Source organism: Semicossyphus pulcher, unplaced genomic scaffold (assembly GCF_022749685.1).
Source record: "Semicossyphus pulcher isolate SPU_LCO1_2020_fin unplaced genomic scaffold, fSemPul1.0.p SCAF_9, whole genome shotgun sequence".
Classification (NCBI taxonomy): domain Eukaryota; kingdom Metazoa; phylum Chordata; class Actinopteri; order Labriformes; family Labridae; genus Semicossyphus; species Semicossyphus pulcher.
The window spans coordinates 29,344,938-29,455,224 of NW_027211770.1; the positions used below are offsets into that span (position 1 = coordinate 29,344,938).

A 110,287-nucleotide genomic window follows, 5' to 3' on the forward strand; every position below is an offset into this window, starting at 1 on the left:
CAACAAAACACCCTGCGCAGTCTCTGCTCCTCGATCTTTTTGCACTTCACCTCGCAAAACTTGATTCCCGTAGGACACTTGATAGCAATCTGACTGCCTGCCTGGAGGTGAGCTAGCTCCCTGCCCAAAGCATCGCTACCAAGGTTCTCCACATAGCGCTTGTTTATCTGCTTGTCTAGGGTGACCATATTTTCAAACCTCCAAATAGGGCTCATGGTACAATTTGATTTTCCATCAGTGCACCTTTCAACACCATGGAAAATGCCTCAATAGATGAAAAAATCATGTCTTAACAAAAAAAATTTCACTGAAGTATAGGTCGCAACAGTGCTACTTTACCGACCGTTTGTGTTTGCTCGTTTTAATATGCCTTTGTATGTCGGCATTTCCATCATGGCCGACTGAGAATGGACACTTGCTGTGCGTGCAAAACGCAGCATACTCATTGCCTGGTACTTTTCGAAGGAAGCTGTTACACTCCTGGAGCTCCTTGGAAAACACTGACTTCCTTTCCGGCACGACAGTTAGCCCACCTGACGTTACGCAGCAGGTCCCGTCAGTATGATAAGCTGGGCTCTTTAAGCAACAGCCGCCTGCCGAGATGGATTGACACATGTACAAACAAATCAGTATTGAACTTTGACTCGCGGTGCATTAGTGATGTTTTTCTATTAGTTAAAACAGCAAAAGCCTTGGCAACGACATTGATTGACATATAGACAAATCAGTGTTGCAAGCACGGCTCATTTGTGATATTTTTGGTATTTCAATTGGTTAAAACTGGGACAGGGTCTGTTCAAAACCGGGACATATTAGTGTTTTATAGATATTTGTTGGGACTCGGGACAAGGAGCTTGAAAACGGGACGGTCCCGGTCAAACCTGGGCGTATCGTCACCCTATGCTTGTCTCGCTTAGCCCAGCTAACGCACACCAGTTTAGCGAGCTAACAAGTTGTTTAGCAAGCTAAGTCCAGCGGGTCTAGCAAAGCTAGCAAAGCCGTGAAGCCGAAATATCTTCTGTGCCCCAGTGCCTGCGGGATAATGATATGGTGCCTGTACATGAATCTCATGTGCTCATGTTGGGGGAAGACTCCGGTGATAGCCAATGTTAGCACACTCACATGTTCTGTGACATGCGTAAACAGAACAAAACATTATCTAAAGCTGTAATGTATAGTTTCCCTTCTATGAAATTATGTAATGTGGAAGTATTGAGTGTTAATGGCTTCCAGGAAACAGATTAAAGGGGTCGAGGTTAAAGCTGTAACGTGTTCAGTGTAACATTCATGATTGTCGGAGCTCAGAGGAGTTTAAAGGGACTGATTTTAACCAACATCAGATCACGTCAGCACCTGATCTCCGCCAGTAAAGCAGCAACTGGTTGATCCGTATTAAACACAGCTGTAAAAGGACACATTAACCCCCTTTGAGAGTGTGTGTGTGTGTGTGTGTGTGTGTGTTCCACTGCTGTCCCCTGACCTTTTAAACCGTTTTCACTCTCTCTCTTTCTCGTTCTCTCTCTTCACTCTCACTTATCTGCTGCTGGCGGCGATTTCATGCATCTTCAGACAGCGAGAGCATTGTTGCCATGGAAACCCACTCTGATGCTACCATCTCGGCAGACGAGATCCAAACTCAGTGACCTCCGGGCTCCTCTGCCTTCACGCACACACCAAACACTCACACTTACCGGCTGGTCGAGGCAGATTAAGTGTCTCTTCTGCAGCTTTACAGTCATCTAGTAATAAAGTGTTGCCTATGAGAGCATTAAAAACGACTCGTGACTTCACATCAGGTTGAAAGTTAAACCGTGTGATCACTGCAGACGACCCTAATCCGCTCCTCCACAGCTGTCACTTACAGTTGTCTCATGGCGTTAACACACACACGAACACTGTCCTCGTCATGACACCCGTCAGATTTTAATTCCAGCCTCACATTAGCAACAAGTTTAAATACTGACAATATTAAAAATGTCTGAGTTCATTTGTGGTGTCAGGTGTTGATAACGAGGGGGATGTGAGGATGCATGGAAACATTCAAATACATAATTTTATGATTTTCAAATGCTGAACTTTTATTAAGTTAAGGTTGAATAATCGAGAACCATTCTCTATATTGGGCTGCATGGTGCTGCAGTGGTTAGAGCTGTGGCCTCACAGCTAGAAGGTTACGGTTCGGACGTAGTGGGCCTTTCTGTGGGGAGTTTGCATGTTCTCCCCGTGCATGCGTGGGTTCCCCCCAGGTACTCCGGCTTCCTCCCACAGTGCAAAGACATGCTCCTTTGGTTCATTAATGACTCTAAATTGCCCGTAGGTGTGAATGTGAGTGTGACAGGTTGTCTGTCTCTATAGCCTCTTTCTTATTGGTCAAAAAACCCATTAACACCCAGCTCTTTTGCTTAGTGGGAAAAGTTACAATCGGCATGCAGACCCGGGTCAAATGACTCTGCAGTAGACCCGGGTAATAATCACCTCGGCATTGATGGGAACACGAAACCTGTGTCGACACGCTAATCTCCGCCCCCTTTCCGGCGCGACGCTATGATGCACACAGCTACAAATTCCGCCCGTCTCCGTCCAAGCAGCGCTCGAACATCGTTCCAAATTTGTTGCCACCGAGTTTGATGAACAGACTGAATGAGTAATAGATACAATACAGACCTAACCACTGTAACATCTTCACTGGCCTCACTGCTGCTGCTTACCAAAGAGTATAATGTAGGTTCTTTGCGCGTACTATTGTTTACTAACCCTGTCTACGGCGCATTTGAGACGTCAGACGGTGACGCAGCAGAAAAGAGACTGAAAGGAGTGTACTACACTGGCAATAGGAACGGAGACAAAAGCGGGTCTTCCCGGGTCTGAAAAACCCGCCTCAGAGCGCTTATTTTGGTGGGAAAGGGGTATATGTGTCAGCCCTGTGTTTGACTGGTGATCAGTCCAGGGTGTACCCCCACCTTTTGCCCAAAGATAGCTGATAGGCTCCAGCCCCCTACGACCCTGAACAGGATACGCATATTGGATAATGGATGGACTGGGCATTCTCTATGTACATATGGCGGCCATTTTCCTCTGACATCAAACTCAGGGTGGGAAGCTCAAACACTGTTTTCTTTATCATTTCTCAGTCAAGCGTTAATGTCTGCTTGGAAATGGCTGAATGCTTAATCTAGCTGATGGCAACACTTTTGGATTGTAGCATTGCGGGGTAGCTAGATGGATGGAGGAAGACCGAGGAAGAGGCGATGTGCGTTGCAAGCTCAACAGATGTATGATTTATGTTGAGGTTGTTTTTTTATTGTTGTTTGTGTGTCAGCAGGATTACTACTTGTTTCTATTGATTTTCATGAGCCTGTAAGATAGGCCAAGAAAGAAACCACTAAATTTGAAAGCAGACCCAGCTCTGACTCAAGAAGAAGCATTAAAATTGACCAGACTGATTTTGAAATATATTCAGGCATACAGCTTTGGTTGCATATCATAGAATAATGGGCTATTGGTTTGGCAATGCATTAAATTAGAGGCTTGTTTTATACTAGTTAGTTGTTCAGTCCCCAGGTTCCCAACACCTTTGACTCGTGCAACAGAGTGTTCTGTATTTATCACCTTTAGTTTGCATTCTGACGAATATGTTTAGAAGTTGATGTTCTTTCTTTTCAATAACAAAAACAGCAACAAATTGATGTATTTTCTTCTTTCTCTTCCATCACTATGACCCGTCACACTCATTATGTGACCCTTTAAGAGGCCTTGAGGGTGGGAACCACTGGTTTAATCTATAACATCATCTGAAGTGGCTTAAAATGGAACAACGTACTTAAAGGGGAGTAGAAGTAGAAAAATTAAAGGACTACACTGAATTTACTTTTTCCAAAATGATGCATCATGCTGTCATTACAGTTGAACTTCAAGGAGACAAAGACAATAATAAGCATGGAGAGGATTGAGGGTATAAGGAAGGACAGGAAATAGGAACGAGAACATGGTGAAGGCATGTCAAGATTTCTCTTTTTTTCCTCTCTGCTGTTCCGAGTCAACCCTACTGGGACTCGGGATTCATCAGCCGCCTGTGATTGGCTGACGTTGTGGTGGAATGATGGTGTTAGGATCTTGAAGGGGCAGCCGTGATTGGCTGATGCAGGCGCACACACATGCATGATGGAGCCATAGACACACTCAAAGACACACACGCTCATGCATGTATGCAAAAACACACATGCTGAAATTAACACAAAATGTGCACGTTTGGTTTTACATGCACGCACATATAAAGACACATATGCACAAAAAAAACAGCGACACATGGGTACACACAGCAAACTGCACACTGTGCTCTTAATTTAGAATTACATGCATGCACGCACACATGCACAGTGTGCCTTACAAAGCGGCCTGAAAAGAAGGGATTGAAACCAAAAGGAAAGAGGAGAGAAGCGAGGGGGGGTAAAGTCTAAATGAATCGTTCTGGCACCGTCTAGTTTACTAATGAGGCTCAGAGGAATGCTGATGATCAGAACAGGACCCTTTGGCTTCTTTTCTGATGGAAATGTAGCGATATATTACCCGTCTAAAGCAGAAGAACCCCCCCCCCCGCTCCCTTTCTCAGTACTGAGCTACGTGTTGAATGAGCGAGCGGTTTGGCAGCAGGGCGGTTTGATGGCAGCGACTTCAGGGAGCTGAGAGTGATGTCACCCAACTGTTCGCTACAGGGAAGCTGATGATGATGATGATGATTATGAGGTAGCTTGACCAGGTTTTTGTTGTTCTTGTGGCCGTCTTGCGATGTTGTGATTTCTTTGTGCGATTCATTTACCTGAGGAGATATTCCTTCACCTTCATCGTTATCTCTCTCTTCCTGTCTCTCCTGTTATCTCACTTTCTCGACCCATCCTGTCGAGGCAGACGGACGTTCACCCACGACTCTGGTTCTGCTCGAGGTTTCTGCCAGTTACGAGGAAGTTTTTCTTCCATGGTGGATTTATGTTGGGTCTCTATAAATAAAGAGTACGGGCTAGACTTTCTCTATTTGTAAAGTGACTTGTTTCGAGGTTCAAGGTTGCTTACTCTTCCCAGAAATCATCCAAACTGCCCTCATGGAAACAGATTACAGTCAGGGGGTTTTCTAGCTATCATGATGGGAGCAATGAGGTGAGAAAGTCCTTGTAGGGAGGAGGACACAAAGGAAAGACACAATACTTTCTTCCTAGATGCTGATATCTGTGTCCTTTGTAAAACCAGAAGCCATGGCTTCTTTATGCACCAAATGTAGCCGAGTATCTCTTTTACGAATAAAACTTACCAAATAGTTTTATTGCTTAACCAAACCAAACTGCAGCACTCTCAGCATAGTAACATAAGAAGTAACTGGGACTGAAGTCAGCCTTGCAGAGCGGCTAACATGCTTTTATTAACAAAAGAGATAGCAAACACAAAAAGTGTTTTTGGATCAGTATATATGTGTTAATTTACTATTTCGTTTGCATGTAAGTAACCAGTATATTTCTGCTTTGTTAGGTGGCCATCAACTTGGAGATCCACCTTGTAAAGAGGGCTAAGTCACAGTCTTCCAGGGGTCCTTTCGCCCAGTATGACATCTACCTCACCAAGATGCCCAAAGCCAAACCCAGACTCCCAAACGGGCCCCGTGCTAGAACTGTGAACGGCCCTGGCAGACCTAAGGGCCGAGTCTTGCGATGGGAGGACGACGTGTACCCACCTTCTTCTCCTTGCACCATCTGCAGCCCCGTCAGTACTCGCTCGCTGCCTGCCACCGTGATCTACGAGCGTCAGTGGCCCAGACCGTGGACTCCGAACTCCTACACCCCCTGACGGACCTCATATCTAGTTGTCCTGGATGTCATCTTGAAAATGTTTCTGTGAATGTATATGTAACATTTTGTTGCCGTTTACCAGAAGCTCTTATGCAGGGAAATTTGTAGAAGAATTTCTGTGGGGTTTCACTTGCATAGTTTGACATAGTGTAGTAAACAGGAAGTTGGAGCCGAATGTAGAGGTATTTAAAGTAATAATTTTGAAGATTTTAATTTAAGTAAATGTTTGTTAAGTCAGCATCTATCGCCAAATGAGGTAACACAATGGTGATTGAGCCTATGGCCCACTGATGAAAGCCTTTGCATTTGCAGTATATAGTATTATTACAGACTGGGTGTCTGTGGTGACTGTCACAGAAAAAAATCACAAGCAGCGCCCAGTTAGTGACGTGTTTTCCATCAGCCAGCAGTGGTTGGTCTGCCAGAGAGGGTAGGCGGAGCTAAGCGGCTGCTTTTCCGGTCTCTGCAAGTGTTGCGAGTAAACAGTAATCTACTATGGCTGAACAAACAAAGAAAAGATGGATGACTACAGAAACAACTTAATAAGTGAAAATCCAAAGAAGAAGAAACAAACTCGACGCTCAGATGAAGCAAACAGTCTGAAAAGGAAAGCGACCGTCAGCCAGGAAAATCAAGAGTTACAACCGGAGCCAACCGTGGACGTCACACATGCAGCACTGTCTGGATATCTGGGAAGTGTGCTTCTGCAATACCGTTTATCACCACAGGTGCCGCCAAAGAGAGCGAAACTGAGATTCTCAAGATTACATCTTTAAAGTGTCTGTCTTGAAACAAACATAGGAAGTGACTCAGACAAAAGGGCTGCTAGCTTGCACTTTGCTGTAGAAGAACTTTGACGTCCTCTTTTAGCTGTCAAATATTCTGGATTCTCAAAAATGTATTAATGCGTGGTGTCTTCAGTCAGGAGAGAGAGAAAATTATACTTTTTTTGTTTTTAAATGTATTTTAATTTGTTCATATTCTGTCCTTTTCCTATTTTGTTCTTACTTTTTAGTTCATCAATTATTTAGTGATTTAGAGAATGCCAAAGGTCTGATTATGAAGTTATGAATTATACATAGATAGCAGGTAACAGAATAAAATAAAGAAACATTTAATAATTATAATTCATTTTATGAAGAAAAATATGCTCAAAACAACAGCCAAAAAGAACAAACTGTTTATTCAGCAATAAAAACTATTTATATAAAACATATTTTTATATAAAATATGCCTTTGTAGAATTTTTACTGTATAGTGGGAGTGTTGAGCCTCAGTGTCCGAAATATTGGACGCTGCACAAGGACTGTATGCATGTGTATCCCTGCAAACACATGCAGACTGTCGGCTCAACAACTGAATGACAGCTCATTGACTTGTTCCATATTCACACATGACACAGTGTCAGTGCTCTGATCCTGTTATATCCAACTCATTCACATATTACTCAGCAGTGTGAAAAAATATGGCATGTGTGGCTGTAACAGTAACAGACAACCTGCAGAAAACTAGCTCATGCTTATTACCTGATTCTTATTCTGAGAACTTGAACTTGATGTTTCTTTAGCTGCTAAGCTGCTGTCCATGCTGTATTGTTCTCATCTTTAAAGCTGCGGTAATCTAAATTGTTCTATAGCAATGGGTCAAATGATTATATGTCATTTTAAAGGTGTCTCTGCTGTTGCTCTCGGCACTCCAGAGGCTTTTAGCAACTTTCAGTGTCTTGTTTTTAAGGCCTACAAGTTTACTGTAGGCATTCTCATGGTCCACTGTTTGCAGAGAAAGAAGCAGGAATAAAAACCTCTGTATGAAACCTATCCAGCATCAAACTGCACAGAGACAAAGTTAATGATTAGGTGGTGAACATTGTGGATCTTTCGCTGCAAAAGATATTTCCTTCAGGAGTTGGTGTACAAGAAAGAAGATTACACATCATGCATGAATACGGACGTTGTCCTGTAGCTGCTACATGCTCTTAAAACATGATGTCAAAGCAACAGTATGCAAGAGATTGTTTTTTTGCTGATTTTGCACCCCTATAGTTTCAAGGTTAAATTTTCTTTCTTAAATGATGAAGCAGTCTGACATGTGATTCTTGTCCTGCCTCCGGCTCGGTCACTCTTCCCTTTTTTTCTCAGTGTCCTCCCTCTTCACATCTGCCATGATGCCGCCAGGGCTTTCTGCCAGAAGGCCCTGCAGCACTCCTCCCAGGAGATTGTGCCCACTCAACCCAAGTTACATAGTGCAAGAGCAGAGGCATTGAGGGCACTGAGTGGGAATGAAAGAGGCACAATTCTCCCTTTTACAAGTCAGTGTAGCATCCAAATTATTGTGACGCTGCTTTTAAGGACAAATAGTTACATGGCGTTAGTTAAATTCAGAATGTTTTCTGCTGCCCTCACAGGGAGCTAATTAAAAAGGGCTAATTATGACAGCTTTAGTTCTTTATTTGAAATTATAATCAAATAAAAGATACATTGAAAACTTATAAGAGATAAAATGCTATCTTTTCTGGTGTTAAATGTACATTTGCACACGTTCTTTGTTTGGACCTGCATTTGCAGACTCAAGCCATGTTTGTGTCAGCGTTCTGTAGGCACAGGGACAGTGAAGATAGAAAGGATTCAGGCAGGTGTAATTGCTCTAACATGTTATCTAAACTGCAGCTCAGTTCACTGCAGCAGGTCAGGATGGCTGTGCTCTGTCTGAGATGTTTGGTAAAGCAGTTTTGTTATTAGTAGGTTAATATGAAACATGGTTAAATATTAAAATGCAGATTCACTGCAGTTTCTCTCCTGCTGTGTTTGATATGAAGCTGCTTCAGAGCTCCACACTGCCATCTGCTGATTCCAGAAATAATCAGTTGCTAATGTTCTCCCATTTTACCTTTGAGTGTTTTATTCAGCTGTTCTGCATGAAGCTCGAGTATAAGATGGATGACTTACATGAACCAGCCTGAATTTGATCACAAGATACACAGTATGTGCGTTTTTTTGCAGAAGAGAACCACACACATTATGTTTGCATTGATGTTGAAGAATGCGTGATTAAATATTTATTAAATATTTATAAAACCACAGGTGTCTTCATGTCTATATTTAAGGTCACAGAGTAGGATTTGTGTCAACCTGTGACATATCGCTGTCTAAGCTAAAGGTCAAATATGTGCAAACAGTTGCATACTTAGACATTCAGCTGTTACAAAGCAACATTATCATTTATATCACTCCCTGAAACAAGGCGAGCTTTATGCTTAATGACCTATACATACATGGCAATTCCTTGTATATATAAAAGAAGAGGAAATTATTTGAATATGAGGTTCACATATGATTTTCTTCGGCAAAAAAAAATCTCTCAAGACAGGTTAGCATCCTCTGCAAAATATGTCCATGCTGAATCTAAAAACTTTAATATAATCCAACAGATAACAAGAAAATAACAATAAAGGAAAAACAAAAATATTTTACATTAATTTTCAGTGATTAACCAAAGATAAAACATTGAGTTTGTATCAGTTTTAGTGCTATAGAAACAGTTATTTCTCTCTTGAGTCATGCTTCAAAGCTTTACATTTCATGAATTTTAAGAAACATCTGATCTAGAGTGGGTCAGTGAAAAGCAGAGTTCAGGTTTGCTCTATTGAGGCAGAATTTGTAATCCTAGATTCATTAGCTGTGAGTGTGAGTGTGAGTTTATTTGTGCAAATAACTTCTGCCTCTCGTGATAACATTGCACCACTACTACTACCAGTACCATTAATCTACTGGTACTACTACTGCTACTATAATTTGTTAACCAGGTTCTACCAGCAGGAGGCGGTGTATTCAACTTAAAGAGGGGGGTAAAGACATCGAAGAAGGCGTTAGCAAAGATCGTCTATAAAAAAGGCTGCGTATAGCTGTCACCATGGAAACATTTCTAATGCAGACACGACGTTGTTGGGTTTCCGAAATCCTGCGGACACCTACAATTCACTTTTTAAACTCAATAGTTTGTATTTATGTAGAATTGTGTTCACATAGTTTATATAAATTATTCTGCCACGTCGGACGTTTACCCAGCAAGTAAGGAGAAAGAGAGTCTAAGAGGCTTTTTTCCGTTTCCTGCAGAGTGAGACCTCTTGTATTGTTTTACTCATCTTTGGAAGCATGCTACTTTGTGTTAGCGCAGCAGCTAGAATAGTAGAGAGGAAAACAGTCACATTTTTGAGTAATGTTAAAACCCTGGCGTTACTTTTAATCCTATAAATGTAAAATAAAGATTTTAAAGCTAATTCCTGCTAACAAGTTATTTTGAATGCCTTTTAAGCCGTTTAGCTTGTTTTTTTAACAGTTGGGTTACCTAGCAAGGTTAGCAATGTTTACAGAGCTAAACAGTATCTTGAGCACTGCCCCCGACAGCTTAACACAGGTGAGGATTTAACATTTCCATTTGCTTTAGCATGATGATATGCACTGTAACATTACACCTTGCTTTATAAAAATATAACACTTCTCTACATGCTAAGGAGTGCTTGTGCACTCTATAGCTGACGCCAAAGATGATGCATTATTTACATTAAATGTGTCTAATGTCATTTTTTGTATGTTCGTCCCATCCTATAGGGAGAATTTATCTTAGTCTCAGACAGACAGAGTGATGCCTCTTTCCTCATCCACCACTTCCTCTCTTTTTACCTCCGAGGTGAGCTGTTAAGACCTGACAGTGTGTTGTCAAAATGAGACGGTTCAGGTATAACCAGGTTTTGTAAGAGTGTGTGCTTAAGCTAGGTCTGAAAGCTGATATGTCTCTATTTTATTCCAGCACGCTGCAAAGTGTGTTTCTTGGGTTTGGTGCAGTCCTTTAATCACTACAATGCCATCAGTCAGAGATTGGTAAGTCACTGAATCAACATTTACACTTTAATTCACTCTCAAGTTAATATTCAGAATCACCCACAGTCAGTCTTCTACTTTAAAACACACTAACCATTCAGACAAAAGGCCCTTGTATGACCATCCTTAATTCCCATTTCTTTTCTCATCACTTCGTTATTATAGCAGCATTTGTGGTGGAAATTTTGGCACAGTTTTTCTTTAGTTGTTGTTGCTTCTAATTTGACTGGTTAGATTCTTAAGCATTGTCGCCACTTGTTAGCTTTGTATGTTACCCTTTAACCTGTGTGTGAGCTAATCTGTGTGGGAATTGTGTGTCCTCAGGGTGTAAGCTTATTACAAGCAAAAGAAAAAGGTCAGCTGGTTTTCCTAGAGGGACTGACCGAGTCCCTGTCTGTTTTGATCCCTCAAGAAACCACTGCAGGAAGTCAAGCCATGGTTTTTCTCAGGTACAAGCAAATAGTATCCTTTCCCTTAACGTTTTGCCAATTTATTTTTATTAATTTATTATCTATTTGAATATTATTTCATTCAGTATTACATTTACAAAGTACTCTTACATATTTGGCAGGTTTACTACTTATCATGATGAAAATTATATACATTTTCCCATATATTACGAGACTTTCAGGCCTTTGTAGATACCCTGCAATTACAACACCAATAAACCAGATTGAAACCTTCTTGCCTCTCCTTAATCTATTTTATTATTCTCCATCTCCTTCTTTCGTCTGCCTTCAGGGATCCTGCTGTTGGCCTGAAGAGTCTGTACCAGTTTGTTCAGTCCAGTTTGAGTAGTTCTGGTGGTAGTGAAAAGGGGTCAGATGGGACAGAGGAGTGGGGACCCCCGGTGCTGCTGGTGGACGACCTCAGTGTGCTGCTGAGTCTGGGGGTGAGCTCAGGAGCCGTGCTGGACTTCAGCCACTACTGCAGAGCTGTCGTCTGCTCGCAGCTTAAGGTTTGACTAATGTTGTCAAAACATGATTCTATTGCTTGTTTTGTGTAGTTGTAATTTAAACACTGTTTGGGTCTTATCATAATTTTGTCTGTGACTGCAGGGCAATGTGGTGATGTTGACACGCTGTGATGGGGAAGAAGAGGAGGATGATGGGGATGATGAAGGCTCAGAGAGACTGCTGAAGGGTCTGACCCACCAGTGTAGCCTCACTCTTCACGTACAGGGTCTCCCCACTGGATACTGCAGGGACATACATGGACAGGTGTGTGTTTTTTTCCTGTACAGTGTTCCTATTCTGACTTAACATACATTTTCTTCTCGCTGCCCCTTTAGCCCAAGTGCACTGTTTCAACCAGGGAAGAGAGCTGCAACTGGAGATGTTTTTCATTATAAATGTATTCTCTCAAATAATGTTTAATTAATCATGTATCAATTAAAGTTGTTGTTTTTTCCAGGTGGAAGTGTGCTGGAGGAGGAGACAAGGTGACGGGCAGCACACACAGAAGAAACTCTTTCAGTACAAGGTCCATGACAAAGGAGCGTCCTTCTTTGCTCCTGGGACATCCAGTGCCGTTCTTTAATTGCACCTTTCAACATCATTATTTGCCTTTTGTCTCTTTTCCAATTAACAACTGACTGCTATCTTTTTGTCACCTAGAAAATCTTGGTTGTATAGCTGTTAAGCCAAAGCAGTCGGTGAAGTAGACAAATATGTCAGTCTGTGCCAAGCTCTAAATTTGGACGCTTGGTTGTGTCAGTGACCCAGTCTGAACTCCAGACTGTCTGGAGGAAGAACACAGTGATCCTGCCAGCTGATAGCCTGTATATTTACACCTCTGAATAACTGCCTACTTGTGAATTGTAAAAAAAATGGGAAAGGTCTGCTGAAGGTGTTACTACAGGCCCATGCTAGTACCCATGTTTTGTCACTAGATGAGTCGCTGCCTGTTGGTTGACAGCAGGCTATGAATGCAGACCGTTGACAGTTGTGATGGATATGGAACATTAAAGGGAATAACGCCTACTTTTTTTTACCATATCTATACCTACCGTTTTTTTTGGAAATATCATGAAAACAGTTTTTTCACATGTTTTCTGTTGCGTGGCTTGGAGAAGCTGCAAAATCTGATGCTCCTCCACCCAATAAGTACTGTGATTCAAGCTTGGGTTTCTGGTCTCCACCTTTATACCTTCATTTGATTTGCAAAATAGCTTTGTTTAATGGACAACAATGGCAATCTAAAAATATGAGGTCAGACGATGTTACCAACGAGAATACATTTACACAGTGTTTTGGCAGACTTGGATATTCAGCTGTATTGAGCAGAGTAGAAACCCAAGATATCCAGTGGAGGGAGGCTGTGGCTGCCCAGCTTTCTAGGTCAAAAAAGCACACTATATTTACCATTAACACTGATTGGATGTCATGTCATGCTACAAAATGTAGCAGAAATTTCCTGTAATAGCCAATGGGTTGACTGGTAATTACATAATGTAGACTTAACAGGAAAAAAAACACAGGTCACAGGTACTAATAATGGCTAAGAGAATAATGCACACAAATGCTGATAATTTCCATTCAGAATCGTCAGTTAATGGATATTGGTTGAATAAAATGTAATAAAACGGTGTATAAAGTTGTCATTTCCTGTGTCCACGCTAGAGGTCGCCCTGTCCCTGCTGTACACGCTGCAGGGTGAGAGGTCGAAGTGGAGAGGTCCCTGTGGGATTTGACAACCAGTAGATTTGAAACGCTGCACTTGCATGTCAGCATCATATTCGAGTTAGCCTTTAGCTAATCTCCAAAACAAAGGAATATCACGGCTGTTGTCACTTTTACCAAGGAGGACCAGACAAGAGCAACAACTACGTTTGAGGATCTCTGTCTGAAGTTTGGCCAGGCAAGTGTGTGACTAGTTAAGCTTCAACCCGTTAGCATTAGCTGCCTTGCTAAAGTAAGCTAGCTACGTAGCGGAGGAAAGCATGGGAGCTGTTTAATTGTCTGATGACATAACATTAGCAGCTTAGCGTTGTTATAGCCATAGCAACGAGATTACAGTAGCTGTGCTTACAAGTATCAGTTGTGTTTTGTGAAATCAGATATCAGCACCGGACATCCCAAACCCTATTGTACATTTTAACGTCGTCACTCTGCTAATTAAACGGGCTCATTTCGGGGTTTCCAAGAGTTTCACGTTGACAGTCAAGTTAATAAGGTGTTAATAACGCTGTTAATAATGCTGTCTCATGTAACATATATGACCCTTTCTGTTCAGCTTCGTAAGCTTATCTAGGTTATATGTAAAATACATGTTGATTGAGATGCAGGTACACCGGGTTCATTGAGGAGCTAACGTTAGCCAAGCAAGGCACCTGCCATCTAGCTGTTATGTACGTTAGCCTTTAGCTTAGTGTTAAGTTGTTGCTTGTAGGTACGGTACAGTAACACAAATTTGAATTACGTTATACTGATATGTTTATATGTAGTTGTGGCAATGAACATAAGAAATACAAAACACATACAGATCGTAAATACATAGTTATTAGAATGCTGTGCCTTTTTAGTGCTGTTTACACACGCACATTAGCAAGCTAGCTAACAATTAGTGGGTTTATCGGTAATTTCTACCCTTCATAAATTGTATTTAATTAAGACGCAAACGTTGGTTTTGGTATTTTATTCCGACTGATATAAACAATTCTTTAAATTAGTTAAATAAAGTTGAAGAAGCCTTGCAAAATACTGTTAGCATGGTTGATGTTAGCTAGCTAGCCGTTTTCACTAGTTGACTCTTGACAGCAGGTTAATGAAAAGGGATTTAGCTACAATAATATATTTGCTTTATCATAAACAACAGGGAGGCTTATTCGGAGTTATTTTCTGAAATATAGATACCATTAAAGCATAATAAATTAGGACATTATGTGCATGTTCCAGTTCAGTGGTTTTGTACAACTTCTCATGTGTCAAACCATTGAAATGTTGACAAAGGCCATGAAGTGCCTTTTAGTTGAGGTGCTGAAACACAAGACCCTCTTATCTGACATTTTCTCTGTGGTAAATGTGGTGTACAGAATTACTTCTGCATGAAACCCGTGTTGCATTACTTAGTCTTATGTAAATGCTCTTTTCTGCCTTGTCGCTTTATCGAACGACCCCACCTTAAAAGTTAAACTACAATTTTATTTGATACCAGAAGCATGTTTGTCACTCTCCTGGCATCCCTGGTAGCACTATGCTAGCTTATTCCTAGCAGGTGATGTTGCGACACGGTTGCATCAGCCCCATCATCCATGCATGTGTTCACTTTCTTGTGAGGGCTATTTAACCATTTTGGCTAGTGGGCTAGAAAAGACAGTTACATTTGCTGGAATAAGATTATTTTTTTTACCCTTTACCACGTCGTGTAATAGTTGGTCAAAGATATGTGCATGATTGGCAGATATACATAAAAATATAGGCTAAATGAATAGTTATATTTCAGCATCAGAACAGGCTTTATTGCCAAGTTGTTTTGGATATATAAGTAATTTGTCTTGGTGTTTGGTGCTTAACAATTAGGCCTAATAAAGATAAAAGAAAAGGAGGTACAAGGCAGTACTTCTACTGCTAAGAAACTCCCATAAAATAAACCAAAAAAAATATCAGTGTTTAAAGTGTGATGCAAGAGCTGTTGCCCAGGGAGTGTGCCAAAGTATGAATGTTTTGTCCTTTCTTAATAGAATCTGTCGGACATCCTTGTGTGGAAAGACACTTACTGTTGCACATCATTCGTTATTGCGATATGGTTACTGATTTACAGGACATTTCCCTCTTCTGTCAACAGCTGTGGTTGTAAAAGGCTGTGTTGCTGTAATCTGCTCATCCACATCGAGCTTGTCTCCACATTTACAGCAGCACTAATGGGAGTCACTGATCAAAGGAGCATGCCTCCACATTATGCAACTATGGGGCCGAATGGTGATGCAGTTATGTTACGGAAAGTGGACGCAGCCTAATGCTCTCAGGAATGTTTCTGGATTCTGGTAGAGTTTTGGGCTTAAAGTACTTTGGTTAAAGATAATTACTTTGGCATGTAGATGATACTGACAGCTGCGGATTATGTCATTTGAATCTATAAGCCCTGGAGATGCCTTCAAGTTGGGCATTTTAGGAAGTGTGGAAAAGAGGTAAGCTTCTTTTTTTCCTTTTTACAAACTTGCCAATCTTATTTTTGGTTATTACTAAGTGTCTTGTCTTAGATTTAAAACAATTAATTCAACACGTAGAGCACCATTTTACTGTCTTGATCCGCAAGCCATATAATTAAGCTGCAGTGACCCACACTGATCTCCTTAACTTAATTTGCACTTGCAATGTGACACACTGTCATGCTTGTAGCTGTGTTTTTGTTTGCAAGTGAGTGTGCTGGCTCCTCACGTGGGAGCCCATATAGACTGGTCTTTGTTGGACTATAAGTTGCTTGGCATGTGTGCGCAAAAGCACTGAGACACTTTCCATGCTGTTGTCATATAGATTTGTTTGTGGTTTGTTGGGTCTCAGCAGAAATGTTTATATGTTTATTAATTACACACTCCGACTTATATTCCAACAAACACTACTTGCCCGGACAGAAAAGGATTTCCAAACAAACGCTGGTTATCTGCTAAAGTGACCAAAGAAAACACAAACTCACCAGCCTGAAAAGGCAGTTTACCTGTGGCTGGTCTTAAGTTTTGCATATAAAGCCTCCCTCAAACTTGTCATGCTTTTGAGTGTCTCTGCATGCTACAACATACAGCACAAACTGCCCACAGGCTGTGAACAGAGGAGGAGCAGGGGGTGGCCATAGGCCCTGAGCCCTGCATGTAGAGTTTCCGATCGGCTCAATCCCGGATTAGTTCACTGACGGAGATGCTGCTGAGCCTTTTGCCAAATCAGGTCTCATTGCTTCACCCACCGAGCACCACAGCACGCAGCGCACTGGACATACCACTGAGAGATGGAGGCATTCGCTGAAAGTTTTCCCTTGCCGAATAGTGAGCAGGACCAGAACCTTGCTGAGAGCAGAAACGGAGAGCAGCAAGGCTTCACTTCAAAGCACTTTTTGACCTTTTTAGAACCCATTGTGCAAGCTTGCCAGGACGTAGCTGTTTTCACTGTAAAGGGTTATTTATAACAGCAGATCAAGAGACTCCTGAGGTGAATTCCTCCCAGGGAATGTTTCCGTTGCTCCCGGGGGGACGAGCCGAGCAGTCGCACACTCTGCCTGAGTCGAGAGGGGAGCTGTATGTTAACCACAAGGCACCTCTTCAGCTAAAAAAACCCACTGCTGCTGTTTTCAAGGGACTCAAATGGCCACAAGGCAGAGAGATAACCTGGTCCCCCATTAGCAGGTACGGTATCAGAACAGTTCACGGCATGTATGATGGATACAGCGTGGTGACGGCTGGTGTGACAAAGCTTTGTTGTTGTCTTTTGGCTTCGTTAACTGCTTATTGGCATCACATGAGAAGCTGAGGCAAAGGAGAGCTGTTAAGGTGGGAATGTTGAATAGGATTAGATACAGTACAAATCCAGCAGCAGCATGTGTGCCAGCAGGACGGCCGGTTAAACATTGTAATAGAGCAGTGTGTAACTACAAACACTGACAGGCAGCGTTGAACCTGTCTGCTGGGTAAACAGAGAGACAAGAGCAGAGATTGGGCAGAAAAGTCAACAGGAGATTGAGTTGCTATGCGAAACTAAAAGAGGTGATTGTGTTTGAAGTTTGGTGAATCAGACGTCGGGCGCAGATTTCACATGTTGTTTGAACTCTGAGGTTTGTTAATCTTAAGTTGATGTTCAGAGTGCTGGAAATACTCTGATTCTATATAATATATGGTTTTGAGTATGATTGGACTATTGTTCAATATTGTCGGTTTAATGTCGTGCAAAAAATTGTCCTTCTGCAGAACTTCAGTGTTTCATATTAATTACATTGTAGGCTAATTAAAAAAACTAACCAATGAGCCATCCCATTTCTTGCTTTACATGTTAAAGAGTGTGGTATTGCTGCAAAGCCAGTTGCAGTAAAAATACTTGATGGCAGCAACTTAAAAATACAAATATCAGAAGAAACAACAAGACCTATTTTTCTATAATGTGCTTAGTACTTGCATTATACAACATTTTCCCATCAATGTTAAAACCAAGAAAAATCGGTAATTTTATTCAAGGTTGTCAAAGTGTATTTATACAGCCCATTTAAAGTGCTGTACAGGCTTAAAACACACTAGCAAATTTTTTGTTTTTTTTATTTAACCAGCAAAAAGCTCTTGAGATAGAAAATCTCTTTTTCAAGAGTGTCCTGGCCAAGACAGCAGCAGCCCATTCACAAAGTTTCTGACAGACAATGAGCATCCATACAAACAGAATACGTGATTATAATGTAAAAAAAGACATGAAATGACAAGTGAAACCAGTCAAACTTTGTCTAAAACAACCACAATCATAAATATATCAAACAGAACATCTACAGCCAGATGTGTCTGCCTCCAAGTTATTCAGAATCACCTTAAAAGCATCCAGTGAGACAAGTATATAAAAGAACAAGCATAAGTAAAATGAACAACAAAAAAGTTGCATAATAAAAGTCAGTATGTCAAGCTCAACTGGAATTAAAAGCCAACGCAAAGACGTACGTTAATCTGTTTGGTCAGTGGCATAAAGCCTGTATCTTTGACCCACTCTAGCTGCCATGACTTCTTGGAAAACACCAGAAACAACAGATAAACGTCAGAGGAAGAAAGAAAGTTAGTGAGGTTGTATTTTGTTGTATTCCTATTTAGTGAAGGAAAAAGTTCGCCTGATAATGTTATGTTAGCTACCAATACTTGCAGACACAACAGGAATAAAGGTGACAAACTGTTACATAAATACATCTTTAATTCTTTGTCCATGTCTTTCTTCCTGACGTCTTGTGAAATAGATTTGCGTTGCCAATGTCGGTTGTTTCACAATGAAGACCAGCTCCCGCGATCCCTTACTTCACAATGTCGTCAAACCAGTCTTTTTTAGTGTTTTGTGTAGTGGAAGACATGACATACTGTCAGTTAAATGTAGTCGGTATTTTCTAGGTGGATGAATTCATCATGTGTTCTATAAAATGACAATAGTAGTTACCATTCCCAAGAGCCCAAGTGTTTTTGTCCTCCCGACCAACAGCCCAGCTGTTTCATTTCATACAACAAAAGTTCAAGAAAAACAGAAAACAATAGAAAAAAACCTGTTAAACAATAATTATAATAAATAATTCAATTGACGATCAATATTGTTGGCAAAAAATGATTCACATTCTACTGATTGACAACATTGATTGACTTTGGTACAATATATGTATTCAAGTTCATAGCTGTGTTAATATTAAAGGTGTACTACTCATGTCCTTGTTAACAACTTAAGCTATTGATTTATTAAATTGTTAATTTGTCCCTGAATCGATGAATCATTCCAGCACGAGTAAATATACTTAAAGGACCTTCATAAAAAGCTCCTGTCTTCCGCCTTTTGTCCCTCAGTGGGAGCTGGATTTACCCACCGTGTCGTGTAACAAAAGGCTCTTATCATCAGGAAAGCCAGCGGTTGTTTCTCACTCAGGTGTGATCGATGAGACGTACATGTGTTTGCTTAAGTGTAGCTGCTCAGCCGGAGTTGCTTGTTTCCTACTGGTGGGAATGTGTCCACACCTTTTTCTGCTGCTGAATGAGCTGTGTGTTTAAGTTCCGTTGAGCATGTGATCCCAGTATGAGCCGGTCTGAAGGAAAAACACTCCATGCCTGCACTCAGCAGTATGTGCACTAACACATGGAGCGTGCAACTAATTAGGAGTTTAGGACAGAGCTTCCCTATAAGAGCTGATGTGTGTCTGTGTGTGTTTTTGCACCTGGGATTCTGTGATTTGTCTAGATGACCTGCAAGATATTTTTTTATGAAAACAGGTAACAAATAAGTTTTACGTTTGTATTTATTACCTCTGGTCTTCAGGAAACAATCAGGAAAAGTAGAAAGCAGTCGGAGATCATGTTCAGTGTCTTTGGCTGCATGGATCTTCACCAACCACCCAAATTTCTCTTTGTTTTTCATAGTAGAACATGTCCAACATTTGCATACAAATCTGCATCAAAATACACATTAATAGTTGTGTTTATAAGCCAAAATAATCTTTATTTATTCACAAGCTATTGGTTTTTTCTTAACTCTGGCTTCCCAGCACTGCTTAGGAGCATCAACATACATTTTCCAGCATACTTTGATAATCGATGCATTCAATAATAAAAGTTAAAGTCAGGAAAAGATTGAAACATTTCATTGTTTCAAGGTTTTTGTTTGAGGATGTTCGGTTTTTCTGTGGGTACCTTTGATAACGTGATGCCTTAGGTTCCGAACTCTTGATGGACCAAACCGGCAATTTTAGGATTCATGAATGAGCTGTAGGAAATTCTGAGGTGCATTTTCTGTCAGCAAATTTATGAGCGATGGCAAAGGTAATAGGCATTCACGGATCCTATTGGCTATAGTCTGACGACGATAAAGCCTCTCGGCACAACGGTGAACATGCCGGGGAATGTGGCCGGCGGTTAGCGATAAACAACTTCCTTTTCCACGTGCCGTGTTGTTTACAGAAAAGAACCCATTTTTCTTGTGATTGACTTTAATTAATTGCCGAAATTTCAACATTATGATGCAGGTTAGTAACAAGTCAAAATGAAGCTTTGTCCGGTCTGTCCTCAAGAGGAAAATAAAACGTTCGAGGAAGTCGGGAAATCTGGACGCTGAACGGCTTTTGAGACACAGCGTCAAGGAAATTTATCTCAAGTTGAATTTTAGATCTAGAACAGATTGTTAGCAGTTAGCATGCAGATGTTTGTTTTTAGAAATTAATAAAGAGTTAAATGGACACGGACTGTTTTTCGTGCATGCGCTGCAGCCTGCTGATACGTGATTGGTCAATATTACTCACAAGCTACTACAAACGGACTTGCCATCCCGGAAATCCACGTCCCTGCCCACAGATTCTACATTTCTATGTAGAATCTGTAAATAGAGACTAGGTATTAATTAGACTCAAACCTTTCCTTTTTGAGTATACAGTTAGCCTCTAATAAATTAATTAATTGTCTGATTAATTTGCCAAACTACTTTTTTGTCTTAAAACAATCTGCCCCTCAACCCCCCAAAAATATAAAGATATGAAAAGAGAAGACTTTCGGTATGTAGCAAGCTTAAAAAATAATTATTGGACACACTTACAACACGTTCTCTACCTAAAGATTTCACCCATGACACTTCCTGAGTTTATTTATGGGTATTGTTCTGATCTTGATGTTGAGGTATATGTGGGTGGGGCATCAACACTCATTCATATACCTTGTGTTTAAAGATAAATCAATAACTGAGTTTAAAGTGATTATCTGACTCTCTCCAGGTCCCTGGATGCCCCACGGCGCACTGTCCTCGGCCGCGCAGTGCTTCCTAATGGCAGGGAGTTGACCCCGCCCACCAGGATGACGCTGCGCGAGCAGCTGAGAGAGAAGATCTCGGCGGCCTTTTACCGCCACGGACTGCTGTGTGCCTCCTACCCAGTACCCATCATCCTCTTCACCTCCGCCAGCATTCTCACCTGCTGGTATGTGCTCTGTCTTTGACTCTGTTTCTATTCGTTTGACTTTTGGAGATTTGGTACACAATCAAACAGTACGTGTGTTAAAAGGAAATGATTCGGGGTGTTCTCCTTTTTATAAGTCCAGACTCCATCAAAAGTTGAAATCTTGTGTTCCAGTGGAGACAGAATGAGTTGTAGAGAAAGTGATTGCACAGAGAAGACAAGTAACAAGCCCAACTCATCTGAACTGAACCATCTGCACACACACACACACAACAGCCCCCCCGCCGACTCAATGACACAAACATTCACTTAACACACGCACATCCACTCTTGCTTAATGTCTTGGTCAAAAGAGAGGACACAGGTCAGAGAGTTGGCCTGGCTTCATCAGCAAAGGCATTGTAAAACAATCTGAAACACACGCACGCACCTGCTGCGTGCTGTCCTCGAAGCACCTTACAGCGGGGCGCCGACCAAATGGACCACTGACCACCACCCGGGGGGGGGGGGGGAGTGAAAGAATAGAGCTTCACGACGGGGATGTTAAAGGCACGACCAGAGCAGAGAGGGCTGTGAGAAAATGGCCCTGTGAGAATAGGAGGCCTGTCCCTCCATCTGCCTGTCAGGAGGGGGGCTGGCTCTGCACAAAAGAGGCCTTTGTGGAGTACAGTGACCTTGGAGAGAGGGGGAGGCATAGAGGGAGGGAGGGAGAGAAAGGGGGGAGAGACGAGAGAGGTTTCGATCTAACTGACAGGCACATTTCTAAAAGGGAAATAAGTTGTCTTCATCAATAGAACATGATGACAATACACTGTCCATGTGGAAGCTGGTTATTGATCTATAGAAGTGACTCAGCAAATACTGTATCACTCTCTTCTCAGCTTTCAATCCATATTATTTAACATTATTGCTCCACATCTGGATCGTTTTTCAAATCACCCTCGACTTGAAAAGGGAATAATGTCAGCACACATTCACACACACACTTATCGTGTATTTGTGACAGGTCAGGCTAACCCTTCAGAGTAATTCAGTCTCATTGTAGAATACACAAAGACCTCTTATGTGTGCCAGTACCCGACTGTCCTCTCATTGTACTTAGGGATTTAGGTTATCTTCATTAAACCACTAAATGTTCCCCTCAAATCCCTTCCTAAGGCACAGAAACGAGGCTCTCATGAAACTTTATTAGCATTTAATTTTCTGGGAATATTCTTATTTACATACAAAGTAGCCTCGTCCACCACAGAAGCATAAACAGTCTCATGTTACACAAACAGAAAGTAAACACTGAATAAGCCGTGTTCAGAAACAGGGCATAGGCTATTTATGTACTGGTCAAATAATACTCCTGTTTTTATAATCTTCCATGCTCATAAATAATCATGTTTAAGGCGACTCTTTAGGTCATACCAAAACAGGGAAGGCAAAGAGAAAGAAGGTTTGAGGAATAAAAAACATTTGTCTGGATGACTGAACTGAAGGTCACACCTAATTCAGGTTTTAGAACTTATTAGAGAACATAAATAATAGACGGTTTATATTGCATGGCCTTGAAGAGTTACATCAAGAGACAGGAAAACAACGACCAGCACTGCATTTTTGGCTGACCGCTGGGGTCACCCATACACATACTGAGAGAGCTGGGGATCGAACCACCAACCTTTCGATTGAAAGACAACCGACTCTCCCACTGAGCCACAGCCGCTCCCACCTCTCAGGTCTATTTTAATTGTGATGGATGGAAGCCACAACCGATCAGAGATTTAAAACGTGTCACGTAGGCGAGGCAAGGGGAGGTAGCTAGCTAGTCCCAACATCCACTTCATATGGCTTCTAGTTTAACGTAATATCCAGGCGTTTGGCTTGACATGATTTAGTAGCTGACACTTGAATAAACGACGTTTTTATTTTGTTTCACGTCAGCAACAGCTATCTTTTTTTCTTTTTTTTCACAAACTGTCCCCACAGCGCTTAAACCGGCCCAATACCAGACCAGCTATTGTGATCATCCCAACCTGAATCAGGCTGGATGGAGATCTTTCTGAACCCGGGGGGGACGAGAAGATCTGCCAGAGCAAATAAAACATGAGCTCGCAGAGTTGCCTTGTTCCCAGGCTGCTTGTATAACTCCTCTGTAGCCCTCGTCTTGTGAAAGTGCCATATTACATTCAAAGATTTGAAGGCTCTTAATATGCTTTCATAGAGCAGGCCCTTTGTCTTTACTATTACAGTGTTATAATTTGCAGCTACATATTTATGAAACAGAAAGTGCTACCTTTAATTTCTCTCAGATCAGGACCCTGGTTCTAGAGTCAGTGACCCAGGAACTATGAACTCTGCTCTGCCTTTGACTGGTCTCATTCATGTTGACATTCATGTGGCCAGCTTTTCTCCAGGTGTTCTGTCCTGACTCGACCGCCTGCTGTAAAAGCTGATAATGCCATCAGACTTCAATAATGACAGCCAAACACGGAGGATCTATAACGCTTCAGTGCTCAAAGTACTCTCTCCCATGATTTGTGCTTCAGCTGCACTGGAATTAGCTACGTTTTTCTCATCCTGCAATGTTTGTATGTTAGCAGTAAGCGGAAATAAAGAACAGAGGTACTGAACGCTGAGGTACTGTACGCTGAAACACGCACGTATCCCCATCAGAAGGATTCTTTGTGTAAATATTCTTAAGCTCTTACTCATTATCTATCCATCTCTGCTGCCGCCACCACTGAAAGCTCAGTCTGTCAGCTATGTGTCAGGGTTGCTCAAGACTATTTCATAATGAACCTTTTAACCCTAAACACACACACACACACACACACACACAGGACAACAAAGAAGTGGTTTAGTGCTTTAAGGGAACTTGTTTCATAACTGCTCTCCCAGTTCCAGGAGAAGGAAGCGGGTCTCTCCAGGTTAAAAGAGCAAGAAAAGCCGTCGGCCCTGGTGTCATATTCTCAAAGCTCTGTGTAGCGAACACACACACACACACACACACACACACAGACACTTTCACAATCCTATAAACAGAAGGACACAGGTCAAACGTGACTCTGTTATAAGGCAGTCTGTGACTTACAAAAAGGGCTTCATTAGGAATTATTTATTCACAGACTGTTTGCACAAGGTATTTTTAATGTTTCGAAAAATGCTTAATCATAACTGTTATGTTTTCAAGGTAAGAATAATGTTTGATTTCCAACATTATCTGTTATTTCATCAATGCAATCACTAATGTTAAGAAAAAAAACATCGATATCTGAATGGAAACAAAGTCTTTCACTGGAGAGGGTCTTTAAAAGGTGCATAAATGTTATCCTTAAAAAGCTGAACCAACCCTGCTTGGAGCTGAAAAGGTTTCAATTGCAGCCTTAGTGTCTTTTGTTACATAGAGCATTGATGTTCTAGTCATTTTATAAGTATCATTGAATTTCAGTGAAATAAAACAATTCAAATCAGCTCACGGTGAGAGCTTCTGTCATTCTCACACTTGTATTTCATATCTATTATGCACCCTGTGACCCGCCCTCCTCCCTCTCTCTCCCCCCCAGCTATCCGTTATTGAGGCTTCCCCTGCCCGGGACGGGTCCTGTGGAGTTCACCACAGGGGTGCGAGACTACAGCGTCCCTTCCCATGAGCCCCAGGGAGACCTCGGAGAAAGGCCGGACTGGGTAGGACAAGAGAAAGCAAACGCAATCATTTATATACATCCTGCCAATCTTTGAAAGTCTAAAAGTGGCTCAGAGGCCCAGAGACAGGTGTACAGGTTTCACAGCAAAGGTGGAGGCCAATGAATCATGAAACAGAAGATTAACACACAGCAATGACTCTCTTCACGCAGCATTCACAGTAGATTTTCATTGCATTAGAACCGGTTTAAAGTGGAGTCATGTGTCAGACTAGCTGCTAATGTGGCTGCTTCAGTTACGACCGTGTCTGAATGTCTCACCTTCCTGTTTGTCTCCCTGTGCTGTAGTACCGGGGTCCTCCAGTCGCCTACATCCAGCAGGTGTTGGTGAAGGCGGCGGTGTCTCCGTGGGACAGCAGTCTTGTGCCGGTGGACGTGTTTCGGTCGCCGCTGGGTCGGGTCTTTAGTCTGCTGGAGGAGATCCGCAACCATGTTCACACCGACAGGTAATCACACACATGCCCAGATTGTTTCCAGCAGCAGTTTATCAACCCCCCTCTGCAAAGGTAAACATATACAACAAAACCAGAGAAATAAAGTAAACAGTCAACTTTGAACAGCTGGAAACATAAAAGATTTGGCATTACTTCTTAAAATTAAAACCATTAATTGATCGATGGTGGAGACAAACTGAATATAAAGTCAGCCGTCCACGTCTTCAGCTCGGCTGCTTTCTAAGCAAATATTGTTGTGTGTCCCCAAACACGTGTTATGCAAGTCCAGCCATGAACCAAAACTATTTTGCCTCTGGCGTCAAAGTCAAGAATGAAAATTATCCATGACCCTCAAAAACAATGGAGCAGTCCATCGACTTGTTGTGCACTACAAGGTCGGACATGTGCTGTGCTGCAGCCCCCTGTTTGTTTGACAGCTGTGCTGTACCAAGCACTGATATGAGCGCTGAGTCCTTGGACAGGTTCCTGTTTTTCCTGGAAGTAATACAGTACAGTTGGTCTAAAAAAAGTCTGTTTTAAGAATTGTGATATTGTTGGACTTCTTAAGTCTCCTAATTGATCATTATACAGTTATATTTCAAGATCATTGATAGTCAGGCTGCATGATGTTGCAATAACTTTTTATTCTGTGATATTTACTGCGTATAACAATTATACATATCATTTGGGACCTTTACCACACTTGGTTCTGCGACTCAGACACCCCCATGAAAAAGTAGAGGGTTCAGGTGGAGCGACACTTTTATTTAGAAAATAAATACAACAGACTTGTGGGTATCAGTTGCATTACTTATATGGTATGACTCCTACTTCCTGTCGGCACACACAACCTCACGCCGTGTGTGCGCTGCAGCTGCTAAAAGTAAACACTCCGCGGCACGTGCGCTTGCGTAACAGAGCGTCTCGATCTGTGACAGCAGCAGCGTTGCATGCTTGTTTACAGTTTACGAGCAGGTGACTCACAGACTCTGCAGCTCAGCAGTCAGTTCACTCTGTGCTCTCATGAAAGGCTGCACTGATGTGATATCAGACGGACTTTTCGAGAAATTGGTGAGTTTTCATTTTGCACCGAGCAACCATAAAGTAGCAGCTTGACTATCGCACATCCTGCGATGCGCACATTGCAATTGCGAGGTTTAACAGTGTGTCGTGCAGCCCTAATTGATAGTCTAATGTTATCTTCTACACAGTAAGTTAGCCGTTGGTATTTGTGAGCTTTATTCATTTCTCCTTGTCTGTCTCCTCCTCGTCACTCCTCTTCCAGCTCGGGGATTCGCAGTCTGGAGTCGCTCTGTCTCCAGGTGACGGACCTTTTCCCAGGTTTACGGCGGATGCAGTCGGTGCTGCCGGAGCACGGCTGCCTGCTCGTTTCTCCCGCAAACTACTGGCAGAATCAGCGGGAGTTGTTCGACTCGGACTCTGACCTCCTCAAGACCATTCAGAAACATGAACCGAAAGGCCTGCACACCTCGGCCACGCTGCGAGGTAGGGATGATGGGCAGCTGGGTTGAAGATGAAAGAACACTTAAATCTGGTGTCTTATCGTCCTTGTTTTCTCCTTGGTTTAGGGATATTTAATCAAAGGGGGGAAATGGCAGACAGAATGACATTTGGCAGATGCTGAGAAGTTTTAAACTACATCCGTACAAACTTAAATAGCCTTTATTTGGATTATTGATTCTAAAGTTGTAAAATTCGCCTTATACAGAGTTATATTTCTTGACATAATCCAATTGAGACTAAGCAGACTGGATGCTGGGTTACAGGAAACAGGACGTAAGATACATAAATGTAATTATGGGGCTTTGCTGTCTCATTCTGTCAGTTTACATTTTGCTGCATGAGCGCTCTGTTCTTCCAGTTTTATGACATCAAATCGGCCCTGACTACCCCTAAAACCAGTCTGAGAGGAAAATGCATTTTACATGCAGGCAGAGTTCGAGATGAACATCTTGTCACAAAAAATGTCCGTCTTATCTGACTAACTTATTCTTACTGATTGAAGTGGTGTCACCATATCAAGGTAAGGGCTGGTATTGATGCTAAAATACAACATGACTGTGCAAAACAGAGCCGTGGTATTTCTTCAGAGGCTTTTGTACTCCGACTGCCTTGTTGGAAGGAGGCTGCCAACATGAATAATCGTAGGGAGGTAGCGAGTGAGGGATAAGGGGTATCAGAAAGTTAAGAGGCTTTCATATTGACAGAGAACAAGCGACAAGTTTCATTTCTTGGAAACGTATTGAATTCTCTGTGAAACTTTACCCACTGACATAGTGACCAAACCTCCCTCCCTGTGTGGCCAAAGCCAGCTCAGCATTTCGGCCTCACCTTCCAGCTCAAGTGATTTAGAGGTGGGAAGCTTATTCAGGAGGCAGGGACAGACTGGCTGCCAGCTACAGTCAGACTGACGCTCTTGTTCACACTGAGCTGATGAAAGGTCAGTCGGACTACCTTAGGAACGGTGATCATAAAGTATGCTCCTGCAGCCCGAAACCAAGGCAACGCCCCACATTACTGCCCATGTCTGTCTTCATCAATGCAATTTAAAAGGAACAAACTCTTGATGATTTATATATTTAAACAGAGTTTATTGGACTTTCTTTAGGATGTTGAGTTGCCTGTTATGTAACTATTGAACTCTCCACTAATTACTGGCTAATGGTCTACATTACTTCGACTCTTCAGTGGGATTTTTTTTTGTCTTCCTGTTTATCCTTCACTGTATCAGGAAAATCGTTGTCGCCGGGTTCCCGCAGGTCCTTAAAAAGTCTTAAAAGCTCTTCAATTAATATCAGGGAAATTATCGTAAATATGCTGTAGGTATTTAATTTGCGGATCGTGCGCTAAAAGCTGATGGGAAAATTCTCACGGTGTCAAACGGTGACGTCTGGCTGCGTTACATTGTTTCGTTTTTATGAGTCATGATTTGTGGTTATATACAGATGAGCTGAGATGGGAAGAAGCAGGTTTGGCGAGGTTTCAGAGGTGCAAGAGACAGCGACACAAGGTGCAGTTAATACCGACAAGACATTCTTAGGGGGGGACCGGGGGGGGGGAAGGCTGTTGAATCCTACATAAGATCTCAAAAGCACCTGCGGCACACAGCAGCAACTAGTGGAAGTGGAGCTATGCCTTAAGTTATATTTGTTGAGGTCTTAAAAAGCATTGAATATGATTTTTAAAAATGATGAAAAATCTCCCATTAAAACTAATGTGTGCTTAAAATGTGTGTGTGTGTTTTTAGACCTGCTGTTTGGCGTCCCTGGGAAGTACACTGGGGTCAGTCACTACAACAGGAAGAGGGTGGTGACGTACACTATCACCGTCGTGCTGTCCAGCTACGATGCAAGGTGAGTGTGCAATAAAGAGGAAAAAAAATATTCTGTTGTGTTTGGAAATGTATATTTAGAGAGCATTTGGGGGCAAATAGCAAATAGCTTGCATTTCTTTTTCTTACTTCTATTTTATGCCATATATTCTCTGTGCTTTTTCCGTATTCCAAGACTGGTTCTGTTGTGGGTTTTGTCGATCACAGTGGAGGGCAGATGAGGAGGTTGTAGCTACATCAGTCTGGTTTTTGAGTGGTTTAGTCGTCTTCTCAGTCATTGCAGACCGAAGCCTTGTTGCCCTACTTCACACTTTCCTGCTTCGTGCTGCCCTCAGTTTCCATCACACTTGCCAGCCTCTATCACAGTTACGCTGTGAAGTAAACAAACTCAGCCTCACATTGACCACAGAACTGCCATGCTGCTGTTGCATTCATGCACAATTAAACTGTGATAACTTTACACAGCTCAGAATTGTTGTTTTCCTCTGAAGTTTTTATCTGCTCACATTTCATTTGAGACTTTTCCAATGGTTACATTTGAGAGATTGATCGCCTTGACTGATCTTTCAACCAATTCCTTACTTTATCTCTATTCACTTATCAGATAGTGGGATGTGTCTGCATTGCTGCTAATGGTCTTGACTCATGCGTGTGTCCAGGTTCCTGGGCAGCCTGAGGGCACGTCTGAAGCAGCTCCACCCGTCAGCCAACTGCAGCCTGAGAGACGACCACATGGTTCACGTCCACTTCAAAGAGGAGATCGGCATCGCTGAGCTCATCCCCCTTGTCACCACATACATCATCCTTTTTGCCTACATCTACTTCTCCACACGTCAGTCTGACACCCTGCCTGAGTGTCTAATTTAACTCTACTTTCTTTCTTTTTAGCTATTGTATACACTTAATCTTTAAAATGGGTTAAAGATCCAGACTGATGCTCTTTGCAGCTTTGTGTGTTCATGTGGCAATGTTTTCCTGTCTGGTTCAGGGATAATCCTTCTTGCACAGCTTGAAAGCGCTCACCTAAGTGAGACAAAGCCTCAGCAACTTCCCAGCACAAACAGTAGTTACTAAGAAAAAACACCTGCTTAAAATACACAAATTAATATTAACACTCGAGCTGATTAGTTGATTTAGACCCCTTTCTTTCCAAACGTAATGTGCCAAAGTAAACTAAATTGTTCTTCTCCTCCCTGCAGGTAAGATCGACATGGTGAAGTCAAAGTGGGGTCTGGCTCTGGCTGCTGTGGTCACAGTCCTCAGCTCTCTGCTCATGTCTGTGGGACTGTGTACACTGTTTGGATTGACGCCCACGCTCAATGGAGGGTAGGAATGCCCAATATTTTCTTTATATTGCTGTTGTGGAAGATTTCCAAAGTCCTCTCCCTTGTTGGCCAGTTTGTCTGTATGTCAGCAGTCCATCTCAAAAACCTTCGAAGGACAGGGGCAGAGATGCAGGCTGAGATTATAGCCCTTTTTACACTGCCAGTTCAAGGCGGGATTATTAAGTCTCTGTTACATTTCGTCCTCTGTGTAAAACTAATGAGGGGGAATGGTGGGGCGAAGTCGTTCCACCTCTGAGCCGGCATCGGAGGAAGTAACAGAGGCGAAACGGCGTCTGTGTAAACTGCAGAGCCGGCAAGGTGTGTGTATTTGAAGCACCCTGTGCTTGTTTACACCTCATGCACGTTTTGCTTCTGCAACGGCGTTGCTTTGTCCAATGTAAAATGGCAAAGGCTGCGTGAGGACGAAGCTTCGCTACGGCGCTGAGGCAGAACCGCAGTGTAAAAAAGGCTTTTGTGAAAATGTTTGGCAGTAGAAAATGATCAGTTACTTTTAACTTTGTTACTAATCAAGCCATTAACCAACTAACAAAGTCATCTTGACATGGTGGATTCCCTCAGACAGGATGCAGTTCTGTGGTAGAGCTGAGAGCGTCCTAAATATGTACGTTTAATCTCAGGTATATTCTCAAGTTTCTTACAGCTACAACTTCAGAGACTCATACTGTGTGCCAGACAGGAACACTCTTGAAGCTTTGGGTGATTTTTAAGTCATGCTGGTGGTGTGAATAGTTAGATGCAAATGATGGTCGTCAGTCCAACACAACAACCATTTAGTGGATTACCAAGAAATTTTGTATTCATGTTTCTGAGAGGATGAATCCCAATTTTGATAATCCCTTCTCCTCTTGGGCCTCCACGAGGCTGACATTTAAGTATTTATTTAAATGTCTCAACAGCCGTTGAATAGATTGCCAGACATCCTTTAAGCACGGAAAATGAACCCTTCACCTTTCATCTAGCACTGTTATCAATTTAAAGAATGGTAGTGCTGATTAGCAAATACTTACATGTTACACGCTAGACGCTAGACAAAAAGTGGTTTTACATTGATACCAATTTAGGAGAGGGAAAAAAATCACTGCAAGAATCACTGCATATCAATACGGCGGCTAAACTTTTGGTCTGCGATGAAAGAAGACTTTTTTATTGTGTTGTTGCATTGATCTTGCACAGATTTGACTATGCAAAGGTATTCAGAAGGCTGCTCTCTTAGTTAACTTTATTATAATAACCAGCTGTAGTGTGACCACTGCCTGCTCAGCTGTGATGCTTTGCAAAACAATAGAGCCACCCCAAGCTGAAGTTCTGTTGTATATGTTCTGTGAAGGAAAGTTTCATATTGGCACATATTGGAAAACATTTAAGTCAACACATACACATCTGTATCTATGTGGCTGCATATGGGCCGTCACTGAAAACTAGTTTCTGGGTCACAGTTTCTGCTGCAGCTCTGTCGTCCTTATTTTGTTCCATTGGCATTCAAATGTGTTCTGTTAATATTTACTGCCCCGACAGGCTGTTACAGTTTCATCATTATCTCTTATCTTATTCACAGAAAGACAAGGACAGGTCTACTAACACACTTGCACACATACACAGGCTTATCGACCTCCCACTTCCTCTGCAGTGACTTCACTTGTGTTAATGTTTAAAGCAGGCGGGCAAAAAGTCAGTGTGTTAGTGTGGATAAAGAAGAGCGGACGGGGGCATCCATGTGGGTTGGACTTATGGATGGGGGGCGGAGATATAGTGATGTTGACATTAAATGGTTGTCCAATCATTTGAGGATCACTAGAAAGCAGACATCGTGGCGTGACAACAGCACACTGTTGTTTAACCACTGACCAAGATCCTCGGAAGCGCGCTATGGGCTGAGCTGTACTCCTGGGTGTTTGCGTAAATGAACATCAAGGTCAACACAACCGAGAGATGCATGCACATTGTTCCTACTCCTGGTCAAGTCCACACACAGGGCTGCAGAGATAGTAGTCGTGTGTGCATATTTATGATGTGCAGTGTGACTGAGTGCGTCTGATGTAACGCGCAGAGCTGTGGACTCCTCTGTGACCCACTTTTAAACTAACTTCTAAAGAGGAAGCTTATCTACACTCTTAAACAAATCTCTCTGTACACTAAAACAGAGGAAGGAAATGCCCCACAGACACATGCCACATATTGAGTAACTTTCCTGCTGCTCCTTAAAAAGTCTTACAAGGTTTGGAAATAAAATCAAGGAAGTAAACGTCATTAAGTGTCTTTAAAGCAGCTATGAGAAACTTTACTTTTGTGTCGATCTTATCTCTTTTCTGATCCTGTCCGGTACATGAATGCATGGTATTCTCTGATGAAAAATCTCCTCCTGCTCAGTGTTCATTTTGGCAGCTATTTTAGAGTTAGTCTTAGTCTTCTGATGAAAATGTTTATTAGTTTTAGTCACATTTTAGTCATTTTTCCCCTTTATAGTTTTAGTCTAGTTTTAGTCGTAGGTAAGATGGAGAAGAAAGCAGACTTTGTTTCAAAATTTGAAAGATTACAACCTCCAGGTCCCTCCCCCTCTCTCTCCACGGTGCTCAGTCCTGCCTCCAAAGCCCTCCCCGCAGAGGAGCCTGTCATGCGCGCACAGGCTAGTAACCACAGCAACTGAAGGAGCCAGATACACATCAAACCAGCGGAAATCAGTGTTTTTGCTGTGAACTGTAATCTACAGCTAAATCTATTTAGCAAAACTGCCAGCACTTAGTTTGCTTACAGAGACTGAGGAAAAAACTGCGCCAACAGAGCAGTATCTCACTGATGTTGAGAACATTTAGCCGTGAGAGCGCAGGCACACATCAGGAGAAAAGCGGTGGATTCTTACAAATGCCATTAGGAGCAGAAGGAGGAGCCAGAAGAACATGATTTCTTTTTTTACAGATTATCTCTCTCATGTACTTCTGCTTGTTTAAAGTGACAGTTTGAGCTTATGTTAAAAAGTTAGTTTTAATAATGTTACCTACAGCAGCTTTAAGGGCTGATGGAAAATTGTCGTGCACCGAAGCCTACTCTAAAACATGAGTAGTTTTTACTAGCAATGAAAGACTCCATAAATATAAGTTACATTTTCATTACATAAGCCATCTATTGAGTTGCATGTCTAAATGTGCTTCTGTGTTTTGGTTGTGTTACTCTCTAGCCTAAAATCTGGCTTAGCAAAGTTGCCGAGACGTGAAAGGTTGCAGGAGAGGAAGCAAGTTGCAATTTCAGAAAGACTTTCATGTTAGGGACCTTTCTTATAAACACTTTTGCAACTCTTTGATTTAATTTGTTGATGTCTTAAAAAGACCTAAACGCCAAAAAAAGTGTATTTCTGCTTCAGTCTGTCCTTAAATCCTCCTTTTAAATTTGCTGGTGTAGGTCTGGTCTGTATCACACATTCCTTTTCTGAGAACCAGCCATCCCTCCCACCACGATCAAAGATAACCTTATGATTCACTTGAACTTATTGTTAATGATCATCTTGAAGGCCACACTGTTCTATATTTAGAAACAGCTTCTGGTAAAATTAACCGCTGATTAATTGTCGTTGAGACACAGAAAATCTTTTGATTCTTCGTCAGAAGGGGACGGGAACATTTGTTCAACCAAACTCAACTTTAACTCCTGCACTCCTGGTTTGTTGTTTCTTGTAATGCAGATGATCGAGGAACTAAAGGTTGTTACGCTATTTTTCAAATTTTAATTTTATGTGTGTTTAAAGTCACAGAGACTGGGATCAGTTTTTGTGTAAGGCAACATCAAACTCGCTTTAGACATAATTTTTAAGCTCTGTAAAAAACAATCCCCCCAAAAAACCTTTGCAGGTATTTCAAGCAGCTGAAGAACTTATTGGTGCAACAACTTGAAATCCATCCAAACAGACAACCTCCCTCCTTCCTTGAGGCATGATGTAGTATGCACACTTAGACATAATCATGCTATCAAATTGAATAGATCAGCTTTATTGTCACCAACACCTTATCCTACGTTTTAAGGCAGTATTAGAGCAATATCAGTCAAGGTGCATCCCGATTAATAATCCGGCGCAATAGATACACTTGGATGGTTGTCATTTTATCATGGGTAATAGTTTTGTTTTTTTTCTGTCTGCAGGGAGATTTTTCCTTACCTGGTGGTGGTGATCGGCCTGGAGAACGTCTTGGTCCTCACCAAGTCTGTGGTGTCCACCCCCGTCGACCTCGAGGTCAAACTCCGCATCGCTCAGGGTAAGCGCACAAAGTGTGTGTAGTGTTTCTGTTTCAGGTGCAACAAGAGCAGAATCCAGATTTGTAAAGTCTACTTGCAACCAAAAGGCTTTTAAAATGATGTTTGTACTGCATACATGCCTTTAAAGTATTCCTTATTTGTCTCTTGAACGTTGGTCTTTTCTTCTCCAGGCCTTAGTAATGAGAGCTGGTCTATCATGAAGAACATGGCCACTGAACTGTGCATCATCCTCATTGGATATTTCACTCTGGTGCCAGCTATCCAGGTAACAGAATTATGCTTTAATTGTAGCATCACCAGACACAAAGTAAAGGAAATAATAGACTTGCCGTTGCCATGGTAATGCAGTATGAAACGATTTAGAAAATATGAATCAACACATAAATTACGTCCTCTGTTCGTTTCACACTTAGAATTGTGTCCTTATTGCTACGCACTAATTTCAAGAAATATCTGAGGAGATGTGTCATTGTGAATTAGCATGAAATATGAGCAGGAAGCTACTCCATTGCTTATTGTTATGCTGCTATGTCCAGCTAGCTAGTCCTAGCTAGATGAATGCTAACATGTGCTTTGCCTGCATGCTGGACTGATTTCTGTGTGTTGCAGGAGTTCTGTCTGTTCGCTGTTGTGGGGCTGGTGTCGGACTTCTTCCTGCAGATGTTCTTCTTCACCACAGTGCTGTCTATAGACATCCGACGCATGGAGGTGAGAAGTCACACACACACACACACACACACACACACACACACACACACTAAAATCTTAAATTATTTAATTTAATTTAATTAAAAGTAAATCAACCATAATAATGAACAAATAAATGTAATAAAAACTTTAAGCTGAACGACCCTTCTCTCCCGAGCAGATGTAGGTCACAGCGGTGGTCAGATGGAAGTCACAGGCCCACATACATCCACCACATAGTTTTCAGATTACTGTGATTAACCACATGTGCACTTCTTATTTAAAACCTCTTACCGTTTTACTTCTGATCTTTTTTCCTGTAACACACATACTGAAACCTTTGATTGGAATTTAGCTCAATGCCCTGGTAACCGAGCGTTAGCCCCGTAAGCCTGTACATTAAGTTTACTTTAACCCTTCATCCCTAGAAACAAGTAGTTTATGTAACATATGGGATTAATATGGCTTCAACTAACACTTTTTGATAAATGACAGATTTATTAATCAGCTGACCATCATTTTATGACATGAGTTGTACATTTGAGTCTTGAGAATAGTAAGGTGTTGTTGTTGGCAGGAATCAAACACTCTCTCTAATACCCACGAGGAGTCTTGCTGCGTTTGAACTAGCTGCAGGCAGGACAAGTCTGTCTAAGTGATTACTACAGGGAGAGAAAATTTCAGGCAAAAACCAATTAAATAGTAAACCAACTCTCTCTCCCCCAGCTGGCTGACTTGAACCGCCGCCTGCCCGCCGAAGCAGGACTTCCACCACCCAAGCCCGGCCCGCTGCGTCCACGCGAGGTCCCCCCTCCTCCTCGACCCTCCCCTCACACCATCACCCTTCAGACGCCGGCCTTCAGGAACCTGAGGCTTCCCAAGAGGCTGCGTGTGGTGTACTTCCTGGCCCGCACACGCCTCGCTCAACGTATCATCATGGTGAGAACATGAACTCAAACTGCTTGTAAATTGGAACTGTTACTGTATGTAGAGCCTTTTGTTTGTCTTACAGTGGTGACTTCCTGTGCTCACTGTACCTGGAGTCATTGTGTTACTAATTGCGTTCTCAGTAACACAAAGATTCAGACAGGAACTCTCTGTCAGTTCAAAGCGGGATTATTAAGCCTCTGTTACGTTCCGTCTTCTGTGTAAAACGCACGGAGGCCGAATGCTGGGGCAAAGTCGTTCCGCCTCTGAGCCTCTGAGCCTCTGAGCTGGCATTGGAGGTAGTAACAGAGGCGAAACCACTTCTGTGTAAACAGCAGAGCCGGCAGGGCGGAACAGTGCCGTGTGCGTGTATTTGAAGCACACACTGTTTGTTTGCACCTCGTGCACGTTTTGCTTCAGCAACAGCGGAACGCTATGTAAAAACGCACACTGGGCCGTCTTGGCACGCCGCCGTTGCTTGGTCCAATGTAAAATGGCAAAGGCTGCATGACGGCTGAGCTTCGTTACGGCTCTGAGGAGGAGCCTCTGGCACTGGCCCTTCACAGTGGATAAAATAGCTTTGTAGTTAAAACCATTAACAGGGAGTGGTAGCTTTAGACTACAACCACATTAAGCTTACTAAACCTAAAAAGTAAAGGTTATTTAACTGCAGGGTAACCACACATGTCAACAATATGATTAGGTCCTGTTTTTTAAAAGCAATTCTTTCCAAACTGAAATCTGAGAGACTTCAAGAATCACCCACTCTGGTTATCGTCCATTTTTCAGAAACTTGTGGATTAAAAATGCAAAATAAAGTGGGATTATTTGTTTTGAGAGTTTACGACATAGTTTCAGATAAAATGTACATCGCAATGTTAGCTCAAGTGTGCTTCCTAGAGAATATACCCACTCACTGGGGCTATAGAGATGTATTTATTTATTTGTTGTATTTAACAGGGACAGATACAATATACACAAACTGAGAACAGCCATCCAGTGCAAGTATCCTAGTGTTTGTAGCGTCTGCTAGATTGCAACACCCGCCCCTAGAAGGACTTTTAAGAAACTGAGAGGTTAAAAGAAAATACTTTAAATACAACAAGATTCAATGAAAAACATTACATGTGGAGAATTCAATATGTGTTCGGTCAGTCTTAGCAGCTTTTGTTTTCTTGTACTAGTTTATGATGCAATCTGACCCTGTTTACAGTGAAGACCACAAAGGAAAGGAAAGACATGACCAGTAAAGTCATCTCCACCCTGAACCTTTTCCTCTCAGGAAATGCCACTCTGTTTGTAGCCTCCTGTTCTGTGTTAATGCTCTGCTGCTCTGAAGTACAATACAGCCTGTTCCAAACATCCCTAAAATGCTGCAGTGGAGTAAACTTTAAGCTAAAACCTTCCCCTTGCATCAAGTATTTATCCAGCGTTAATTTGCCTGAAGTGATGAGTAAAAGATGCAGGTCACTGCTAAATTAAGGCCTTGATTTATAGTGTTTGGTTGCAGATATGAGCAGATGATAAAATGCAAATCACTTGAGTTCTTGCAGCTGTGTGGAAAGTCTCATTAGAGCTTTAGTGTTGACGTTTCTTTACTGGATATGACAAGAAGAGAAATGCCTTATTATCTGATGTTGGCAAGGCAAAGCAGCTCTAGCATGAACCTCATCACCATCGCTTCATCTCCAGGTTGGCACTGTGATCTGGATCGGCATCCTCGTCTACACCGACCCGGCTGGAATACGCACCTACCTGGCTGCGCAGGTGTCAGAGCAAAGCCCTCTGGGAGATCCCGGAGGAGCCGGTCTGCCCCCTCACCTGGGAGTGGCCCCCGTCTTTCGTGGAGGAGATCCTACCAGCACCCTCAGCATCCACCCCGCACCGGATCCGACTCCCTTACCAGAGAACCAATCACAGGGCCACCACGGCCCAGCCAGGGCGGGGCTCCTCCCCCAGGCCCCGCCTGCCGTGCCACAGATCACCTGGGGGGCGGAGGACGAGGAGGGCTGGAGGAGGCTGTCCTTCAGGCACTGGCCGTCGCTCTTCAGCTACTACAACATCACTTTAGCCAAAAGGTGAGCGAAACAGGAGAGTTATTTAGGGTTCATTCACCAAAGTGGAAGATGAGTCATAATTTGTTTTTGATGTCAGTGAGTTCATCTTAGGTTGACAAGATTAAGATCTGTAATCGAGCGAATTTCATAACTTTATTAGCAAATTATGAAATCTGTGATTAATATATTTGAGTTCCTCTTTTTGTAACTCCTTTAAATCTAGTTAAATCAAAAAAAAAGGTTCATGTTTCAATCAGATACTTGCTAAAACTGTATTAATTCCTCATGTAAAAGAAAACCCCTCATTTTTCTCTTTACTACTGTCTCCCCTTTATCAGGTACATCAGCATCCTGCCTGTCATTCCCGTCACTGTTCACCTTAGCCCCCAGGAGGCCATTGAAACACGTCACCCTCAGGACACGAGACACCCGCCTCCACCCATTCCCAAAGTGTCTGTAGACCTGCAGACAGACCTCACCCTCTACAAGTAAGCACTAACACACACACAAACACACATTTTTACACCCCATTATCAAGACTAACGATGCCTCTGCATCCGGGAGTTGTTGTGCACGCCGAAACATTGTACAACTCAATTATTTTTATTGCTACGTTTGTTGTGATAGATGCACAAGCTCCTGTTGAGATTATGTTGTTTGAACAGAGCCTGAAAAGCATTCAGCTCCCTTGTGTTTCTCCTGTTTTATTGTTTTACAACATTGAGTCACATTAGGCTTTTTATACACTTAAGGAAACAGCGCTGGCTTTCTTTGCTCGACTGCCATAAATTGATCAGTGTGAATTGGAAATCTGCACCTAGCCACAGAAATTAAAGGTCCCCTGGCCTTGTCTTTTTGCACTCGTGAGTCACTGACCTAATTTCACAGGGCACTCTGAATCCTTTGCTTAAGTCCCTCCTGCAGTAGTCTTCATCTGGAGGAGATTTAAGGTCAAGGTCATGCGGCGCTCTCACACTCACACTAAGACAGATTGAAGGCCAGCTCTGTGCAAGGACTTCTTCTCATTAAGCGTTGCCTCCCCTTATTGAACAGCATTTGAATTAATCATGAAAATAAATCCACATTTTACTGACCAGTTTTGATCGCTGAAGTATTAGAACAAGCTGAAGAGTTTGGTCAGTAAAAAGGCATGTAAGCACTCTGTTTGGTTGATTTAATTGGGTAAAGTTAAGTTGCTTTGGCTAATAGAAGGACAGGAAGCTACACCTTTGACCCTGGCAGGTGTGATGTGCACTCTGTCAGTTGTCACTTGGCTGGTTGTTTATCTTACCTGAGGGAAACATAGAGACAAGGACGCAGGACAAACAAAAGGGAAGTTGATGTTTTCCTTTGATGTCTCTCCCTAACTGGACAAACCTGGCAAAACTGGTTGTTTTAAAGACACTTGTGATACAACAGCAGAGAGGCGGATGTTGTATCCTTTATGTCTCTGAACGTAACCAGGACAGTTAGATAAGCTGGTAGGTTAAATGATTTTCTTTAAAACTTTACATCTCCCAGCACTTAAAGTGTTTCAAATCTTTGTTTCCAAAAGATGTTGAAGTGTCTGTTGAACTTGAAGCATTCAACAGTTTTCTGTACATCCATCCATTATCTATACCGCTTATCCTGTTCAGGGTTGCAGGGGGGTTAGAGCTTATCCCAGCTGTCATTGGGCGAGAAGCGGGGACAGCCTGGACAGATCGCCAGTCAATCACAGGGCTGACACATAGAGACAGACAACCTGTCACGCTCACATTCACACCTACTGGCAATTTAGAGTCACAAATGAACCTAACCTTGGGCTGTGGGAGGAAGCCAGAGTACCCGGAGGGAACCCACGCATGCACGAGGAGAACATGCAAACTCCACACAGAAAGGCCCACTACGTCTGATCCAGCATTCAAACCAGGAACCTTCTCGCTGTGACAGCGTGAAGCAACAGCGCTAACCACTGCACCATCGTGCAGCCCTTTCTCTGTACAGTCTTCTTTTACTTCTATTGGGTCATCTCATAGACTGTATAAAAAGATGGCCGACGTGACAGCTCCCTAAAATGAAGCCAAACCCTCTCTGTCGCCCCCTGCTGACTGGCTGCAGTGTAGGTCATAAAGCCCGTCTCCTCCATGTTAACAGATGGGACATGAGTCAAACTATAAAATCAAAATACACGGAGATACATTTTTCATGGTTTGAGCCGTTTCACTCGCCGATTTCTACTGCGAAGTCTGTGGTTCTAAATGACGTCACCATCGCAAGCTGGCAGCGCCTATCACAGGGGCTATTTTGGCATCACCGTTGTACAATGGGAGCAGATGAGAGACAAGTCCTATGTACAGTCGTTGGGTCGTCTCAGACTGCGGCGAGGGCTGATATTTATTAGTTTGCCTTTGCGCTCTTTTTACAGTGACACACTTTTTCTCATCTTGCAACTGGGCGCTGTTGGCTGCAACATAACTGCATATTTAACCAGATTTTCTGTGTTACTTTTGAAATTGTAATATGAATAAAATTGAAACTCTTGCAGCAAGACATTTGCATCTTCTTTGGGAAACACTTCAATCGAGAAAGTTTTTGCAAAGCGACTTAAGAAGCACCAACAGTTTTCTGCTGGAAGTCAAAGGTTCACCTTTGTAGTGTTTTGTGGTAATTTTTTGCAGTTGTTGCATGCAACAAAAATCACTGGCACTTCTCAAACTCAGCAAAGACCTTTATAACAAGAAAGGCAGACCCCTTTAACAGTCCTCTCAACAACTCCCGTCAAGCAGACACTTCAGGGAAAAAAGAAAACCGTTTCATCCCCTCCACCATTTATTTGTTTTTTTCTCTTTTATGCTTGTTTGTTTCTTATGTTGTTTCTGAACAAAGAGAGTTTGAATCTTGAAACTCAGTCTTATTGTGAAGTTTTTACCCAGTGACACATCTGTCTGGGATATCTGGGGAAAAGGTGATTAGGTGAAAGGTTACTCTATAGCCTCTTATCTCGAAGGGAAATCTGTTATCTCAGAAATGACTTCATTCACTTTCTTGTTGGCCTTGTAACAATGTTTTATCAGATTATTAAGGTCCCCTGTCCAGCTGATGTCCTTTTTACTAACACCATCAGAGTGTGCGGTGTAGTTGTCCCTGTGCTGAGTTGTGTAAGGCGCTGTGTTGTCACCCTGTGGAAGGCTGTGTCCTTTCTTTCATCTTTGGACAGTAGATACGAAGGCTATCAGCTGAAGTCGGGTCAGGGTCACGACCTTGACAGCGGGGAAGTGTGAGCTGAGTTTGCAGGCTGTTTAGATGACCCTGAGACAGAGAGAAGGCCACTGGGATAAAGGTGAACATGTTCTTACGGCCAGATCAGAGCAGGTTGCAACACAGGGGGGCGCAGACGGAGAAAGTTGTTTCTTTAATCCAGAGAAGAGATCTTTTTATGCAGGATTAAAGACGGCAAAGGAGCCTCTGTTACACTCAACTGGTTTAAAATCGTCCAATCACAAAAATCTAAAAGATCATATGTGTTTGGTTTATTTAGATTTAATATTTTCCTTTGCTAGTTATTGGTTGATATTTAAATTATTATTATTATCAGTATTATTGTTATATTTTAGTGTATTTAAATTTTGCATGATTAGTGTTTTGTTTTTTGGTAATTGGGTAACACTGTGGGCATCTGAGGTTACATAGGTGAGTAGGCAGAGGTCCAGAATGCACCTGGGTGGGCCTATGGTTTTTAACCAGCGTACGAGAGGCAGCAAGCAGGCAGCATGACTTTCTTTGTTCTTTTGTTTGCTTGCTGCTTTTTGGAAAATAAATCATAACAAACGCAGAGCTCTTGCATGGCCTGTGCTCTTCTTTAGCCCGCGTGCACCACATCCCCACGGTGCATCAGTGGCCCTTTGATGATTAAATTAGATTTAAATGTTTTGAACGACGACTACGTTTGCAATTAGATTTATTTGTATCTCTAGCGTTCTTCTCAGGATGTGTTCATGTTCATTCGAAGGCTCTGCCAGACGGTCTTCATGAGCTCAGTGGCAGTCTGAGTTAATAAAAAAGGAAGAATCTTTGCCTTGGGTTACAAGTACGAGATTTTAATCTATTGAAATTTAATCCATCTAGTGGGTGAAATAAAACTGTGAGTACTTGACCAATCAGAAACGATCAGCACTGCAGGCCCTGCCCTGAAAGTTCCTGGACCTTTGGAAAGTACTACCCCCTGAGCAGGGACTTTTCAGGGGGTAAGTCAACTAACCTGGAACTAAATTTAGACCCTGGTTCCTGCTGTCGAAACGCACAGAGTGCCTGAAAAGGTTCCTAGTTCCTGGGGAAAGTTCCTGCTGTTGAAAAGCACCTTGAGTCCTGATTCAGTCTCTGAGAGAGGAAACTGCAGATATCTTCTACCTTACTTATTACGCCTCTGTTACGCCTCGCCTTCTGTGTAAAATAGGCAGAATGGTGGCTGGCAGGGCGGAACAGCCAAGCGCGTTTGTATGTGAAGCACGTGCTGTTTGTTTACACCACCCGCACGTTTTGCTTGGTCCAATGTAAAACATCAAAGGCAGCATAACGGCAGAGCTTCGTCACAGCGCTGTGGCCGCATTGCAATGTAAAAAGGGCTACTGAAACTGAAATACTGTGTCCCATGCTGATGGTGCCAGATGTGTTGGAAAGTTGCTGGAGGATTTTTCTTAATGTAGCTGGAGGATATGGCTGAGTATTGTATCACAATATCTTGGTACTTCTTCTTAGTATGACATACAAAACAAAGCAGTCATAGTGTAAAACCTAAAATAATTTCTAGTAAAGACAGGAATACAAATATATCAAAACGCAAGTCTTGGTTAATTATCGGCATAATAAAAAGCTGATTAGAAGAGCTTGTTCTGAAGGTTTAAATCTATTTATAATGTTACACGGCCCAATGACTCAGACTAGCTTTTAGTCTAATATCTGCCAAACATTGAAAGTGTTTGTATTGTTGAAAAACTAATTGGCTAAAGTTATATAAATCCAATTTAAGTTTAAAATAATAGAGCAACATTTTAAGGCATAGCTCTGTTTTTTTAGCACTTTATCGACTCCATTCATCAGAAGATTCCTCACAAACCAAAACATTCAGCAGATTAATCAAAAAGAAAATGAATCTTTATTTGCAGCTTTCATTTTTTTCTCATTGTTCATTACCTTCACGCTGCAGTGTTAGTGTTATTACTTCTGTAGGGGTATTTCCGTCCAGCCACGCTGCTCTCGATTGCACATCACGCAGCACATCATTCATCTAACACTACAAACAAACCTTTAAGGCTTCAGGAGATGTTGACAAGAAGCCTGTGTGCCGACTCTATCAAGGTTCGGTCACGCTGTGTAATTTCTGTAATCAGTAAATGGACAAGTTGTTCCATTAAAAGCCACGTTTCCAATTCGGCTTTTATGGCTCAGATAAAGGAGGTGAGTGTGGATGTGGAGTCGGGAGCCAGGATCGGTGGGATCGAGATGTAAGTCGCTTCACTGGAACAGATTTAGTCGAAAAATGTCAGGATGTCGGGAGCTCTGTAGAGAGAGATCTGTAAACGCTGGTGCAGATGAATGATCAGTACGATATGACCGTTGAAAATGAGATTGCTAAAAGTCTCAATTGTGTTTGTTTCAGGAAATCAAATCAGACAAAACATCGCTTGATTTTCTCTTCTGTCACTGATGAAAAAAAACAGACCTGAGCGACACGCAGAAACAGATTAGGGCAATATTTGCCTGTAGTTTGAATGCAGCCAAAGTTTGTGGCAAGCAAATAGTGTTAGCTTTGTCCACTTAGACTGGAAACAGCAGCAACACATATTTGAGCCTCTAAAAACACTGACAGAACTTGCTGTGCTTCCTTTTGTATGTTTCAGTCACAAAAATGCATATAAGCAGTGGGAGATCCCCCAGTCACGCCAGGCACCTTTTTTGCACCTTCATGTGACTCCCTATTCCCTAATCTCCTCCGTGCTATCATCTGTCAAGTGTTTTATTCAAGAAAAAAAGGCTCCAAACATGCAACTCTCCGTCTTTGTGGCTTTTGTCTAATGACACAAGATTCCTCCGGCGTCTAAATTCAGCATATACCTGCTTGTAGCTTCATGTTAAACTGTGAGTTTGGGTTTAATAGAGCAGCAGACGGGGTTTTAAAGGACTCGTATTTCAGGCAGAGCAGGTCACACTCCTCCGGCAGGTTTCTTTATCACAGTTGTGCCACATTTCACAGCAGGTGGAGGAGCAGGCAGATATGCCACGTCGTGCTCTGTCAGGTGGACGGTTCAGCACATTGTAGGACGAAGTTGGTGCTGTGATGTTTAACATGTGAGGGATTAGCTTTGGAATATGTTTCAGGAAATCTGATCTTGATTGTCGTATTAATTAAGAATACGTCTTTTGCTTTGGCAAATAAACACTTCCTAAATTAAGAGACAGCGTTTAAAAGCTGTTTAAAACGAGGAGAGCAATATGACTTTTGTGGCTTTGCATATTTAACAAGCATAAAGTCTAGACAACTGTTTACTATTTGTAAGTGTTTTATTTTTAGGACAGTTGAGGTGAGGGACAAAAAATGCACAATAAATAGTTTTAAAGTAATTAAATGAACAACAAAAACTCTGCAGGTCCTCGGTGTGAATTTGAATACTGGTATTAATTTTTTATCATGAGGATAAATGCAGGAATCAGTCGGGTTTAATTGTCCCTCCTTTGATGCAGGGTGGCAGCTCTGGGCCTGGCGGCGGGAGTCCTGCTGGTTCTGCTCCTCTTCTGTCTCTACCGGGTTCTCTGCCCGCGTAACTACGGCCAGAACGGCGTCGCTCATGGGCGCCGGCGGCGAGGTGACCTGCCCTGTGACGATTACGGCTACTCGCCGCCCGTCAGTGAGATCTCTCCTCTGCTGCTGAGGGGCCACAGTATGGTGAGGATGAACCTACATACCTACAACATGAACAAGACATGCTTACCTAGATAGAAGATAGGATGTACTAGATTGTTGAAATTGTTTGCACGTGGCAATTTATCACATTGATATGATTCAGAGTGACTTTAACTTCCAGAAAAATCTCATTATCTCTGATATTCATAAAGATTAAATCAGATAATTTAGTCTTTCTGTGTCGCAGGACATCGAGTGCTTGGCGAGTGACGGGATGCTGCTGGCCAGCTGCTGTCTGGCAGGACAGATTCGAGTTTGGGACGCTCAGACTGGAGACTGTTTGACCGTCATCCCAAACCACGGGTGAGAATATAACAATATTGATTTTATTTTCAGTGCTTTGATAAGTGATGGACAAAGTTATAGAAAATTATGTCTGTCAGACTTTGTATTTGAACATCTACATCTAAGCCTGTGTGCCATAGAGCTCTATCTAAACATCTGTAATAATACTGACGGAAGCTAAAGTTAAAAACGAATAGAAATCACTTACTTTAAAAAAGATTCTTGTACAAATATTATAAAAACTTTACGTTAAATTTCTCCTCAGATAATCTGATATCTATCTGTTTCCTCCTCAGGCTGAGACGGAGCAGCAGCAGTGGCTGCTGGGAGCAGAGAGACGGCTGGGACAGCGTGGGCGGAGTCACAGAGCCGGAGTGTTTGGGCTCTGAAGCTCGCGGCTCCTCCATCAGCGGTGACGGCCTGTCAGAAGAGGAGGGATACCCCCTGAGACGCCGCACTGCTCCCACCCGGCCGACTCTGTTCAACGACCAGCCCGACCTCACCCCGCTCATCGACACCAACTTCACCTCCCAGCCCCCCTCCCACCTCCTCTCCACCCCACCCAGGGCCGGCTTTGACTTTGGAGGTCTGGTGGAGCGGGCCTACATGGAGCACGAGCCCCCCTCACCATCCACCTACCCGTCTACTTCTTCAGCCTCCTCCTCGCCGCCTACAGGAGCTCAGCTGCAGAGGAGACCCAGTTTTGGGGACATTGCAGCAGTTTTACCCCAAGAGAGAGCCTCCACGTCAGGGACGCAACCGACGGCGGACTGGGAAAGCTCCGTGTGGGCCATGGAGCTGAGGGGAAACCTGATCGCTGCGGGGAGGAGCAGCGGGAAACTGGAGGTGTGTAAAATAATACTTAACATTGTCCATTAAATTACATTACATTTCATATAAATAGAATAATGTTTTTTTTCTGGTCATGTTCATTATATTTTGCTTTGGGTAAAATATTTACTTTACATTTATTATTTTGAAAGTTTCTTGAATTTGAGTCTGTATGTATTTTAAGATTAAAGTTTTGTTGATAGAATTAATGGCTGATATAACAGTATTTTGTTGTACATTTGAGGATGTATAGAAAGTAATGGTATTCTTTTACAAAATTCAGCTATTAAGAGAATTTGTTTGGAAGGAGTCCTGCAGTTTGTCGATTAAACTGAAGCGTATGAAAGAAAAAATATCGTGGAGGTCGCAGAGAAACAGCAGCGTAGTGTTAAGCGTCTGTATAACATGAATACATTACTACTCACTCTGTATAATAACATGTAAGATTAAAGTACATTTAAACCCCTGTCTGTTGCAGTTGTGGGATGCAGTTGAAGGATCGTTACGCTGCAGTAATGAAGACGGCGTCTCTGGGATCACAGCTCTAGCCTTCCTCAACAACAGGTAGAACACACAGAAAAACACAGTGCTTCCTCTTGGATGGGATCCATGTTTACTTGTTGGTGCCAAATGCATTTCTCACTTATTTAAGGTTTTCTTTAAGAGCATTTCAAGCATAAATTTGCCTTTTATGTGGCCAAGCTACAGGGAGCAAACAAATGGGTTTCTTTCAATTCTACATCCTCTGAGAAAAGGATGCACTCGCTTTGTGTTGCTGCAGAATTAAAGCTATTTATTGATATTCTGACACAAGGTTTATGCGTCATTTCTTTGTGTATGTAGACGATTAAAAATATAGTGCAAAAGGCAGCCAGTTGCATGAAAGTGAATATGATTGAAATGCCTTTTTCTAAATGTGCTAACAACAATGACAGACCTGAAGTGTATCATGTTTCATGAATCCACAACACTGATGGACAGGTACTGGATGGAAGCTCTCTTTACACTGAAAAAGGCCTCAATGTTTTCCTCTTTCTCCTCAGAATCGTAGCGGCTCGGCTGAACGGGTCTCTAGATTTCTTCACCGTTGAGATAAACAAACCTCTGTGTCTGCTGCAGTACAGAGGTGAGGCTCAACAACACATTACATCACATCTGTGTGCTTATAATTTAGCTGAAATACAGACAGAACGAGGAAGAAAAGGGCATCTACAAAAACAAAACTCCCCCTCCTCGTCCCTTAGGTGCTCCTGTGCGAGGCAGCGTGCCTCCCTCTCCCTGTTACAGCAGCGAGGACGTGATCAGCTGCCAGCTGACGCGCTCGGTGCAGTGCGCCCACCAGAAGCCGATCACGGTGCTGCGAGCGGCCGCAGGAAGGGTCGTCACCGGCAGCCAGGACCACACAGTCCGGGTAACACGATGAATACTAAACATGTCAGGCTTCTGTCGGATGGTTTTATCATGCAGCAAATAAAGAAATATTACCACTACCCTTTGATAGAATATTTTTTTAACTGCGTAACAAGGAAAACTTTAAGGTTGCAGGTTTATGGGAGCACAGAATGTTACACGTCTATTAATCTTGTTTTAGTTTAATTCTTATAAATTCTTCCTCTGTTTGTTTGTTCGTCAGATTTATCGTCTGGAGGACTCGTGTTGCCTCTTCACCCTGCAGGGTCACTCTGGAGGGATCACAGCCATATACATAGACCAGGTCAGTTATTCCTTCCTCTCATCCTACTTTATCTCACCATAAGTGTTTACACTGTCCTTAAGTTCTGTCTGTACTTTTTATTCACCAGATCAGCGTAAAGTCAGAATATCTTTGATTCATGTAACTCTTTGTGTCTGCAGACGATGGTTCTGGCGAGTGGTGGGCAGGATGGCGCCATCTGCCTGTGGGACGTCCTGACAGGCAGTCGTGTCAGCCATGTTTACGGTCACCGTGGTGATGTCACCTCTCTGGTTTGCACCACCTCCTGTGTCATCAGCTCGGGACTGGATGACCTCATCTGTATCTGGGACCGCAGCACCGGGATCAAACTGTACTCCATACAGCAGGTACAGTTTACTGTACTATGGTTTCTTTTTGTCGGGATTCCTTCTTATGTTTGGATCTTTTTTGACTGTGATCCCTGAATACAAACCGGTATTTTATAGCATTACATGTCTCTGAGCCGCATGCAGGGTCATCTTAAAAAACTGTACAATGTAAGGGGGGAAAAAAAGCAAAGATTAAAGGCCAGAAGCACTTAACCACCCCGAGGCCCCTTAGATACATCTTGTGGACCATTACTTTGAAGAATAAATCGAAAGATCGTCGCTCCCCCACGTCTGTCCTCTACTCATCTTGCTGCCTGGCTGTCTCTGCAAGTGTCAGCTTCTGTTAACAACCCACAATGCACTGTGTTTTGGTTTGCTTCCTGTATTAAGTCCTACTTTAAGTCTGTTTATGTTCTTACCTGAATCGAACCGGACCGTGGTTCGTTTGGCAACGGACAGAGTCCCGTCGTTTCTGGCGGACCATGGTCTGAACGTTTGGTCGGCACCAGAGTTCGAATGCGTGTTCTCACCTGTCCAAACGAACCGGAAAGTGCGGACCAAAGCTGTCAGGTGTGAAAGCACCCGTAAAATAAATGACCCGTACAGAGTGGTTTTGTGTGTGGAACATATTTGGGGACTATTTTCAGCCAGGGATTGATACACATTTGTTGCTTAAGTGAGTATTTACAGCAGCACAACTATCGCTTTCCCCCTCATGTATCAACCTGTAACCTCCCTTCCCTCAACAGGAGGCGGGTTGCGGGGCCAGTCTGGGGGTGATCTCTGAGTCTCTCCTGGTGACGGGGGGCCAGGGCTGCGTGTCCTTCTGGGACCTGAACTTTGGGGACCTGCTGCAGACTGTCTACCTGGGCCAGAGCAGCGACGGCCAGGGAGTCCGGCAGCTGCTGGTGCTCGACAACGCCGCCATCGTCTGTGACTTCGGCAGCGAGCTCAGCCTGGTGTACGTGCCGTCGGTGCTGGAGAAACTAGACTGAGGCGGACGATGTCGGTGGGAGAACTCGTGCACTCTGAACATCCTTATTCTCTTTTTATTTTGACTTGGCTTTCTTTTGTTGTTTCTGACACTCAACAGAAGTCGTGATCATTAGACAGTTTTTTTAGAAGCTTTGAGTACAAGCCTGGATGTAACGAGGAGAGAAACAAGCTGAGGACTGATTGTGCAACCTGCTGCGTTTTCTCAGAGGAGGGTGACCGCATTGTGACATTTTCGGGGGTCATGAGGTTCAAGAGAAGCTGGATGTTTCTCACGTAACGACGATCCGGCAGTCACCAGTTTGTGCTTTTCGTGTGTGTGTGTGTTTTGTTTCGTGGCTCTGCCCTCTATGCTGCTGACATGGGCGGGGCTTCACTGTGACCCCGCTCGCCCAGAGAGGAAGATAAAACTGTTATTTTTTAAATATTCCTGCTGCCTCTTTAGCTCTACAGCGAGGTGCAGCCGCAGCGAGCTCGGCAGGTCGACGGCCAGTCGGGACGAGCTGAGCAGTTATACGTTAATGTTCGTGTGTGTGAATGAATCGAGGCTCTTTTTATGGCAAACACTGCTGAGAACAAAAACTGTTTATGTGTGAAATGTGTGTGCGTGAGACTGTGTGTGAGGGAGAACAGAAGATTACTGTATAAAGTAAACCTCCAGAGGGGGCTGTTTTTATATGTATAAATCTATTATTTATTAGCGATACATTTTTGAATAACAGTTTGTTTATGAATTCCTAATCCCGGCTCTTAAACAAGAATATATTCATGTGGAAGTAATGACTCAAATGTAAGATGGTGATTATTTGTTGGCAGGGTTGGGGCTTCGGTTATAAAACTATTATTTGTCATATTGAACTGGAAACACTGAAGTGTTTATGGAGTCGGGGGTCTGTCGGCCTCTGACTCTGGGGTTACTGATGCTGTACGAGGAGCCCCTGTGGCCCCTCTGCCCCTGCGTGCTACACCTTCATCAGGCTACCTCCATTTTCCAAACTGCTTGAATTTTTAGGATAAAAATACTGACGTTATGTTTACATCGGCCCTCTTTTTTTTTAATTAATTGCGCCCTTTAGAGATTTTTTAAAATCACTGTTTACTGTAACTGGCTCAAATTAAATCCAGGATTTTAAATATGGACACAAAACAATAGCAAAAGTGACTGTGCTGCGTCCAACAGGGGACCTCACAGTACTTCCTGTCGCTAAGTTGTTGGTGTAATCTTAAGAACCTGTAGAACTCTTTCTGCAGCCGGTCAGTGACAATGTGAAGAAAGGCAACAAAGAGACAGATAAATATACCCAGCAACATTTGTTGTTCAGATGTTTCAAACTACCTAAAAACTTGGTGTATCTTTATAATACACAGTGTTAGCACAGGTGCTCCCACAATCATGTTCTAAAGTTACTTTTCAAAGATCTTCATCAGGCACAAATCTATCATTTCCACTTTTTTATTCAGTTATTCTTCTGAGGTTATCTTTACTGGGATTTCCCTGTTGTGATAAACCGTATGCATGATGTATGCTACTACACTGAATCTACGCCATAGCATAGCATGATCCTCCCAAAAAATGTAGCTAAAGCAGCTGGCTGAATTACACAGGGTGTTTGATCAGAAGAAATCCTGCAGCTGCTGGTTAAACGGACTTTTGAATCTGCCTGTGTTTTTAAACCTGATCCTTATTTTTATATATTTCAGGCTCTAAATGACTCACAGGTACAAGAAGTTTCAGAATGTCAACATAAAGCTAAAAAAAAGAGTGATTTTCTTGGGGGAGGCCCGACAAACCACCTGACAAAAATGTCTCATGCTGTGGAAAAAATACAAGGGGTAACACTGACAAAATGTTCATGAACAACAAATTCTAAACACAACTCCACATGATGCTAAAAGCAACAGGAAGTCGGTCTAAAAGTCAGCTGTGTGCTTTCTATCCAGAGGAAACGACGTACGACGTACGCCAGAAGTAGATGTAGATGCTTTGTGCCTGATAAAGATTGTTTGATTCAAACAACACACAGAAACTTTGCTAATTCTACCGTTCCTTGCGTAAACACTCCGATCTAAATTACATGAATTGGTTTAAAATGTATTTACAATAAACTAGAATTGTACTTTGTAATTGAATAATTCGGTTAAGTTATCCGGAAAGTGTTAATATGCTAAAATGCTAATGTCACTCATATAGTCAGATGACTAGTTAGATAAAATAAAAACATTAATTACAATTAATTGACAAAAAAATTAAATAAAGTAAAATATAATAGGAGGATACGACATTTGAGGACATTTAAGCCCTTGTTGTAGTCCGTGCCTGAACTCCACCTCTTCACTCACGATGCGGGAAGACTGTCGTCCTGCAGGTTAAAGACCGACACCAACAACTTACAGAATGTATTCTCCAAACCCTCCACCATCCACTGTAGCTTCCTACTGAATGTAGTCCAAGAAGGTGTGACGAACAAATCCGTTAAAAACCAGCAACTCGATTCTTCACAGTATCGCATCGCAACACTAACTCAATGCACTACTAACCCTCTCTAACGCACATCTCACACACGGTAGGCACTTTTTACAGCTTACATACAGACATCAGAAAAGTAGACTTCACACCTACAGGCAGCGCTCATAAACATGCACACCGCAGACCTGTCGATGTAGCAGGTTAGAGGTCTGGTTTCACATCAAAGATACTTCTTATTGTGCACAAAACAAGCAGCTGAAGACGGAATTGTTACTTAAAGAAACTAGCAAACAAATGTTGCTGCTGCATCCCACAGAAACCAGACTTGTGACCTCCTTGGCATTGTAACCTGTTAATTTATTAGCTTTGTTTTCTGTTGTAAACGGTAGCTTTAGAAACGGGGAAACGTGTAGTTTTTAGATTGTTTTTTTTACTTCTGTTTTCTAGCAAAAGTTGGACCTTTTGGGACAAAAATATTCGCTTTCTGGAGGAGAGTTAACTAAGAGGAAAAAGAGAGGTATCAATCTTATCATTAAGCTAACAGTGAAGTAACAGCTAGCTTACCTTAAAAGGACTGGAAGCAGGAAACAACCTGCTAGCCTGGCTGTGTCAAATGGTAAAACATTTACTAGCGATTGAGACCATAAAATGTTTACTGAGGTAATAAATGGATCAAGAAGGAGGCTTATTTTCTTATCGATAACATATCTATATAATCTGAGATCAAAAGTCTATACAGTATGATAATTAATGTTAGTTATCTGCAGGAAAATTTTGTTATTATCCTACAAAGACATGCTAGCAGTTTTTCCTAGAGTTTGGTCTTTATGCTAAGCTAACCGTCTGCTAGCTGCGGATAGAGGTGTTGGTCCTCTCATCTAACGCTCCGCCAGAAAGCGATTTAAAGTCTTACCCAACATGTCAAACTATTCCTTTAAGAGGGAGGGAGGGAATTTTAAATGGAGTCTTAGCTTTTTTTATTTGAATGTTTTGGTCACATGGACTTGGCCTTGTAACAATCCATATCCAACATCACTGTCAGTCCAAGAATACGAATCAGCCCATATTATTTTAGTGAACTATCCTTGTTGCAGCTTCAAAGACACCTTTGCAGCTTTCAGAGCATCATATCAACAGTTTGTGGATGCAGCCATGACTTCCTTTTTATTCTTTGAGGTTTGAAAGAAGAAAAGGGAACACTTCCTGCGGCTGCATCCTCACAACAAAGGCAGAATTTAACGCCTTCTGCTCCACATCTGATCCTCTCACTGTTTAGACAGCCGTCAGAAAGTTAAGGCTGTGTTTAAGTCCCCGTTTTGCCCTCCTCTCATTGGCTGGCTTCAATCTACGCAGGCTGTAGTCGTGGAGGTAACTTATTTACTATTTTGTAACACAAACAGCGCAAGACTTTTTACTAATTTTCAAATAAAGAGGCTTTGATACCACAACAGTTTTCTGTCTACTGGATTTATTTGATATTTTTTTACAATGATGAATGAATGATTAGTGGAATTCTTCCAGAAGGACATTTTTTTGTGATATTCTAATTTTATTTAAGATATTTACAGTGTTACAGATGAAGAAATCAACTTGTTAAGACGTGCTGATTTGTATGCTGCTCTGTGTTAGCATTATGACTGAGCTACACACGCTGATTGAGTTTAGGGGGGGGTCCTTAAAAATAGCTCCACCCAGCTCCTCCGGCTGTGCATCCCGCATCCATTATAACAGTTAAAACAGCTTCTCATCCTGGTGACGACCACCTGCAAAGGAGGGGCCATAAAAGTGGAGTGCATGCTGGGATTTTTTTTTCTCTTTTGGGCCCAGATCTGGTGCTTAAGTGCAGAACATTCATACATCACAGACGTATAAAGAAAAGCAGCAAAGAGCGACAAAAGGAATGAAGGAACACAGACGAGTGCATAGTGATCTGGTCCCAGAAGCCACCGGTGATGGAAGGAGAAGCGAGTGTGTTTCAGGCCCCTAAACCAGCGGAAAAACACCTAACTTCAAAACTGAAACCCTACCGTCTGCCACCAGGCACGTCTTGGTAATCAACACTGCTAAATGTCAGGATTCAGTTTTTTCTTCTTAAAAGCAGGATTAGAAAGAGCGTAAAGAAAGGCAGCGACTTGTGGACTCGTCTCAGGTCTTGTTGAGGCTCCACAGGGGGTCCAGGCTGCTGAGCGGGTCGTCGCCTTCCTCCCCTCTCGTCCCGTGCAGACCCTGACCCTCCGCCGGCTGCAGGAAGCTCTGCTTGGTCACCCGCTGCTTCCCCTTCCCCCCTCCCTCCATGGAGAAGGCCTCGGGTGTGAGGGAGGCCAGCAGCTCCAGGGAGGAAGGAGCCGGAGCGGAGGAAGGAGGGGGCGGGCTCACGCTGGGCGCCGCCTCTGGAAGTGGCTGGTGGTTGGATGGAGGTGGCGGTGTGCAGGGGGAGGCAGCATCCAGGCCGTTGGGTGGGGGTGGAGAGTGTGTGGGGGAGGTGAGAGGCGGGCTGAAAGAGGAGGGGGGTTGGGGGTCTGAGGGGGGAGAGGGATCCTGAAGAGGCTGGACATCACCGAGAGAGTAGACGTCAGGTAAGGTAGCACTGACAGGCTCTTCCAGGTTACTAAAGGGGGCGTCCATGGCAGGGTCTGTGGCGCTGGGAGGACGGATGCTGAGCTTGGCGATGGTGGCCTGGATGGAACTGATGGGCATGTCCCCGCCGAGGACCAGATCCTGCTGGGACTCTTGTCTCGAGTAAGGCTGCAGAGAGGAACAGAGAGAAATGTTCAGATTAAATGAGACTGAGAAAATAAAGTGTCGCTACCTAACATCTGCTACGACGGCTCTACTGAAAATAAGACCAGTACCTCGTCTGACCAGAACTCGTAGAATTCCTTTCGAACGATCAGGAGGGCAAAACGTAAAAAAAGCAATGTTTAAACTTAAATGGACGACAGAGATCGGAGTCAGCATTAATGAGATTTAAAGATTACACTAGAGGATCAGGAATTCTGCATCTCTTTCTGATGGTGGCTACTTTGACAGGAAAATAATAACAGTCAGATTGTGCAGGAAGTTCTGTCTGAATTATTAAAATGTCAGATTCTTAACTGAGGAAGTTGCTGCTTTTCATTTTAATTTATGAGTCTTTGGGCTTCAGACTGTTTGGACAAAGAGAGCAAAATAAAGAGGCTGCTTTGGGCTCTGGTGAGGTGTCATGAGTATTTTTAAACCACTGATCAATCCTAAAAATAGTTAGCCACAGCTCTAATTAAGATATTCGTCTCTGAGATTATTTCTAACTTTTACTTACCTGTAGATGTAAGTACAGTCCAGGCTGTTTAGCGTTTATTATGGGCTGTTTCACTGATACATGTAATATTTACCAGTTGCCCCTGAACACCCAGTTTAACAACAACCTTGCATGCGATGGTTTATGGGATACTGAGGGTCACTAACAACTATCACTACATACTGAAAGCTAGTAACATCTAGAGTTAACACTTCACCCTCTGATGCAGCTGAAAAGAGTTTTGGACTTTGAGGGATTCAAACCTTTGTGGCTGCAGAGGCGGCGTTCTTGCTGCAGGTGGCGGTAGTGATGCCGTGTCTCTGAAGGACCTGCTCAGCGTGCTTCAACACGGCCTCATAGCAGAACTTCAGGTGGAGCTGAAGGCAGACAGGAAAGATAAGATCAATAAAGCAAATATTTGGAAAATTGCAGTTTGTAGAATTAAAAAAAGTACTTTATTTATGATGTGATGAAGTCCTCAAAAGGTAAACAATTCCCTCTTGCTGCCTTGTGCACAGCCCTGCATACTTATGAAATAAACCAAATATAAACATCTTCAGATTTGTGTGTCTGACCTTCTCCTGCAGCATGTTCTTCCTCTGTTGTCTCATCTTCTTCACCAGCAGTGGGAGGTCTGGGATGCCGTTTCCTGCCTCCAGCTCCTGTAGTGCAGCGTACAGCAGACAGAAGACGCCGGTGCGTCCCACACCCGAGCTGAGACACACGGACAGTAAAAAGGCTCATTAGCAACACTAGCACCATCTGATCACTAGGAAATTAAAATGACTGTGGGATCCAGGAACATTATCCAGTGATGCATCGTTATCTGAGGTCGTCAAAATTCTTTGGCGCAGGTTATTTTTAGGATGTCTGTAGGATAAAATCTTTTACCTGCAGTGCACCACGACAGGTGTGTGTAAGGGCCTCTGGTGGAGGTAGTGTCCATGAACCTCCTGGATGAACCGCAGCAGGTTGCTCTTGCTGTCAGGAAGACCCCTGAAGAGACATATAAAGAAATGACACATCAACGAGATTACCCAGATTAACAGAAACTTGACTAATTTTCATTAAAGAGAAATCACTCACAGCTCCGGCCAGGAGGTGAACTGCAGATGGACGACAGTGCGCTTCAGGCTTTGGTCGCGGTACTGGAGGCTGATCATGCGCTCCACATGTGTCGGTGTCGTCTTCTGCGTGGTGAGGCTGAGGGTGATTGGTCCCTGAGAGAGCTGCTGCCCACGCTCCGTTGGGAAGTAGCGCACAACCTTTCCCTGAGAGAGATGATGACGTTAAAAACACAGCGTGACAACAGATTATCTATAAAAGCTGTAGCAAAAAGAAACCAATCAATATGTTGGTCTTCACATCACAAAATGTGTAAGCAAGTCAAATGATAACATATCGTGTTTTTGTGTTCTTTTCATCAAAGTACTAACAAATTACAGATCTCGTGAAATGATTGAAAGCTGCAAAACTGCCACTAATTTGGTTGAAATTATTTTCCAAACTGCAGTTTTCAGGCCAAGAACGATCTTCTCTCTCTGAACGTGAACTGTTTTTATCATCAAACTATGATCAAAAGTCCTTTAAGAGCTCAGAAAATGGAAATTTAATGATCTACTTTTCTTGAAACTGGGAAAACTCCATCTGCTGATGAAGATCCTGTGAAATTAAAAGATTAAAGATGAAGCTACTTAATGACTGAGATTGAGGAGATAGTTGCAGCTGCAGTTGGCTGCAGTGACCACCAATTAATATCTGTAAAAAAAGTTCCCCCCTTGCTGTTTTTAAAAGGAACAAGGTACCACACATGTTTATACAGCACTCTGCTCAGAGTATTATGGGATCTTATACTTATTACTTAAATATTAATCACAGTGGAAACAAAAACAAAACCTGTGTACCTTTTCCAGCTCCTGCTCTGAAACTAGCATGACTATCAATGACACCTTCTGCTCATAAACCATCAGCCAGAAGTCTGCAGCTGTGCCCGTGAGAGGAGCCTGGGTGGCAATAAGGCGTGGACAATACGGTGACAAGTCTTCCACATAGCTGGCGTTGATGTAGTCATCTTTGCCTGACTGCAGCACTACTCTGTTTAGGTCATAGGGCATGACATCCTGGTGACGGTTCTTCATGGTGTAGCAGCGAGCGATGGCAATGGAGAGTTGGCGGGCGTCTCTTTCCTGTTGGTCCTGGAGCTCTTTCCAGCGGGCATCCAACACTGACAGACCGCCCTCTTGCTCCGTGGGGTGCTCCAGGGAGTCCACCTGGCCCCTGTAATGTTCCAGTTCACCATAAAGGCGGGCGACGCGCTCTGGAGCTTGATATGGGTCCCCTTGGATCAGGAGAACTCCCTGGGAGCTCTTTTTCCGACGTTCCCCGTCCTGTGGGTCAGCTTTGGTGGGTTGGAGGACATTGGTGGGGGCCTTGGTGCCTCCTGGTTGGCTCTCGGGGCTTGAAGACAGGAGGTCGTCTGTGCTTGAGTTCTGCCGCTGAAACAGTGATGTGGAGGGAGAAACAGCTGAGGGAGAGGGCAGAGTGGGAGGAGCTGTGCTCCCCGGGGTGGGGGCTGGTGTGGGTCTTGGCTGGGGGTTCAGACTCAAGGATGCAGGACCTGGAGAAGGGGATGGGGAGGGGGAAGGCGAAGGTGAAGGAGGGACAGGGTTTGGTGTTTGAACCACTGGGGGACCTCCAGGTGAGGGCTGGATCATGTGCTGAGCAGGGGGAACATGTGGACCATGTGGGCCCAAGGCTGTGGGCTGCTGTGGGGTACTTGGAGGTACATTAGCTCCTGGAGCAGAAGGGTACATAGCAGGGGGCTGTGGGTGGGCCATTGGATGCGGAGCCTGAGGTTGTTGGGGGGCTGCAGGCTGTGGTGCCAGGGGTTGCTGAGGCATCATTGGAGCCCCCCCAGGGTAGCACACTCCCCCAGGATGAGGGGGCTGAGCCTGGGGTTGGCTGGGCATCCGCATGGGCTGCTGGGGCATGTTTGGAATAGGAGGCTGTCCAGGGTGGGGATGTTGTTGTGGTGGTAGTGCACTTGGGGGCATCTGTGGCATAGGGCCCCTTGGTAAGTGGACCTGAGGACCAGGGACCATGTGAGGTTGTGAGGCAGGAGGCATCTGTGGGCGTAGGGTTGGGTGAATGGACTGGCTATTCGGGGGCATGTAGTTCTGTGAGATTGGGGGCATTGGCTGACTTGTGGGGGGCATGTAGTTCTGTGAGACTGGAGGCATTGGTTGGTTTGTGGGGGGCATTTGTGCTCTGGGAGCACCTGGTATCTGCATCTGAGGGTGGGGCGGCATCTGCTGGGCATTAGGGGGCATTGATATCGAAATCTGTTGCTGTTGAGGCAACATGTGTGGGTGGGGATGGGGCATGTAGGGCTGAGATACAGGAGGTGTAGGCTGAGAAGTTGGGGCAATTTGTGGATGTACAGTTTGAGGGGGCATGTGAACCTGAGGTGGTCTTGGCATGGAGCCCGGCATCATCTGAGGGTGCTGCTGGGGTACATAGCCCTGTGGAGGTTGGTAGCCTTGGGGTATCTGATGCCGGGGCTGATAACCATTTTGTTGATGCGGCTGCAGCTGACCCGGGTACGGCTGCTGGTACTGGGGAGGAACACCTGGCTGAGGGGGCATATACCCATGTGGGTAGGCTTGCGGGGCCTGAAGAGGCTGATGAGGGCCTGGAGCAGGTCTTGGTCCAGGCTGGTACCCCGGCATTGGTTGCCCAATGGGCTGAGGGTACTGCTGCTGCGGCTGCTTGTGCTGCTGTGGTTGAGGTGCAGGAACATGGGCTTGGCCATGCATGGGCATTCCTGGTTGGGGCATAAACTGGGGGTAAGCCCCCATCTGTGGGGGTACCGTGTAGCCAGTTGAGGCTGCAGGTGGGACAGAGTGGTGTTGTGTAGGGGCGTAGCTGGGGATAGGGGCTTGGATGCTATCCACTGTGGTCGTCGAGGGCCGGACTGGGGTAGGAGCTACAGGGCCAGGTTGGGGGACTTGTGGATGAGGTGGCCTATAACCCGGCACAGCTGCCTGGTTTGGCAAGTGTGGAGGCATCTGTGGAGTCATCTGAGGGAGGCGTGGCAGAGCTCCGGGGGCTGGCATAGCCCCAGAAGTTGGGAACTGAGCTATCCGTGCCAGGAGCTCTGGAGGAGGCAGGTTGGCAGGGAAGCGAGGAAGACCAGCAGCCGGCGCACCAGGCCAAGGCAAAGAGCTGCTGCCCCCCAGGTTAGCACCAGGGGGGATGTAAGCTTCTGGACCAGGCATACGAACTGCAGTGGGATGGGAAGGAATGTCTGGGGGGAGGCTTCGGAGCTCCTCAGGTAGGTCACCACCCAAGGCCAATATAGCTGCACTTAGTTGGGCCAACTCAGGGTCGTCCAGGCTAGAGCAGGCAGAGTCCACATCAGGATTCTTTGGCTTCAAGGAGGGTTTAGCTGCTGTAGGCCGTGCTGGGGGCTTCTTCTGTGTCTCTCTGAGGAGGAAACAAACAACAGTAAGCATTGGAAAACATGAAAACGAGGGAATTTCTCTGACAAACTGGAGGTCCTAATTGTCAAATGGAAATGCGTAAATGGTAAGAAATAAGAGGTTCTTATTGTAGGAGCCAGGGCTCAGGGCCTCTTTGTCACGCTGTAACAGGTTTGTTGTATTTCAAATCTCAGAACTATCTGATTCCTGGTATTAAACAATATCGTTTTAAAGTCTGCCTTACCTTTCGAGAATTGGCTTCCTCTCCTCTCCCCTGGTCTGACATAGGATCTTCGCTCTTTCCAGCAGACGTGATGCTTTGGCCTCCAGGTCCTCGTAGAACTCCTTCCCCTCCTGTGACTTTTTTATCAGGTCCTCGTAGGCTTCATATGAGCCCACTAGTCCCTGCACGGTGCTGTTCCACTGCTGCTCAGTCTGGCTCAGACCCTTTCGAACTGAGGCATACTGGACGTTGGCCTCCGTCAGGGCCTTCAGGATGTTCTCCTGAGCTGCCAGGTTCTGGTCAATATACACCTTGACCTGTTCGTACTTCTTCAGCTGCTCCTCGAATATTTGCTGGAAGGACACAGGTTAGTGTGAGGTTTTGATGCAATTTAAGCTTGCACACTCTTTTTGTAGGTTATTTTTTTCAACACATTTTCAAGCTACAACCACATACCCTCATGTCTGCCCTCTCTGTGGTGACGAGGGTGGAGGTAATGTCATCCTGCTGGATGAGGTCGCGGAGCTGTTTCTCCAAAGAGCCTCTCTGTTCTCTCATTTCCTGCACCTTCCCCAGGATCCGTTTCATACACTGCAGCCCCGCCACTTCCTCTGCAAACACCCACACGCAGAGAGGGTTACCATAAAATCCATATCATGTTTGACTGTTTAATATTTATTCTAATTCAACTTATATTTTTGTAACTGTGAAATATTTTGTAACCCTGGTTTTGAAAATTACATTCATAAGTTAAGCTTCACATTGAGTATTTTTAAAACATGATGTAGCAGGCAATGCTTCCCTTTATAGCTGAACATCTAAAACATACTTACAAGCTCTTAAACTATAAAAGAAAAGTGAAATGACTTCTTAATCAATCATTTTGTACTTTAAATTGACTAAACTTATCGAAGCTTGTCCAACTGTCAGCCGTTCATAGAGGAGAAAACTTTCATATTTTCAAACCTTCATTCAGCTAGCTTGGTTTTATATGAACACATTTAATTTTAGACCCATACACAAACCCTCACCATCAAAAAAAACCCTCACCTTCACTGAGCTGGGGCCGGGGCAGAGCCTCTTTCAAACTCTCCAGTGGCCCCCCCAGAAGTCGCAGGTTGCTGATGTGCAGGTTCATGGCCCGATGGAGCTCTGTATTGGTGAAGCTGGCCTTCTCGTGGGCCTCCATGTACTTCTCCAGGTCCCTGCGGATCTCAGCCAGAGCCTGGGCCTGCGCTGCCGGGTGCACCTCAACTGCAGCGGGGCCACCGGCTTCCAGGAGGGCTCGCATGCCGGCCTCATCTGCCTCCAGGACATCTCTGATCTCCTTCAGTGAAGACTCCACGTCAGTGAAGACACCGGAGAGCCCTGCAGAAGCAAGAAATGTGACCGGCATTGTTTACGCAAAGGAACACAGGGAAATCATACCTTTGTATGTGAATGCTGCTGCAAACATGTACGGTTTGCCTTGTTAATTTCTTCTTTCATTGAGCTAGATAATTGTATAATATGTCCTAATTAGCACTGACCCTGCATGGACTGGATGAGGCTCTTGACGGTGTCAGGTCTGACACTGAGAGCAGCACACTTCTCCATCAGGACCGGAGGGATGTGGCTGTACATGTCCAGGTTGTCCACCGACTCTGGCTCCAAACCCAGAGAGTCCATGAACTGCCTGCAGGAAGAGAAGAGACCTGTCAGCTTACACTTGAACGGTCACTAGATCTTATTTCATACATCATAATAACCAGAAAATTCTTTAAACAGTGAGACTTTTTAAGGCAGTTTTAAATATTTAAAGGTACACAAAAATGGTCACATATTTGAGCTCAGTATTTGGGTAAAAAGTAGACGTCACACATGAATGAAAACTTACTCTAGTGTTTCATTCTTGCCCTCGATCTTGACCATGACGTCCCTCAGCAGCTTGGCCTTCTCCTCACTGGAAAATGAAGAAACATAAGCAAACATTAATAAAGTTCCTTTACTCATGAAATGCTGACTTCTATCTCATATGAAAATCCACTGAAGGCACCGACCTGTACAGCGAAGAGGCTTCGTGGGCCGCCATTGGCACCAACTTTGCAAACAGGTCTGGTCCAGTAACACTGGGGTCTGTGGGGTTGACTGGTAGAGCTCTCACCAGTGGGGCACCTAGAGGGGCACAAAGGAGCTGATTTTACCGACAGACATTGTTTTAATATAAATAAATCAGCAGAAATGAGTGAAAAAAAACCAACAGCAAAAGATTCAAAAGACAGGGCGCCAGTTATGCTTAGTAGTTAAATCGCACGTCTTTTACACAGAGGCTACAGTCCTCGATCAGCGGTTCGAATTCCACCCTCTGCCGCGTGTCACCCCCACTCTTCCCCTGTTTCTGACACTATCTACTGTCCTCACACAGCTTGCAGCCAGTTATACTCAGATTGAGATGTGAGCAGGCCAATAATCAGAAATACTGGGAAATCGATGAATAAGTAAATTATTCGTTTTTTAATGAAAGTGAAATAAATCACAGGTTCCAGCTCACCAAATGTCACTATTTGCTGTTTTTCTATGTTATTTATTACCTTACAATGAACACCTTTCAGACCTTCGCTATCAGACTAAACAAGTAATTTTACTTGAGGGAATTTTACATGAGCATTTGTTATGATTTTGTGACACCAAGTCAAAGTAAATAACTGATCAACCAATGATATAAAAATATTAGTAATTTGCAGCCTTAATTTGAAAAACAAAAACTCTTCATCAGCAACCTTCTTCTGAGACATCAAATCATCTTTAAAAGGATCACATGAATTAACCTGTATGATGGGAAACAGATAGCAGAAAGCACGAAGTCCAGAATTTAAAACAACCAAATACTAACAAACTTTAAAGCCTTTAATAAAATTGTAGAGTATTTAGTATTATGCATAAACTTTGGCTTCAAATACATGAATGAGGCTGCAATTAAGGACGAAGCAGAAGTGCCCTGCTAAGCTACAATTACCACCTTATGTTTGCCTCTGCCAACCTGTCAAGTTGCACTTGCATCCATCAGTGTTTCCCCACAGAATGACACTGTAACAGTAGCCAGGACATGGAAATACATCTGCATACTGAATATAATTAAAAGAATGCATCAAACGACAACATATGTAGGCCTACAAAAAAAACGGAGAGGTTGCACCACAATAATTCACAGGAGCGGTTTAGTACCAGAAAACGTCTCTTTGTGTTTCTCTGCGGATTATGTGATTATCAGTCGGCTCTTCTCTCGACAGCAGAACAAACAGACAGAGGTAGAACGAGGGGAGAATGTCCATTAATCGATCCTGGATGGTGTCGCTCTCAAAAATCTAAATAAACCAGACTATTAAAAAATTAACCAGACAATAAAAATTCCCTCCAGGTGTTGCCCGGATAGCACGTTCTTGGAATAAGTAAGGTCACAGCGACCTTGGCGTGTGACCTTCGATCAGCAAAATCAAATCAGTAACTCCAAGTCCAAGTGGATGTTTGCGCCAAATTGAAATATATATTCCCTCCTGGCGTTCCCGAGATATTGCGTTCACAAGACGGCAGACAAAAGAACCGATACGCTGAAAACATAATGCCTCCGGCTGTCGCAGATGTGAACCAGTAACTGTTTCAGCCTGGCTTTGGCCACGTAGAACTAATGAATGTAACTAGATGAAACCTGCTGAGTAACTTACTTACTCACACATACAGGATGTCCTTATAAACACCGGCACACCAAATTAAACACAGCGAGAGACGCACAACCCACAATATCACTCTGCATACATACGTTCAACAAATCGCATGATGCAAACGCAGCTTTGCATGCAAACAGAGAGAAAGGTGCTGAGAGGATGCAGGATACTGAAGCTTCTTCCTGTTACCTTTGACTGAGGCCAGCGTCTCCAGAGAAGGAACCGACTCATGGTAGATGAAGTCATTGTCTTTTTTGGCTGAATTAAACCTGCAGATAAAAAAATCAGAGACAATATTATAACATATTTTTTTACAGAAACCAGTGAAACTACATGAAAAAAAACTAAATTATGAAAAAAGACGTATTACTCACTTTCCACCGATAACGTCCATGGTGAACTTCAAGGCTTCTTGCACGCTGTCAGGCTGACCCTGTTTGAACCAGGACAAGACAAAGCAGAGTGTAGCTTTGTTAACACATACACTGATACACATATAGTTTAAAGTGACACTAACATGGTCTCTTTACGTAATGCTGGGGAGTAAATGACATCCCAACCTTGGCAAGCTTGATAGCTTCACTGAGTTTGTCCAAGGAGCTCTGCAGGTAGGCCAGCTGTCGAGACAGAACTTTGAAGTAAGTATCAGAAAGAAATCCAGGGAGGTGTGAAAGACTGGAGTTAGATAGCAAAGGATGAACATGTTTATACTTATGAGACATTAAGCAGAAGGAAAGCAGTTCACTGTAGCTGCAACTGTAAATATACTTAAAAATATTATTGACTTTGTCACAGTTTTCTGAAAAAGCAGAGCAAAAAAATTCTGTATTTTTGTAACTCTGAGATAAAAACTGTGGAAATATTTCACTGTAAAATGTTTGATGTTTCCCACACTGACCAAAGACCACTAAAAGAAGTGGTCACCCCATCAGCCTTAGCTGTACTTTGAATTTTGTTTATGTTTTACTTTTCTTACACTTCTGTAAACGGTTCTGAAATAAAGCATTTTTATGTGGAAATTTCTATTGATTATTTATCAGTGTCCCTTGTTTGTGAGCAATAAAAGAATTGCAGCATCACACAAACATTGCATCAATATTACATTAAAATAGTTTTTATATCTTTGACAATTCCAGGAGACTGCTAAATTATGTCTGACGGTGGAACAACTAAAAGCAAAATACCAACAGAGCACAGCTACAGTTAAAGAAAAAATCATATTTGACAGTTGGTCCTACCCGCTCTCCGTACTTCTGCTGCTCCTCTGCCTGTTTTCCCATATGAAGCTGTAAAGAGAGCAGTTTGTGTTTCTATGTGAGGAATCAAATGTCATCACACACACACTTTCATACACACAATGATTAACAACCCACACACACACAGTGTGAGTCCCTGCCATTAGACTCACATGAGCAATAGAAGCAAAGTAGTAGATCTTCATCTGAACCAGCTTCTTCCAGTCTTTCTGAATCTTTCCCAGCATAGACGCCGTCTCAGAGTTCTCCAGAGCCCTGCAGGCCTCCTTGTAGTAATCCACCACCTGCAGCACCACACGCTCAATCATTAACCTCTAACATTTTAATTACGGATTGATAAGATGTAATTTCATTTAATTAATGATAACAGTTTGACCTGAGCGCTGATGCGGGCAACCAGGAAACTCTTCCTGTTGTCCAACATGGACTTCTCCAGAAGACACTCCTGAGCCTGACCCTGGGAGAACGACACAGGCGGATGAGACAGTGTTCTGTATAGTGTGTGTGAGTGTTTGTGTATTTGTATGTGTGTTACATACCAGCATGAGGTTGATGTTGAGATTAAGGATCTGGTGGCTCATGTCCACGCTGAAGTTGTGGCTGAAATTGTCTCTCAGGTAGGAGAACGCGCCTGCTGAGCACTGGAAGTGTGTGCACGACACCTTCATCCCCTGGACAGAGAGCAGAGAGTCAGTGGGACTGTTCCTAAGTGCATGTGCATGGCTGATGTGTGTGTGTGTGTGTGTGTGTGTGTGTGTGTGTGTGTGTGTGTGTGTATGTGTGTGTGTGTGTGTGTGTGTGTGTGCGTGCGTGTGCATGTGTCTTACCTCCTCAGATACTCTGTTGTCCATGGCTCCCAGCATGGAGTGAAGGGCTCCTACAGACAGTCCAAAAGTAAGTACACTTAGAGCTACCTTTAAAGATTCTACTAAAGCAGGAAGCTTAATCCCTAGAGATGAAACAGTATCTCAATAGACAGAAAATGCATCTGCAAATGTCTGATAATTCAATAATATTTCATCAGGAACATTTGCATGTTCCAACTCCTCAAATATGAAGATTTAATGTTCTTATTTGTTCAAATTACAGTTAATTGAATACATATATATTTAGGTTTTCTACCTCAGACTGTAGGCTTATTTAATGAGCACCTTTCACCTGTTTGGGAGATCTTACTGAAGAAACAATTAATCAAGTAATTGAGAAATCATCTGCAGCCATATCAGAGTACAGGCAATGAGTGTGTGATTTATCTAACTGCTCGACTGGACTTCCTGAATACAAACGATATGCTTCTACAGAACGGTATCATTTCAAAAGGAGAAAATTACCACAGCACATATGAAACTTTCACAGCAAGAACATATCAGCTATGTAGAAAGAAAAAACACTTGATATCTTACAAAGAAAAATATTCAGTTAACAGCTGTTGAACAGTTGAACCTGCAGATTTGAACAACCACTCGTTTCTTTATCACTTGTTTTGTTAAATAGGTTTTGCAAAGGTTAAAGGGTTCAAATATGAATGTTGGGACTTTGTTTTTAGTCGATTGGTCAAGGTAAAAACAAGATTATAAATGGCTCTATGTGGCTTAACTTACCGAGATTGTAGAGGATGCAGGCTTGCTCATAGCTGATGTCATCATGGGTAACTGTTTTTCCAGAGAAGATTTCAGTCCTGAATGCAGCAAGAAGGGGAAATTCCACAGTGTAAGTTAAAATGTAATAGTTTACTAATGCAAATATGACATGATTTTGTGAACATTACATTTAGAATGAGATATCATTTGAAAAGTTATACCGCTAAAAGAACAACTTATAATCTATCTTACAAATCACACGCTCAGGATTTCACATAAAGTAAATGTTTAAAATACAACAAATAAACATGCTGCTGCCACAAATGAGGACATTCATACACATTAGGGCAGGACAGCAGGACTGCATTTTCATGTTTTGAAGCTGATATCAGTAAAAAAACAATCAGCCTGATCCCATTCTCTATAAGAAGTAAGGAGGAACAAACAGGAAGTGTAACAGAAAGTGGTCACTACAATAACAATTGGTCACACAGCAGGACGATGTGTGCATGAACAAGGTACTGCTTCTGCTTATTTGTCTGCGTGTGTGTGTGTGTGTGTGTGTGTGTGTGTGTGTGTGTGTGTGTGTGTGTGTGTGTGTGTGTGTGTGTGTGTGTGTGTGTGTGCGTGTGTGTGCGTGTGTTACTACCATGAGATGGGTACAGCAGCCTCCTGGCCGGTTCCCATGGGGACTCGGCTCTGGAGGTAATGCAGCTGGCCAAAGTACTTCCTCAGTGTGCTGCACCCCTCGAAATCCCTCGTCACATTTACAGCACTCTGTGAAATGAAGACAAACCGGTCTGTAACTCGGCTGTACATCATGTAATCCTCCCTTCAGAACATTTAACATTGAGAATGGATTGTTTTTTGATGAAGGTTCCAAAGCAGAGTAAATTTTGATGTGTCATTTGGACCTGAATCCCGACTGGGAACACCAGTGCTGAGCGGAAATCAGAGCAGATATCACTCAGCGGTTAGATCGAGTATTTCCCTCCACTCATCCCCCATCAGGACTTCCCCAAGGACATAAAGGAGTACCGCAGCAAACATGATTACATGCTCATCAGTAATAATAACCTCAACTCCATCGTCTTTCAGACTCTGGCTCTGACGTTGTGAAGCATCACATGAATGTTGTTTTTAAAGTTCTAGAGGCTCGGACAGGAGGTAGTGAGTTTTAGTAAAATATGTGCAGGTATAGTCACTAAATTTTTCCCACAAAGGACAAATAATTTGGAGAGTAAATGCATATGAGCAAACCAAATCCTCCAGGAAGCTTGAAACAACCAATTTACCTAAACATCAAGTACTGGAGAGATGGACGTACACCAAGAGAAAGACGGCCGTAGAGGGAAAATAAAATCTGCCAATTTACCAAAATGTCTTTGTCTTTATGATCACCCTTTTTGAAACCCCTAATACCCACTGTAGCATACAATGCCCAACCTATAGCGTGTTTAAAACATCTTATTCTATACACCTATTTTTCCCTAGCATAACTTTTTTAACTGATTACTACAGGTTCAAAAAGCATTGTGAAATTAGGATTTTTGCTTTTTTTATGGAATAAGCAAAAGCACAGGATTCATTTTGTTGTATTGAATTGGGACATCTATTCAAACAGGAGTTGGTGGTAGTTGGGGAAAGAAGTTTCAGATTTGACAGGAAATAATTCTGCTCTGTCTCTGGACATGTATCACAGTACCGACCTGCCGCAGCGTCTCCAGTTTCTTCAGCTGTTCGTTGTAGTTGTCCGGATTCTCTCCATAATTCTTCAGGATGAACTAGAAAAGAAATGATGGAAAGAAAAAGTAGGTGAATCTGACACACTTTAAAAAAAGTTGAAGTTGTTTTAGGCTTAAAGAAAAACCCTCCAGACTGGAATTATTGGTTTTTAAAGCTTTAACAGATTTGCTTCAAATGTATTTAAACTGAAACTAATTACTCTATAAGCCAAAAGCTAAAAACCAAGAGTTGTCTTGCAGGCTTTGGAGTTCTCCCATCATGCTTTGCCAAGACTTCCCATCTCCCCATGAGCCACCATGATAAGCAGCATGCTACTTTATGCCAGGATAGGAGGTGAACAACACGGCAAACATATTTCTTCTAGTATTCCTGTTTCTCTTTTAATTAAATTATGAGTAGAGGAAGGTCACAAGGCGTCGGGTTAAAATGCAAATGACACAGCAACAAGATGGGCATTGTCCTGTCTTTCTGTCCACTGTGTGCTATTCTGCCTTTTGTTAGGAGTAAACAGATAACCTTATAGCTAATTTAGATATAGTCTTAAATGATAAGTTGAGTAATGCTTGTTAGCCTTTATTGAATAGAAGGTTAAACTGTGTTTGACTAGATAAACAAAAAAAGATCCAATATTCAAATTGAATAAAAGATATAACAGCTATATAACATTAACTGTTGTATAAAAGGTTTGCATATTTATGGGTAGTATTTAGGTTAGGGGTAACCTACATAGATTTACATTTAAAATTTACACAGTATATATTTTTAGAAATTGCACAGCACTTTTGAATGAATAGGCTGATGAGGGAAGTTGCAAAATATCTTACAGGAGTGTTACCTAAAGGAATTACAGTAACCTCAGAGAGCAAAGGTCTTTTATTTTATTATAGGGAGGAGGAAGGTTACTGGAAAATGGGTTGCCAAATAAAGATGACAGAGAAAAACTATTTGGATGATCTGCATTTTCTATCATACAAGTTTCCGATGTGTAAGCTTGGAAGTGTGCCTCATTTGAAACTGTGCCAGGCTGAGGTTAAGTTCGATATAGCTACATCAGGTTATGTTATTAAAAAAGCTTTTATATTTGAAACTAACAGCAGTTTTCATGGATTTAGGTCAGTAAAATATAATACAACAGGTGTAACTTCACGAGTGCTGTTTACTTTTTCCTGTGTAACACTAGAGAGATACGCAAATAAAATATACTGTATATAGTATCAACGCTTGGTGACTAGACATGCTTTTGGTTTGATATGTCGACTTTCCTTTGGCAGGGAGCCTTACATTTCACAGGAACCTGCTGTAGTCAGGTGCATGTGACAATGAGATCACTGATTGTTGTTTTTAAGTCAGCAGCCTGACTGGGCCGTGAGGAGCCACACTCCTTATTTTAGCACTGTGTACCTCTGCCTTTACGGCATTAACTACTTTGGTTTATTTCCAACTTAACTAGCCACTTGCTTGAGGGCTAATTTTGCACTTGGTCTTGAGCTGCTAGCTTATTAATAGTTAGCATAAGGCTAACGTTAGCAAACAAAAGGCGGTGGTCAGGGGGATTTGCCAGAAACAGACCTTAGCTAGCTGGCCAGCTACACGTTATGGAAAATTCCCCTTGCCCGGACAGACAGCGAAAGCTCACTGTTACATTGAACGTTGGCTAACGTTAGCTTCTTGATTGGGTTATCCATAATCCTTGTTTGGTTGACTTTCGACCTCAGCCCTGTTGCTCCATTCCCCACCCAGCTCACCTGCCTGACGGACGGGCTGAACTGGAACTCCCCAGCCTCCTTTAGATCCAGCCAGATCATCGGCATCCGGGGGACCGCCTCCATCGCGGCCGACTTTACACGGGGCCGTCAGCCGTTACGATGTCAAAACCACGTCGGTAGTTTTGTGGACGTAAACGGTTTCCAAAAGATAGCTTTCCTCCAAACAACTGTGTCATGTATCCATTTACACTTCAACCGGAAGCTGGGAATGCACGTGACGTAAGCTCCCATTACGTGCCGCGTGGGTTTGTGGGAAATGTAGTTAGAGATGCAACTTTAACTTGTTTGCACATGGTTCTGCTAAGAATTCCCAATCAACCTGTTACATATAACTTTTGCAAGTCTTTGTATCACTCATGATGAGATAAGTAGCCTACATATCAGTATATATTTTTTTTATTTTGTTACATTTACAGGTTTAGTTATTTTTAGCCTTACTTGGTGCCTGTTGTTTTCTCTTTTGTTATATCATAACCTTTTTGTGTATTGTTGTGACCACATGTCCCTGAACTCATCACTATCACTGGCTTCTCTTTATGTAACTGTTACAGCAAAGGTTTGGGTTCTTGCCGTCTTCTATAAATAAGACAGTTTATTGTTCATCTCATCATATTGACCCACATTTTGTTCATGTAAATGTCATCCGTCATCTGGCACAAATCTATGCACACTGTTTTTTTTTACTGGAAATACTGGAAACTATCTACCTCATGTAAATTAACCCATCTGTTACATAAGTACATTTAAAAAAACAAAAAATCATATTTCAGCATCGTTGGAATCATATTTGCACTATTGTCTTTCGCAGGCTTGTAGATACTAGTCGAATATTAATGTTTTTTGTAGGCTTGTACATATTAGTTTAATTTTTAATCTTTAATGTTTAAGTGTACATCGAGAGAAAATTTACACCGGAGTCAAATTCTTGTATGTGTACCATACCCGGCCAAGCTGATTTTGATTCTTATTCTCACACCGACTCAAGTTCACAAAAACCAACCAAGCTGATAACGGATATGAACTTCAAAATAAAATCATAAAATTAGTACTGATGGAAAACACACCATGACCAAATGGTATCTTTAAAGATTATAATTAATTGTGTCTTAAATAGAGCTTTAGAGGGAACCAAATGTGTCTCTCCAAGCTAATGTAAAGGTTTCAGGTTACATGGTCTGCTTTTTTGTATATACCACAAAATTATGTCGCGCGTCAGTTGCATAGACTGTATAATATGGTCAGTTGTTACTTTTATTTTGGAATTTGTAACCGGAAGTCCTATGTTTCAATCTTCCTTATTGAATAATAACCATGTCGCCGCCATTTTTGATCCCCAAATAATAAACACAAATGATATTTTGTTTCACGAAGAAGTTACGAAAGTGTAACAATTAACCAACGCACAAGAGAAGTCCCCGTAATTCCTACACACTCTTTTGGCACCGTCTTTTTTTGAGGCAAGTATACCACGATGCAATTATTAACGTATACATTATTTTACAGCTAGCGTTAAAAATAGAATTGTAATGAGAGCTAACAGAGTAACAAACATGAACAGCATGTTCGTACTATTAGCATCTTAGCTTGTTGTCAATTCAAATATAGCAGACTGAAGTGTGGTGATATTAATGCTGAATTATATCTTAAAATGTAAGAATTAATGGATAAATATCCGAGCAGGGTTCTCCCCCTTCCTGTTGTCTGAAGGAGTCTGTCTAGCGGATGTGGAAATAGCTCGTTTGCTAGCCCTAACTTCCACCGGAACAAACTGTACTTAACATATTTTTTAATTTTTAAACAATCGTTCATGCGTCTTCTTCGTATTTTATCCTATGAGAGATTTGTATTATTATACCTTGTTTAACTTATAACAACAAGCCGTGTGGAGCAGAAAAAAACTGTCAGTTCTGTGACAGAAAATTATATATCATCATTTTGCAAGGAGTTCAGTTCTGACATAATTCCATTATATAATAACAATAATAATAATAATCGTAACAACAATAATACACTTTATTTATATAGCACTTGTCTTATCAAGCTTACAAAGTGCTTGGAAGAGAGGTAAAATGAAAGCAGATAAAAACAACACAGAAATAAGACAGATACATTAGATTTCAAGACAGTTAAAGACAGAAGATAAATTAAGATTTCATGAAAGCTTTCCTGTGAAAGAAGGTTTTAAGAGAGGATTTAAAAGAAGCTAAAGATGTGGCCTGTCTTAGTGTGATTGGCAGAGAGTTCCACAGTCTGGGGGCTCTGACTGCAAAAGCTCTGTCACCTTTTCTTACCAGACAAGACAACCAACAGAGCTGCATACACTGATCTTAGGGGACCGCCTGGGCACGTAAGGGGTCAAAATATCTATATAAATTAATGGGTACAACAGGTTTGAGGACAAATTTTCTGAAACAACTTCAAAATTCTGTTTGACATGCTGTGCTGACCTGTAAAAACTACATACTACATACGTTTGTACATTTGCTAAATGTATGTGGCTTTAATAAAAATACTTGTTTCCCTTACTTCCTCCCACAATTACTCCGACCCAATTTTGTGCTATATTTTACCACTCAATTACAGCTGTATTATACAACTATGAATAAACTATATAAAACCCATCCCATAAAATTACAAAATTACAGTATAATGATGAAGGTTTATCTTCCAAACACTACCTCCACCTCCACCAGTTGCAACATAAAATGTGGCCTAACATTAATTACTGTGTTATAATAATAATATATTGTAAGTCTTAGATACTTGATACATTTTTTCTACTTATACTATATATTTGTATTAACATTTAGTTGGGACCACGTTTAAGAGTATTTTTATATGGTGGTATTGCTACTTTTACTGAAGTAAAGGAACTGAATGCTACCACCACTGGATGACTGATAGACAGAGAAGCCTAAATTTGTGTTATTAGGTTATAAAGAAGATAAATTGTAAACCAGGGTTAAAGCAAACAAACAAAAATCGATTTAAAACAATATTTGAGCAGGGAAAAGCGGCAAATCCATATTTTTTAGAAACTGGAAAAAGATAGTTGTTGCAATTTCTATTTGATAAATGACTTTATTGTAATCACCATAGTTGTGGATACATTTGATTGATGGCCTAGACTGTGCAGTCAATTATTGATCCTAGCACTACAGTAAACAATCAGACATTGAAAGTTTTAACATTAAACTGTGGGAATACATACGGTAATTTCTAAAAGCACTGGTATAACATAGGACAAACGGTATTAAAATATGAACCATCATGGATACTAAAATTTCCCACCAAAGATTCAGTGCTCAGTCCCAGTGTTTTCTCCCTCTCTGCCTTGTCTGACTGTAAGAGCTTCACAGTGTTTGATTTTCCTGCCAGCAGATGTCACTGTTGTATCTCGGGGAGCAGCTGCTGGATGCGGTGCGAAGCGGACAGGACGATGATGTCAAGGCTCTGATGGCCAATGGGGCTCCCTTCACCACAGACTGGGTGAGGTTGATATGGGTTAATTGTGGAATAATCTTCAGCCTAATCCGTAACAAGATGAGTGTGAAAGCTCATGTGCTGCCAAGAAGCAGAGATTGTCGGCTGTAATTGTTGTGTCAGACTTTGTCAGCAGGGTGACAGTATTACTGAGGCCTCATGCAGAGTTGTAAGACAAGAAATATTGAGCAGACACCGAAGGAAAAAAATACACCCATATACTATCTGTCTGCCTGTTCATGCATATCTTTCGCGCTCTGTTGAAAAGAGTAAAAACATCAGAATTTTCATGTACATGCAGGATAATAAATTTGACAAGCAAGGCGTAACAAGAAAGATCCCTAACATTGCTATAGGTGTTCAGCACTTTACAAATTTGCATGTGACATATTATTAATTTATGAAAACTATAAACATTTCTTCTTTATTTATTTATCTTCCTTTATTGAATGCACATACCATTTTTTTAATAGATCGATCGAGGATATAATTACAAGGGAAGGCAAATTGCCTAAAAGCCCTTCAGGTACTTGTAAAGTGGCACTCTTAAGGCAGCAAATTTAAGGACATAATAAAAACAGCAACGAATGCTTAATAATTTGGAAACATTTTTTATGTATATAGAAGTAATTTGGGCATAATAAAAAAGTTAGTTTAGCACAGCGCTTGTCAACAATGCATCCCTTGTCACCCATGTGTTGCTTCAGAATAATGAATAAGTCATAATAATGTTTTGGCCGAATAGTCAGGGGCTTAAACTAACAAATAATCTGCCAATTAATTCTCCTATTAAATATAAATTAATCATTTAGTCTTAAAAATGTCAGATGGTATATTTTTTAACCCTTTAATAAATCGGGTGGTGATTAAATTTCATGACATGTCCGACCAACACATCTAAACAAACTCAGTTTACAGACACAGCAAACAATGCAGCATCACAGAAGCTGAAAGATGACTTTAAGGAGTGTTCAGGGCTTTGCATTCATTGTATTCTAATTTAATGACTTGCATTATTCTGCAAAATGATAATTATTGTCTCCATATTATAGTTATGAATAAACAAACAATTGTTTTGAATGTTTACAGGCTTAAAAATCCACAGGCACTTCCTCTGACTCCTCTTATCATTTCTATATATAACATTCATTTATAATTTACCGCTCGCAGACACTGTGTACACTCCTAATGCAGTGTTTGAATTTCCATTTCCCTGATGCCACCTGCTGTATCTACTATACCAGCTCAGATAACAGGTTGAAGGGTGTCAAAATGAGTCAGATTTAGAGTGGAGTTCTATTATTAATCTGTGACAGTGTGTCACATTTTAAAAATGTACACAGAGGAGTCAGTGGGTATTAAAGGCTGCATGATTCAGTGGATTTATGCATCATTCATATGATGTAAAGGGAGGAATAGGAGCTATTTTCTGACAACACCCTCATATGTATGGACTCGAAATCAACCATTAATCTCATGAAACAGATTTGTCACTCCTCCCCTCAGTAAAGCTGTGACTGTGCGAATATAACAGATGATAGATTTAGATTTCTTATACCTCTGCGTGTCAACACTGGGGGATTAGCTGTCTTGTGTGCTGCAGTGTGATGCAGGGGGAGCGACATTAAGCCTTTGACAAAGTCCTACATCAGCTGTTATAACAAAGTAATGTGAGAAGTTTCTCTGAGTTGGCAATTTGTGTTTACTGTAAATCTGACATTTCTGCATTAGAGCACACGTAGGCTCCAGTATGTCAAAGTAATGTAACATCATGAAGAGTAGGACTCGCGTGAAAGCAGTTGCATAATGTTCGGCTTAGGAGGAGCTTTGTCAAGTCAGGAGGTATCTGTCAGAAGAAGCTATAAAGCTGCATTATGGGAAGTGAGTTTTACTCTTACAAGGGACTAAATCCTGGAACTGTTATCGACATTTTAACACCCACTGTCCTGAACTGAACTCTCCCCTCATAAAAAAATCACCTCACAAATCTCATTTCCTCCAGCTCCTCCTTCACACATCTTCTTCTCTTCACCTCTCTCTCCTCCAGCTGGGCTCGTCGCCGCTGCATCTCGCAGCCCAGTACGGTCACCACTCCACGGCGGAGGTTCTGCTGCGAGCCGGCGTCAGCATGGACGCCCGAACCAAGGTGGACAAGACCCCGCTTCACATGGCCGCCTCGGAGGGTCACTCCATCGTAGTGGATCTGTTAGTGCGGGTGAGGAGAGAGTTCTGCTGTGTGTGCATCTGCTATCACATTGTGTTGTCACAATATGATCATATTCCATTACTGTTTTACACGTAAATGAATAAGTGAGCTGTAATTATCTGTCATATAGAAACAATAAAGAACCTAAAACATAAGCCATAAACAAAGTAAAGGGAAAATATTAACTTAGATTTCCAACAAATTCACAGACAAAATAAATTACAGAACTTGTGCCGACAATTGTTTTTCACTTGTTCTTTCGTAATAAACACAAAAAAGAATTGGATAGATTAGGATGTTGCACACTATATGGCCAAAGTAGTTTATGGACAACTGAACATTACAGCTCGATTTATTGGATTGCTGAACATTTAATTCCTCCAAATGTTGGTACCTGTCTGCTTAGCAAAGTCCAACACTGATTGGATCGGGCCTGGCTCACAGTCGGTGTTCCAGTCCATCCCAAAGTGTTTGGACGGAGCTCTGTTGACTCCAGCCCAGTTCTTTCTTCTTTATGGAGCTGGCTTTGTGCTCGGGAGAGTGAGCACGTTAAAACAGGAAAGAGCCAAACAAAAATGATCCATTCATCCATTATCTATACCGCATATCCTGTTCAGGGTGGCGGGGGGGGCTGGAGCCTTTCTCGGCTGTCATTGGGCTAGAGGCGGGGTTACACCCTGGACTGATCACCAGTCAGTCACAGGGCTGACACAAAGAGACAGTTCACGCTCACTTTCACACCCCTGGGCAATTTTAAAGTCACCAGTGAACCTAACGAGCATGTCTTTGGACTGTGGAGTACCCGGAGGGAACCCACGCGTGCACGATGAGAACATTTAAACTCCACACAGACATAGGGGCCCAGAAAGGCCTCTATGTCCGAGCCAGGATTTGAATCAGGGCTAACCACTGCACCACGGTGCAGCCCCGAAATCACATAATGGTCTACAATATATTAGGTATGTTGTAGCCTTAAGTGTGCAACATTTGAAGTGATGAATCAAGCCAAAACAATGAAAACAGCCCCAGACATTTGTCCTCATACTTTTGGCCATACAGTATTTCATGGAGATGGTATAACTTACACATTTCCTCATTGAAATGTACAAATTTCTCTACTTTCAGCATTGTTACATTGTGTACTCTCCACCCTACCTGCCATGTCACAGACATCGCCTCTCATCACTTGCCTCTTCTCTATGTTTGGTGTGTTGTTCCTTGTCTCGCCACCGGGGGGCGCCGTGTATCTGTGCAGAGCGGTGCGGACATTAACGCCAGAGACATGCTGAGGATGACGGCGCTGCACTGGGCGGCTCAGCACGGCCACAGGGAGGTGGCCGAGCTCCTGCTGAGGTACGGCGCAGACGTCCACTGCCTCAGCAAGTTCGACAAGACGCCCTTCGACATCGCCATGGATACCAGCAACACCGAGCTGATGATACTGCTACAGGTGGATGAACGGCGGGGAGAGACAAACATTCAGACAGAATTAGAGAGACAGAGTAATTGAGAGACATAAAGACGTATATGAGGAAGGGATAAAGGAAAGAAAAAGAGACAGTGAAGATGATGAGGGGGGAGAAAGGAAGAGGGACTGATGAAGGAAAGGATGGTTGTAAGAACAGACATCTAAAAGAGACAGGAAGGGTGAGGCATGCAGAGAGGAGGACATGAAAGCAGAGACGAGTCGAGTTCTGTTGGCGGTGCAAGGTTATGAAAAAAGATAAGGGAACAAAAGACATTAGAAGGAGACGGAAAATGACCGAGCACATTTCAGCCAAAGCAGGTAGAAATGAAGAGAGATGGACAGATAGATGAAGCCTGCGAAGACAAGGAGACTAATGAAGGAGCTTGTGAGAGACACAGGGAAGAAGATGGACAGAGATTAGGAGGAGAGGGAAGCAGAAAGGAGGGGGAAGAAGAAGAAGAAGGGAAACGGGGTAGGCGAACAGATTAAACATGAGACAGAAAGAGGAGGAGAAAGTAAAGAGAAGTCAAAAATGTGAGACTGCAGGTGCAGACGTGTTTGCACAGTGCTCCTGTGATTTCAGTAATACGGTTGATGTTTTTTAAGTATGACTTGCGAAAGCTCCAGTTAGACTCTCACCGGTGTGGCTGTGCAGGCTCTCTCTGTCAGACAGCCATATTGCAAACACGTCCTCATTTAGAAACCATTTCACACGAGCTTGGATTAGACCTCGTCTTTGACAACATAAAGAATCCAAATTAATAATAAAAATAACACAATTGTGGTGAAGGATTATGCAAAAATAAGCAGACCTAGAATTTCCAAAAACAAGATTATAAAAGGCCAATGTTCTTTGCTACCAAGGCCTTATATAACAGAGGTGTGTGGGCCTTTGGGTGGTGCGTAGGAGGATCTAGTTAGCATTAGATAACTCCTCTCCTTGGACTTCTCGACCAGCCAGGATACAGATAGTAGGGCCTCAAGCCTGGTTGACCTGTGCAGGATGGCTGCATCGGGAAGGGCACTGACTCGTGTTTATGAAACATAAACACCCACCATGGCCATGAGTATGATACGCTCCCCTGAGTTCCACGTTGGAAAGCGCTGAATCACCATAAGTACATCATGATATGTGTTTATTATTATCAGATATAAACGCACTGCTGCCCTCGGATAAAGTAAACCTGTAAAGAAAATGATTCAAAGTGGAATTTTTGTCATAAAGCAACAAAAACATCCATAAAATAACGACATAGTTTGTCTCTCTCATCAAGTCTGAGCAGATAAAAGGTCTCGTAAAGATTGAATGATTGCCGACGCTGCACTGAATTTAATCATTAAGGATAAACAAAGAAGCCAACTACTCCTTTTAAACCTCAGCATACAACTCCAGCAACCATCATATTCTTTATCCACCATTAACCGCGTGTCTGTAAATGGGCCAATTTTAAAAAAGACTGTCACACCGTCAATGATTCTGAAAATGATATCTCACTTTCAGAGGAACAGAAAAGTCTCACCTGCAATTCTCTGGGGCGTTTGGGCCCGAGAAACTGTTAAGCTGCGACACTTTCTAATAGAAATTAACTTTGTGTCTGAAAGGGCCCGTTTCAATTACAGCACACTGATGCTATCTGCTCTGTATGAGTGATGTCCACCAAAGTCAGTAATTCTGGTCAAATGTGTTATCTTTCATGTGTAAGCCTTTTATCTGAGTTTCAGACGGAGGAAAATGGAAAACAATTGGTCGTTTTTTTATACATTAAGGTGTTTCAGTTTTTAATTTCATGCCTGTTACTTTCTAAATTGGATTAAACATGAATCTAAAATGTAATACGAGACATCAGAAATAGTGTTAAACACCACGTTCTGCCTCAAAATAGGCATATGAATGTTTATTTAGGAAAAGAAGTCACTTCACACAAGTAGTGATGACAGGAACAGGATTTCTTTTCACTCAAGATTATGGAGCAACTGTGCATTTTAGAGTGGCTTTAATTAATATTATTATGACCAATGGATCCTACCACTACTTCCATCCATTACCTATACCACTTATCCTGTTAAGAGCCTTTCCCAGCTCTCATTGGGCGAGAGGCAGGGTAACTCCAGTCAATCACAGAGCTGACAGGTAGAGACAGACAACCTTTCATGCTCAGACTCAAACCTACAGGCAACTTCAAAGTCACAAATTAATCTAAGACTGTGGGAAACCACACATGCACGGGGGAGAACTAGCAAACTCTGCACAGACACTCCCCTACGTCTGAACCGGGGTTTGAACGAAGAACCTTCTAGCTGTGAGGTGACAGCGCAAACCACTGCACCACCTACACCACCACTACTTGTGGTAATGTGAAATGGGTTGCTCATTGTGATGAACCTATAGCAAATAATCACTCAATAGTTCCGCTCAACTTTATGGCGCATTTAGGTATCTTTCAGCTCCGTCCATCCATCCATTTTCCTTCCGCTTACTTGGGGTCGGGTCGCGGTGTCAGCAGGCTAAGCAAGGTGACCCAGGCGTCCCTCTCCTCAGCAACGTTTTCCAGCTCCTCCTGGCCAGATGGGATATATAATCCCTCCAGCGAACTCTGGGCCGGCTACAGGGTTTCCTCTCAGTTGGACATGCCCAGAAAACCTCCACAGGGAGGCGCCCAGGAGGCATCCTCATCAGATGCCTGAACCACGTGAACTGGCTCCTTTCGATGCGAAGGAGTAGCGGCTCTACTCCAAGCTCTACAACGCCTGCATTACTGCTGATGCTGCACCGATCTTTCAGCTCATAGTTTTGTTTTACAGCCTGCGTCTTTACTTTTTCTGGTTCACTCTCTCTGTCTTGTTTTCAGCGAGAGCAGGAAGCTGTATTGAGCAAAAGACCCACTTTATCTCTCTAGTCCAACGTTACACTACCTGCCAGGCACCAAACAACAGAAGGCCAAAGTTAGCGACTAGCTGGAGCGTTTCGCGGCCAATGACTCAGATATTTCTTCACAGAATAGGTGTAGAGCAAAGCAAAGCTAACAGAGAGTAAATGTTACGACTTTAATTTATCTGGTAGAAGCAAACACGTCTCAGAATGACTGCTAATGTTGCTACATAACTGCTGGAGTTTATGTAAGCAACTGTTAGTTTACAAGTTTCAATTAAAATGTTCACACTCTAATCTGCAAAAAATAATTCATGATAACCACAGCTTCATGTTTGTTCACAGGACGGGATGCAGAACCAGGTTAACATCAACCCAGAGTCCCACTACATCCTCCCTACTGGTGAGCTGGTCAACCTCTCAGAGCTGGTCGCCACCGCCAGGACCGCTGCAGGTGGGGAGAACACATGCATCCAGCAGATGTGTTTACATGCTGTTATGTAATGTGCAAAAAAGTACGTGATAGACGTGTTAAATAAGAAGCAGATGGAAGGGACGGAAATTCAAATTGGTGCAGGTGGGGATAAAGAAATCTCAGGGGACGTGTTATCCCTGGAGACACAAAATCATATCTGACAACAAACAAACACCTGGATGAGAAGCCACTATCTAGGAGAGAAAAAGATATGTTTGACAGCTTCAGAACTTTAAACATTGTGCCTGATATAGAGAAAATGGACTGATGACCAATGAATGGAACTGGAAAAGGGAGAAAGCACAGCGAACAAACCAAAAGGTTTATCGCCCATTCTCTCCTTATACATCCTTCCATGTTTCTCTTATTCCTGTCCAACCAATTAAGATATTTTTTTAATGTTTATATACGACATACACACGACAAACACTTCCTCCCAGTTTGGCGTCTATTTAAGCTGCAGGATTTCGCGTCTCTCCCTCTGCTCTGTCATTGCTACTGCTGCCCTGCACCAGTACTGCGCTCATACTTTCAGCCCCACCAACACCCGAGCATCCACCTGCAGGCTCCGGCTTTACGATATTATCTCAAATTTCTGCATGTAAAATAAATCTGCGAGGAGTGATGAGGTCAGAGCCGAGACGCCAAAACACAAGCTATAACACAGGAGTTATCTGACTGAGCTCCCCCTAACAAGAAAATGTCAGGTGTTGATCTCCTAAAAGCCACCAGACCTCATTGAAAAAAACATACATTTTCACATGCAGATCATAGTAAAACACTCTTTATTAAAACTGGACGGAAACAAAGGTAAACCCACCAAATCGGTCTATAACCGAACCTTGAGCCTTGTAAATGTTTGCAATATGCAGAACTGGGGAGATGCAGTTGCTTGTAAGAAGCTCTTTCTCAGATCTGCAGAGAAAAGTCAATTCATCTAACGTATTTATTAGTTTACTAGCTATTCCTGTTAACGCTAGTGACCTGCATCCTATGCTAATTAAATGAAATGAAACTTGTCAAACCTGGCCCTCTTCATTGCCACCAGACTCCATTGACAAAAACAATAATTTTACCTCGCAGAACACGGGAGTTGCTGGTCCACCGCTGCCTCCATCTGTTAGTTTGTTTGTGTTATTGTTTGGTGTTTTAAAGGGTTAGTTCGGTTCCAAACTAACGTGTGTTACGACGCGTAACAAGGCAGCGGTAGACTAGCAAGTCCCAGGTTCTGCGAGATAAAATTACTGTTTTTGTTAATGGAGTCTGGTGGCTTTGAACAGAGCGATCTAACAGCTGTTTCTGGTTAAACAAAAAACTCTGGCGCCGCTGTTTTGTCGCGATGCATGACACTGTAATCTGATTGGCCTGTTTTTGATGCGATGCATTCTATTGGTGTCTGGTCCAAGTCAGTTTATCTTTCTAACTCGCAAAATCCATAGATAAATATCTTACTCAGTAATGGATGAATGTACAAATGTAGCAAATCACTTTACTTAATTTAAAACAAACTTAAGTAAAAGTAAAATTACTGACTTGAAAAAGCTACTCGATTACTTCCACCTCTGATAAAGGTCGATGGTTTTAATATTAATCCAGTTGAATGCTTCATTCCATCATCTTGCTTTTGCAGTGCTTTGTGGAAGGTCATTGACGCACTCTTTGTCTGATATAAATCCAGGGAGGGCCAGTAGTGTCAAGGGGACTTACAGGCCGTTACGTGCACAAGCAGCCATTACGGCTACCAAAAGGAGAGCTTTGGAAGAAAACACATACCGAAGGAGGCTTCTATCTCGTATATAGCAACCTTAACATGTGTAAAATGTAATCCTTTTTTCCGTCTCTGTGATTCTGTAACATTCTGGCCCTCAGCAGCATCATGTCTGAGTCGTCCTCGCCTGTTATCTAACATAACAAGCCAACTGTTGTCTTCAGGCAAGTCTGAGGACGCCATGGCTGCCGAGTCGATGGAAACAACCTTCCAGCATGTGGTGGGCGACGGTGGACAGAGGGTCATTACCATAGTGACGGACCAACATGGCAGCCTGCAGCCAGCGGCCCTGGGCCAGCAGTTCATCGTCACCCTGCAGGGGCAGCAGAGTGAGTAGGCAACACACGTGCTCAGTACAATCCAACACTGATCACGACCTGACAGAGAGAAGGGAATCACTGCCACTGACGTTGTGATTGCAGATAGCTTCAGAAAAAGGAGCCATGTACTAACAAAAGGAACCATGCACACAATAGTAATCAGCAAGATGTTAATATTCTGCAGAAGTTGCACACAGAAACACAAAACAGAGGCTCTGTAAAGGCGTATTACCTGCTGGGGCTTTTCCAGACAACCACAAGATGACATTGCAGTTTGTGTTTACTTGTTTCTTGAATTCAAACATGACTTGTGTAAAACCTCAGAACACTTCCTGAACTCATAACACTGTAAATGGCAAAAGGCTGCAGATTTAATGGGTTTATATGTGATGGGAGAAAATACCAAACATCAGCGACTTGAGACTGTTTGACATTTTGGAGGTCTAGTGAGGATTGTCCATTCTGTAATAAGTCCAAATATCACAGAGACCTTTTTACTTCCCAGGTCTCTCAGAAACTAAATAATGTACGTATGATTTTGAACGTGCACGAACAAAACAACTGAAGATACAGAGAGTCTGCAGTTAATAGAGGAAATGTTTCCATGCACCCAGACCCTAAAAATACATCATGTAAGACATGATTTTTTCTGGGGTATATAGGAAGTCATCTAAGAAGCATCTGCTGTGTTTTTTCCCAGTTGGGACCAGGGGGCTTGTCTGTGTCGAGTTTGCATGTTCTCCCCCTGGGTTCCCTCTGTCCTCTCTCCCACAGTCCACAGACATGCTCATCAGGTTAAGTAGTGACTCTAAAGTTGTCTGTCTCTATGTGTCAGCCCTGTGATTGACTGGCGATCAGTCCAGGGTGTACCCAGCCTCTCGCCCATTGACAGTTCGGATAGGCTCCAGACTTTATACCCTTGTTAAAGTGGTAATCTTGAAGATCTCAGTTTCGTTCTCTTTGGCAGCACCTATGGCGATAAACTGTTATTACAGGAGCACACTTCCCAGATATCCAGACAGTGTCGCATTTGTGACGTCCACGGTTGGCTTTTGATTTCCTTCGCTGACGGTCGCTTTCCTTTTTAGATTGTTTGCCTTCATCTGAGCGTCGAGTTTGTTTCTTTTTCAGCCATAGTAGATTACTGTTTACTCGCAACACTTGCAGAGAGCGGAAAAGCAGCCGCTTAGCTCCGCCTACCCTCTCTGGCAGACCAACCACTGCTGGCTGATGGAAAATGCGTCACTAACTGGGCATCGCTTTGGATTTTGTCCGCGAAAGTTGCCACAGACACCCAGTCTGTAAAACTGCAGGCTTTCATCAGTGGGCCATAGGCTCAGTCACCATTGTGTTACCTCATTCAGCGATAGATAGAGACTTTACAGACATTTATTTAAATGAAAATCTTCCAGATTATTACTTTAAAAAAGTATGTGATAAATTAAAGACATTATATTTAGGAGACGGGGTCCCCAGGGAATCAGTTAATTAATGTTGGCTAAGGGTACGGATGTGTGCAGCGATTAAAAAACAGTGAAACAGACATTCCTACTTATTTTGATTTATTAAGACTGTGGTCTATAATAATAATATGAATGAATGAAAACTATATTAATATAGCAAAACAAATACTATTAAGTACATACTCTCAAAGTACTGTAATCAAATTCAAAGCCAATGTAAAAATGCGTCTTTAGCTACTTTTTAAAAGCATCAGTAGAAAATGCAAAGCTTATTTACTCAGGAAGTGTCGCAGCTACAACTTCAAAGGCACGATCACCTTCTGTTTTCAGTCGGACACGAGGGACGACAGGTAGTCCCTGCTCAGAAGAGCTGAGGGATCTACTGGTGATGTAGGGATGGAGCAGGTCAGAGATGTACACAGGTGCCTGGTCATGCAGGGCTTGATAAATGAAAACCTTAGAATGAATTCAGAATTTAACTGGAAGCCTATGTAAGGAAAATAAGATGGGTGTAATGGGAGTTGACCTGCTGGACCTAGTCTACACTCTTGCAGCAACATTCTGGACCATCTGTAGACGGGCGAGGGAGGCCATACGGAGGCAGGTGAAAAGGGGAGCTGCAGTAGTCGAGCTGGGAGAAACAAAAGCATGAATAAGCATCTCTAACACTTTTTAGTTTGGCAATGTTTCTTAAGTAAAAGAAACATGAACGGGTTAATGCCTTGATCAAGGAGCATCGCCTGATCAGATATGACACCAAGATTTTTGAGATTTGATTCCACGGAAGAAGAAAGGGATCCAATGCACTTGGCAACCTCGGAAACAATGCTATCAGAGGCAGTGACAAGCACCTCCGTAACCAAGTAGACACACTGCTCTTATATCATACCACTCACTACAAACGCAGGGGGAAAAGATGGTATAGCTGAGAGGCAAAAAGAGGAGAGGAAAAACACCACTGCTTTAAAGAATGTGGCCTCACATCACTGGCTTATATTACGTCAGCATCTGTGAGGTCCCTTCAGGGAGATATCTTAGATTAGCATCAGAATGGAGCAAATAGTAACACAACAGTGTGTGCCTTCTAAAATCTGATAACATCTTTTATATATACTGTAGAAGGGGGGGATGCAACCACGGAGGTAATGCAGTACACCTTCTGGAAACAGCAGGAGCTGTATCAGTGAATTATCTGGAGCTCTGACTTAGTTTGAAGTTTGCTAAAGAGACAGAGCTCTGTGTCTAATGGACTTGGTTTAAATCCATACTTATAGTCAGCCTGTCAAATAAATCACACAAAAATGTAGTGATTTTCGCACATCGCAAATGTCCAGTGTAACACTGTGCCTGCAGTAATACCACACCTGAAACACAGAGTCCAGATTGTAGGATTGTGCTGGTGTAAGTGAAGCAGACATAGATCTACTCCTAGTGTTGTGACAGCATTGTGCAAACATACACACGCCCACTCACACACCTTCAGAGACCACAACACAAGCAAAACAAGAAAGCACAAAGCTCATCACAGCTCTGATTTTGCTCAAGACCCTTCTCTGTTTTGCGGTTGCAGTGGTGGCTTTACCAGCCAGCACAGTGACACAGGAAGTGATGTTAGAGGAGACTCAGCAGCCTTCGCCCTCACGCAAGAGGAAGACAGACCCTGCAGCCAATCACATCAGCCTAAAAGACAAGGTAAGCCGGGAAGAACATGTCAACTTTAAACCTTTATCTCATGACTTTTTTAACAGGATTACTTTGTGACAGCTGCAAAAGATTACTGTCTGTAAGTTGCTGCAGTAGCTTCTGGATGTATATTTTGTTGCAGCACATATTTTAGTACATTACACCTGAAGTGAATTCCCTGTAAGTGCAACCTGATAAGGAAAGTTCCCATATATCCACTGGGCTCTTAGTCGAACATAAACAACCTAAAGAAAGTAACAAAAATGGCCGCTTTACATCAGCAAAACTTTGTCATTCAAAGTAATGAAATGCAAATTTATTGGATGCAGTGCTACATTGTTCAACGCCCACACACAGCCAACTCTGCAATCATACAATATCTTCAGTTGTCGGATGCTGTAGGTGTTTGTAAGTCATAAAAGTGGGAATATTTCCAACGCATATAAATGTGGTTTAATAGCTGGAAGCTTGCATTCTGACACGTTGTTAGTTTGACTCATGGGAATCAACATTAAAACACTTTTACTGATAATTCTGTCTAGTTTGTCATCAGCTTGAAATAAGCAAAGTTCAGAGTCTCCAACTTTTCACTCTCTCACAGCAGCTACATAATTTAGACGTACAAATCATGAAGACATTTGTTACACAACAAAACGCAGAGCAAACAGTCCTTTTAATAGGGATCAATAAAGGATTATCTTAATATTATCCACTTGAACAAAGCTAAAGCAAACTGCTGGTGTTTAATTCCATTTCACTCGAGGCAAACTGAATAGTGATTAGACACTTAGAAAAGAAGTATCTTCATTTGGTGCTTTAAAAACTAATCTGTTTTATTTCCAGAAGGTCAAAGAAAGTCGCGAGCAGCTGGAGCGGCAGCTGCAGGAAGCCAACCTTAAAGCCCGCGAGTACCAGCAGCAGCTTCTGCAGAAGGAGCAGGAGGCCGAGCAGTACCGCCTCAAACTTGAGCAGGCCATCGCCACGAGTAACGCCAGCATCAGCAACGTCAGCAATGGCATCCCTGCTGCGAACATTAGCTTAAGTGGAGGCGTTTCTGTGAAGCAGGACGAGGAGGAGGTGGAGGAGCGGCTGGAGACGGCAGAGGAAGCTGCGACGAGAGAGTCGGAAGAAGGGGAGGGGAAAAAGACTGAGGAAGAGGAGGAGGATGTGGAGGTCGATGGTGCAGAGGACACAGACAAGTGTTCTCCCTCTTTGCGAGGCCACGGCAGAGGGAGACGGAGAGGCAGAGGGCGACGCAGACACTAGCAGCAGACTTTTGTACATGTGCAACTTTTCATACTGCAAAACTTAAAGTGGACTTTAGTTTGAAGAAGAAATTGGTTGGTTGCACACAAGCAGAGGAAATGGTGGACATCATGGATCCACTGAATCTCTGAGCTCTAGGATTATCTGGATTTTCACGGCCAGAGTCCCAGCCGAGTTATTACTGTAACACTCAAACATTTTCCCACAATTCACTATTTTTGGAGCCATTTACAAACGTTTTAAGAGCACAAGAGGAGACGTGATTACCCAAAGAAACTGCAAAATAAGCCTGCCAGATTTTTGCAGTATACTTCGGTCACAAGCAAGGTTAGAAACATGTCCGCTACAATACTATACTGAAGGTTAAATATGCAGTAATTATAGGAATGTGAGCCACATAGTTGCTTAGGCATCTGGGGTAGATGCACACCCTGACAGTTACATTAATGACCCTCACTCTTATTTAAAGGTTATACTTACAGCTGCAAGAAATTGTTTTGTGAACACGTCCGTGCAGAATGTCGCCACAAGCTGTTGGAGCGTTTTATGTCATTGTAAACAGAAGATTAGGCAATTATATATATGCAGGAATGAAATTGGGGACATCATCTTGCTGTATTAGAGCTAGAAAAAAAAGAGACAAATTGGTCATGAAGAGGCAACAAGTGTGGAGGAAACTGATGCAGCTGGGTTGTTGTAATTGGGCTTATAGATATAACAACTTGTTAGTCTGCGTACGTCTTTGACTCGACAAAGGTTAAGTTGCTGCAGCAGACGGGGCGGACAAATCAGTGATTACTGGTTGGTTAAGGGGGGAAAAACACACAAATATTCTTCAAAAGATAATTGTAATTTTGAAAAATATTGAATTGTGATGCTTTAATAGGTCAAATGTTGATGCAAATGTAAGTTTTCCGCTCAGTCGAGGAGCATGACACCAAAACGGTAACAACCTTCAGCCGCCTTTGCTATGGTGACGGTTGTTGTAACTGAAAACCGTAGCACTCTTCTTCCTCTTGAGCTTCTCTTTGTTCACTTTTCTGTGTTGTATTTTTCGAGTATTTCTGTGTTTACATCGTTCAGTCAGACCGGATTTGTGGCGAGGTTAACGGTCAGACTCGGATGCGTCACTCGCTGAATGTTTCTCAGCACAGTGCGGGCAAAGATAATCATGAAGCAATTACAGTAAGAGCACTTCATGCTCTCTCTTATCCAGGGTGACCTACAGAGAGCAGATACAGGCTCAGTGTCAGGCTCAAGGACAATTCAACACGATGCACGGCAGCTGACGGGCACCTTATCTTTTCAGGGAATCAAAGTTGTTATGTTTATAGAGGAGCCTCTTGAACTGCTCAGCCGGCAGCCATAGTTATTTTACTCTGTAATATTATTGGTTTAATGTGAATTACAACAAGATCTGACTTATTTGTCTACAAATTACATTACAGTTTTCATGCATTAGTGCCATTCTCAACCAGGACAAGTTAAAGAGCAGGTTAGAGATTTTGAGCCAATAACGTTCGGTTAAGTTGCCAATAGAAAGTTTAACCCAGTCAGTAAGCTAAGTCATAAATAACTAATTAAATTGTTTGTTTCCACTTATTTTGCCGCCTGCCGTCTCTTTATTTACGCCATCTCTTACATGTGTTTACATATTTGCCCTTAAAGCAGCAGTAAGTAGGATATAGTGGCATCTAGTGGTGAGGATGCAGATTGCAACCAAATTATAAGCGTGTAGGAGAGACTACGGTGGACACGAAACTTGCAAGAAAATGCAAAAGCCCTTTCTCCGTTCTGGGCTACTGTAGAAGCATGGTGGTGTAAGGTAATGAAAACATCCATCCATACATCTTTTATCTATACCGCTTATCCTGTTGGGTGTGCTGGAGCCTATCCCAGCTGTCATTGGGCGAGAGGTGGAGTTACACCTGGACTGATCACCAGTCAATCACAGGGCTGACACACAGAGACAGACAAACTTTCACGCTTATATTCACACCTACGGGCAATTTAGAGTCACCAATGAAGCTAACGAGCATGTCTTTGGACTGTGGGAGGAAGCCGGAGTACCTGGAGAGAGCCCACGCATGCACGGGGAGAACATGCAGACTCCACACAGAAAGGCCCACTACTTCTAAACCAGCATTCGAACTAAGATAAGATAGAACTTTATAAATCCTGAAGGAAATGATAGAGCCAGAAATACAGTACAAAACTAGAGAAATACAAAAAACATCTCAAATATAAGCGAAAATAAAACATGTTTGTGTTAATGCAAAAGAGACGGTGCCTAAAAGAAAATCAATATTACAATAGTTATCTACAATACAATAAATACAAGACACAAGATGACGAGGAGCGACTCTAGCAGGCTGCCGACCCGGACAGATCCGGAAGGAACCGGAAGGAACCTTCTAGTTGTGAGGCAACAGCACAAACCACTGCACCACCATGCAGCCCATAATAGAAACATAACAGTTCTTATACTAATAAATACTATACTTTACATATGAGTAAATACGAAAAAAAAAAAAAAACATACTTTGAAGGCACCAGCTTAGCTCAGTTGGTAGAGCAGAGGCCCCACTTACAGAGGCAACGTCCTCAACTCATCAGACGTGGGCCCCATGCCGACTCGTGGCCCGTTGGTGCATGTCATCCCCACTCTCTTCTCCGCATATTTCCTGTGACTCTTCACTGTCCTATCTAATAAAGGCAAAAGGCCTAAATAACAATATTAATACTAACTTAAAGGTGCTATAAGTTATATAGTACCTTGAAAAACAAGAGTTTACAAAGTGCTTTTACAGCAAAGCAAATCACAAAAATAAGCAAAGCACGAAACCCAATGGCCAACAGGAGAACCCACACAACAAAGACCGAGGGGACAAAGCAGAAAGAAGTAGAAAGAGTAAATGAAATGAAATAACTAAAAGAGACAAAAGAAAAGAAGCAAAAAGAAATAAAAGCTGTAAAAGCAACGAAAGAGATCAAAGTAAGAAAAGCTATCAAAGATGGAAAAGTAAAAAAAAGGTGAAATAACATTTTAAAACGATAAATAAGAGCCAATAAGAAGATGACATCACATAAAAGCAAGTCTATAAAAGTGAGTTTTAATAAGAGAGAGAATAGTCTAAAACAGAAAAGTATTTTGAATGAAATTTTGTTTCTGCCAAAAGATTCCTCTAAGTCTTACACGGGTCCTTTGAAGGCTTTGCATAAGCAGTCACAAGAATCGGACTTCAAGGAAATACCTGAACTTGACTGAATCTCTTAAAGGGGATTTTAAACTTCATGAGTTACTTCACTACTGCAGTCATCAGAAAAACTAGTAAGCCTGTTAAAACACTGACACAAAGTTTTGTCATAGTGATGTAACCAAAGTAATCTTAGTTTGACTCGGAGAAAACAAATGTGTAACAGAAAGCCTGCGGCACAAACTCAGGAATGATGTTAGTTTAGTAAATGTAGGCCAGAACAGCCTTTGGATTTGTAATCGCTGTCTGAGTTCAAACTCAAATGTCAGTGGAGTTGCCTCATAGAAACATCTAGACCCATTATATTTGATTATCCACCATGTTTGTGCAGCCCATAGCTGCAGAGTGTGAAGTGGCTTTAAAAGTCATGAACACTCCTCTGTCTCTGCTGTTTTGGTTGAGACCATTCTGAATCTTGTGAGTCCCCAAACTTCATGGAAGTCTGTTAATATGGATGAAATTAAATGTTTTATTTTTGCAATCTGGAATAATGTCATTTTATTTCTCAAGGCAATAAAAGGCACCTTCAAAGTAAAAAATATGTTTTTCTTATGTTATTCCTGTGCAAAAAATAAGTATTGGTCACCAGAGCAGATTGGAAAGTGAAATAAAATATTGCATGTACTCTTTAATTATGAATGAGACGTTTGCTTTTATACAACAGTTAGTTCTGACCAAGTGATCTGATTGGACAAGAGGCCATAGCCGTGTCCCCATCCAGGGGCTGCAGCCCTCGAAGGCGTCACAGCGGTGCATCGAAGGCTGTCCCACTTAGACTCCTTCAGATGCAGCCGACAAATGAGTCCTCCATTTCACATCCATCGGGTGCATCCTTCGCGGCCCAACATATTCCGAGATCAATTGCGCATCAATTCAAACGAGATGTTGGACTCTTATGCGGCTGAAGAATACACTTTTAAATGTCCAAGTTTTTGGCTTCAACTCGAATAGCTACGATACACATATTTAACAAATTATCTTAAAAAACAAGTTGAGTTACATGACGTTAGTTATACTAGCTAGTTAGCCCGCTAGCTACCTGTTGCTAGGTGACGCAAGGGTAAGGGCAGAAGCAGCTGGTGACGCATACAGGAAATCCTCCGTAGACCAGACCGTCTCATTTCAGTTCGACTTTAATGGCGCATCCTCTGTGGACCGCATCCTTCGAAGGCTGCAGCCCCTGGATTGGGAAACAGTTCACATGTGGTGATACAGAGAACAACATCACTGGGACTTTTCACTGTGTGTATCAGCCAGGTGCTCTGAATACCTGGCTGATATTGCTTTTGTACAGTGCATCAGAAACAGACATAAAATGTTCATAAAGATAATTAACATCTAGAATATTTTCAAAAAGACACTTCCTAATTATCATGAGCACGTTAAATTATGTAGAGTGTCCACATTCTCTGTGCTGCAGCCTCAGGAAGCATTCAGGCTGAAGCTCTCCAGCAGTGACTGTGATTATACTGGGCAGCTCCCAGTGGCCAGCAGTTGGACACTGTGGTGAAAAATGTTTGCACTCAGCTCTCTGTTTGTAAAACCCTTGAAAGTGTGGGAACAAAATGTCTCAGTGGGAGTGAGAGCTCTCCTCCTCTGATGTGCTCTGAGGACGCAAGCAGATTGTGTCTGACAGGAATCTGACAGAGCAGATTCAGGGGGTTAGGAGGAGGCGGGAGGCGTAGGAGACGGGTTCACGTCCCCCTCCCGTTTATCCTCCTCACTCAGGCTGCCTGTAATTTTCAAAACTGAAAATTTGAGCCTTTAAAGCACTTGATGTCCAGGATCCTTGCAATGTTAGAGCGCTTTGAAGGCTGTTTGAGCTCTCACACAGCCTGAGATCACCTGGCAGGGGCCCTCCGGCTGCCAAAGAGAGACCAGGAGTGATAGCACCTCATCTGTGAGGGCCCGAAGCTCAGGACGACCTGCCTGAGGAGACCGCCTGCTAGAGTCCGCGGCTACTTTGGAATCAGTGTAGATTTTTTTTCCCCTTTCAGTTTTGCTTTCATAAGGTTGCTTAAAAACTACCCGCCTTATACAGTCCAGTACAAGAGAACAGTCGCTTGCATTGTGAGGCTTATATTGTTTAGATGCCTGTAAGGTGTTAATTCAACTGTGGTAATTTCTATTTTTAGCCACTATCACTAGCAGCAGGGCTCCTGGGAAGGCAGTGTGGATGTGTAAGTCCACTATAGAAATATCTCCAACTGCAGCAGGGATGCATGAAACGTTTGGTATTAAAGGCCTCGGAGAATCAATCCTTCTGCATTCAGTGATCATCAGACTTCTCTTCTTGCACCAACATGAGGTGTTTTTTTAGTCAAATGTCATGAAAACTACTGGATGTATCGTCATTAACCTTGTAAACATCATGTGGTGTTCTTCATGTGCTACAAGACATATCAGGGACAACATCAGCAGTCATCTCCATGGCTGGGCCTGTCCGCTTTTAAACTGCAGTGTACCAAGGACAGGCGGAACAACACGTTTTCAGATTGGCAGGTTTGAGACGTCACAAACCTAAGGAGCCAATCCCGTTAATGGACGGGATGACGCTATGCATATCAGTATGTGTAACCTATGGCAACCACTTCAGCGATGCGCGAGCCAGCTGTAACTGTCATCGTAATATTTGCAGACTCACAACTGACTACTAACGTTTATGTTACTACTACTAATTACTACATTTCAAGCTAGCTAAGTTTCAACAAGTTGCCATTAAACGATGGCAGAGACGTGTTTTGTTTTGCGAGTTGGATCCTGAAATATGCATAGTGGGCGGGGACGATGCAGATAAGGTTAATTTTTAATGAGGGAGAAGGAGGAGACGCCTTGGGAGGATTTTTACAAGGTAATTAAAATTATGTTGCAGCAAAAATATCAGACACAATTTATTATTTCAAGCAGAGCATTTTATTTGCAGCTATGAGAAATTTTAATTAAAAACGCAGTCTGTGTTGCATCATAAAAATCCTGATCTGGCTAGTGTGTGCATTTGTTTTGCAAACTGCAACTTTTTGAGTACTCATACTGTTATATGATATCAATGACAGTTTGTTTGGCCAAGTGCAAACAGACTTAGTTACTTGGTAATATTTATATTTTGTTGATTTGTCTCATGTCTTCATAATAATAAACCAACAGTAAAATTTAGCTTGGTAGCAAGGCCAACATAAAATGTGATGTCAGAGTGGTGTCCACCTTGACCTCCATGGTCTGCATGTACACAGCCACAACTTACATACAAATAAACATATCTGTCTAACTGTGCGTTCACACCGAACACGAATCTGCGGCAAGATTCCACACAAAGTCAATGCAATGACGCAAGTAGACGCAAATTCGCGTTGGGCAGCGCTAATGACGCGACTGATCACGACGTGAGTTTGTGTGATGACTTCCTCTGCGAATTTGTGTCATGAGGTGTAGCGAAAGCCTATCAACATCGAGATTCTTCTGACGCCGTTGGCAACCATGGAGATTAGCCCCGCTTCCTCTCTTTCATTCCTAAAGCGAAGGGCGAATATTATTGCAATGTTATTTAAACGCAAATTTTGATCCAAACTGATCACTGATGTCAAACTCGCACGGAAACGCGAGGAGAATATTCGCTTCGTGTTCGGTGTGAACGCACAGTAAGAGGAAGAGGATATATTCAGCATCCGTTTTGAACCCGTTTTGAATCTGAAGTTATCTCAAACTGTTGAACGACTGTCCAAGTTTAATTCCTTTTACCCTTTTACTGTCAATTCTTTGATTTTTCTGATCCAGCCCAAGAATCGCTCACAAACATGAATTTTTAACATAAAAATTTTAAATCTCTAAAGAAAAATGTCCTCTTGCTTTCTTTTAACTGTTTGATGTAACTGATACAGTAGTTAAAGCAGCTGTGCAACTTTGTTTTGTCTCGATCTTGGCGGCCCCTATGTTTAAAGCAGTACATTTTATCTTGCCGATCCTGTCCCAGACCTGCATGTGTAGTGTTCTGCTCAGAAATATCTTCCTCACCTTCCTTTAAGCTGGCTCATATACTACCCACACAGGTATCATTTGTCTTGGAGAATGTAAACAAAGGCACGCGGTCTTTGTGCCGTTGTGGGAATCCCACCTGGTGACAGCAGTGACAGGAATTAAAGATGTAACATCCTTTCGCTGAGGGTTTGTTCAGTCAAATTGAGGAATCAGAATTGAATTGAGTTTCTTTACGTAGGACTTATTATTAAATATGCCTGACATCCATCACATCAAAACGCTCTGTTCACTCCTGCAGAAAACATTTATCTTCTGCAGGAATTCAACAGTTACAAGGACATTATACTGAGAAATTCAGAATGCAGCAATACAAAAAAAAAACTTCTATTAGCATCAAATTTAAATGCAGTTCACACCTGAAGCAGAGCTGAGCCGCTGTGGAAGGCTTTCATGCTTCAGGCTCAGGAAAAATTACCATCTCATTACTCAATGACCACTAATTAGGAGCCATGTTTTGCTTTTCTTTTGTCATGTGGTGACACTGGTCAGCGGGTGTCACTGACTGTTACCATGGAAACACTGGTCAGCAGGTGTCACCGACTGTTACCATGGAGGCTGCGCTCTTCTTTCAGAGTTGACTTTCAGAGTCATTCTGGGGCAAGGTTAGACTTAAAATAAGGCAGTGTTTTTATGAAGCTGTCCAAAGGCTGTGGAATCAACTCTCTCAAACCGAGCTAAAAGCAAAGATAAGACTGTTTGGTAAATTATGTTTTTATCCCCCAGGATTTAGACAGTTGCAGATGCACAAGGACTGTATAAAAAGAGTGGATTCAGCCGTTGGAAATTCATTAAACATGCGTTCATTCACTCAAAGTCTGTATTGAGGTGTATCAGAGAATGAGCCTACTTCACAGCTGATTTGTATCTCAGTAAACATTTTCCTTTTCAGTTTATGGTCTGAATCTCTAGTTTCAAGTCTTCTTCAATACAGCATGAGTAAAAAAGATGCTAAAGTAGTCTGCTCAAAGGGCATGGCTAATTTGTGATAGACAAGTTGCTACCGCAGCAACCTGTCAATCAGAATCACAGACTGCAAAAAAAGGTGGAGGGTGCCACCGTGACGGCACCAACTGGTTTGGAAGCCTGGAGTTTGGCATGTTGGCTGTCACCATCTTGGTTTGTTAGGAGCCAGAAGTGACCATTTGGACGACAGGGTGGGTATGCATTGTTAGGTTTCTATATCCTGAATGACAGGTCACTGTAGTAGCGACTTGTTAATCATGAGTAGCCACGCCCTCGTCTACTTACGAGTTAATGGGACCATGATTTATCAAATGAACATCTTGCTGTAATAACAAAGACTTGGAACTAGTGATTAAGAACATGAAGTTAACGGATTTAAATCTTGTGAGCAGTCGGCTCAGTAGCTCATCTACTTTCACACATTCTGACTTCTTTGTGCAAGCTGTGAAGTTGTCCGCTGCTGAAAGACGGCAGTGTTTAGACACCTCCCCACTGGCTTCACGCTTTCAAATATGGTCACTTCTGGCTCCAAAATAAACATGATGGTGACCACCAAACTGCCTTATACTCCAGGCTTCAAAACGGTACTCAGAAAACCAAATGGTGATGTCAGGGTTGCTACGTCCACTTTACAGCCTAACACACACGAGGTTTAGATAATTACACAATCGCTCAACAGCTTCCCAACAGAATAAGAAACCTGTCACTGGAACAGAGGGCCGAGCAGCATGAAGGAGGATTTCCTTGTTGTATTTGATTGAATAAATACTCCTGTATGTTTCAGTGGTGCTCTCAAAGAACACATTATACACTTTAAATCTATCTATGTCCTCAGAAATCACCATAAAGCGTTTCTCTACCACATAGTATGTCATTGTTTTATGGTATAGACCCTGTTAGAGCAGCCGATGACTCCACAGGTTCTTCCTGATGTCCTTTGTATGGTTGTCAAAAGCAAAGCTACAAAGGTAAAAGTAGAAAAATGTTCACTTCTTCTGACAGCTTGCATTCAAACGCGCAGATGTTGTAGGGAGACGCCACCGCAGTAATGGGGGCTTGTCAACTTCCGGTAATTCCCCGGATTAGTGTTAATAATCTGTCTTGTTATTTGTGCCATGTTTTATTCCAATAAAAGCTGTAATTTATTACTAATGTTATTGGTTAATCTATAAATTGTTTTTGCAATTAACTAATTCGTTTTTATTCAATAAAAAGGGAGAAAAAAGTAAAAATAGAAGATAAATCTTTAAAATTGTTGTTGATTAAATTTCTGTCAATCCACAAAATGATCAAGGAACAATTTGTTTTCTTTTGCCGTGACCTTTTATAACGTTAGTGCACCATATATGAACATTAACACGAAAAGTGACCAATATTTAAGTATTTTTGAATAATCTTAACCTTTCTGTCGTTCCCTTCAGCTTCGCACCAACCATCAGTGAAATATGTGGCAGACTATTGTGAGCGTCACCTGCACTCGGGAATAAGAGGAATCGCTGCAGAGATCATTTATACAATATCAGTGGTCCCTCCCTTCTATCCTCTCGCGCAGCTCTTCACAGTCACAGGGGAACCGTTCCTTGCAGTCTGTTCAGAGAGCATTAAATTAACTGGAGGCTGAATAGTGAAATGGGCCGTTTGGGAAAAGAATGAATTCAGCTTAAGGCGTCTGAGCGTGCACGGCGGAGAATGAAAATAATTCAATTATCACTGGCTTTCTTTTAATATGAGTCATGTTGCATAAAGCATGACTGTGATATTGATCCTTAATGGTTAATGTTTCTCTCTGCCGCTCCCATTCCAGGGTTTAGATTGGATTATAATCTTTGTTTGGCACGAGTTAATGAGCTTTCAGAAAACAGAAAATGAGGAATTTCACTCCTAAATGATTTGTTTCTATTTTGGATATCGCTGAAAATGGTCCGACTTTCAAACACTTTGGATGATGGAGGAAGGAAAGTAAACTATTTTTAGATACACAGAAGTTTCAGGAGGACTTTGAAGGTGTTTACTTTTATGTCAGACTGTCTTCAACTGCAGGTAAGCACTGCTCAGATGTGTTTCCTGCATCCCACTGCACACTATTTTCCTCTTCCTGCCTCCATGTGCTGAGCAAGAGCAGCCTACTGTGTGAACAAATGATGCACGTTTAGTTCAGCTGAGGATGGCACCACTATTTTGACTTTAAAAATGAGCAAACAGTGAGCCGGCCTCTATAAAGACGTAGGTTGTCTCTTATATAATAATCCAAAAAGCAGAGACAGCACATTTCTCTGTGGGATCAGCTCGCATTTAAAATTCTGATCTGCTTCAGCTCCCTGCCCTCCCTCAGAATAAAAAAACACAAACAAAAACCTGTGGATGTGTGATATCAGCAGATTTATTAAGTCGTATTCGCTCCCAAGCAAAGACTCGCAGGTCGGTCCCTCCACGTGTTGCTTCAATGTGAGGGATGATGCAGGTTTTATAAGGAGGCGTGCAGCAGATGATTGCAAATCAACATATTCAGTGACGGTGTCAGAGGGAAGATTGTTATTCCGCATGGCGTTCTGGAGGGTCTCGGCTGAAAGAGCAGCCTGGGCCTGGAGCCTGGAGACTAGTGTGTGTGTGTGTGTGTGTGTGTGTGTGTGTGTGTGTGTGTGTGCAGGCAGACAAAGTGTCTGGGTCCACAGAAAACCAATCGAGACACCTGCCGGCTACCACTGCCAGCCGCTGATAAAACAGGAAAAAGAATGAATTGGGCCTCCGGCAAATATGGCCGCCTTGAAAAGGGCAGGGTGGCTTAGGAGAACGGTTTTCTCATCCATTTTTTTCTGTTTGACCTTAACACCTGCCACCTTTACCTGTCTGGTGATTGAGCACTGAAATAACACAAAGCAGCAAACTCGTGGGCTAAAAATAAAACCAGTGCTGAAGTATTAAAAACTGCAGTTCCTCAGGTGGCCACTTGAGGCTAGATCCAAAAGTGAGTCCATCCCCATTAGGCCCCATGTGAAAATGTCCAACTGTACAAAAACGGTTAAACGTCTGTAAGTAATTTATTTTTTCATAACTGTACAGGGATTACATTTATATAAAACTCACCTGTTTAAATTATAACAGCTTTAAAGTCATGCATAATTAGGGGCGTGGCCTCATTGAGTGACAGTAGGTGCTGCAGCTGTCTGCAAGGCTAGCAGCTAATTCAGTCACTGTACTTAAACTCTGGCTGTGTTTGTGCTGTAAGTGCCTTTTGGAGAATTTACATGCTAATATCAGACTTTAAATACGTCATGCTGTTCGTTTTTTGTATTAAATGACTGTCCAAGATGTTTTTGATATGTTAGCACTAATTAGCATATATCGGCGTGTTTGCCCACTGTACCTACCTTGTTAGCTCGTCAGCTTGTTCAGTGTTTACATTGAGTTATTTGTGGCGGCCCGTGCATGGGAGTCAGGATGTTGTTGGCTTTACACCATGGAGAAGACAGCTGGCTGTAGTGATGAGAGTTACTCGGTTCACAACCTCGGATCCCACAGGCTATAGTCTGGCGACGATAACGCCTCTGGGGCATGCTTGGGGAGCAATGCAATACAAGTAACTGTGTAACATAATTAGGATCCAAAAAAGGCACCTGTATTCTGTTACAGAAAAAAAGAGGTAAATAGATTACAGATATTAAAAATGGGGATTACTAGCAGGATTACAATTTTAAAATACATTTTAAAATGAAGGCGATATAATACCAAAGATGCTCTATAACATCCAGTTATTTTAAGTTACTCAGTTCGTGACGTTCACCTGCTGCTCGCTCTCCCTACGTAGATGTGGGCGAGTGGCTCCCACCGCTCCCATCACAAATGGAATCTCATTTTGTGGGACATTCAGTGGTTAACTCGCCATTTCGCCAACTAATAAATCGGCCATGGGCATCAACTGTTTCGGTTTTCCTAATGTGGCTTCTGACACCCTCTCGCCTAAGCTCCATCGAACCAACACTGCGATGGCAAAAATGCTGGACCCGAGGTTTCACAGAGGCAACAAACAAACAAATGGATGACATCCCAGTCTATGAATGACAAACAGTGAGGACAGTTGTGCACTCTGATCATTTTATTACAAAAAGAACGGCGACTGCAGGCGGAAAACAGATCAAAACAAAAGCCTCCAGTACAGACAGGAAATAGCTGCTTGAGCAACTGACCCACAGCTACGACAGGATTAAAGCACTCCACCATTTATCATGCACAGAGAGGATACTCTGCAGGAAATACATGCGGGAGAAACAAACAAAAAAAACACATCACCTCAGCACAACATCTGCAATAGGTAGGAAAGGCCACAGCAGATCACAAGAACGTCACACGTCGTCAAAAGGATTAGAGTTCACTTCCTGTCCCGGCAGGAACATCAGCAGGGTGCGTTTCTTTTTTTTTCTTCTTCTTCTTTTTTTAGTGGTTTGTATGACATCTCCGTGAAGTGCAAAGACACATTCGCATCAGTCACTGGCTGATTCCAGTGTCTCCGCTACCTACGATACTGTAAACAATCTACACTATAAGGCGCACAGTTGAAAATTTGCCCAACGAAAGAGCCACAACATCAGTTCATAAAGGGTTTGACGTGAAGATGCATCATCCTCATCGTCAACTCTCTGCAGATCTGGCATACCAACTGTCAATATACCAACTGCAGGCAGTAAAATGCTGTTTAAGTTTTTTTAAATGGGCACCACACACACAAAAAATCGACATTTAAAGACAAAAGAATGAACCCATTTTGATCTTTTTCCTAAAACATCAACCTTTTTTTTTTCCAATGAGGCACACGGTACAGCACGGTAAACTTTTTTTTCTTCAATACCTCTTTTGGTTGTTGACATCTAAAGACGTGGACACTGCAGGACCCTCCGAGACCGAAAGGACAAATTGTTTTTTATCTCACACACACACAACAGTTACAGTTACTGGCTGCTGGCATCTATCTGCCCAAACCTCTCCAGAACATTAAAGGGAAACTTTCCACTACGGTTTCCTTCTTTGTGATTATTTAACCTGCTTTAACATCAGTCTTACCAAACTGTCAAGAAGGAAACGACCACCACAAAATATCTTACGCCTGAAACCCACAGGGTCCGTTTACGGCACGTTCCGTGTGCGCTGCGGTTCTGGTCCGCCAGACAACGCGTGAGCCCTCGCCCACAGGAAGCGTGTCTGATCTGCAGTGCTGGCCCAAGCAGCTGGATTTGCGAGATCACAAGATCGTGGGAGAACTACATTGCGCGAGAATTGCGAAATCACGTGATAACATCTATGTTAAAACAGAGCAACACACAAACAGCTGTTCAGTTTGCACCTCCGAGGTTCATTATCTGCTCATTTGAATATAATTTTGTGCTTCTACCATGGCTGAGTACACGACTTAATTAGAAGCTTTTTTTCCCCAAGATTTCAGTGTGTTGATGTTATAAAAACGGGAATCTGTACCGGTCTGTACGTGGTGTTTTATTTTGAAATGACCGGATGCTCTATGATGTATTCGTGTCTGACTTCCTGTTTGGAACGATCTGCTCTGTGCTTAAAGCGGCCTCCGTCCAAAATAGACTCGGCGCGTATCTTAAGCAGAGCAGAGCGGAGAGGCGTTTCTGGTCCTGTGGAATCACAATCATTGACTCGAATGGGCGCGATCAACTCTGGAGGTCGCGGCGCACACGGGAACGCGGCGGAGACGGATCCTGTGGAATTTAGGCTTTACAGAGACATAAGGCATTAAGATCCTCTTCGCCTGAATCGTGTTAGTCTTCTGACCTCTCGCTTCTTGCCCACAAATTAAGACAAACAAAAAAAAACTCACTATTTACTCTGGTTTTTTTCACAAACTATTTGAAACACTGATTGTCTACATTATTAATAAAATATAAGGACGTAAACATGACAAGATGTAAACTCTGTTTTTATCCAAGCGACTTGGATTTGAAAAGATAGTCGACCCTGTGTGAGATGTGAGAAAACTCTTCCGCTCATGAGATGGAGGAGGAACGAGGTAGTCCATGAGAGAACTGATGGCTGGGAGAAGGGGATTATGGGTAACCGTAACCGGCTCCGGTGCATCACTTTGACTGAGGGTCATGGTGGTTAGTGGTTTCATCGATTAATCTTCATGGCATAGTTCTGGTTGTCTTCTTGTAATTGAGAATTTTCTGATTTGGCAGGGAGGAGCTGACGGTTGGCACTCAATTCGACGATGACCCGCCATCCAATTTCTTCTGAGTCCGAAGTTTCAGAAGATGTTCTGAAAGTAGTTTTCCTGGTGAATCGGCAGTCATGTTTCTTAGGGCCAAAGTGCTTTTAATCATCAAATCAGTCTTTTGTTTTATTATTTTAACCCTCCTGAGGGCTCCTCAGACGATGCGGTAATCGAACGTGTCCTTCTCGGTGTGGTCAGTCCAGTTGGACGAGGGCATGCTGCGGTACGGGTCCAGCAGGATGCGGAAACACCGTACGATGAGCAGCGCCAGGAAGATGAAGAGCAGCAGCACGAAGACGAAGGCGGCCTTCTGCTCCAGCGTCAGGTAGGAAGGCACGTGATGGCCGCCGCCTGACGAGGACAGCGTGCTGCTGAAGAGGCCCTCGGCCATCCTGGGCACATCCATGCTTGATCGTCTCGGCTCCAGCTCTCACTCGGTTGCTTCAAGATTTTGTAGTGGAAGATGAGGGCTCGGCGGATAAGACCTATGAACGAAACAAACAGATGGATTTTTACTACAGATTGTGTCCTCTGTGGATCGACAGATGAAACAGCAAGCCAATATCATTAATGAAATCGTGGAAACATCTGAAATCTCAAGACGTAAATAGACAAAAGGAACAAAACAAAATGTGTCTGAGGCCAGAACAAAGCGGCTCTCAGATGAGATTATTTTTGGAACCGCAGGCGAAAAGCCTGTTCAGCGAGTAAAAAAGACTCAAGGGGCTTCTTTGGCCTTGAATTTCTGCAGCTCAGGGGATTTAAATTGGCAGTTTGGAAGTTTATTATACAACATATACTGGAGGCAACACTGATCTGATAGTAGACACGCCACTGGCTGCATTGAGCCACAGCCTGCTATTCAGAAAACATCAACGCTATCGATGATTAATGAACTTTATATGAGACCAATCTGCTCGGGAATTTGTATTCAGTGCCGCCTTTTAGTTTTAAACATCGTCGTACATCAGAAGAAATTAGTCTCCCCTCTCAGACAAGGTTACACTGGCGCCTTACAAGGTCACATTGTGGTGTGGATTAAAATATTGGCTCTTTGTGACTTTTGTTTCACAGTCTGCTGTGTCAAAGTCCTGCTTCGTTTGACACATCCAGCGGCCCTCGCACCCCGCCCGGCAGATCTTACTCAGTCATCTTACTTCCAACATTGTTTTGTAACTGATGTGGATGGGCTGGAGTCAGCCTTGTAAATCTCAAATGGACGCTTAAGGGAAGATTGTGCGCCTGTGTGTATGGTTTCATTCTGTCGTTAAGGTTACGCAGTCCGTGATAGAAAGGAAGGAACACAGATTATTATTTAAATCCTTGTATGAGTGGGTTATTTGTTCTGTGATCTATTGGTGATGCCTCGGGGTTCCAGTAGGGGAGGTCACGCTCTGCCTCCTCGCTCAATACAGACGAGTGGAGGCAAGAGATGCGTGTGTTTCCCTCATCTTTATCTCACTACTATTTCCCCTATTTAACGTAATTACCGTACATAAAACACTGTAAACTTGCAGACACATGTTGGTAATAGTTCAGCTTGTGATTTTATTTGAAAGAAAGATACATTTTGTACTGACTATCTATCGCCGAATGAGGTAACACAGTGAGCCTATGGGTGTCTGATGCGAAATCACAAGCGGCGCCCAGTTAGTGACGCTTTTTCCATCAGCCAGCAGTGGTTGGTCTGCCAGAGAGGGTAGGCGGAGCTAAGCGGCTGCTTTTCCGCTCTCTGCAAGTGTTGCGAGTAAACAGTAATCTACTATGGCTGAACAAACAAAGAAAAGATGGATGACTACAGATACAACTTCAACAAGAAGTGAAAATCCAAAGAAAAAGAAACAAACTCGACGCTCAGATGAAGCAAACAGTCTGAAAAGGAAAGCGACCGTCAGCCAGGAAAATCAAGAGTTACAACCAGAGCCAACCGTGGACGTCACACATGCAGCACTGTCTGGATATCTGGGAAGTGTGCTCTTGCAATTACCGTTTATCACCATAGAGAACGAAACTGAGATCTCCACAGCTTTAATAAGTTAGCAGGTAAAAACACAACTCATAATTCATGTGCTGGGAAATAATTTAGTTAAAACGATACACTTGGTGTATGGTACCTGTTGTCCAGAGTGTGTTTCTGAATCTGTCTGTGCTTGGAAATGTACATTTGTTTAATTACAGTTGGCATTGTAATATGAGTCAATACAGACGAGTGGAGACAAGAGCTGCGTGTGTGTTTCCCTCCCTTTAAGGGAACAACATATGAGACGCCATCGAAAGGCGTCAGTATTTGATGATCTGCAAATGAGAACAGGCTGGTTTCACACTAGTTGGGGAATTGGGAGTTTACAGGGGTAAAAAAGCTGATTTGGTATATCCATCCGTAATACCGTTTTACCAGTATAAGGCTGCTACTATTGTCTTTAGGGAAAGGCAAGAAAATTCTCTTAAAATCCAACAACTTCTGTTAAATTCTTGGCTGACGCGCTGATTTCTAAGACTTTGAACCTTGTTTGCTCGAAGCTGAATCAGGCGGGTTAAGTCAGTGGTTCTTAAGGTGGGGCCACGCAGAGGTCCTAGAGGGGGTCTTTGAACTCCATCCATAAGTAACACAGCGACAAATTGTATGAATATTTTGTTCTTTTGTTTCATACACTTTCTGTCAAAATCCTATCAGGTGGCAAAACACAAAGAGAAAGCCTTACATACGGGGGTCTTATTTGTGTCCTTGACATTTGAGAACAACTGAATTAACATTAGATACCAGTAATACAGGCAACTAATATGGAATTTATAATGTGAAAGCAGAAGTTTGTACAGAGACAGTATAGTGACCTCTGACCTCATCGCTCTGGGCAGAGCCAGTAACTCCTCCCACAGCAAACAGACCCTAACGGTGGTTAAGTTTAATTTGTTCATCAGCCTCTGTTGCCCACGGTTACTCATTTACATTTGACACATTTTGTTCATGAAACATCCTCAGAACTTTATTCTGTATTTAATCAAAATGTGCTAAAATGGAGTTTGAACAGCTTGCAGCTTCCTGAGTGGATCATGTTTTCTGGCATAAAGAGGAACAACATACTGAATATGGAGAAGACCTTGGCTTGACTTTGCTATAAACAGAGTTTGGGGTAAATTCATTAAACCAACAAAACAACCAGCAGGACTGTTCATCGTTTCATGTCTCATTGATCGACTCCTGAAAACAGGTTTTCTAACAGTGCGGGATCACTGCAGACAAAGTAGTTAATGTAATCCTCTGATATGTGAGACATCTGAGGTTGTTTTTACTGCTTAAAGGGAATTTTCTTCAAGTTTTGTTTCTGCAGCTTCAACATCGATCGTTTTTACTGAGGACAGAAAAACTATAATCCCTCCAGCGGGCTCTGGGTCTACCCCGGGGTTTCCTCCCAGTTGGAGGTGCCCGGAAAACCTCCACAGGGAGGTGCCCAGGAGGCCCGAACCACCTCAACTGGCTCCTTTCGATGCGAAGGAGTAGCGGCTCTATTCTGGGCTCCCTCTGGATGTCTTAGCTCTTCATCCTATCTCTAAGGCTGACCCCAGACACCCTGCAGAGGAAACTCATTTCGGCCACATGTATCTCATTCTTTCAGTCGCTACCCAAAGCTCATGACCACAGGTGAGGGTTGGAACGTACAGTAGATCGTCCGGTAAATTGAGAGCTTCGCCTTCAGGCTCAGCGTCCTCTTAACCATGATGGTCCGGTACAACGCCCGCGCTACCGCAGATGCTGCACCAGCCCGTCTGTCACTCTCATGATCCAATTTACCCTCACTCGTGAACACGACCCTGAGATACTTTAACTTCGCTTGGGCCAGAGACTCCCCACCCGTAACGGTCCCAATCGCTTTGCACTCGGCTGCAAACCGCTCCAGTGCCTGCTGGAGGTCCCAGTTTGATGGAGCCAACAGGACATCATCTGGAAAAAGCAGAGATGCAATTCTGACGTCCCCAACTGGACACTCTCCTCGCGACATAAGCTTTGGAATAAAATGCATGACCTTTAAATTCATGCTGACCGACATGAAGAAAAGGCCGATACGTGTCCCTGTACATGATTCTATACATCACACTCTTGTGACATGCTGCTGCGTCACCAGATCTCGAAATGTTCAAGTTATATTAAACACCCTCGAAGGAAGCACAGCTAAAAGGTTGGCCCTGGTTTGCCTTAAGCGCTGAAAACGTTTGATAATTTTCCTGGATCACTTTGAACTAGATTATTTGTCGCCATCCAAGAAAAATTTGCATCACCGAAACTCCAATCTTTCCGAGTTGTGTCCTTCTGTTACGCTCCTGTAAGCGTGAAGAGCCGTCACAGAGGCTGACGATCACGGGGGAGCGGTGGTGGATGTTATGAGACGGCTTGAAGTGACAAGACGGGCAGGAGAGCTGTCTCCTTCTGCTTTAAAAAAACCTCTGTGGGCCGATCTCAGGAGGGAGACAGACAGGCAGCAGCCTTCAGTCCTGCCTCAATGATCAGCCGCCTGTAATCCATCATACTTAATAGTCAAAAATGATATTTCACAGCAGTGATTCGTTGCCCTTTGCGGTGAGAAACGATCAGAAACGGGCCGCTTTTCTTTGTTTTTCCACGAGCGTTCACCGTCGAACCACGAGCTCGTCTCCTTGTTCTGCAAGGACGCAGCGAGGTCACCGTGGATTAACACTTGGGGTCAGAAATCACGCTGATGTTATGTAACGCACACTTCAAAGACTCCCAACACTTAAACATCAGCAGCTTTGTGACTAAAGGCTCAGAGTTTGGAGCTTCTCCTGACAGTTTCACGCAGAGAAACATTTAAGCCTCTCGTGACAGCTTCGGAGAGAAACACTTCCCGTTTCTTAAACAGGATCTCCTCCGTTTAAAGACGGTCATTTTATTCATCTGTTTATGCATAACTCAGCAGCAGCTACATTCCTGGGGGAAATAATTGCTCGTGCAGCTTTGAAAAAGGCTCCAGATGACATAAATACAGATACATGTGATGTTACAAGTCATTCTGGTCCATCTGTCGAGGATCACCACGGCTGCTGTGGAGAGGAGAGTAAAATGACAAGGAAGTGAGTGTGACGAGGACGATGAGCCAAATTTAGAGATAAAACCAATTATGATGAAAAGTTGATTTGACCTGTGTGTGTGTGCGTGTGTGTGTGTGTGTGTGTGTGTGTGTGTGTGTATGTGTGTGTGTGTGTGTGTGCGTGTGTGTGTGTGTATGTGTGCGTGTGTGTGTGTGTAAGTCAAAGTGCATCAGAGGAGATGAAATGAAATGGTTTATGGGACTAATTTATTTTCAGCTTCATGTCACAACATCAAACATCTTTTTATCAGATGTCTGCAGAGACGACTGACGAAAGAGCACTAAAGAGCTGTCACAGTGTAAAAACACAGCAACACCTCTAACAAGTAAAATAACATCAAATAGATGTTTACATTTTCACAGATCATTTTTTATTAAGTCATAAACTTGTGCAATAGACGTTCTTACTGCGTAAAATACTACTGTCAATTTAACTGCCACTATTACTTCCTGCCTACTTCTGTAAGTAACAATGGTAATATTATTTTTCTATCAGGCGCTGTCTCGTTTTAATTCACTCATACACTTTATATTGTCTCTTATGTTATCTAATTTGAGCTGTATCTTTGGAGCTACCTGGCACTATAATTTCCTTCTGGACTGATAAAGTTCTCCCTTATCTTATCTTTAATTTTAAAATTCATACGTGACACACTAAACATTTAAGCCTCTAAGAGAATGCCTCACTGCATTTCACTACACACACTGTTTGTGCCAGTAAAAGCCAACACATACGCACCTTTTAATGTCAAACCCAGTGAAAGTCCTTCAGATAAAACAGGACATTTCAAAATAAGAGATTTCTCCCAGACCTTAATTTAACGTCAGCATGAGACGTTTCTCTTAAATTCAGCTTCTCTCTTGTCCGAATATAAAATCTTAAAAATGTTATTTTCTCTCTCTGAAATCTTAATTTGTCCGTAGAACAGTGAGAGCTCATTAAACGAGGCAGCACGAGATCAGAAATCTGACAGAAAGCGAGTCTCACCTCTGTGTATTTTATCTGTTCTCTCCTGAGCTGTCTCACTTCTATCGTAACAAGAGTTAAAACAATATCAAGCTGCTTCGGTTTCTTATTGATTTGACACAAATACATTTTAAACAAGAGCATTGGTTTGGGAGCAGTTGAAAGCACAGGGCTGTAACTACAAGATGTGAGCACAACAAAAGAAAACCTCTGTTTTTACTGATTAGTTCAAACTGGACGGGACTGTTTGTTTATGATTGATGTCTTGTGTTTCTCCTTATTTCTCCTGAAGGAGAGCTTCAGGAGAAGCAGGTGAGAAGTCGGTGAGCTCCAAATAAGATGATTTATCTCTGGTGAGACATAGGAAAGACTGCTGTGAGCACTAAAACAGTCCTTCTCTTATAATTAGAAGTGTTAATTACAACTATGAATTCTGTGCTGTTATATTTTTATGTAAATGCAAAAATAAACCAAGAGGAAAAATAGGATGAACATCACAAAATAACTTGAGTTAGGCCTCAAAAGAGAAGCCTTTCTGGATAAGTACATGCAAAAATATGCATGTGATTAAAATGCAAATCAGCACTGATTAGAATATGAACCCTCCAAACACAGTCTAGTTAAATTTGCCTGATCCATCCAAATGCATGTAGTGATCAAAGGTAGACACACCCGCAGCCTCAGCGCAGGAATGTCGACAACAAGTCAGCGCGAAATGAAGAGCCGCCATTGAAATCAACGTCAAAAACATCCAAATACATTCTGTGTCTAACTGCACCTGCGGATCACCTGTGTACATGATCAGCTTTACATTGTGACGATGAGCCGGTGTATGCGCCGCAGCTGGACTCTTTAGCGCACACGTGGATGCATCAAAACGCGCACAAAGACGGTATTTTCCCCCTCCGGTGCGTCTCACGGCACCTTTCACACCTTCACAGCACAAAACCAGCGATAAAATGAACATATGTGGAGGAGAAAAGCCTCCTGCTGCAGGTGAGAGTGGCCGAGTCAGTAAACACTAACCTGTTGTTATCAGGGGAGCTCGGGAATCTCCGTCAGCGCTGGCTCTCCATCCCCGGCAGATCCAACGATTCTTGTTTTCTTCTCCTGGAGTCAAAACAGCGAGCAGACGCGTCCTCGTGCGCCGCAGGGCTCCTCACTTCATGACAGAGAAGGAAAATCCTCGCAGTGGTGATTTTTCTGTCTTTGCTGACTGAGACCTCACCCCTCTTTGCTGCTCGCTTGTTTTTTTTTGTCTCCCTCCTCCTCGTCCTGACGCGCCGCTCATCCCCGCAGACACCGCACGCGCAGGGATGTAGTGGTACCCCGTCGCTACTGGCAACCTGTTGCCATAGCAATCCTCCAGGTAGACTATCTATTGCAAGCGGGAGGGAAAGGTGTGGCTTCTATAGGCTACCTTCAGACAGAATCACACATGAAGCAAAAATGTACAATTTTAGAGACGTATTGAGATAAAAATAAGACATGAGTGGAGGTCAAAGGTGGGTTGAAAGTCACCTTCATGGCACCTTGATATCTTGTTATTGCAGTGCTATAATTACAATATGAAGACATGCTGCCATGATGCTAAATTAGTCACATATTTTAAAATAGATTAACTTTTAACCAGGAACATTGCACCTGCAGAGAGAAATGACTACAGGTTGAGCTGCAGATGGATTACATGTTCCTCAGGCCGGGTATGAGCAGCCACAGTTCTGAGATTAAGGTGTGATGAGCATCTCAAGCAGTAAACAGACTCATCACTTGTTTTTATTTATTTATTATTTAGTGACAAGCCTAAGAGTCTTTGCTGTCGCTCCCTGACAGATGCAAATCCCCCTCAGAGCTGTGGGAGGAGGTGACGGGCCGTGAAGGGGTCACAGAGTGACTGTGCACAGCACTTTGGGGAAATCTGACATTACATAATGCCTTCAGTCAACTGTCAGCGTCCAAGTGCAGGGCAGCGACTCCCCCTGGTGGAGGTCAGTGAGGACTGCAGGGGCTGAGACCGACTTGGGAAATCCTCTGACGCTTGATTTGCCAATATTTTAATCTTGAATAACATGTTTTCTTCTTTAGCAGTGTTTATGTCAGCCAAGGAATAAATCTTTCAGTACCAGGAGAGCATGTAGTTTTAAGTGTTCTTAATAAGGATGAAATCAATCATCTCTTTATCTATGCACACAGCTCGTACAGTGCCTGAGTGCAGCTCCAGTGCGGAGTTTAATCATCAAAGGAATAGTTTGACATGTTGGGGAAATGCGCTTTTGTTACACATTGACAAACATTAACATAACTGCAACTGTCTCACAATGCTAACCACATTTTACTGATATAGAAAACATGCCGGTGGGTCATATTAGAGGTTAAGAACATATGACATGACAAGGACCTGCTAGGACAGAGGCAGACCAGCTGTTTCCCCTGGTTCCTGGTTAGCAAAGACGGCTAGACAGCTAAGCTAACTGCCTGCTAACTTTAGCTTTGTAAAACTGTGAGATTCACTTCAGGAAAACGTCTTGGTTGTAATAAAGTAAATAGAGTTACACATGTAGGCCTAAGTGAAATAACACAAGTACCAAACTTAAAGGAGCAGTTCGCCCCTGGAAAAAGCCGCTGTCAGTCAAAGCCGGTGTTCTCTGTAAACGATAGAAAGAATAATATTTGGAGAAAGTTGCACAAACAGCTCGTGGTTTCGCCCATTCTACATTCCTACAACAACCAGCATGCATTGCGCCTCTCCATCTGAAAGGAACGGCCCAGCGAGAGACGCTGGAGTGAAATACTACCGTTTCTCTGCAGGTAACAGCTCAGAGCGACGAGAATATTCCTGTGGATCGTTGAAGAAATCTTCGGGTCTGCAGTCCACATTTCAAACCTGAGGATTTTGAACGAGACATGACATCGGAGGCGGGCGTCCTAGACTGAGGAAGTGTAGTTTAGCGAGCTCCCTGGGCCCAGGAAAAACTTCACCAGGCTACGTAAATTGTGTCATCTGATGAAGGTTTTCCAGGGCCCATCGGAGAAGCGAATAGCGTCTTCTAAAGGCGCATTTTGTTCCTACCATAAAGGCATTAGCCCCCCATAAAAGCATGATAGCACTGAGGTTAAAAATCAG

The 110,287-nt window shown here is 42.7% G+C and overlaps 5 protein-coding genes across 5 annotated transcripts; 3 read left to right on the top strand and 2 right to left on the bottom strand.

The window, feature by feature from the left end:
- Positions 1-10,050: 10,050 nt before the first annotated feature.
- On the top strand, positions 10,051-12,708 carry elp6 (elongator acetyltransferase complex subunit 6). Its single transcript, XM_069656487.1, has 7 exons — positions 10,051-10,247; positions 10,442-10,520; positions 10,641-10,711; positions 11,036-11,160; positions 11,453-11,669; positions 11,770-11,931; positions 12,125-12,708. Exons 1-7 carry the CDS (start codon positions 10,194-10,196, stop codon positions 12,248-12,250), a joined length of 834 nt encoding a protein of 277 aa, XP_069512588.1. The 5' UTR covers positions 10,051-10,193; the 3' UTR covers positions 12,251-12,708.
- An 8,444-nt stretch (positions 12,709-21,152) lies between these two features.
- scap (SREBF chaperone) lies at positions 21,153-53,035 on the top strand. Its single transcript, XM_069657131.1, has 22 exons — positions 21,153-21,316; positions 24,844-24,964; positions 25,270-25,427; positions 26,701-26,921; positions 28,684-28,789; positions 29,427-29,599; positions 29,967-30,093; positions 34,242-34,354; positions 34,526-34,620; positions 34,965-35,063; positions 35,769-35,981; positions 37,662-38,047; positions 38,365-38,514; positions 44,747-44,948; positions 45,154-45,269; positions 45,548-46,097; positions 46,561-46,646; positions 47,126-47,208; positions 47,327-47,493; positions 47,716-47,796; positions 47,937-48,143; positions 48,875-53,035. Exons 1-22 carry the CDS (start codon positions 21,195-21,197, stop codon positions 49,118-49,120), a joined length of 3,822 nt encoding a protein of 1,273 aa, XP_069513232.1. The 5' UTR covers positions 21,153-21,194; the 3' UTR covers positions 49,121-53,035.
- ptpn23a (protein tyrosine phosphatase, non-receptor type 23, a) lies at positions 52,837-69,797 on the bottom strand. The gene is made up of 24 exons (XM_069657130.1): positions 69,595-69,797; positions 67,813-67,887; positions 66,753-66,880; positions 66,125-66,201; positions 65,351-65,400; positions 65,063-65,194; positions 64,900-64,980; positions 64,676-64,807; positions 64,506-64,553; positions 63,828-63,884; positions 63,642-63,700; positions 63,457-63,536; positions 61,606-61,720; positions 61,443-61,508; positions 61,096-61,241; positions 60,617-60,934; positions 60,023-60,177; positions 59,588-59,919; positions 56,767-59,347; positions 55,949-56,133; positions 55,754-55,858; positions 55,438-55,576; positions 55,126-55,239; positions 52,837-54,330 (listed from the first exon to the last, which is right to left on the bottom strand). Exons 1-24 carry the CDS (start codon positions 69,676-69,678, stop codon positions 53,731-53,733), a joined length of 5,859 nt encoding a protein of 1,952 aa, XP_069513231.1. The 5' UTR covers positions 69,679-69,797; the 3' UTR covers positions 52,837-53,730.
- Positions 69,798-72,996: 3,199 nt separating this feature from the next.
- On the top strand, positions 72,997-88,617 carry LOC138583912 (GA-binding protein subunit beta-2-like). The gene is made up of 7 exons (XM_069655975.1): positions 72,997-73,104; positions 75,146-75,313; positions 76,560-76,754; positions 79,987-80,095; positions 82,049-82,213; positions 85,238-85,359; positions 86,194-88,617. Exons 1-7 carry the CDS (start codon positions 72,997-72,999, stop codon positions 86,614-86,616), a joined length of 1,290 nt encoding a protein of 429 aa, XP_069512076.1. The 3' UTR covers positions 86,617-88,617.
- A 10,326-nt stretch (positions 88,618-98,943) lies between these two features.
- On the bottom strand, positions 98,944-108,440 carry LOC138584134 (cortexin-3). Its single transcript, XM_069656296.1, has 2 exons — positions 108,190-108,440; positions 98,944-101,579 (listed from the first exon to the last, which is right to left on the bottom strand). The coding sequence occupies exon 2, from the start codon at positions 101,498-101,500 to the stop codon at positions 101,249-101,251; it is 252 nt and encodes an 83-aa protein (XP_069512397.1). The 5' UTR covers positions 101,501-101,579; positions 108,190-108,440; the 3' UTR covers positions 98,944-101,248.
- Positions 108,441-110,287: the final 1,847 nt, after the last annotated feature.

Excerpts from the sequence above, each read along its gene's own strand:
- LOC138583912 (XM_069655975.1), top strand. The coding sequence starts at position 72,997 with ATGTCACTGTTGTATCTCGGGGAGCAGCTGCTGGATGCGGTGCGAAGC. Across the intron at positions 82,214-85,237 it reads CACCCTGCAGGGGCAGCAGA|TGGTGGCTTTACCAGCCAGC; the intron begins GTGAGTAGGCAA and ends TTGCGGTTGCAG. Across the intron at positions 85,360-86,193 it reads ACATCAGCCTAAAAGACAAG|AAGGTCAAAGAAAGTCGCGA; the intron begins GTAAGCCGGGAA and ends TTTTATTTCCAG.
- LOC138584134 (XM_069656296.1), bottom strand. The coding sequence starts at position 101,500 with ATGGATGTGCCCAGGATGGCCGAGGGCCTCTTCAGCAGCACGCTGTCC.
- elp6 (XM_069656487.1), top strand. The coding sequence starts at position 10,194 with ATGTTTACAGAGCTAAACAGTATCTTGAGCACTGCCCCCGACAGCTTA. Across the intron at positions 10,712-11,035 it reads ATGCCATCAGTCAGAGATTG|GGTGTAAGCTTATTACAAGC; the intron begins GTAAGTCACTGA and ends GTGTGTCCTCAG. Across the intron at positions 11,932-12,124 it reads GCAGGGACATACATGGACAG|GTGGAAGTGTGCTGGAGGAG; the intron begins GTGTGTGTTTTT and ends TGTTTTTTCCAG.
- scap (XM_069657131.1), top strand. The coding sequence starts at position 21,195 with ATGACGCTGCGCGAGCAGCTGAGAGAGAAGATCTCGGCGGCCTTTTAC. Across the intron at positions 44,949-45,153 it reads TGCTGAGGGGCCACAGTATG|GACATCGAGTGCTTGGCGAG; the intron begins GTGAGGATGAAC and ends TCTGTGTCGCAG. Across the intron at positions 47,494-47,715 it reads GCCAGGACCACACAGTCCGG|ATTTATCGTCTGGAGGACTC; the intron begins GTAACACGATGA and ends TTTGTTCGTCAG.
- ptpn23a (XM_069657130.1), bottom strand. The coding sequence starts at position 69,678 with ATGGAGGCGGTCCCCCGGATGCCGATGATCTGGCTGGATCTAAAGGAG. Across the intron at positions 66,881-67,812 it reads AACTGGAGACGCTGCGGCAG|AGTGCTGTAAATGTGACGAG; the intron begins GTCGGTACTGTG and ends TTCATTTCACAG. Across the intron at positions 61,721-63,456 it reads GACGCTGGCCTCAGTCAAAG|GTGCCCCACTGGTGAGAGCT; the intron begins GTAACAGGAAGA and ends GTGCCCCTCTAG.